This window comes from Onychomys torridus, chromosome 8, assembly GCF_903995425.1.
Source record: "Onychomys torridus chromosome 8, mOncTor1.1, whole genome shotgun sequence".
Lineage (NCBI taxonomy): Eukaryota > Metazoa > Chordata > Mammalia > Rodentia > Cricetidae > Onychomys > Onychomys torridus.
Genome location: NC_050450.1, coordinates 11,697,602 through 11,830,703, shown reverse-complemented (window position 1 = coordinate 11,830,703; position 133,102 = coordinate 11,697,602). Strand labels below are relative to the sequence as shown.

General features: G+C 47.6%; 5 protein-coding genes across 11 annotated transcripts; 2 read left to right on the top strand and 3 right to left on the bottom strand.

Annotated features, from left to right (window-relative positions):
• Positions 1-11,724: 11,724 nt before the first annotated feature.
• Tmem186 (transmembrane protein 186) lies at positions 11,725-14,695 on the bottom strand. The gene is made up of 2 exons (XM_036196612.1): positions 14,639-14,695; positions 11,725-13,356 (listed from the first exon to the last, which is right to left on the bottom strand). The coding sequence occupies exons 1-2, from the start codon at positions 14,639-14,641 to the stop codon at positions 12,718-12,720; spliced, it is 642 nt and encodes a 213-aa protein (XP_036052505.1). The 5' UTR covers positions 14,642-14,695; the 3' UTR covers positions 11,725-12,717.
• A 167-nt stretch (positions 14,696-14,862) lies between these two features.
• On the top strand, positions 14,863-37,798 carry Pmm2 (phosphomannomutase 2). 3 transcript variants are annotated; one of them, XM_036194583.1, is made up of 9 exons: positions 14,863-14,953; positions 19,340-19,451; positions 22,504-22,580; positions 23,306-23,397; positions 26,344-26,443; positions 26,574-26,649; positions 30,062-30,177; positions 36,164-36,303; positions 37,008-37,798. In XM_036194583.1, exons 1-8 carry the CDS (start codon positions 14,900-14,902, stop codon positions 36,263-36,265), a joined length of 729 nt encoding a protein of 242 aa, XP_036050476.1. In that variant the 5' UTR covers positions 14,863-14,899; the 3' UTR covers positions 36,266-36,303; positions 37,008-37,798. The 3 variants fall into 3 exon arrangements, with proteins under 3 accessions (XP_036050476.1, XP_036050475.1, XP_036050477.1); XM_036194582.1 differs by having other exon boundaries at positions 36,164-37,798; XM_036194584.1 differs by lacking the exons at positions 30,062-30,177; positions 36,164-36,303; positions 37,008-37,798 and adding an exon at positions 27,847-28,050.
• A 1,338-nt stretch (positions 37,799-39,136) lies between these two features.
• On the bottom strand, positions 39,137-53,714 carry Carhsp1 (calcium regulated heat stable protein 1). Of its 4 annotated transcripts, none has more exons than XM_036194585.1 (5): positions 53,600-53,714; positions 48,757-48,827; positions 45,718-45,882; positions 45,044-45,166; positions 39,137-41,851 (listed from the first exon to the last, which is right to left on the bottom strand). In XM_036194585.1, exons 3-5 carry the CDS (start codon positions 45,873-45,875, stop codon positions 41,689-41,691), a joined length of 444 nt encoding a protein of 147 aa, XP_036050478.1. In that variant the 5' UTR covers positions 45,876-45,882; positions 48,757-48,827; positions 53,600-53,714; the 3' UTR covers positions 39,137-41,688. The 4 variants fall into 4 exon arrangements, with proteins under 4 accessions (XP_036050478.1, XP_036050479.1, XP_036050480.1 ...); XM_036194586.1 differs by having other exon boundaries at positions 48,757-48,824; XM_036194587.1 differs by lacking the exon at positions 48,757-48,827.
• A 12,587-nt stretch (positions 53,715-66,301) lies between these two features.
• On the top strand, positions 66,302-69,404 carry Litafd (LITAF domain containing). The gene is made up of 4 exons (XM_036194482.1): positions 66,302-66,323; positions 66,824-67,012; positions 68,713-68,857; positions 69,296-69,404. The coding sequence occupies exons 1-4, from the start codon at positions 66,302-66,304 to the stop codon at positions 69,402-69,404; spliced, it is 465 nt and encodes a 154-aa protein (XP_036050375.1).
• Positions 69,405-76,326: 6,922 nt separating this feature from the next.
• Positions 76,327-132,369, bottom strand: Usp7 (ubiquitin specific peptidase 7). 2 transcript variants are annotated; one of them, XM_036195582.1, is made up of 31 exons: positions 131,613-132,369; positions 107,465-107,569; positions 102,463-102,661; positions 100,587-100,725; positions 98,659-98,747; positions 97,413-97,521; positions 96,228-96,358; positions 95,690-95,744; positions 94,618-94,698; positions 94,436-94,526; positions 92,031-92,113; positions 90,005-90,114; positions 88,308-88,464; positions 87,319-87,463; positions 86,843-86,973; positions 86,461-86,595; positions 85,941-86,042; positions 85,641-85,746; positions 84,864-84,956; positions 84,714-84,781; positions 83,834-83,934; positions 82,730-82,883; positions 82,133-82,200; positions 81,599-81,707; positions 81,429-81,506; positions 80,747-80,847; positions 80,031-80,130; positions 78,399-78,518; positions 78,180-78,251; positions 77,970-78,060; positions 76,327-77,602 (listed from the first exon to the last, which is right to left on the bottom strand). In XM_036195582.1, the coding sequence occupies exons 1-31, from the start codon at positions 131,692-131,694 to the stop codon at positions 77,496-77,498; spliced, it is 3,312 nt and encodes a 1,103-aa protein (XP_036051475.1). In that variant the 5' UTR covers positions 131,695-132,369; the 3' UTR covers positions 76,327-77,495. The 2 variants fall into 2 exon arrangements, with proteins under 2 accessions (XP_036051475.1, XP_036051476.1); XM_036195583.1 differs by lacking the exon at positions 131,613-132,369 and adding an exon at positions 106,573-106,747.
• Positions 132,370-133,102: the final 733 nt, after the last annotated feature.

Genomic DNA, 133,102 nt, shown 5'->3' with positions numbered 1-133,102 from the left:
ATACAGGGCAAAGGGTCAAAGTGACTGTCAGTCTTAATACACTAAGAAATATGCGTACAGGCTACAAGCATACATTTTTTTCATATTCCTGGGCTCTTCAGGCCCCAGCCCCAGCCCACAGATTCTCTCTAAAAACTCACTTGCCCCTTGTCCACTGTCCCCACTGGTAAGACACATGGTAGGAGAATGACCCAACTCAGCTGCTTTCTGGCTGGGTGACCCCAAGTCACCTCAGGCTCTAAGCCTCACTGTAAACACTACAATAAACACATTTCCAGAGGGCTTTCCTGGGCTAAGAGTCACTATCCTAAAATAGCCCCTGTAAGCTGGTCATTAGTTGCCCCAACAGAGAGATGGCCCTTATCTTCACATGTGAAGAAACCAAGGCTCAAGGTGTGCCAAAGACCCAAGCTTCCAGGCAGGAGCAACAGAGAATGGAGTAGAACTTCACCTTGTGTTCTCTGAGGTTCTCCGCCATGGACAGGACTGGCTGCGATGGGTAGCTGAATGTTTTTAATATTTTTTTATTTTATGTGTATGGGTGCTTTACTTAGTATGTCTGTCCACCATGTGTGTGTGTGTGTGTGTGTGTGTGTGTGTGTGTGTGTGTGTGTGTGTGTGTAGATTGACCACCGAGGCCAGAAGATGCTGCAAGCCTTAGGAAAATGCAATGGAATCCAGCTACTATCACAAAAGCTACTACTTGGAAAGGTCAAGGACTTTTCCAAAGGTCAAGCCATAACTTAAGAAGTCTTGGTGATAATATAGCTTTTGTATATATATATATATTAGCCAATTCCTTCAATGAGTTTTGAATGCTATGTATGCTTCCAAGAACTTGTAACAGTGTATTTTACCTGAAATACCTATCAAGCATCCAAGGCCAAATGATCTCCTGAATTAAGGTAAATTAAGCTCAGACCCTCCTTTCTTATACAGTCTTAGTGATATTTATACTAACATTATAGACTCCTAACATTTACCTAACCACCTCTAGGAATGTAGTTTGAGCACATCAATTCCCTTTTTCTAATGTTAGGGTCGGCGTCCAAAACAGAGAGCTTCACTCCGATATCGGGTCACAAAAGAAGCTTTATTTAGCACAAACTCATGGGTCACCAGCACGAGAAAAAGCTGGAGACCCCGAGTTTAAGGCTCGCAGGCCTTTTATGAGGCAGTTCCACCAGGGCGGGGGAGTGGGGTAATCCAGAGTACAGGCCAGATGTCTCTGTGGTTTTTCTCGGAATCTGGGAGGGTGAACGAATTCCGAGCTTACCTCGCAAATGGTTATCTTGCAGGCATTCTCGCAAGCAATCATCCTGCTAGCACAGCGTGACAGGCTAACTTCCCAATATAGGGTGTGGGGGCAGAGTGCAGTACTTTCCACTGAATCTACAATTAGCAGAGCTGGTGGGGGGTCTCCTTGTTTCTCTTACAATGGTCTTTCACTAATATATTAACCGATTTTAGCTCTTAGTTGACCTCCTCCTTTACCACTCCCCTTTTGGGTTGTAAAAGAAAGCCTGATGGTCACTGCCTGAAGAAAACTCTTGTCTGCCTTTATGACCCTGTAAGAATTCAAGCCTGGTGGCCTTGCTTTAGCTAGAACACTATTGGATGGGTATATGACTGTAAACCTCAGAGACTGAGGAGGATTTTGACTGGAGAACTAGATGGAGAACTAGAAGAATGAGATGAAGATGAGGAAGAGCCAGATGGGGAAGAACGAGATGAGAAAGACCAAGATGGGGCGGAACTAAGACGAGAGAAGTAAGTTAGAACTTAGAGGGGACAGCAGATCAATGTAGAGAAATCAGGCAAGAAAGGAGCGAGGCAAGAGAACAGAACTGAAGCTGTGTAGACAGAGGAATAAAGTAGACGGACAATAGATCTCAGTGTACTTAGATTCTTTCCCGAAAATAATGCGTGCCATTCAAATAGCTTCTCTTCTGGACACTGGGAGGAAGATTATTAAGGCCAGACCATAATAATTTTGGAGAAGAAGAGGGTGTTGGATTTCCTGGGGCTGGAATTACAGATGGTTGTGAGATGCCATGAGGATGCTAGGAAATAAAGCCAGATCCTCTGGAAGAGCAACCAAGGGCTGTTAACTGCTGAACCATCTCTCCAGTCCCTGGTTACCTTTAATTGTCAATTTGACATAGCTAGATTCACCTGAGAGGAGTCTCAGTGAGGCAGTGTCTACATTGAGTCAGCCGTGGGCATATCTGTAGGAGGCTGTGTGAAATTCATTGTCATGGAACAACCCAGCACACTGTGGACAACACCATTCCCTAGGCAGCAGAACATCCTGGCCTATATAAAGTAGAGACACTGAAGTGAGCAAAAGTGAACAACTAAATGAATGACTGAATTCATTCACCTCTGCTCTTGACTGTGGATGTGATGACATTAGCTGCTTCAATCCCTGCCACTTTGACTTCCCAACGGGAATGACATGTAACCTGGGATTGTAAGCAAACACAAACTCCTTTTCCCCAAAGCTGATTTTCTCAGGGCTATCTTTTCACAGCGACAGAAGTGAAGATAGAACACTGGCTACAGCTTTCTAAAAAAAAAAAAATCATGAAAGTTGGATGTGGTGGTTCACACGTGACATCTCAACAACTCAAGCTGAGACAGGAGGATTGAGAATTGTGAGGCTAGCCTGAGCAACACAGCAAGAGCTCATCTTAAAAACCAAGATTTAGGGACTACGGAGATGGATTGTTGGTTAAGAATATGTCCTGCGATAGGGTTGGGGATTTAGCTCAGTGGTAGATTGCTTGCCTAGCAAGCGCAAGGCCCTGGGTTCAATCCTCAGCTCAAAAAAAAAAAAAAGAATATGTACTGCTCTTCCAGAGGACCTGAGAATGGATTCCAACACCCACATAGGGTGGCTTACAACTGCCTAAAACTCCAGCTCCAGGGGATCTGGTGCCTTCTTTTCACTTCCTTAAGTATTGCACTCATGTGTACACCCCACCACCACCACACATACACACACAATTAAAAACAAAAATAAAATCTTTTTTTGAAATTAAACTTAAAACAATGTCATAAACTAATTTCCTGTCTAGTGGTAGGTGTCTGGTAGTAACGATTCCTTTTAATACCGCTCTTTGCTGGGTTTGGTACTACAGTCCTATAACTTAGCACTTGGGAGGCAGAGGCAGGAGGATTACCTCAAGTTTGAGGGCCCCTTGGTCTACAGCACAAATTCCAGGCCAGTCATGGCTATGGAGGGAGACTCTGTCTCTAGAAACTCAAAACAACAATAATGAAACAAAAACAACAAAACATTATCTCTGTGTGATGAGTCAGGTCTCTCCTAAGCCCAACACTACCACTGTATTTCCATAAAAGTCATGTTCCCACAAATAAATATTGTTTGTTTCCCAAGGCAGGGCCAGGCCTGGCTGATGCTGGAGTATTTCAACCATTAATCAGTGAAACCAACGATTTGTCCCTGGTTCAGGCACAAACAAGTCCAGATGGTATTGGACCTGCCTAAGTCTAATCAGACAAGGTTTTATGTGGTGATATATTGTGTACCCCAATAAAGCTTTCCTGGTGATCAGTCGAATGCTGCAGGACCAATACAAAGCCATAAAACATAGACTCTGCCTGAGGCTCAGAGATACCCTGTTGCTTTTCATTAAAGAACTCAGGAGTCCTGAAGCCATAAGACACCCATGAAATGAAAGTTCCAGGCAGATTATTGGGGTGACTTATCCCAGGCTGTTCTCCCAAAGCAGCTAAGCACACAAACTGCCTTCTGGGAAGTGCATTAGATGTAGTGGTTTGATGATGGCCTGGGATGGGGATAGATACCTGGCTGAAAGACAGGGTGAGCTCACTTTGGAGAACAGAAAGGACAGCAGCTAGCAAGGGGCCCGGCAGTGCAGCTGCACTTGGTAGCCAAGCAGGAACCTTGTCAGTCAGAGCAGACCTCACTGTGCTTACAACGTCAGCTGAACAGGACCTGACAAGCCACAGACCACCCTATCCCCAAGCACAGATGATGTAGATCCAGATTGTGGGGCCGGAGGCCAAGCCCAGGCAGTTCTTAGCTGACAGGAAGGAAAGCCATGCTATGAGAAACAAAGAGGATTCCATCCCAAATGCTTTTCAACAACTGGGTGCTTCTGATGTGCACCCAGGATGGGTCCAGCTGGAAGCATATAGTTGGCAAGTTTTTCTCTGCCTAGAAAACCGTGCTGAGGGAGGCTGAGGAGATGGTTAGTCAATAAAATACTTGCTGAGTGAACATGAGGATCTGATCCCCAACACACACCTACTTAAAAGCTAGGTAGGGTGACATGCACCTGTAATCCTATCACAAGGGTGGGGGACAGGGAGGATTCCAAGGGCTCTGTGGCCAGCTAATCTAGCTTAATTGGTGAACAATCTTCTCTAACTCAAAAGTTAATGTGATCACAAGTGGAATGGGGTGCCATATGCCCATAATTCCAGTACTTGGAAGGCAGAAGAATTGGAGTTCAGGTCATTCTTGACTACATAATAAATTCAAGGCTAACCTGGGCTATATGATACTCTATCTCAAAAAATCATCATCAACAAAAAAAGAAAATGGGGTAGCCCTTGATACCCTGATGGGGACACAATCACTCAGGTGCACATATACCTGATAACTCAGAAATCAGCCTGTGTCAGATCCTGAGATAAGTTCTATTTTTCATATTTTATTGTGCAATATTCCTTTACACTGTGTGAATATATGTCTCTGTGATTGGTTTAATAAAAAAATCTAAATGGCCAGTAGCCAGGCAGGATTTTGGGAGCAGAGAGAATGCTGGGAAGAAGGGCAGAGTCTCAGGAGTCAGGAGTGAGATGCAGAGGAAGCAGGAGATGTACATGCTGCATTGAGAATAAGTACCAAGCCACATGGTAGAACACAGATAGAAATATTGGTTAATTTAAGTTATAAGACCTAGCTAAAAACAAGCCTAAGCTATCGGCTGAGCACTTATAGTTAATATTAAGTCTCTGTGTAGTTATTTGGGAAGTGGCAGGCAAAACAGAAAAGTCCACCTACATTTTATTTTGAGATAGGGTCTCATGTAGCCCAGGTTATCCTTAAATGAGATCTTCCTGCCTTGGTCTCAGGAGTGCACTACCATGCCCAACCTCACCAAAACATGTTTACTTAATCTTTTTTTAACTACAATTTTTTTTTTCTGGAGCAGAGGACCGAACCCAGGGTCTTGTGCTTGCTAGGCAAGTGCTCTACCACTGAGCTAAATCCCCAACCCTTAACTACAATTTTATATATTTAATTTGGTATCTATGGATGTGAGTGTGTGTGTGTGCCACATTTAGCCTGTGGAGGTCAGAGGACAACTCGTGGGAATCAGTGGGAATCAGTTCTATTACTCAGGCCTCAGGATTCAATCTGGTCATCAGGCTTGGCATCAAGCCCCTTTACCCACAGAGCCCTCTCACCAGCCCTTTCTTCTTGTAAATCTTTTAGTTGATATGAGCTTAGGCATCACCAACATCTAGTATAGTTATTATTAAGACACTTAAGCCAGTGCAGTGGTAACACACGCCTTTAATCCCAGCACTCGGGAGGCAGAGGTAGGCAGATCTCTGTGAGTTCAAGGCCAGCCTGGTCTACAGAGCAAGTTCCAGGACAGCCAGAGCTACATAGAGAAACCCTGTCTCCAAAAAGAAAAGGTGGGGGGGAAGACACTTATATGCAACTGTCTCTCTTGGGCAGCCCAAGCCCACTCTAAGGCATGCACAAATTGCTTTTCTTGTGTGTGTCTGTCAAATTCTGCTCTAGTTTGTTTCTATTGCTGTGATAAACACCATAATCAAAAGCAACTTGAGGAGAAAGTGTTTGTTTGGCTTACATGTCCCAGTCATAGTCTGTCACTGAGGGAAGTCAAGGCAGGAACCTGGAGTCAGGAAATGAAGCAGAGGCCATAAAGAAACTCTAGCTCTCCAGGCTCACATTCAGCTGCCTTTCTTGTATCTGCCAGGGCCATCTTCCCAGGGGGTGGCACCACCCACAGCAGCTAGACCCTCCTATATCAATCATCTTAATCAGGAAAATGCCCCCACAGACTTGCCTACAGCCCAGCCTTCTGGAAGAATTTCTCAGTTGGGGGGTTTCCTCTTTCCAGATACCCAGTTTGTGTCAAGTTGATTTAAAAACAAAAAAACAAAAAGACCTAGCCAATACGTTCCCTCCCTCCCTCCTTCCCTTCGTCCTTTCAAGACTTTGCAGCGATCTTCCTGCCTCACTCTCTTTAGGGTTTGGGTTACAGATATGTGCCACACCTGGCTTCTCCCTCTTTCTTTTCTTTTTTCTTTCTTTTCTCTCTCTTTCTCTTTCTTTCTATCTTTCTTTCTTTCTCTCTTTCTGTCTTTCTTTTGTTGTTGTTGTTGTTGTTTGTTGCTTTTTGAGACAAGAGTTTCTCTATGTAGGCCTAGCTACCGTGGAACTCACTCTGTAGATCAGGCTGGCCTGGAACCCACAGATCTCCCTGCCCCTGCCCCTGCCCCCTAAGCACGGGGATTAAAGGTGTCTGCAGCCAATGCCTGGCTTCCCCCCCTCTTTTAAAGCTCATACTTAAATCTATATTAAAACATCTTAGGTAGGAGGATCTCTGTGAATGACCTTGTTATTTTTGCATTTCTGCATGAACCCTGGTTTTCAATTCTTTGGGTAAGAGGTCAAGAACCTGGAAACACAAGGCCCAAAGCCCAATCATCAACAACAAAAGACTCTTCTTTGTGGTGATATCTTGTGTCCCCCAATATATTGTGGACCCCAATAAAGCTTATCTGAGGATCAGAGGAAAAAGCCAGCCACTATATTAAACATAGAGATCAGGTAGTGGTAGCACACACCTTTAATCCTAGCATTTGGGAGGCAGAGATTTATCCAGATCTCTGTGAGTTCAAGGCTACACTGGGGAACAGAGGCAGGCATGGTGACACACCTTTAATCCCAGTACTAACCATAAAGGTCTAGAGGTCTGTACACACAGACAGGAAGTGATATAGCTGGGCAGAGAGAGGAAGTGAGATGCAGAACAGAAAGGCATATAGGTGTGGGTATACAGGAAGTAGGTCTCTTTGGCAGAGGATTTCTAAGTGATAAGAATGTGGCTGGCTTCTTTCTGCTTTTCTGATCTCTCAGTTTTTAACCCCAATATCTGGCTCCAAGTTTTTTTTATTAATAAGACCGTTTAGCAATTCGTGTTACACTTCTTGGACTTCCCAACCTCCAGAACGCTAAGAAATAAATGTTGAGTCACTCAGTCTACAGTATTTGGTTTGGTGAGGGTGGGGTGGCTCTTTTTTGGTTCATTATTTTGAGACAGGGTCTCCGGTAGCCCAGAATGGCCTAGAACATTGAGCTGAGGATAACCTTGAACTCCTGATCATCCTGCCTTGGCTTCCCAAGTGATCATAGTCATGTGCAACCAATCATGCTTTTGTTGGAAGGCAGGTTAAGTCTCATTCAGTAGCCCAGGCTGGCCTCACACTTAAGATAATCCTCCTGCTTGAGCTTTTCCCAGTGTTGGGATTTTAGGCACGAGCTGCCATGTCTGGCTCTTATTTTTGTTATAACCCAAAGGGTTTGTGGATGTGGCTAAGTGGTAGAGTGCTTGCCTATCATGAACAAGGCCCTGGATTGGATCCCTGACAGTAACACACACACACACACACACACACACACACACACACACACACACAGAGCAAAAGAACTAAGACAATTATTATTTTGGAATTATTTTTCTTTCATTTTTTTGTTTGTTTGTTTTTGTTTTTTGTTTTTCAAGACAGGGTTTCCCTGTGTAGTTTTGCGACTTTTCCTGGAACTCACTTGGTAGACCAGTCTGGCCTCGAACTCACAGAGATCCACCTGCCTCTGCCTCCCAAGTGCTGGGATTAAAGGCGTGCGCCACCATTGCCCGGCTGGAATTATTTTTCAAAGACAGAAATCACCGATATAGCCACAGTCTAAATCTGAAAGCCTTTTCCTCCTGTGGTCTCTGAGCAACCCATCTGCCTCTGCCTCCTGGCATTAAAGGCCTACACCACTAAGCCTGGCTCTTGTTCTGCTTTCTAAACAGATCCAACTACTGCCCTACTGGGGTTAAGAACCCTGACCCACGTCCTGTTATTAGTGGAGAGAGCTCTGATTTTCGCTGGGGTGTAAAGGGAGAGTAATACACTTGTTCCTTGTGTGCCCTCTGCTGGCACCTCCTGAGCAGACCACAGAAAGGGCTTTCTTCTCCAGGCAAGGCCCTTACAGGCTTAGCAGCCATGTAGTGAAGTGATGTGCAGACTCCCCACTGCAGTCACCTGGGGAACCTGGCAATAGGAGTAACAGGAAAGGCCCTAGGTGGTTTTCAAAGTGTTACCATCATAAAACTGAGCCAACGGCAAACTCAAGGACATACACTTCTTATTGTTGTTTTGAGATATAGTCTAATTTAGACCAGACTGACCATAAACTCATTAAAAAGCCAAGGAGTCCTGATCCTCCTACCTCTGCCTCCCAAGGATGGAGATTACAGGCATCTGCCAATAGAATGTGGTGCTGACATTGAACCCTGGACTTAGCATTCTACTAACTAAGCTACATCCCCAACCCCTTAAGCTGGCACTTTTAAACTGGCTTGAGGCCCTCTGGGTGTAACCAGGTCACACCCAGGAGAATCAAATTAAAGGTCATTCTCAGCTACCCAGAAAATGAGGCTAGCCTGGGCTACAAAATACAAAAGGCCTTGTCTCAAACAAAACAAAATCATAGATTTTTCGGGTTTTGTTTCTTTTACGGGGAGAGAGGTGTGTGCAAGCCATTGCACATGGTTGTCAGAGGATAACCCAAAGCAGTCAGTTCTCTCCTTACTATACAGGTCCCTCAGTTCAAGCTCAGGCTGTTAGAGTTCATGGTAAGCGCCTCTATCCTATGAGCCCTCTTGCCCTCCACGTTTATTATTCACATTTTAGACTCTAGAGTTAGAGGTTGTTAGTAAAGTAGCTCCAAAATATCGAGGCTCCTACCATCTTTCTGATGGCTGTGTTCCCAGGGTCCAGTGTGTCCACTCAGTTCCCCGGAACAGCCACCACATGGAAGGCATGGTGGCCAGAGGGGCCACAGCTACAACAGCAGCTTGCTCACATCTAGGTGGATGGGGCATCAATGAGGAGACGATGCCAGTGCCCCCGTTGTAAGGGGGGGTCTGTAGGGTTGGTTTTTTTTTTTTTTTCATAATAATCATGATTTTTATTAGTTTTGCATTTAAAAACAACAGTGACAGCTAGTAGGGGTTCATTCTCCAAGTTGTGGGTATAAGAGATTGAAAGACCCCCGGAGAGGCCTCCCCTCAGGAGAGACCCCCGGCTCAAGGAGCACGCAGCGACCACGGATCAGATGCAACAGCACGAGGTTTATTTAAACACAGGTACCTGGGGCAACCAAGTCTCTCGGAAAACTTGCGCGCCCTGGGTTGGTGAGATGGGTTTTTATAGCAAGAAGCGCGGGAAAGCATTAGTCAAAGGGTTCTGATTGGATAATTTAAACAAGGCGCGAATGGTTACAAAGCTCTGATTGGACAATTCAAGTGAGGCGCGAATAGTCAAAGGGTTCTAATTGGACAAAGCTCTGATTGGACAATTCAAAGTGAGGCGCGAATAGTCAAAGGGTTCTAATTGGATAATTTACACAAGGCGCGAATATATGAGCATAAATCAAATGGGGCGTGAATTCAGGCTCAGGGCGGTGTGTGGGTTTTTCCCTTGGTAACCAGATATGTGTGTTGACTCAACCCCTATCTAGAATTCCAGCTGCTCTGGCCCTCCCGCACTGACGCCAGGCAGTCTGCCCCTGACATCCTGCTTATCTCTACGCTTTTGCCTTCTAGCTGAATTCCTTTGTTCCCCTACGTGCCTCACAAGCTGGGGAATTTCTAATGACTCTTAGGGGGTTTGCACAACAGGGCATTGACGATGGTCTGGCTGAGAACAATCAGTATTAATCATAGGGTTGAGCAACATTTCTTATCGGCTATCTGGGCTGCGGTGGGGCCATTCTATTTCCTGGAACTGTCTTTTGTACCCTTATAAGCCTTGCAAACATAGCATTACTATAGGGGTGCCGGGGGGTCTTTCATTATCAACTTTAATTGGGGAAGGTGTTCTTTGTTGGCAGTCAGGTTGCAGTGGTGGATGATTGGGAATGGGCATCTCACATGCTGCTTGAGGTGTTAGGTTGTTTTGTTAAGACAGGTTCTATATACTCCTGGTCCTCTTCAGACAAGGCCTCAGATCTGCAGTGATCCTCCCAGTGTGACTGTCTCAAAAACCTGAGACAAAAAGACCCTACAGAACAGGTGAGATTGTGGCCTGATACGGATTGTATGCACTTGGGAGGCAGAAGGAAGTTGAGTTTGGAAGGCCAGCTTGGTCTACCTAGTGAGGTCTTGTCTCAAAACAAAACAAAACAACAAACAAACAAACAAAAAAAACCCCTAAAACTAAACAAGTCTGGCATGGCAGTGCCCACCTTTATTTAATCCCAACACTCGGAGGCAAAGACAAGAGGATCTCTGCATTTGAGGCCAGCCTGGTCTACATATAGCAAGCTGCAGAACAGCCAGGACTAACACCCAGTCTTAAAAAAAAAAAAATTAAAAATGAGGTGCTGGAGATGGCTGAGCAGTTAAGAGCACTGGCTGCTCTTCCCCAAGGTTCTGAGTTCAATTTCCAGCATCCACAAGGTGGCTCACAACTGTCTATAATGTGATCTGATGCCCTCTTCTGGTGTGCAGACTCTCAAGTAGACAAAAAACAGCCACATACATAAAATACATAAAATTTTTAAAAGTACTTTAGACAAAAAAACATTTTTTAAATAGATGGAACATGCTGGAAGTTAGGTCACTGGGAACACAGCCTGGGATACTGAGACCTAACAGGCCCCTCCTGTGGCTTTACTTCCTTCCCAATATTTCCCCAAAAGCCACATCAGGGACACCAACTGCACTTGTGTAGTGTTCACATTAGTGTTTTTCACAACAGCCCAGGGTGGAGACAACCCAAACATCCACTGACCTGCTGAGCTGGTAGACTCCTCTCCCTCTCTCTCACCTCAACTCATATTCTCACTGACGCATAAGTATGAAGCTCTGATAGACTCAACACCTTGAAAACATTACACCAAGTAAAAGCTGCCAAACACAGGAAATATACCATGGTTCTATTTACAGATGTCAGAATAACAAAGTCAGAGACAGGTTAGCACTGCCTTAAAACAGGTGGAGACAGATGACATCTGTGGCCTGAGTACCAAGATCCCATTTGGGACAGTCAAGTATTAATTTTGTATGTTTGTTTTTAGACAGGGTTTCTCTGTATAACAGTCCTGGCTGTCCTGGAGATGGTTCTGTAGAGGGGGGCAGGGGCCTCAAGCCTGCCTCTGTCTCTCCAGTGGAAGCATTAGAATTAGACGCAGTGATGGCTATACAATATTGAGGATGTGTTTCATGCCCCTGAACAATAAAATGGTTACAATTTGATATGCACATTTTTAAGGTTTTTTTTGAGATTACAATATAATTACATCATTTTCCCCTTCCCTTTCCTCCTTCCCATATGTTTCTAAATACAGCCTGCTCAGTCTGTACTGTACATGTATGTTTTCTTGAAGGAAGGAAGGAAGGAAGGAAGGAAGGAAGGAAGGAAGGAAGGAAGGGAATTACTCAAAAGCTACAAAACAAAACATTCTGAATGGTCAAATTACAAAGATCATGGCTGCTTTCCTTTTATGCAGGTACAGTTCACCTAGTAAGTATGAGTTTTTTATTATGAAAAGCGGCATATACAGTCTCCTTGGACAGAGTTCCTCTATCCTGATGACAGTGTGAGCTCCCCAGTGTGAGCGGCCCTGGGTCTCCTGGCAGTGACGTTGTTCTGATGGGAAGACGAGCCCACCCTGGGCTTCAGTGCTGGCCATTTAACTCCCCCCCACCCCCCCCCCCCCGTTTTAAGCTCTGAAAGCTGCTGACTTACACAGCACAGGGCATTCCTGTGCTGAGAGTGGAACTTAGGACCTTATACATGCTAGACAAGAGCTCTAACAAAGCCCAGCCTCAGCCAGTATTGGATATTTTCATATTCATCCCCACGAGAGAGGAACGCCCTTCCACGTGAGAGTGCAACTCAAGGCTCAGAAACTCAATCCCTGCCCCAGGTGAGGAGCTGAGGTCCAGCAGAACCCAGGTCTCCAGACTCCAGCCTGTGCCCCTCCGCCAACCTTCCTGTCTTCTGCTTTCATAGCAGTGGGCTGCCTCGGTGATCTTGGCATAGCATTCCTCCAAGAAGTGCCTCTTCATTGAATCTTCTAGCTACTTTCTGTTGCAGTGTCCTATTCAGTACAATGTTCCACTAAGGGCTTTTCCCTGAAGTTAGCTAATACCTTCTTTTTTTGTCCCAAGACAACCTCGAAATTTTTCTCCAGTGCTGAAAGAACAGGCACACACAACCATGCCTGGTTATATGCAGTTCTAGGGACTGAACCAGGGACTAACCTCCCGCATGCTAGACAAGCAGTCTACCAACTGGGTTTCAGCCCCAGTCCCTGGTTATTAGCTTCTGCCTCATCAGTGTTCTTGGCCTTCCTGTCTAAAATCCAAGTGCACCCAAGGCTATAGGAGGCCGAGTTGCTGTTCTTTACTTAAGTGTGCTCAGGGGTCCAAACACTTGTGAGAAACGTTCTCTGTCCAGGATTCGGCCATAACGCAGGGTGAGGTAGAAGGTCTGCTTGCCACTGTATTGCTGGATGCGTATCAACACATCCTGGACCTGGTCCTTGGATTCTGACAGGGGTATCATGTCTGACACAGCACAGTACGTGTCCTGCCGCCACCCCCAGAAGGTCAGGTGGGCCACTCGAAGCATGGTACCTGACTCATTCACATACAGGATGCCCACCAGCCTCCGGAAGAAGTAGCTCATCCAACACAGCATGGCCAGAGCAAAGCTGCAGATCCCACTCACAAGGCAGAGTGAATTGAGGGTCATGAGGTCCTGTGAGTACCAATAGAAGCCTGGGGGCAGGGCGGCCACAGTCACAGCTGTCTGTGCCAACTTCAGGCGAGATACAAAGCCAAGTGTTCTGATGGCATGGAATCGGTAGATTGTGTGAAATTTCTCAGTCTCTGTGCCTGGTAGCTTCTCCTGTGAGGTGGGAGACCTCCTTCCCACCCACCTTTTGGGATCTCCCTGCCCAGTGCAGCACCACAGTCGGTGAAGAGGCCTTCCCCATGCAGCTGGACCCTGAAACTTTGGCACTGCATGAAGGATGGCAGCCTGGAAAAGAGAGAGGTTTCTTTCAGAATTCAACTATGATAATCACACAATGAACAAGGCAAAGCATCCTCTAGAAAAGCTCCAACCAACCCTGGAAAGACACCAGGACTGCCAGCGGAAGTGATAAAGCCAGATACTTTATTTTTTGTGCAATTCTACTCTGGATAAGTACCATACTCCTGTTTTGTTGTTGTTGTTGTTTTGTTTGTTTATTTGTTTGTTTTCAGGGCTGAGGACTGAACCTAGGGCCTTGCGCCTCTGCCACTGAGCTAAATTCCCAACCCCAATACTCCTGTTTTTACAAGTAAACAAACAAACAAACAAACAAAAACCCTAATCCCAGCCAGTGAGATATCCCATCAAGTAAAGGCACTTGCCACCAAGCCAGGTGACTTGAATTTGATCCCTGGAGCCAACATGGTAGAGGAAGAAAAATTTCATGCAAAGACATCCTTTGACCCCCGCATACCATGGCACCAGCATATGCACAAGAACTGAACACACAAGTTGTTTTTTGTTTGTTTGTTTTTTTTAATTTAAAAAAACTAAGCCAAAAAAAAAAAAATTCAAGGAAACTCAACAGAATGAACAAGGCAGAGTCTGACTCTCAGACCAGTCCTTTACCCTAGGCAGGTCCAAATAAACACAGGAAAGGTTTAGTTACAGCCCTTCAACAGACATCTACTGACAAGCCAACAGTGGACTCGAACTTGGGACCACAAGTCTGTGGGGCACTTGCTAAAGAAATAAACCAATCGGTGTCATAGTGGGAAACCCAAGCATCAAAACTATGGGGTACTTATCACAGAACCTTTGCAGTTCTCGGACTGCCTTATACGTTAGGAGAACTGCTTTCTATTAGCCTGGTTGGGAAACGGGACACAGCAGAGACATGAGACACACGGAAGCCCTCAGCACACTGCACAATGCTTCTCTGGAATGAGCAGCAGAGTGAGCAAAGTTTGAGCTTTAGAGCCAGAGGAAGGGTATGATCCTGGCTCTCACAGACACTTCACCTTTCCAAGGGAAGCCTCGGAGTATGCTGAGCGAGACATGCTAGGCCCTGAAACCCATGCGCGCTCTGGGAGCTGCAGCGACTCTGGCCGCCCACGTGACCCAAGGGGACCCCAGGAGGCTGGGAAATAACAGATCATTACACCAGGGCCTTCCACCGGCGGACCACCCGAATCGGCGGCCCAGGCATCCTTCCTGCCAGTCCTAGGCCCGATCGGGGTCCCCTAAACGCGTACCCCCTTTCACGGCCCACTACTGCCCTTCCTACCATGATCCCGTCTCCTCCAATGAGAAGTAAACCGACTTCGGTCCCGAAACTTGAAGGACGCATGCGCAAACTCAAAAAAAAAAAAAAAAAAAAGTGAGTTTCTATGTTACATCTTGGGGATTGTAGTTCAAATCCTGTGAATGTTCTGTGAGCCACTGGGGAATCCTCCCCTTCCCGTCGTGCCTTGGGCTACGGGGCTCCGAGCGGACCCGGAAGTTCCGGGTGGAGTTCCGGGTGCCAACGGGTCTTCTGACTGCAGACATGGCCGCACTCTGCCTCTTCGATGTGGATGGGACCCTGACTGCCCCGCGGCAGGTAGGTGGCGCCCGGGAGGCTCGCGGCGGTGGAGCGGAGCCCGTGCAGCGCCCAGACCGTGGTGACGACCGCCCGGGACCAGGAGACGAGGGTCCTGAGCGGGGTGCGCCGGAAGAGGGGGCCAAAAAAACCCTTTGGAGCAGGAAACCCGTCCAAAACCGGAAAGTTTGGGTCCGGATTTCTTCGGGGGCCCTGAGGACTAGTGACCTGGATTGTAACTCCAGCATAGCGCTCCCCCCACCACACACACACACCTGCTGTGTCACCTTTGGCTGTGTCGTCTAGTGTATCAAATGCAGGTTTTCAGCTGTCTGACTTGAGCAAATCACTTTCTTGGAGCCCCAGAAGCCCCTTTAAACGGTGTGTTGCCTGTTGCATGGGGTGGTGGTGAGAATAACAGAAATTCATGACAGTGCCGTGCCCAGATCAAGGCACAAAGGTGAGCCACTTCCACCAGCCTGCAGTGATGGGGCCCCCAGGCTGTCTGCTGAGAGCATGCAGGGTCCATTAGAACTTCCTTCCGCTCAAAAACCTTGTTGTTATGGTCAAAGATAAGTCTTTGTGGGGTCAGTCTGGTGATGACAGCCTCTCTGCCTCCTTTGCACAGAGACTGGGCTTGAACTGAGACGATAGCTTGAATATCGCTATCTCTACCACACCCATTTCGGATTTTACAGGGGTGTGTTCCAGAAGCCTGTTAAGTGTGTGTAATCTTAGATAAATCTTAAAAAAAAAAAAAAAAAAATCCCCCCCCCCAGGCGGTGATGGCGCATGCCTTTAAACCCAGCACTCAGGAAGCAGAGGCAGGCGGATCTCTGTGAGTTTGAGGCCAACCCGGTCCACAGAGCGAGTTCCAGGACAGGCTCCAAAGCTACACAGAGAAACCCTGTCTTGAAAAATCAAAAAGAAAAAAATAATTTTATTTGGCAGTTACATGTGTACAGTGTATCTCGATCATATTCACCCCCAACTTCTCTGTGTTCCATATGGAGGACACCTGCCCACACATCCCTCTTCATTTCCATGTCTTTTTTTATTTTAATAATTCATGAAGTCCACTTAGTGCTGCTACACACACACACACACACACACACACACACACACACACACACACACACCCCTAGTCTCAGGCAACATTCCAGCAGCACCACCCATGCTGGAAAGTTAACTGACTTGATCTTGTGCAGGTAATCACAGCTGCTGTGAATTCATGAGGGCAACAGCCATTTAATGTCCAGAAGACAGCATTTCCCAACATTCCTCCTCATCCTCTGGCTCTTACATTCTTCCTGCCTCTGAGCTTTAGCAGGGTTGACAAGATGTTCATTTAGCAAAGCAACATTAGTAGGTTCCCCCATAGGGTCTATGAGCTCCTAAGCCATAGGCTTTTGACCAAGTTTATTGTACCAGGCATTAATTCCCTCCTGTGGAACAGGCCTCATGTCCAATCAGAAAGTGGTCTGGTTACCCCCATAGCATCATGCCACCATTGCACAAGTGAGCACATATTGCCTGGGAAGTTGGTGCTGGAGCATGCAGATCCATGGCTGGGAAACGCCATTAATGACTTTTCTCCCCCTGGTGGTTTGCATGGCATCTTCCAGCACTGTGAAAGCTATGTATGTCAGTTCCAGCCTTATTCCTCTGGGATCGTGCCACCAAGGTGTGCTGTGTCTTCAGCAATATGGGACTTACCATGTAGTTAGGGTGGCCAGCCAAGAGCAATGGCAATAGCCTGTATTGTTTGGTCTCTCTGGTTAACAGTATCCCCCACCTGACACTGAGATTTTTGTTTAATAACCCATGTCTTTTAGGGAAAGACGTTGTGTATACACATGTACTTTACAAAGTAATAGGTTTTCATAACATTTTTAAATATAGTCTTAGTTTTAGATAAACCACCACCCAACCACTTCTCCACCTCATTCTACCTTTCTGAGCCACAGTTTGATCTGTCTAGTGATAACACAAATTCTCCAGAGCCCTTTCTGACTCAGCTTCACTGCTCAATACACACTAATGAGTTAAGTCAATAGTAAGGTGGGCACAGGATTTAATCCCTGCAGGAAGATCGAGGGTTCAGATCCAGCCTGGGCTATGTTGTGAGTTTGAGGCAAACCTGGGGAACTTGTCTCAAAGCAAGAAAAGCCAGGGGTTGGGGATTTAGCTCAGTGGTAGAGCACTTGCCTAGTAAGCGCAAGGCCCTGGGGTTTGGTCCTCAGCTCTGAAAAAAAAAACAACAAAAGCCAATAGTAGTCTAGAACTGGAAGCAGAATTCTATTTTGTAAAGGGCCATATATTAAGTGTTTTTGTCTTTGTAGAACATATCCTGTAGTAACTACTCAACTTTAGTACAAAAGCAGCCATAGACCATATGTAAACTGAGTAGCTGTGTTCTAATAAATGTATTACAGAGGCCACTGAGATGGCTCATGGGTAGATTGATTTAACCCTAAGCCTTGGGACCTGAGTTCAATTCCGGGAACCCACATGGTAGAAGGAGAGAACCAACTCCCACAGCTGTCTTCTAACCTCTCCTCGTACATTGTGGCACATGGACATGTATATACATACACACTAAAAATAAAGTCATTATAGAAACAAACTGTTGTTCAGTTTGGCCCAGGAGCCATAGTGGTCAGGAGTCTATATTCCTAAGCCTTTGTACAGTCCGAACTTGCAGTACTCCACTGTCTTTCATCCTGGGCAGGACAGTTAGTACTACCATTTTCTCCCCCGACACAGGGTTTCTCTGGGTAGCCCTGGCTGTCCTGGAACTCACTCTGTAGACCAGACTGGCCTCGAACTCACAGAGATCCAACTGCCTCTGTCTCCAGAGTGCTGGGATTAAAGGTGTGCACCACCACCACCCAGCTACTACCATTCAAACATAAGGAAACTGAAACCAGTGAAACCCTGACCATCTCAGCTTCTTAGAGCAGCTGTGGTTAAAGTCCCTGGGCCTCAGGGCACTGTTAGTTGTCCAGTTTGTTTTTTCCTTTCAGTGTTCTAGGGTGGAGGGCACTCCAGGTACTAGATATGCTACTGAGAAAGTGCTTCTGTTTCCTAGGTAAATGGGGATAGATAAGCATGAAGTATAGAATAGCAGAAAAGCCAGGTGACCCAGAATATATTTTCTTGCAGACATTTGGAACAATATGCTTGCAGTGATCATAAACAATTGTAACAATAAAACTGTAATTTGAAAGAATTTTCCTATGTGCTGGGTACTGTGGTTAAAATATTTTAGTAGCAGATCTATTTATCACCAGCCTTTCCTCATCCATGTGTATTATGCAACATCACTAATCACAGTGCAGTCTGGAAGAGGAAGAGCAGGTTGACTTTTATTGCAGTTGTTGTGACATAATGTGACTTGCATGGGTTTAGTCTAGTTAGCGTGGACTCCAGAGGTCTGTATGCACACTTCCCTCTTTGTGTAGCATGGACTCCAGAGCTCTGCCTGCACATTTCCCTGTTTGTCTGCCTGGGTGCTTTCTTCCAAATGTCATTCCATCCCTAAATAATAGGACTTGAGAAAAGCTTTTAAAGAGGGGTTGGGGCATAGGTCTCCATGAATCATTTTCCAACTCTGGCATCCTGAAAAATCTCACACACAGAGATCATTGACAAAAATGGTGAACAGAGAACCCATGTCCGTATCACTTAGGTTCAAAGCAGCTGACATTGCATCATAATAACTTTGTATTTCCTCTTGCTTAGTAACTGTCTAAGCATTCACCATGCTACTTCACCCCTTTGTATCTTTTGTTTGTATGTTTGTCTGTTAAAAGACAGTCTTAGGAAATCTAGACAAAGCTGGCCTTGAATTCCTGATCCTCCTGCCTCCATTTCCCAGGTGTTGGTATTACAGGCTTGTGACACTATACCCACTACTGACATATTAAATCATATCATGTAATGTAAAACACCTTTTAAGAACAAAAGCTTGGGCTGGAGGGATGGTGCCGTGGTTGAGGGCACTGGCTGCTCTCCCAGAGGACCCAGCATCCACATAGCGACTCACAAGCACCTGTAACTCCAGTTCCAGGTGATCTCTGCCCTTCTCAGGCACTGCAGGCATGTGGTGCACAGATAAATATTTGAACAAACCAGACAAAAAAGAATAAGGTAGATCTACGTATTAGCATAAAAAGGGCACCAAGACATGCAATAGAAGAAGCAAGTCATTGCACAGGACAGAAAACTACCAACCCCATAGCCATACGTATGTGAATAGACTAGTAGGACAGATATAACTAAATGTTAAGTTTCCCTAGTAGCAGCACTGAGCTTCACTGTGTGAAGCTAGGAGCTCAATTAGTTTGCAGTTTTCTTCTGATTAGTGTCACTCAAAATCACCCCATTTTCCTTCCTGACATGTAGAAAATTACAAAAGAAATGGATGGCTTCCTACAAAACTTGAGGCAGAAGACCAAAATTGGAGTGGTAGGTGGGTCGGATTTTGAGAAAGTGCAAGAGCAACTGGGAAATGATGGTAAGTGCTAATTACACTGTAGTGCAAGGTTAACTTCTCACGAGGATGCTGAGACCTGCTGCCCAGTGTCCCCTGCACTCCCAAGCCACCATCACTCATGTGGCACACTTTCTGCCCTCTCTGGGGAGACATTGTCTCTGCCCTTGTTTGGCCTTTGCTTCAGTCCTATAAAAGTGACCTTTGACAGAACCCTTTGCTCACGTGTACAGATAGACTCGCCTTGAAGGTCATGCATGTCTATGTCTTCACCTCTAGAGCCTTTTCTCCCTCCAGTGTTCACATGTCCCTCACTGCTCTCTCACTGCAGCCCGGGCCCCACCTCCTGCCTGTGCTGTCCACTCAAATTTGTACATGCCTCTGGTCTCGGTGCCTTGTCCCTGTAGCCCTGATGGCATGTGTTCCAGGATTCCCTAATTATAAGCGTCACTAGGCTCCCAACATCTCCAGGGTCTCCAGCACAGGACTAGGAAGCTAGAAAGCCTTTGTGATAGGGTCTCACTTTGTAGCCCAGGCTGGGTTCCAACTCACCTTGTCCTCCTGAGTGCTGGAGTAACGGACATCAACCAACACACCTAGCTGAAGAGTCTTCTGGCTTCTTTCCTGGAGATAGCTGGCCTGAGAGAAACAGTAAGCAGAGAGATTGGTGAATGGGTAGTTCTTCACTATTGATTGTAGTGTGTGGAATACTATCCTGTGAGCCAGGCACCTGGGAGGCTGAGACAGGGGAGTCATGAGTTTGAGGTCAGATGGGGCTGGAGAGGTGGCTTAGCAGTTAAGAACACTTGCTGCTTTTATGGAGGACTCAGGTTCAGTTCCCAGGACCCACAAGGCAAGTCACAACTGTATAATTCCAGTCCCATGAAGTGCACATACATGCATGCAGGTACTCATACATATCAAATAATTGTTTGTTTGTTTGTTTGTTTGGACTGGCTGTCCTGGAACTCACTCTGTAGATCAGGCTGGCCTCGAACTCAAAGATTCCCTGCCTCTGCCTCCCTATTGTTGGGATTGCAGGCATGTGTCACCTTCACCCGGCTTTCTTTCTTTTTTTTTTAAACCAACATGAGTTTAAAATAGACAAAAACCACACTGTTGTCCCAGAGTTATGTTATTACTAAGGACATTTGGGCGGCATAGTTCATTGTAGGATGCCTAGTACCATCTCTGGCCACTAGTTGTCAGTAGAGTACACAGGCACCCACATGTGGTTTGAAGGCGCTGTCTCCAGACATTGTGCCCACTGTGTCCTGGGGATCACGGTCCCATGACTAGGGACTCAGCATGTCTGATCTGAAAGTGCAAGTCTGTGGGTCAGATCAGATCCTGGGAAGAGTCGTCTGTGCCATCTGTAGGACACATTCCACTTCATCTTCCTCAGAGCTGCCCTCTTTAGAAGTGCTGTCAGCACATAATGAGGCATATTCAGCCCAGAAAATTCTGTCACGGGTGATCACCATTCCTGCTTCCAGAGTGTACTTAACAACGTGCTCTGAGAGGTGTGTATGACTGTCAGAGCTGGGTGTTTCAGAGACGTATGTAACAAAAGACAAAAAACCCATACTAGAAGGCACCGAAGAGCTCACCTTGCATGTGTGGTGGACATACCTGTAGTCTTAGCACTTGGAAGACTTGCTGTGAGCTTGAGGTCATCTGGACTATATAATGAGTTCAAGGCCAGCCTGGGCTACATGAGGTCCTGTCTAAGAAACAAATAGGTAGACATAATAACACATGCCTTTAGTCCCAGCACTTGGGAAGCAGAGGCAGTCAGATCTTTTGTGGGTTATATGCTAGACTTCAAGTCTAAATGAGTATAAGAATCATCTTTTAAAAAGAGCTTTTTTGTTTTGTTTTGTTTTGTTTTTTGAGACAGGGTTTTCTGTGTAGCTTTGCACCTTTCCTGGAACTCACTTTGTAGCCCAGGCTGGCCTCGAACTCAGAGATCTGCCTGCCTCTGCCTCCCAAGTGCTGAGATTAAAGGCGTGTGCCACTACTGCCCAGCTAAAACAGCTTTTTAAAATTTTTATTTTTATAAAACAATTATTTTGGGGTGAAGATTATTCAGTGGGTGAAGGCATTTGTCAACCTAAATCCAATACTGAACACACATAGAAGTGAGAAGCAACCCCACAAGTTGTCTTCTGACCTACACACACACCATGGCATACACATGCCCAAATGCACACACAATAATAAATGTTTAAAAAGTTTAGCCTGGCAGACCTGATCTGGCAAGCCTGAGAGCAGAGTGTGGCCATCCTCTTTGTCCCTTTTTCCCTGCTGGCTCACGACAGGGATGGGCCAGCATCTTACTTTATACACTGGCAGGCTGGAGGCAGGGTAGGTCTGCAGCTCTTTTGTCATCCCTTAGACGTAGAATCAGAGCTGCTGCCAAAGTCCCCAACCTCTTGATGAGAAGGCCTGGCACAGCCTGCAGGTGCTGAGCAGGGTCCTTGGGGGTGGGTGTTGAGGAAGACAGAGAAAGGTCAGTTTCTTTTTCTTTTTTCCCCCACTTTTTAAAATTTATTTTTCTATTATCAGCTTGATACAGTATAAATTCTTATCCTAATTGTGAAATGTTTCATTGAGGCTTGCCCAGTAATTGAGTAAAACCAAAACTTATTATAAGCCACAGTCATCCTAGGGTCCCCCTTGCTATATAGTCTTCCTGGTTCTGTGGGTGGCAGTCTGATTGTTCTTTGCTTTCTATCTAGAATCCACTTATGAGTGAGTACATACCACTTTTGTCCTTCTGGGTTTGGGTTGCCTCACTCAGGATGATATTTTCTAGTTCCATCCATTTGCCTGCAAATTTCATGCTGTCATTGTTTTTCTCTGCTGAGTAGTACTCCATTGTGTATATGTACCACATTTTCTTTATCCATTCTTCAGTTGACGGGCATCTAGGTTGTTTACAGGTTCTGGCTATTACAAATAATGCTGCTATGAACATAGTTGAGCATGTATCTTTGTGGTATGATTTTCTGAGAAACCCGAAAGGCCAGTTTCTATTCAGTGCATCCTCAGTTTTATTTTGTTTTGGTTGTAGTGATTGAGAAGTACGATTATGTGTTTCCAGAGAATGGCTTGGTAGCATACAAAGATGGGAAGCTTTTGTGTAAACAGGTAAGTTCTCAAGTATACAGCTCCTTTCTGTATTATACTAATATGTAAGCCAGCACGGCTGGGGCAGGAGGGTCAAAAGTTCAGGGGCTGCCTGGGCTAGAAAGTGAGTTCAAGACCAACTTTGGCAACTTAATGAGACACTGTCTCAAAATTTATAAAAACAATAAAGAAAAGGGGGACATAGAACAACACATTACATGTGGTAATGAATGAATGCCTCTGGGCTCATGCTGGGGAGCACGGGGTGGGAGGGAGTGAATCTTCACACTGTGTTCTTTGTTAAGTTTGAATTGTGTGCACGCAGCTGTTGCTTGTTCCAGATAGTGACTACATCTCTATAACGGCCTTTAAAGCTGTTTGAGCCCAGTGTTTCTATATAATACCAAAGCTAGGGCAGGCCGTTCACACAGGGCCGTGAAAGAGAAGCCGTGCTTCACATTGAGAGCAGTTTCGGTAAGCTCTCTGGCCCTTCTGGGAAGTGTGTGAAAGAGAGTGGACTCGTCCCTAAGTAATGAAGCAGAAGATGCTTCTGGCTGGGTGTCTGTGTTTGCCTGACATCTTCCGCCAACAGAAGAGAGGAAGAGGTGAAAGGGCAGCAGGATGTGTTACTGTCACGCTGGCCAGCCTGTGGCTTCTTCAGTGTTGTCGGAGGATCTGGGTTTGCCATGAAGCCACTTTAAAAGTACTTCCTATTATATCAAATAATTCATGCTTTGTTTACCTAGAGTATTCAAGATCATCTGGGAGAGGCAGTGATCCAGGATCTGATCAATTACTGTCTGAGCTACATTGCAAAAATTAAACTCCCTAAGAAAAGGTGGGTTCACTCTTAACAAAGGAGGCTCTTCTAAAATATGGAGCAGTGGGTTCTCCAGGTGGATTCATGATCACAGCCAGAAGCCAGCTCTTAATGCAACTACATGGAAACTGTCTGTATAGCCAGCCACATGAAGAGGTTGTAAAAAAGATGGTTGCCCATGTGATTGGGGTGCTTGACACTGAAACCTGTGGCTCAGGGCTGTCAAGAGAGAGAATCCTGTGAAATAGCACACAAAGAGCACAGAGCCTGACATGGTGGCATCTGCCTGTAATCCCTTTGCTAGAGAGGCTGAGGCGGGAAGATCACAAGTTCAAGGCCATCTTGGGAGTTATAGCTAGACTTCTATTTCAGAAAAATAAAATAAAATAAAAAGGGAAGAGGCCAAGTATAGTGGTGCATGCCATTAATCCCAGCACTCGGAAGGCAAAGGCAAGCAGATCTCTGTGAGTTGGAGGCTAGAATGGTCTACATAGTGAATTCCAAGACAACCAGAACTACACAGTGAGACTGTTTTGAACAAAACGGGGTAGGGACAGGTGTGAGAGTCAATGATGTCAGCCAATTTGTAGGAAGCTGAGGCAGGAGAATTGCTGTGCATTTTAGGCTTCATAGTGAGTTCCTGGTCCACCTGGGCTACAAAGTGAGACCTTATCTCAAAAAAGGGGTCTCGGGAGATTGCTATTACTAAAGTAAGTACCTGCCACACCAGCATGAGGCCAAAGTTCAGACCCCTAGTACCCACATAAACCAAGTATAGTCATGTCATCTGAAACTCTAACCATGAGGGAGTGGAGACAGAGTCACTGGGTCAGGCAGTGAGGTCTGGCTTCAAGGAAAGACTGTTTCAGAAGGTACGCTGGAGACCAGTGGTGGAAACAGTGTCAAACACTGGCTGTACCTACGCGCACACATCCATTACATACACACACATTTACAACACATACAGATCACACACATACATGAGCACACATAATTTTAAAAAGTATCAGAAGCCCATAGTCGGAAAGTCTTAAGGAGGCTTTCAGGCTAGGTGTTATATAAATGCAAACGTGTTTGGCCTGCACTGCTTTAAAATGCACAGTATATGAAATAGAGGGTTAATTCTAGGCTCACTGAGGGGAGTGCTTGCTCTGCAGACATGAAGAGCTGAGTTCAAATCCCCAGACCTCACAGAAGAAGTTAGCTGTGGTCCCATGTACACCTATCTGAGCACTATGGAGGACAGAGACAGGACCATTGGACTTGCTGACCCACCATCTAGCCAGGCTCATGGAGAGACTGTCTCAAGGGACCAAAGTGATAGAGCAGGTGCCCCATTCCCTGGACCCATGGGTAGAAAGAAAGAAGGATAGACTCAACTCCTAGAAGTTGTCCTCTGACCTACACACGGCCTATCTGACCTGCCTCCCACAAAATAAATTAAAAAAATTTTAGGCCAAGCATGGTGGCACTGGTCTTTAATCCCAGCACCTGGAAGGCAGAGGCAGGCATCTCTGTTAGTTCAAGGCCAGCCTGGTCTACAGAGTGAGTTCCAGAACAGCCAGAACACTGTTACACAGAGAAACCCTGTCTCCAAAAACAAAACAAAAATCTAAATGTGTATTCTGAGTCTAAAACTAAAAACATGATTTAAATAAGTTTCTAGCCATCTTCCCTGGTCTGCTTCATTTTCTGTGGTCACATCACTCCAGAAGGAGCAGTCTGCCTCTGAATAAAATTTCCTGAGTCATTAGTGCGGCTCCATGAACTGTAGTCTCAGAACCTGTCTGTATCCTCTGTTAATGACATCAGTCTATTCAGGCGCTCACTAGCAAAGCAGATGCCTTAGAAACAGATGTGAGACTCCTGAAGGAGCAAGTGTTCTTATCCTGGGATCCTTTCCCAGCCCTTTATTACTGGGAGATGTTCTAATCAGTTACAGTAGGAACTGTGAACCACAGAGTAATTATAGTAACATGCCCTGTTTAACCCAGTATATCCAAAACATCATTTTGTCAAATAGTCAGTGTAAAATATGACTAGTGAGACACAGTGCCTTAAATCTGTAATCCCAAAACTTGGGAGGCAGAAGCAGGAGAATCAGAAGCTCCAGGTCATATATCATCAGCTACATGATGAGTTCAAGGACAGCCTGGGCTACATAAGACCCTGTCTCAGGCTGGAGAGATGGCTCAGAGGTTAAGAGCACCGACTATTCTTCCAGAGGTCCTGAGTTCAATTCCCAGCAACCACGTGGTGCCTCACAACCATCTGTAATGAGATCTGGCACCCTCTTCTGTATACAAAATACATAAATAAATCTAAAAAAATAAAAGCCCTGTCTCAAAAAGTGAGGTGTGGGGTATTCCTCCCTTGGGGTCCTTCCTTCTCTTAGGAGTTCATAGTTTCGTTTCCTTACCACATCTCTGTTTGCTTTGGCTGGGAAGGTAGGTCAGCCAGTAAAATGCTTTCTGCTCAAGTCGGGGTACCTGAGCTTGCTCCCTTGCACCCTCAAAAAAGCTGGGTCTGGTAATGCATGCTTACAAGCTCAGTGCTGAGGAGGCAGAAACAGGTGGGTCCCTGGGGGTTGCTGATCAGGCATTGTTGGTGATTTGGGGAGCTCCAGATTCAGTGAGAGACCCTGTCTCAAAAAGTAAGGTGGAGAGCAATCAGTGAAGACACCTGCTGTGGACCTCTGGCTTCCACTTGTGTATTCACATTTACATGCACACATACACACACACATGAAAAAAACCTGTGAATGATGATTCCATTGCTTTTCCATGCTAAATCTATCCAGCTCGATCTGGATTAGCTACGTTTTGAGTCTATCATACTATGTGGCTCAAAGCTTCCATGGTGCACACACAGCCCATGAGAAACCTGGGTCACATCCACCCGCTGTGTAGAATGTAATGTTGCCCAAGTAAATAAGGTATTTTGTATGGGGCTTTTCCTCCCCAGGGGGACTTTCATCGAATTCCGAAATGGCATGTTGAACGTGTCCCCTGTTGGAAGAAGCTGCAGTCAGGAAGAACGAGCTGAGTTCTACGAACTTGATAAAGTGAGTTCTCAGACATACTGGGCAACAGCCAGCTTTGAGAAAAGAAGCCAAACCATGTAGCCATGGCCAGTATTTAAAGTGCTCTGCACTGCGATGCAGTGGGTAATTGGTGTCTTTTTGTTTCTCTCAGAAAGAAAATATACGACAAAAATTTGTAGCCGACCTGAGGAAGGAATTTGCAGGGAAAGGCCTCACTTTCTCCATAGGTAAGGTGCATGCCAGGCTTTGGTCTCTACGCACCTGGAGCATGTGGTGAGCTGCTGAGATGCTTAGTGCTGTGGTGGGTAGGATGGTTGTGGGGAAACTGAGGTTCTCGTATAGGGTTCTTAGTCTCAATAATAAAAGAACTTAGAAACAGACTCAGAAGGAATCTTGAGGATAATTTTATTAGTTTCAGAGAAAAACAGTATCTGTAAGGTGCAAATCCTAGTAGCCACCAGGAGAGATGGAAGGAAAGTTGTGCTTTCAAAGTTAGATGTCGGGCGGTGGTGACACACACCTTTAATCCCAGCACTCGGGAGGGAGAGCCAGGCAGATCTCTGTGAGTTGAGGCCAACCCGGTCTACAGGACAGGCACCAAAACTACACAGAGAAACCCTGTCTCGAAAAACCAAAAAAAGAAAGAAAAAAAAAAAAAAGTTAGATGTGATAGAAATGGGTTACTAAGAAAGGGCAAAGCACCCCCCAAGAATGGAAGGGGATGGTGAGCTGAGGAGCCCCAAAAGCATCTAGCCAGGCAGTGTGTGGTCTTTTTGTATTAGGTGGGCTTCATTTTGATTGAGCTCTGTTCACACAGTGATTCGGGGTTAGGGAGAGCTTCCAGTCAGCCTCTGAAAAATGGCTTCTTTTACTTGTTAATCTCTGCCTCTCTCTTAAGATTTTATTTATATGTTTGAGTGGTTTGCCTGCATGAATGTGTGAGCACCATGTGCATGTTGAATGTCCAGGGAGGCCAGAAGAGGATGTGGGCTGCCCTGAAACTGGAGCTCCAGACAGTGTGAACCAACATGCGGTGAGGGGACCCGAACCTCTACAAGAGTAGCCAGTCCTTTTAACTCCCTAGCCCCAACATGGTTTTGTTGTTGTTTTTCCAGACAAGGTTTCTCTGTGTAGCCCTGGATGTCCTGAACTCTCTCTGTAGACCAGGCTGGCCTCGAATTCACAGAGATCCACCTGCCTCTGCTTCCCGAGTGCTGGGATTAAGGCGTGCGCCACCACCGCCCGGCAGCAACATGTTAGTCCTGATGTAGATTTTTACTTTCTGCTCTTCTGCCATAGTTACACCTAAAGCTTGTAGACTGTAGACAAGCAGCCACAGCAGGATACCCCCAAGCCAGGAAGTGGTTCCATGCTGTTGGCTCTGGTTCTACCACTGTACCCAGCAGTACTCCTCCCTCACACAGAAGAGCAGTGTCCTGCTGTGAACAGTAAAAGCTTCGCACCTTGGTATGGAAGAGAAGCCTTGCTGAACTCCAGGAGAGCCTCTCAGATAAAGGAGACTAAGATGTCTTGAAATCTTGCTGTGTTTCACCATTACAGAGCCACAGAAATTGGTAGATGGATTTTACAGAGTACGAATCAGGCTCAGAAAGCCTTGTTGACTGCCACGGAGCCAGTGGTGTCTCTGGTACAGAGTTCTGCCTGAAGCCTGATCTCAGCCTCATCACTGGGTAGCACATACCTATTATGTTTTATTATTATATTTTCAGTTCGTTGGGGCGGGGCACACAGGCCACAACATGTGTGTGCAGCCCAGAGGATAGCTGTGAGGTGCTGGTTCTCTCCTTTCCCTCGGGGGTCGGCAGACTTGACAGCAGTCACCTTGACCCGCCGAGCTGTCTCCTTACCTGTTACATTCAGACATGGTCATTTCTCCTGGCAGTACGGTCAGTCTTGACTTAAAGCCCTCTAGCTCTGCTAGCTTTAGCATGTGAGCAGGTTGTAGGAAAAATTGGCCTTGCCAAGGAACCCCATGTGAGACCAATGAGGAAGATTTTTAATAATTCCTGACGTGTTAAGTGAATGCCTTTCTAATAGCTTTGGAAATGTTTTGGAGTTTTTGTTTGTTTGTTTGGTTTTTTGCTGCTATTAAAAGTACCCCAATATTGGCTGAAGAGCTGGCTCAGCAGTTAAGGGGGGGGGGGGGGGCTGCTCTTCCAGAAGGTGCATTCAATTCTCAGCATTAATGTGACAGCTTCCTCGGGCACCAGGCATGCGTGTGGTACCCAGACATACTTGCAGGAAAAACACCCATACACACGAATGAATGAATGATTGAATGATTTTAGGGTGTACCTACCTGTAAGTTATCTTTCATGTAATAAACTATTGCTTGCGGGATGAGCTCATACAGCCTGCTTTTGGCATTTTCTGAGGTGGTTTGGCTTAGCTAGGGTTTTTTAGAAAAGTTTTCACTCTGTAGTCCAGACTTGCCTGGAATTCACATGAAGCCCAGACTGACCTTGAACTCATTATAATCCTTCTGTCTCAGGTTCCTGAATGTTGAGATGACAGTTTGCACTTGGATGCCTGACTCGGGGTGCGTTAAAATGTCAGACAGCCTGTTTCGTTACATTTGTGCCTTCCTTGAGGAAGCACTGAGAGAGGTGATTGCTTAGACCCGGGTTTGATAATCTGGGAAAGGGGCTGGAGAGATGGCTCAGTGGTTAAGAGCACTGGCTGCTCTTCCAGCTGTCTTAGGTTCATTTCCCAGCACCCACATGGCAGCTCACAGCTGTCTGTAACTGCAGTTCTAGGGGCTCTGACACCCTCACACAGACACACATGCAGGCAAAACACCAAGGTATATTAAATAAATAAATCTTAGAATAATAGTAAGAATAATAATTCTGGGGAAAACAGCAAAGAACCTGTCCATAGATGTAGTTTGAGTTTTCCTGCCTGGTCCAGTCAGGACAAATCTCTCTTACCCGCCAGTCCCACAGTCGCTCAGACCCAACCAAGAAAGCACACAGAAACTTACATTGTTTAGAAACTGTATGGCTGTGGCAGGCTTCTTGTTATCTGCTTCTTCTATCTTAAATTAATCCATTTCTGTTAGTCTATACTTTGCCACATGGCTTGTGGCTTACCAGTGTCTTTACATGTTGCTTTTCATGGCAGTGGCTGGCAGTGTCTCTCCAGCCTTCTACTTCCCAGAATTCTCTTCTCTCTTGTCCCACCTATACTTCCTGCCTGGCTACTGGCCAATTAGCATTTTATTTATACAGAGTGATATCCACAGCACATAGGCATTAAGTGGTGAACAGGGACATTAAATAAACAAACAAACAAATAAATAAATGAGCTGCATTATTTTCCAAAAGATGTTACCCTCCCTCCTCGATCGAACCTGTCCATAGGCATTAAGTGGTGAACAGGGACATTAGATAGATAGATAGATAGATAGATAGATAGATAGATAGATAGATAAGTGAGCTGCATTATTTTCCAAAAGATGTTACCCTCCCTCCTCGAACCTGAGGCTGTGTTGGGGATGATACTCAGCCCCAGGCCTGCTAAGCAAGCCCTGTAACCATTAAGCCACACACCCCCAGCCTTCCTTAGCCTCATTTTAACCCATTCACTTTCTTGTTGTGTCCCCTCCCCATCGTGCAGGTGGCCAAATCAGCTTTGACGTCTTTCCTGATGGATGGGACAAGCGGTATTGCCTGAGACATCTGGAACATGATGGTTACAAGACCATCTATTTCTTTGGAGACAAGACTATGCCGGTAAGTAGGAAAGTCTCTTGTGCAGTTTGGGCTTGGCGAGGGGAAGCTACAGCAGGCTGTTTGGCCATCTTACACTCCGCCTGCTGGCCCTGCTGGCCTCCCTCCTCTTAAGAGCTTTGAGGCCCTGCCCCAGTGGAAGCAGAGACTGAAGATCACTTTCAGTCGGCCTCTGGACCTAAGTGCTTCCCACTTCAAGTGCCTGTCAGACCCCCGTTGTCACACCCTCTGCATTTCAATGCCAGCACTCCAGAGGCAGAGGCAGGCAGGTCTCTGTGAGACCAAGACTGTCTGGTCCACAGCGAGTTCCAGGCCAGCAGAACAAACAGAAAAGGCAAACAAAGCCTTCACCACCATGTTCATTGTAAAGTGCATACTAGGTCACAAACATGAGAAGATGGGAATTACCTGATCTGATACTCAGAGATGGTCAGAGATAACTGGAGTGAGGATCTGCCTAGTGTGTCACACAGTGACACACCAGTGCCAGGGAGGGTCGCAGTGAAGCCATTTCCTCAGAGACACTTTGGCAGCATTGTGAGGCGCTCCCTGGACGGCTGCCCTATTGCCACCATCTGAGGCCTAAGAGGAGCCTCAGTATCAGCTACTCACTGCCTGGGCAAGGGTCTCTTATGTGCCTGTCTGCTTCCCATCCTGCACTGCCCACACCGCCTGTTGTAGGGATCCCGTTCAGGCATGGTGGCCACTCTGAACCAGTAGGGTATCACACCGGTAGGAGCTCTGGTCCCTTTGATGGCTTCTCTGTCAAGATCTGCCGTGTCAGAGGTCTACCTTCAGCGGGGTCCCTGATGACAGTGGATTATTTCACTAGTGTGACAGCCTCCAGGTTCATCCTTACAAACAGCAGTGAGAATTAATCCCCTGTGTTGCCAGGCAGTGGTGGCACATGCCTCTAGTCCCAGCACTCAGGAGGCAGAGGCAGGTGGATCTCTGTGAGTTACAGGACAGCCAGCCAAGGCTATTACACAGGAAAACCCTGTCTCAAAAAAAGACAGGGTTTGTTATGGCTGGATAACCCTGTACTGTGTGGGTATGCTATTCACCTTATCCATCCATGGGCAAACTGAGTTCTCCCAGCCACTGCGAGTATCACCTCAGATCGCAGGACCATCGTTCACTGTGTGGATGTTTATCTGTGAGCCTGACACTGGAGACCTAGAAGACAGGAAGCAGGGTCTGGACACTGTCTTGGGCTGACCTGAAAGCTCGGGCACAGGAAGCCAAGTAAATAGGCAGGACTGGACCAGACAGACACTGCTACTGCAAGGTCACCACAACAGAAAAGGGCAACCTATGCCACGGGTGGTGACACACACGTTCAATCCCCGCACTTGGGAAGCAGGTGGATCTGTTGCTCAAGGCAAACCTGCTCCACACAAAAACCCGAAAAAGGCAGCCTTACAAACCATATGTTTGTCTATTCAAAATCAAAATGTCTCAGAGATTCCTGCAGCTCAACAGCAAAGTAAGAACCTGATTTAAGGGGCTGAAGAGACATGGCTCAGTGGTAAAGAACACTGGCTGCTCTTTCAGAGGACCCAGGTTCAATTCTCAGCACCCTCATGGTGGCTTGAAACAATATATAACTCTAGTTCCATGGGAATCTGATGCTGTGTTCTGTCTGGCCTCCGGATACCAAGCACACACTGGTGCACAGACTTACATGCAGGCAAAACACCAATACATAGAAAATCATTTTTTAAAAACTAATTTAACATGTTTGAAGGCATATTGCACCAAGGAAAACACACAGTGGACTCCTGGGCCTGTGGGGGTCGACATCTGTAATTGTAGACCATAAGATAACAAGTTCAGGCTACAGTGAGAGCCACCTTCCTCCAACTAGACTGGCCATTATTATAGACACACAGAAAAGGAGCTGGAAGTCAATGACCCTTTACAGGGGAATGGGGAGCTTGCCTCCAAGATGTGATCCTTTAAAATGTTCTCCTCCAAGTCTCCCAGGTCACAGTCCTCTGCCTCCAAAGAGAGCCCAGCTTTTGAACTTAATAGTCCGTTGATAACTAAATGCTGTTAGTGGAGAAAGCAGACAATCTAGTTTTCAGGTACCTGCGGGATCCAGCCTGAGCTGGACATTCAGTGAACTTGGTCTCTGTACTTCCAACCCCCACACCCATTCCTCCCCCCTGTAGCCTGCAGAGGCCCCTCCCATTCAGTGGTGCAGCGTTTCATCCTCCTGAAATCTGAGGGGACCATCTGCCTTGAAAATTAGCTCAAGGTGGTCAAGGGTGAAGGTGGTAAACCACCCGGACCGGAAATGGCCTCGCCACTTGCCACAGCCTGTCTCTCCGAGAACCTCCATGGGGATGAAGTTCCCCTTCTAGAGGCGCCCTATGAGGATGAAGCAGGGCCCTGGATGGTCTCAGGGCCTGGCTAACCCAAGGAGCCTGGGATTACTTTTTTTAAAATATGTATTGGTGTTTTGCCTGCATGTTGAATCTGTACCACTTGTGTGCCTGTTGCCTGTGGTCAGAAGAGGGTGTCAGATCCCCTGGAACTGGTTTCACAGGTGGTTGTGAGCTACCATGTGGGTCCTGGGAGTCAAACCTAGGTTCCTGGGGAGAATAGCCAGTGTTTTTAACTGTTAAGCCATCTCCAGCCCCAGGGGTGCATCTTTTTTTTTTTTGCACAACCTGCTCACAGCCCAGCTCAGCCTCTAGCTTTGTAAGAATGTTACAGAAACATTTAGCTCTGACTGAGATTGAGAGGTCAGGGCCTGTAGAAAACCCTAGAAATGGGTTACCTAGCCACTAACACCTTCCTAAACAATCCAGGTCTTCATTCAGAAATCACATCCTGCGGTCTTCAGCCATGTTTTGGGTGAGAGCTTGGATTTTGCCATCCTGGACTGAGTCATGCCTTCAAGGACCAGTGATAGCATACAATGTGTTCTCTCCCCCCAGTTCTTTCGGGAGTTCTTTACCAAGGGGCTCTCTGGATGATGCCATGCTCTCCATAGTCTGCTTCCTGAACTGATGGATTTTTAACCAGGTTAGAGGTTTTCAGACTAGCTTCAGGGGTTTCCTGGGTCCCTGTCTGCCTGCCTGCCTTCCTGAACACCAGAGTGCATGGTCTACTGGTCTTGAGCCTGGTTCTTCAGGGTGTAAACATCCCTCACCACTGTCTGGGCTGTGGTTCTTTAGATCAGGGAAGCACAGGCTTTGACCTCTGGTGTTAAGTTGACTTCTTGGGGTCACAGAATCTGTGTCTCCTAGATACATAGTCATGCCAAGGCTGGCCCATAGCTGTCTCCTGCTCCACTGCCTAGAGGTGGTCAAGTTTCAAGCCATCCACAGACCTGACCTCCACTCCAGGGCCTAAGCCCAGCCCATGTTGCACCCCACATTCTAGTTCTAGATTAGAACTAGGACTCACCTTAGGTGTACATCTAGAACCTTAGGATTCTAGCCTGGCCCTGCCTGCAGCTGGCCTTTTTTTGTTTGATTGGTTGGTTGGTTGATTTTTTTTTTTTTTTTTTTGGCTTTGTAGACCAGGCTGGCCTCGAACTCACCGAGATCCACCTTCCTCTGCTTCCTGAATGCTGGGATTAAAGGTGGCCACTGCCGCCACCACCGCCACCGCCACAGCTCTGGTGGCAGGCGTGGTTTGTTGTTGTATTGCCGACCCCCTGACCTCCAGGCAGTGCTGCTCCATTTGAGAGCAGTCCCTTTCATTTCTGTGCCTGTCTCACCTAAAAGCAGGTAGTGAAGTTTATCATGGAGTCAGTACAATGAGAGTGTGGGCTAAAGTGTGCAGAGAGCCAGTCTGTGCTGTGGGTGGCTGTCCACACAGCAGGTGCACACCGGCCATGCGGCAGCTCTGGATCCTCCTTGTAAAAAGGGGCTCATAGGCTGTGGACAGTATTGGCATTGTCCCCACGTGGGAGGGTAACCAGTGCTCATCAATACCAGCCTCCCTTTCCATTCTCAGACCTTGGGCGTTATAAGGATTTAAATATTAACAGGCTGACTTCCAGATGCCTTGGGGATAGGATAGCCCATTCCCAGGCACAGCCTTCCTTCTCTTCTTTAGGAATAGTTTTTGTTCTGAGAGCTTCGGGTAGCTGAGCTTGTCCTAGCAGATTCAGGACATAGGCATATCCAGCCTGTGCACTCTAGTTCCCAGACCCACCTGGTTCTGGGGGGCAGCCTCTGCCACTAGCTCAGGCCTGTTTCAGATGACCTCAGACCCTGTTCCATGCTCTGTACAGCCTGGGCTTTGTTTTTGAGACAGGGTCTCACTTTATAGACCAGGCTGGCCTCAAATTCATGAAGATCTACCTGTCTCTGACCAGTCTAAGCCTTTTGCTTCTGGAGTTTCTCTTCTAAGGTAGTAGCTTCTGTGAGGAGCCCCCACTGCACCCCTAGCCATTTGTAACCAGTTTTATGGCAAAAAGCCCAGGCTCTGTGACCACAAGTCACCTCTAGGAAGCTGACATGAGCTCAGGCTTAAAGGACAGATCGGGGAGAGGAGGAGGTCTGCAAAAGGGAGGAAGATGTGATCCAGCCTGCTTTACCTCTGCCAGGTGGGAACAAACTGGCCTTCAGGAGGAGTGCTCCAGACATTGCCTCACCGTAGGTTATTGCCCCGCCTGGGGGGGGGGGGGTCTACCGGGAGAGTTTGCGGTTCCTGGGATCCAAGGTGACTGTGGGTTTAGGACAGTGCCTCTTCCTTCCTTGGTGCCCCCAGTTTTGAAAGGTGTGAAATGGGTTTGGTGACTGGCACTTAGATTCAGTTAGGCTGAGGCAGGATATGACAACTTCTTCCTGCTTTTAGTCCCCTGCCATTTGAAGTAGATGCTTTATAGCAAAAGCAGCTTCTAAGTGCCTGTGGTCTGTTCTCCAGAGAGAGCCTAGTCCCATGGTGTTTGTGACTTCTGGGATCCCTGTGCCAGCCCCTCCATCTCTGCCTGCTCCCGCCAACTGCCACCCTGTCTTCTTTCTTCCTGTCTGCTCTCAGTCACACCAGGCCATTTACATTTCATTAAAATCAGTGATGGTAGCCTGCGCCTATAATCCCAGCCAAAGGAGGCCAAAGCAGGGTTGTTAAATTTGAGGCCAGCCTGGGCTATGCAGCCTAACTTCCTCAAAATGGGTAGTGGTGATGGTGATGATGATGATGTAAACGATGTAGCTATGCAGCCTAACTTCCTCAAAATAGTGATAATTAAACTGAAAGCTGGGGAGATGGCTCGTGGTCACATATTTGCCACACAGTGAGAGACCTTTTTAGATCCCCAGCAGCTATGTAAAAACCAGGCATAGTTGTGTGTGCTTATAATCCCTGCACTGGGGAGGCAGGGACAAGTAGATCTTAGGACTCCCTGGCCAACTGGTCTAGCTAAATCAGTGAGGGCCAGGTTTAGTGAAAGACCCTGTCTCAATAATGAGATGGAGAGCAAGTGAGAAAGACCCAGTCAACCTCTGCCCTCCAGATGCGTGCATACACATAGGAACATGCATGCATACATACAATCAAATAAACTCAACTCAGTTCCCCTCTTACTGGCCACACTTCAAGTGCCCAGTCACCCATGTGACCAGTGGCTGTGGACAGACTGACCAGCCATGTTCATTTCACAGGGTGTAAGCAACCCCACTCTAGGCTGCCTGCCCCACCAACACTCCTTGTGACTTTACAGAGAAATTTGGGCACAAAGACAAATTAATGGCTGTGAGATTGTCATTTACTGTGCTTTTTCACTAGAATAATAAGCCATAGCTAGATCCTCACAAAGGCATCCTGATGCCTTTCATGAACATAATTACCTTTTGAGCTCGATTTTGGTTCATGAGAAGGTTAAACTCCTTGCTGAGCATGACTAAAATGTCATTCCTTTCTTGGAAACTAAGGGAAATGAACTGAAGAAACCTCCCTAACCCAGGAACACCAGCGTGGCAGCAGCCAGGGACCAGGACAAACCATAGCTTCTGTTGTGTCTCTGCAGGGTGGCAATGACCATGAGATCTTCACAGACCCCAGAACTGTGGGCTACACAGTGACAGCACCCGAAGACACACGCAGGATCTGTGAGCAGCTCTTCCCTTAACACCAGAGGAATGGAGTCCTGGCCAACAAAACTGAGAGGTCACTCAGGGTCAGGGGTCACTTAGTGCCAGAGCTGGAGTCCCTCCTCACGTGCATCTGCCCCTAGCCTCCAGCCAGGCTGTTCTCATGGGTCCAGTAACACAGGAACTAGAAGTCATCTTACTGGGCATGCCAGTAGGCCATGCCTCTACCTCCGTCCAGCATCACCAGCAGCCTCAAGGGAAAGGCAAGAACTTAAGTCAGAAATGGCTGTGGCTCAGTATGATGGTTCACGCCTGGACTCTGTACTCAGGAAGCAGTACTGAGGCAGGAGCATTGCCACAAGTTTGAGGCCAGCTTGAGGTACAGAATGAGACCCTATCTCAAACAGAATAGTGGCTCTGAGGTTGGGGGCATAGCCCAAAGAACACTTGCCTAGCATGGATGAAGCCTTCTCTTGGATCCCAACCAAGATTTAGGTACCTCAAAACAGAAGTATTTTTCACCATTCCCTTCTCCCAGCCCATGGTCTAAGAGCTAGCTGATAGGATACATGGCTGGTCTTTGAAATTTGCCCATGATGATACAGGACAAAACAAGAATATTCCTGGGCCCCTTACCCTTTGTGGAACTTAAGATGTGGGTTTGGAAGGGGCTCTGTTTCGAGATATGGTCTCCCTATGTAGCCCTGGCTGCCCCAGATCCCGCTATATAGAGCAGTCTGACCTGAGCTCAAGGACTTTTGCCTCTGCCTTACAATGCAGATTACGTGTACCAACACAGCAGCAGGGCTTCATGAAAACCTGACAGTTGTCAGTGTTCAGACCCATGGACCACCGAAAAGGGGGCCCTGGTGATGAGACAAGAACAAGCCATCCAAGCTACCACCTGGACAGAACTCGGGCATGAGCTAAGGCCAGTGTCCTGCCAAAGGGCTGCTGTTTGTTTTCAAGCTGGCTTCCTGTGTGCGAACTGCAGACCACAGCTTGGCCTGCCTGCCTGACAGCTGGTCAAATGACAAGTGACCCCAGTTGTCACCTCCACTGGTCTGGCTGGACCTATCTGCTACATTTTACAGCAGGAGGGAGGACAGAGGAGCCAGTAAAGCCAAGCCCCGTCTGCAGTCCTTACTACCAGGCTGCCTGACCCAGGTAACAGACCCAGTTCCTGAGACATCAGCAACAGCTCGAAGGCCACAGCATCAAGAGCTGCCACTCCTTCAGCCTCTTCCTGGAGAGTGCAAGGCACCCTCCAGAACCTCAGGGAGAGCCTGCCAAGAATTTTTCCCAGGCCACTTTCCAGTGCCTGGTAAACGGTTCTGCAGCCCGGCTCCTTGTTGGGAGCACCTGCCGCCCTTTCCTGCCTCCAGCCACTGTGAGTTCCCACTGCCCTGCCCTTGGCTGCCCACACTGGCACCTGCTGCTGACCCCTTCACCTCTGCCCAACCCCACAGAGTGCCAGGACTTCCACCCTGTGACATCTGCCCTTGAATTTTACGGCAGTGCTCTGAATACTTACCCAGGGAAACACATTAAAGGGACTGCATCGTTCCTCACTTCTTGCTCTGGTCACTTTAAGCCGGATGGATATCAAATGGGCTCTTCTAGTTCTTCAGAGAACTCACCCTTGGGTCCTGAAAGCTTTTCTGCCCTGCTCCACTGACACTGGAGCCCCTAGCTGGGCCAGAGGCTGTGTTCTGCCTGCAGGTCCCATGTTGCCAGCAGGTGGGGACCCAAAGCTGCCAGGTGGGCTCCAGGCTTTGCCAGTTCCTACAGTGGCTGTCATATACCCCCACTGCCTTCATTCTACCATCCCACCTAATCAAGGGCCTCTGCTCTCCCGGCATTGCATGACTGTAAAATGATAGTGGCTAAGTCACACATTTGTGGCCTTGCTGGTGAAGCAAGGCCTGCAGTGTGGTGAGTGGCTGCCCAGGTCCAAAGACTATTTCTGCTAGACAGTTGTATCTTAAGACAAGCCATGCCCTCGGTTTCTTATCTGTCCAGAGTTTAGTCCTACAAGTAGGGATTGCAGAGGACTTGAGGAAAGCATCCTGGGGCTGCTCAGGAAGTGTTGCGTCTGCATGCGCTGCCTATCCAGGACTCACGGTCACCAACTTTTAGGAAGCCTCGGGAAAGCCTGAGCTAACAGGAAGTTTACCAAAATGCTTGGTTCCCATGTAGGGGCACTGCATGACCCTAGAAGGTGTCCTCAACCATGTCTGGGTGGGAAGACAGGCACTGAGGAGCAAATTCAAGTATGCTCACTCCTAGGCGTGTGAAACACAGAATCACTTCCTCTTCCTTACCCCAGATTAGGTACACCTACCACAGCACACCAGTCAACTTGGAGAAACCCAGGCTGATTTACTGTGGTCCGCTCATCTTGTTCAGCCTCTCCCTGAACAGGATAGGCTGGTTACTTCCCCAGCCACTGGGAGAGTCACTGATTCATCAAAATCCCATCCCTGGCAAAACCACCTCACCCTGGGCTGTCATTGCCCTATCAGCAACCTGCTACTCCTCCCCCACAAAGGCAGGTGGCCTCACTGGTGTCCTGAGCCACTGGACCTATATGAGCGGCAGCCCCATCTCTGGTTCTCTACATAGCCCCTGGGGAGCCTCAGGAACCCCAAGACCCTTCCTTCTCTGACATATTTACATGACATCCTAAGTGCCACCACAGAGTATTTACTTATAACCCACCATGTGAACAAGCCCCATCCATTCCTGAGCTCAGCTTTCCCCTATTAGATAATGAAGGGACTTCCCCATCAGTTAAACATGCTGCAGAGGGTGTCAGCCATTTGCTGGGGGCACCCTGACCGTCAAGTAGAACCCTTCCACATTCACGCTGGCACAAGTGTGCACGCAGCCTTTACAGTTAACTCAGCTTGTTGCACAAAACAAACTTTATTGAGGAAGTTAGCTGATGGGGTCACAGGTCTAGATCTGGGCATCTGTTCTTTTCTGCCCGTCACCTTCCTGGGTCCTTCCTGATCTAGAAATTGACACACCTGCCTGAAGAGAGGGGGTCTCTTCTAACACCAATAACCCTGCAGTTCCAGAATAGTCTAGAGGCTGAAGTGATGTGACCATACAGGAAAAGCCATTTACAAAGGATTCTGTGAGACAAAAGAATCCGAGGCCATGCTGCCAAAACTGGGCTGCCAGCTCTGTGGGGGGCAGGGCCCACTAGCAGGTCCACAATCATGTCTCAAAACAACAAACAAGGGCTGAGGACTTAGCTCTGTGGTCGTGCACTCAGCCTGCATGTGCAGGGCTCTGGGTTCTACTGCTAGCATAAACCCCAGAACTTTGACTCTGATGGCCTTGTAACGTTAGCATTGAAGTAGTATACCTTGGATGGGGAAGCAAGGCTTAAGACAGCTCTGGCCAATGCTAAGTAGTCGTGTGTGTGTGTGTGTGTGTGTGTGTGTGTGTCCCGTCCACAGTGCCGGGGGAGCCCAGGGCCTTGGAAATGTCAACAGGCACTACAGTGAGCTACACTGAAGCCTCTGCCTGCAAGGTGTTTTAGGGTTTGTTTGGTTTTGGTTTTGTTTTGTTTTTTTGAGACAGGGCCTTACTTACAGCCTGGGCTATCCCCGAACTCTTAGCACCCTTCTTGCCTTCCTACTTGCTGGGGTCACAGGTGTGCCTTCATACCCTGCTGGTTTCTTTTATTAACTAGCTCAAACTCCCACAGACCCCTCTGAGTGCCCTGCCTGCAGCACTATAGATGTGTTTCAAGGGAACTGATCCTTGCACTTCTTTTTGGTGGTTGGCTTTGGCTTTAGTTGTGATTTAAAAATAGAAGTAGTTGGGTAATGGGTTTTTGAAACGGAGTTGAGATCTCGTTAGAACAGGGGTGCCAATACTGCAGGGGTGACTGGGGCCCCAGTGGTCCAAACCAGAGGCTCTTTGATATTGGGGGCACTGTAGACATCAGCATGTCTTAATTCTGGATGAGGGTCCATCCTGAGGGGACAAAGGCTGGAACTCTGATGACGGTCATGGCTTTCAGAAAGTCATGGGGGTCAGGACACAGCTCAGAGGGTAAAGTGTTTGAAGGATGTGAATGAGTTCAAGCCCCAGAAAAAGCCAGGTGTGGTGGTGTACACTTAAGTAGTCCCAGAAGTAGGGAAGCTGGGCCAGGCAGAAACCAGCCTAGCCTGTCTGGTGAGCTGGAGGTCAGTGACAGGCCCTATTTCTTCTTTTTAAAGGGTGACTGAAACAGGCGTCCTCAGACATCTGCACAAACCAAAAATAAGTGGCTAACTGTGCAAGAGTCCTGTGCAGCTAGTCCGCCTCCACTGCCCAGTCTGACCATCTTTGTTGTTGGGCTACCGGCAGATGCTTTTGCTACTAGGTCAGAGGTGCCTTTTCCATTCCAGGCTTGGCTGACGGCCCAGACTTCCAAAGCCACTTTGGAAGGACCCAGAAAGGACCCCGAGGTTGACAGCCTTCTTTGTCACCCCATTGCCCCTAGCTATCCATAAAAAAGCTGGAAATAACACTCTACCACACAAGAGGAGCCCTCAAGGTGGGCATGGCCCCGCTGAGTGAAGCTTTGCTTTTACTCTGGTATGGTTAGGCTTTGGTTGCACCTAGAACTCTATTTCGGCCCCCCAAGTGCAGAGATTACAAGGCATGCACCACCCCCCTCCACCACCACCCCTACAGCTCTTCCTGAAGAGGCCTCCTCCTCACCCCCACAGCTCCCTTCAGCACTGGCTTAAAGGTAGGCTTAATGCCACAGGGAATGGTACCTTATACCTACAAGCAGAAAAGACTAGCATTCCCAGGGGTGGGGGTCAGCTGAGCCCCAGATTGCTGGTTAGAGCAGGAGCTCCTAAGGGTTGGAGTCTTTCCCAGAAGGTGGAAACATACCTGTTGTAAAGACACTAAGAGGCAAAGTCCTCTGGAAAGTTCCCCACATACATAATAAGCCTGAAGTAGTCAGGCTGACAATCAGAAGTTAGATATGACCTAGTCCCAAGTTAGTCAGGGCATTGGATCATGGGGAGCCTCATAGGGCTGGTGACACCCCTCAGGGAGCCAAATAGATTGGGGGGGGGGTGTCTTTAGTCCAGGAGGAGTTCTTATGGGCTTGCTTGACCTAGGTGGAGCATCTGGGGAAATAGCATGTTTGGCCTACCCGCCCTGGGCTGGGGCTGCACCCTCCCCACTCAGCCACCGCAGGTCCCTCTTTTTCAAATGCTTTTAATGTTTTCAGACAGTGAGAGCTTGTTGCAATGGCTGGAGGCTGTGCTAGTGGCTGAGAGCACCTCCTGCCTACCCACAACTCCCTTCTTCCAGGAAATGCTTGAAAGGGGCCGTGCCCGCCTTGAGGCCCCATCGTGTGTGGCAGAGTATTATATCCAGGGTGTCCTGCTCCTCCTCCCCAAAGTCTCCCTCAAGCCCAGGAGAAGGGTTCTTGTAGGCCCTAGGAGCTGATGACATGCCCGGACCAGGTCTCATGCTTGGTGCCCGGTGCCAGGTGGGTGATCACCACCTCTACAGCCTGCAGTTTCTCATTCTTGGGCGGGATAGAGCACATCTTATAGGTGACCTCGTCGCCTTCCACTGGAACATACTCCCCTTCCACACTGCGGGAGAGAAAGCAATCATCAGGGCTGAGGAAATGGCTCAGTCTAGAAAATGCCTACCTGAGTTTGGATCCCCAGCACCCATGTGAAAAAGCCAGGTGTGGTGGAGTGTACTTGCCCAGTGCTGGAGAGGCAGAGACAGGAGGGTCCTGGTGCTGGCTGGCCACCTAGCCTTGCAGATCAGCGAGAGACCCTGTCCCGACAAATAAGGTGGAGATGGGACTGGAGAGATGGCATGGTTAGGAGCCCTTGCTATTTACTTTTTTTTTTTTTTAATATTTATTTATTTATTATGTATACAGAAGAGGGCGCCAGATTTCATTGCAGATGGTTGTGAGCCACCATGTGGGTGCTGGGAATTGAACTCTGGAAGAACATTCAGTGCTCTTAACCTCTGAACCATCTCTCCAGCCCATTGTTTACTCTTGCAGAAGACGTGGGTTCAATTCCCAGCACCCACTTAACAGCTCACAGCTGTCTGTATGTAACTCCTGTTCCAGGGGATCCGACACCCTCTTCTGGCTTCCACAGGCACCAGGCATACATATGGTGCACTTACATACATGCAGGCAAACACTCGTAAAATTTTAAGAAAATAACTAAGGTGGAGAATGATAGAAGACACCAATGCTGACCTCTGGCCTCTGAAAACACGAATAGACACACACACACACACACACACACACACACACAATCAGTGCCCACAGAAAACAAGCCCCATAGACTCCTCACTGGGACACCAGGATGGACACCATCTTCCTAGCTACTCAGTCCTTCCAGAAACAGTGCCTCCTTGCCCTTCTACTAGCCTGTGTCCTGGCCCAGCGGCTCCTCTCTGGGGCTAAGACAGCCCAGCCACTTGGATGTTCATGTATCGGCACTGAGCATGTGGGTAGAAAAGCCAGAGACCCAAACTTAGACCAGCTTTCCTTGGCTGCCTCTACATACTGCCCTTGGTCCCAGGGCTTCCAGAACCAAACTTTTCCACCTTCAAAAAAGTGCCTAATAAGCCAAGCCTGGCAGCATGGGCATGTAATCCCAGCTACTTGGGAGGCTGAGACAAGAGGAGTGAGTTGAAGGTCTCCCTGACCTAAAGAGAGAATTGAAGACCAGGCTGGCCAACTTAGTTGAGATCATGTCTCAAAAGAGTACAGAGGAGCTCAGCAAGATGAACTGGGGGGGGGGGGGGGGGGGGGGATAAGGCTGCTCACCACCAGGCCTCACAACCTGAATTTGATCCCTTTAACACACATGGTAGGAGAGAACTGATTCCTATAATGCGTTGGACCTCCATACTAGTACGGTGGTATACACATACATACATATGCATTAAAAAGTGCAAAAAACAATTTATAAAAATAAATACATGCGGCCGGGTGGTGGCACACGCCTTTAATCCCAGCACTGGGAGGCCAAGCAGATCTCGTGAGCTCAAGGCCAGCTTAGTCTACAGAGCGAGATCCAGGACAGGCACCAAAACTACACAGAGAAACCCTGTCTCAAAAAACCAAAAAGGCAGAGTAGTTTGCCTAGCATGTGAAAGTACATATGTTTAGCCAGGTGGTGGTGGCGCATGCTTTTAATTCCAGTACTTGAGGCAGAGGCAGGTGGAGCTCTATGAGTTCTAGGCCAGCCTAGTCTACAGAGTGAGTTCTAGGACAGCCAGTGCTATTACACAGAAAAACCCTATCTCAACAAAAAACCTGCCTATGCTGAATAAATAGCAATGGGAAAGAGAAAAGTCCCCAGTTGCTTCAAGCTAAGTCCCGAACTGGTCTCTCTCTTGTGATCAGCCACTGCAAGGCTTCCTGACTTCCTAGGGGATGGATCATGGTCTCACATCGAGGGCAGCATCCTGGTGACCCTAAGCCCCAGGGCCAGCCAACATGCCCTGGAAGTACCTTGTTCTGACTCGCTGAGTGATCAATGTTCCTCTCTGAAATGGTCACCAGGGCGCTTCTGGTAGCCATTTCCAACAGTAGACCCTAGACATCTCACAGAACCTCCATCACTCAAGCTTGCCCATCCTGTGCTTCCTCCTAATCACTATTCATATTATACTGTGTGTGCTTATAAATCACTGGAAATCCTTCCTGGAAAGAGGTAGTATGGACATTATACACCCATGCATGCATTCATACACATGTAAAATGCATCCAGCAACTATCTCATCTGTGCTAGGTAGGGGGATTTTATTTTATTCTTAGAGACTAGAGTCTTAATATGTAGCCCTGGCTGGCCTGAAACTCAGTGTATAGACCAGGCTGGCCTCAAACTTTCACCAGCTCTCCTACCTCTGCCTTCTGTGTGCTGGGATCACAGGCATACACCACCATACCCAGCTTACAGGCTTTAATCAGACCTGGTACGTAAGCATGCTGGGGTGGCAAAGGATAGCTTGCTAGAACTCCCATTGCAGCAGAGGGTGCAACACGGCCCTTTTTTTCAAGCCATGGTTTCAGACTTAGTTGGGGCTTCTGGGAAAAAGGCTCTGGCTCCCATTGGCCGAGTGAGATTGAATGTGTGGCCAGGGCGTTAGTCACTGGTAGGGTACTTGCCTAGCTTTGGACTCAGTCCCCAGTTCAGCCAAAATGAAATCAGGGCAGGCTGGGCGCTTGGGCCAAAGAAGCAAGTCTGGATAGAGGTTCTAGTTGGAGTTCCCAGGAAACCCAAAAGCTGCTCGGAGCCAAACAGGGAAGGGGCTGTTGGGGGCCTTGGGGACGGACTCCTGCAGGCTTCCAGACAGGAAGGAAGAGCCTCAGCGACCAAGGGACCAGCCCTGAGCTTCCTTCCTGGAGCAGAAGAAACAGACAACCCCAGCCTCTCCAGGCCACTCCCCTGAGGAGGCCAACACACTCCCCATCCCAGGGACACCCTCCCCATTCCAGGGACACCCTCCCCACAGGCCAGGCACAGGACACTCCTAACCCACCATGAACCATTTGCTTTCACATACCGGGCCCAGCACTGTCACCTTGCCCACAGCATCTGAGGTGGACATACACCCAAGACTTCATACAATTCACAGACATGCCCAATCACCATCACACATGAACTGTGCAGCCTTGTGCTCCTCATACACCCACCCTCAAGCCTAGCACTTTCCAATCACACTGTCCTATACAGCATGGGGCCAGGACCACACCCCTCAACCCCCAGTCTAGACCTCCAGACATGCTACAGTGAACTCACTCAGAGATGTGAAGGAAGATGTCAGGGCCACCATCAGCTGGGGTGATGAAGCCGTGGCCCTTGGACCGGCAGAAGCATTTACAGACTCCTTTGTAGACAGGGCCCTGTGAAGCCCTCACCGTCCTGACAGAGAGGGAGATGCGAGGGGACACCCATTACTTCTATACAGTAGCCACCCCTCCACTCTTCCAGCGTGCCTCAGGGAGACCTGCCTAGGGCCGCCATGTGTAGTCACACAGAATTGCAGAAATGACTGGATAACCTTGGCACATTTTCTCAGGCCTGTTTGTCCATCTGGAAACAGGGCTGAAATAACATATTTGGGAGCATCCCTTCAGAAACTGTTAGTAACAGTTTAGCATCCACTCACAGGGCTTAAACTCTACACCTACTAGTGGCTACCCAGGCACTGTCCCCACCAAACAGCCAAGGAAGTCAAGGCTTCCTGGGGAAGAGGGCTCTGTGGATAAAGCCCAGCAGCTTATCACTACAGCAGGGGTGGGGGCGGCGGCTCCCACAGATGAGGAGGATAGCACCTGAGTTTGCAGGCACCCAGTGAGTTTCCTCACTGGCACTTCTCTGGGACTCTCCAAGCGGTGCCCAGAGAATAGATCCTGCTCGCTCTGGTAGCAGCCCCCAATTTAGGAAGTGTGTCTGGCCAGCCTGAGACTTACGCTGAGAAGGTCCTTGTCCTGCGGGTGGGCAGAGGACTAGGGACCACATTGCCTCGCAGTGGGGATGGAGAGCGATCCCGGGCCCGAGGAGTGTCCAATAGCCCGACATTAGTCTGGTGCGTCGGGGCCTGTGGCGGCGGGGGTGGCTCAGATGACATGGCTGACCTACAGAGAGAAGGGGGCTTTCAGGGCCCTGCCTCAGAGGACCAGACAAGGCACAGCCAGAGACTCCAGAGGCTCACCCTAGGTCACCTTGTCTGTAGTCACACCTTGGCTCGGGTATCTGCTCAGGTGCCAGCGCTGGGCTTCCATAGCAACTACAGACCTCCCTCCATCTCCACGGTGTAAGAAAATGCCGGGTCATGTGCTGGGGTGATAGCCCAGTCAGTAGAACACTTATCACACAAGCAGAGAACCCGGGTTTGATCCCCACAATCCATGTATAATAGAAAAGCCTGGTGTAGGGCTGCAAAGGCAGCTCAGCAGTTAAGAGTGCTTACTGCTTTTGAAGAGGACTTGAGTTCAGATCCACGTCGGACAGTTCACCTGTAATTCCAGCTCCAGGGGATCTGACATGCTTGCTCTTCTAGCCTGCATCTGTACTCACATGCACAAACTCACACACAGACCACATATGTACATAGTTAACAAAAATAAATCTGTCAAGAGAGGGTTTTGCTGTGTAGCCTTGGCTGTCCTAGAACTCACTGTGCAGACCAGGCTTGCCTCAAACTGCCTCTGTCTCCCAAGTGCTAGGATTAAAGGCACGTGCCACCATGGCCCAGCTAATTCATCTTTTAAAAGGCTAAGATGGTGGTGTGTGCCTGCAATCCCCACACTGGGAAAGTAGAGGCAGGTGGATCCCTAGGGCTGGCCAGCCAGTCTAGCCTCAGGTCCCAGTGAGAGACTGTCTCAAAAAACACCTGGAAGATTAACAGTGGAGGTTATTCTCTGGATGGACGGACACACACACACACACACACACACACACACACACACACACACACACGCACACAGTGGGGGGCAGTACACACCAGACAACTCCCTTTTAGTAACCCCTATATGTCCCCAACACAGTCCTTGGCATGCTTCAGACACTCAGTAAACATTGTAAGGGACTTCAATGCCAAAAGCACAAATCAATACCCCCTACTCCCTTCCCGCTCTGCCCCACAACCCTGCGAGCACTCTCCCTCAGGAGACTGCAGAGCACAGCTAGGGCTGTTCACAGCCTAGCATGGCTCCCCGAGGGGCTGATATGAGATCATGGCCAGGTGGATCACCACTAAAGGTCCCCAGAGGGGACACACTTCCAGCAAACTCACACCTAGCCCCAGGCACTACTCCTAGCCACGAGATCCAGTTCTCCCAGTGACCCCTCAGAGGCACAGAATGCAGGCAAAAGTTGAAGGCAGTGGCTCTTACAGGCCAACCCAGCAACCAGGGCTGGGGATGGGGTAAGGCGAAGGGACTGCTATGAACTCAAGACACCTGGACTGCAGCCACACCAACATTAAAATGGGGTGGGGCTAAGTTAGTGGCTCAGAGGTTAAGGGCACTTGCTGTTCTTCCAGAGGTCCTGAGTTCAATTCCCAGAAACCACAAGGAGGCTCACAACCATCTGTAATGGGATCTGATTCACCCTTCTGGTGTGCCTGAAGACAGGTCACTCATATATACTAAATAAATAAATGTTTTGTTTTGTTTTTTTAAAGGATATGGCAGCACAGCCATTGTACACAAGTGACCCCAGGACAGGGTAGGACCAACCAGCCTTAGCTCAAGGTCAAGAACAGCTACTCTAGGGTCAGCCCTTAGGTAAGTCCTTCCCCCTTTCCAGACTCAGTCAAATTCAGGGGTGACCTTTGACATCTGCTCAGGGATGGCCAAACACTCCAGCAGGGCCAAGGGAGCCAATGGGATGGGGACAGGCCTGAGCAGGTTTGTGTGGCCCTGGGATTGGTCAGCCATATAAAGGAGCTAGCTGTCTTCTAAACAACCCAGCTACAGCTGGATTTTCTGTTTTGTCATTTTGTTTTTCGGGCTTCCTGTAGCCCACACAGGCCTCAACCTCCAAGTGCTAGGATTACAACTGTGTACTGCCATGTCCAATTTCTGTGCTGCTGTGGACTGAACCCAGGGCTCTGCACACTAGGCAAGCGCTGTACCAGCTGAGCTGCATCCCCAGCCCCCTCAGCTCTAGGTACCCTGGGCCCTAGCTCATGGCCAGACTCTTCCCATTTATGGTAACTCCACTGCCCCAGGGTTGATTTTCACCTGCTCTACCCAGCAAGGCCCACTTGCTTCAGCTCCAACCCTCCACCTTGGAGTCCTCAGGTTTGGGGGAGCAAAGTATGCAAGGCAGGGCGCCTCTCTCCCCAAAGATTCAGACTTCTCCATAAGCCCTGGCCCTCTCTGGGGACTCAGTCCTGCCTGGCTGGAAAGATGTCACTGGCCAGCCTTCCAGAGAAGTGACATGGCACCTACTGACCTCTCAGCTGTGGCCCCAGCCAGGCAGGGCCACGAGTCCAGAGAAGCCCCCACCTTGAAGAGGTCCTGGCTGCCGGCCTGCTGGTCAGGTCTCTAGCACAGGTCATAGAGTCCTAGAATGTTCCAATGCCGGGAGTTCTGGGAAGAAGGCTGGCCCAGAGAGGGAGAGTGGGCCCCACCCAGGCCTCCCAGGACAGGGGGTGACATGGGGACCTGATGACATCAGCATGAGGAGAGCTGCCCTTTCCTCTTCTAACCAGTCTCCCTGCCTCTCTCCTCCCCTCCCCAACTCCAGTCAGGGACACTCGAGTTCGGATCTTCCTACCTGTCAGCTGACTATCATTAGTTACTCAACCTCTCAGGGCCTCAGTTTTTGTATCTGAGAAATGGGAATTGTTGCAGCTTCACACAAATCATGACATTGAAATGAAGTAATACATACCAGCACTGAGGGTACAGCTCTGCCCAGAACAGGCAGGCAACAAATACTGGCCATGGCCATTGCTGCAAACTGCGATCACAAAGTCACTCAACAAACATATCCAATACCTGACACAGGAGACACAGGGCAGAACCTGGAACCAGAGGAGGTGGTGGGGTCACCGACTGCTAAAGGCCTGCTAACGAAAGAGATAAAAAGTAATGGGGGAGGAGTGCAAAACGGACCTGGAATATGAAAAATAGTCAGACACTTGGAAAACAGTGGGAGAAGCTAGGGTGTTGGTGCTTGCCTGTAACAAGAGCACTGCTCTGGACCAGCCTGGGCTGGAGAGATCTGGGCTAGCCTAGGCTACAGAGACCATCTCAAGAAGAGAGACAGAGGGAGGCTGCTCTAGGTACAGACAACAGGATGTGGAGAGGGCAGGCTGTGGTTCCAGGCCGGGGAGGCATTGTGGGAGTGGGACAGGAAGTAAGGTCCAGAGGGCGGGGCCAGACCAGGAAGCAGGTTGCACCACCATGGCTGTCATCATCCTCTCTTCCCTGCTTTGCACCTTCTGCCTGTCTGCTCAGACACCGTTATCACGCCCACCTCCCCAGGCTCACGAAAAAAGACTCAAAGGGGGCTTCCTCACTCTCAAGTCCCCTCACACCTAAATTCCAGCTTCTTCCTTGGAAAGGCCTGGGAAGCCTACGGCCTTCAGCACACATCACACAGGGCAACGCAAGGGTCCCTCAACACCCCAGGCCCAACCCAGGGGCTGGCACGGGCCAGAGTCTTGGGCACCCCCTGTGTGCCACACTCACCCTAACTACAGCGGAAAAGACTGAAACATGGAAATGAAGTGACTGCGGTAGGGTGGGAGCTGGGAGAGCCCCCTGGAGACCCACAAGGCTGCTCCACTACCCAAACCAGCCACTCAGGAGGCTGAAAGGAAGAAGCTGGGCTAGTCAGAGCCAGCCCACCCATGGCCCAGGGTGGGGACAGAGTCCAGCTAGGGTGGGGCAGGGGTATCCAGGAGGCCTCCCTGGCCCTGCACACACACCAGGACACAGCCCACAGCAGCAGTCTGGAGCTTGTAACTGGAAGAGCCCCAGCTCCCTCAGCCACTCCTGGCGCAGGCTACCTTGTTGCTCTCTGGCTGCTCTCAGCAACACCAGGTGTGGCCCTGGAAAAGGCACAGTCCACCCTCCACGAGATGATGGAGAGATGAGAGATGGAGATGGGGCTGAAGCTCTTACCTGAAGGGGCTCTGGGCTAGACCCTGGTGAGCCTCTGCCTGAGACAAAGTCTGACAAAATGAAATGGCTAAGATGTGATCATGACTGCCAGACTAGGTACACACATGTGTTTATCTGTGTGTGACTATGTAATGTTACACGTATATGTGTGTGGGGGTATGTTTATGTACATGAGCACAGGAACACACATCATACACACACACACACACACACACACACACACACACACACACACACATATATATGTGGGGAGTAGGGGCAGGGTGCACACATCTGTGTGTGCACAAACTCTGGATGGGTGAATAGCGCCTAGAACACCTGGGCCCCACAGTTACACCTTTTTTATTTTGAGACAGTCTTATGTAGCCCAGCTGGATGCAATCCAGGGCTTCCTGAATCCTAGGCAAGCACTCTACCAACTGAACCACATCCTTAGATGTGTGTTCCATACTCAGCACCACCCACATGTACTAGCAGAAACCCAGAGCCTTCTAACCCTCAATGGGGGTGGGGGTAGGGACAACACCGGGCAGGATAAGACTCAAACCCCTCTGCCAGATAAGCCCAGCCCAGGGCCTGGGGGTAGGATGCCACACCCACCCTGCCTGTCCAGCATGGACAGCGTGTCAGCCTCTTATCCTGAGAAATGTGGCAAAGGGGGCCACTAGCTGAAAATAGAAGGGAATTTTCCATAGGCCTTGTAGCAAGTTCTGGAAGATTCCAGGAGCTCAACTGAGCACCAGGATGGCCTCCTCAACCCCTCTACAGCCCATCCCAACTGTACTGGGTCACTTTCCAGCCCAGAGCCTGGCTACTGCTGGCAGGGAGGTGGGTTAAAAACTCAGGTCACTCAGGCAAAGTGACAGAGCAGGCCACTAGCACTTCAGGGACCCTGCCATGGAGGGGAAGCCACTGCTTTTTCTGATGTCACAGGGGATTCATGGGCACCAGGTATTAGACCCCCTTCCTGCTAACCTCACAGCTGGCACTTCACCACTTCCCTGTCCCATGAGAAAACTGACAACAGATTCGGCAGCCAGGGCTTCTCACACTTTAGTGCCCCCAGGAATCTCTGGCCAATGTCCAAAAGCAACTCCAACTGCTCAGATGTGGGCGGAGTTAACATGGCTTTGCTTGTCAGCGGGGTCGGTTGGTTGCTTTTCTGGGGCTGGGAAGCAGGATCTCTGGCCCTAGCAATGAGCTGCCCCCCTACTCCCAAGACTGCCTTTCTAAGGGGCTCCCAGAAACAGCTGCCACCAAACTACCCAGCTCCCAAGAGGCAGGCCCTCTGGGGGAGGGGACACACATGGACAGACATGCTCACCCAGCACATGCAGAGGGCCAGGGCTCCAGGAGACTGCAAGGCTCATCTTCACCCCCACCCCGCCAGGCTAACATAGTCTAACAGAAAAGAGCCCAGAGCTGAGGACAGGGACAGACTGACCAGTTGAACTGGACACAGGGATCTGGGGAGGCACAGGGGTAGAGAAGGAGCCCGAGGTTTACGGCAGCCAGGCTGGCTAGCCACATGCTGCTCCATTGTTCTGGGGAGAGTGAATGCTGTGTGAAGAGAAGGGAGGGATACCAGGGGCGGGGCCATAAGACAGAGCAGAGCAAACAGCCGGGGAAGAGGGGAGAATAGTCCAGTCCCTCCAGCAGCCCAGCTGGGGAACTCCCGCCTTCAAGTGCAGGAACCAGAAGCAGTCCCTTCCAATAATACCACCTCAAGAACTCCCCCAGGAACAGAGGCCACCACTGCCCTAGGTCTCTGCAAGGCCAGTGGACCCTGCTCTCCACCAAACCTAGCCCTGAATTCCTCCCCCCAACATCCTGCTTCACCCCCACCTACCCACCCACTCCGTTTTCCTCATCTCCCAGCCCGACTCTCCCATCTTCTAGACTCGCTAGTTTTCTGCTTCAGTTTGGACAGGAACCGTGCAGCGTCCAGTAGCTGGAAGCTGAAGGGATGTGCCAGCCACAATGCAGAGCAGGAGGTGAGCTTAATAACAGTGGGCCCTGTGGTGTGCATGGTCACACGAGGGCCATGGGAAGAAACCTTCCCTCCCACAGCTGCCAGATATGGGGCACAAAGCAAATTCTTGCCCTGGCACTCAGTAGGACAAAGAAAGCCAGTTTCCCCCAACCCTGGGCTGAGCCTAACAGCTTACTCAGATCCCAACACAGAAAAGATTCTGTTCTCACCCCCGGGGAAGCGGGGTGAGGGGGGCTAAGACAAGTGGAGGGTGTAAGGGTACATGGTGGCATCCAAGCTGTCACCCAAGAGGAGATGGTGGAGAGAAATCGGACTCTGAGGAGACCCGTCCCAGAGCAGGGGATGGCTGAGCAGGGGCTTAAAGGATCACTTTAGGGACCCAGAGTCCCAAAGCAGCTAGAGAAAGAAGGTCCTTTGAAAAGTTTGAGCCCAGCAGGACCAAAAAAAATGGGGACGTGGGACAATTAAACACAGATTTGTGGGCTGGTTTTAAACATTGTTTTTGTTTAGGCGGTTTGGTGTTTGGAGCCAAGGAAATCCTGAATCCTACCTCTCCACCTCCCCAGTGCAGGGCTGCAGGCATAACCCATCACTATTGATTTATGAATCAATTATTTTTCACACTCCCTCTGACTTCAGCTTGGAGAACAGACTAAAAGCACTAAGACCGGGCCATAGGAAGAGGAAGCAGAACAGCCTGGAGGAATAAAAGTAGCTCCTATTTCTCCGGGCACTTGAGCTAGCCAGCTCCCTCTTCCCGCACACACCCCTTTCTAATAGAAAAGGTTATTTTTATATATATATATATATATATATATATATATATATATATATATATATATATATGTGTGTGTGTGTGTGTGTGTGTGTGTGTATGTATGTGTATATATGTATGTATATATATACATATATGTGTGTATGTATATATATACATATATGTATGTATGTGTGTATGTATGTATGTATCTGTCGGCAGAAGCGGTCTGCTATTTTGCAAAGAGGCACCACCACAGACCCTGCAGGAGAGAGCTGATCTGCAGAAGAGGGTTCACCCTGCACAGACCTACGCTGCAACCCCAGAAAAGCTGTGGGCTCACAGCCTGGCTTTTTAAATAAAAATCAAAACCTAACCTTGCATTTCCGGCCTGTAAAGGCCGCCAGCGCGGGTGAAGTTTTCCTTTGCGCCCTAGGGCCTTCCCCCTCTTCCTCTCCTCCCGCCCCATCCCGGCGCAAACACCAAGCCAGCGCGCCCAGCCGCTCCTCCTCCCTAGAAGAGGCCCAACCGCGAGGGGCCAGGGCGGCTCCCCCTCTCCCTGCCTGGCTACTATCCCGCTGCCCAGCATGCAGCTAGCAAGGCCCGGCCCTTCGGGGACCGCCCCACCTCCAGCTAGCAGAGAGTCCCCCAGCACCTCCAGCCCGCCGGAAAGCACAGGAGGGAGCGCCACCCACGCACAAAACAGGTGGCCTAGCGGTAAGTACTACCCAAAGTCTGGCAAGGAAACCTCCTACTGCAGCCACACCTACCCGTGTCCCCTTAGGGAGGGTGAGTAACCGGGCGACCGGGGCACGTCCGGGAAGGGGCCCAGCGCGGAGCTGGAGAGCCAGAAGGCCCCACAGTAGGGGATCAGGAGAGCAGAGCAAGCCGCGGCCCATCCCCGCGGCTCCCGGGGATCCCGTGCTCCACCTCACCTTCCCTAGAGTCCCTAAACAACAGCTTACCTAGCGACACGTTTAAGTCGAGGAGTTCGAGTCGTCCCAGCTACTGGCCTCCGACTACAAGCAGATATCTGGGGAGGGGGCGTGGCCGTCGGGTAGGGTGGAGTGCGGGACCACGCCCCCTGGGGCTCCCGGCCAATGGACGCGCGGCCCAGAACGCGGGACTGGGCCAGCTAGGAGGGAGATGAGAGCAGCGCAGCTGCCTCGGCGGGACCTTTGTGTTGACGCCCCGCGGGTACGAGCGCGGGATGCGCGCACGGGACTCGGCCTAGGGGCAGGAGGTGTCCTTCCCCCGCCGGGCTGCCGACGCCCAGTGTCGGTCCGGTGCCCGGGAAAGTGGCACAATCGGGTCTCCGCGTACCGTGCCTGCCCCTCCTGGGCTCAAGTCCAGCCCCCACCTGCCCTTGACTCGAGATAAGCTAAGCGCCTGGGTTTTTGCAAGAACCACGAGATAAAAGAAAAGGCAGAGACAGAGAAACATCAAAACAAGGGAGGAGTGAAGCTGTTGTTTTGTTCTTCTATTGGCTAATTGATCCATTCTCCGTTGGCTGATTTTGAGACAGGCTGGCCTCAGTCTCCCTAATAAAGGGTGTTGCTTCCAATTCGCAGAGAGGAAACTGAGGAACAGAGGCATGCTATGATCTATCTCCACAGTCAAAATGGAGAGCAGGCCCTCGCATGACCCCATCAGATTCATATTTCCTAGGCCTGGGAAAGGGGTACCCTATAGGTGTGGTGGGCAGCAGACCCCAGGAGTCCCGGTGATATTTCCTCCCTGCTGAAACCCTCTAATCCCACCCCCAGGGCATGCTGGACCATCAAGAAAACTGACAAAGTTGGTACCAGCATAGAGCGGGTATTGCTGCTGCGGACTCGATGTTTGGGGAGGGCTGTGGAAGGACTTTGGGCTGGAAGAGGCATTGAATGGTAAGGGCTCTGTGGGCTGCTCTGTGGGAGCTTGGACGACGAGAATGGTGAGGGCAGTGCAGAGTATGGAGGCCTGCCTTGGGGAGTTTCATAATTATCAGGACTATTTTGTTATTTTGAATTAAGAGTCTGTGGTTCTGGTCAGCTGGCTGAAGAATCACCTGTGATTAACAAGACACCAGAACTACTAAAGCAAAATTGCTTTGCTGAGATTCTTGATGCTGGAGCTAAGAAATTAGCCGTGATTGAGAAGCTGGGCGGTGCGCAATGCAGAGGCAGGCTTGGGTCACTTCTCCAGCTTCACCGCCTGCACATAACACAGCTCAGGCAGGCTCCTCTCCACCTCTACTGCTGGTCTTGGTGGTCATCTCATGTACTGATCTCCAAAATGCTGGGGTCCTCTGCTGCAACTGGGCTGCATTTTCACCAATAGCCTCTTGTAGGCTCTCTTCATCATGGCAAGCCTCAAATTCTCTGCATGACCCTTTCAATCCTGGGCCTTCAAAAGCTACAGAAACAGCACCTTCACCAATGGCCACTCCCGGTGGCCTTCAAAACCACTCCCACCTGGGTGACCCTTACACTACCAAATCCGGCTGCCAGCACAAGGTACAACTCTGGCCACCTCTAGGAAACAGCTTCTCTGTGCTCTCAGGAAAAACTTCCCAGAAGATTGTGAGTGGACCTCAACCATTGGACAGTTGGAATTTGGGGTTGATTTTACTTGATTGACTGTGCACTGATTTTTCCCTCTTGAAGTAAATGTTTTACTGGAGTCCACAGTTTTAAGACTTTGGATTCTAAGAGATTGACTTTTTTTTTTTTTTTTTTTTTTTTTGGCTTTTCCGAGACAGGGTTTCTCTGTGTAGTTTTGGTGCCTTTCCTGGAACTCACTTTGTAGACCAGGCTGGCCTCGAACTCACAGAGATCCGCCTGCCTCTGCCTCCTGAGTGCTGGGATTACAGGCGTGTGCCACCACCGCCCGGCAAGATTGACTATTTAAAGGGACTGAAATGTTAGTGTGTTTGAATTTGTAAAGACTGTAGGACTTTTAAAGTTACGTTTTTAATGTGAGACCTTGGGGCTGAGTAAGAAAGGAAGGGTCATGGCTTACTAGTCATTTGTGTGTCAAATTGACAAATGGTCAGTTGTACTGGCTGGCTTTGTGTGTCAACTGGACACAAGCTAGTGTCATCAGAGGGAGAAGACTCAGCTGAGGAAATGCCTCCATGAGATCCAGCTGGAAGGCATTTTCTCAATTGGTGATCTGTGGGGGAGGGGCCATCCTATGGTGGGTAGGGCCATCCCTGGGCTGGTGGTCCTGGGTTCTATAAGAAATCAGACTGGCCAGGCGATGGTGGTACACACCTTCAATCCCAGCACTAAGGAGACAGAGGTAGGTGGATCTCTGTGAGTTCGAAGCCAGCCTGGTCTACAGAGCAAGTTCCAGGACAGCCAGTGATATGCAGAGAAACCCTGTCTTGAAAAACCAAGAGAGAGAGAGAGAGCAGTCTGAGCAAGCCAGGGGGGAAGCAAGCCAGTAAGCAGCACCCCTCCATGGCCTCTGCATCAGCTCCTGCCTCCAGGTCCCTGCCTTGTTGGAGTCTTGTCCTGACTTCCTTTGGTGATAAACAGCAATGTGGAAGTGTGAGCTGAATAAAACCCTTTCCTTCCCAACTTGCTTTTTGGTCATAGTGTTTTGTCACAACAATAAAAACCTTAAGATGTGTGTGTGTGTGTGTGTGTGTGTGTGTGTGTGTGTGTGTGAGGGGGGGGGTGGATGGATGGATAGATGGAGTGGGTGTTTGTTCCACATGCATCTAGAGGCCAGAGAACAACTTTAACCTTTATATATGTTCCAGGAATTGCACTAAGGTCACCAGGTTTTCATGGCAAGGAAATTTACACACTGAGCTATCTCACTGACCTCCCTCCTCTCTTTTTTGAGACAGGGTCTCATGTAGCTCAGGCTGGCCTTGATCTTGTTAGTTGGCTAAAGATGACCTCAAACTTAGGATTCCCTTGCTCCAGCCTCCCATATGTTAGGATCACAGGCATGCACCACCATACCTGAGTCTCTCTGATTATTTTAAAGCCACAGCTTCTCCTGAAGTATCTTGTGATCAGGGTGAGGAGGTCCCGTCCAGCTGAGTGAAGGCAGGAGCATGGAGCACCAGGGACGGGTGTTAGGTGGGGTCTGGTCACCTAAGGCTTTTCATAGACCAGAGGAGCAGTGTGAGCAGTACTTCCCTGTGTAGACAGAATGTTGACACATGGTCAGCCTGGTGCCCGGAAAGCAGACGGTGCTGAGGAAGACAATGACAACAGCTTGCTTTTTATTACGTTTTTATTGTGTGTTATGTGTGGGCACATGTGCCCAAGGATTGAACCCAAGTTGTCAGCTTGACAGCAAGCACCTTCATCTGCTAAACCTGTTGACCCTACTGCTTTTTCAGTTACATTTTTTTTCTTTCTTTTTTTTTTTTTTTTTTTTTTTTTTTTTTTCTGAGACAGGGTTTCTCTGTGTAGCTTTGGAGCCTTTCCTGGAACTCACTCTGTAGCCCAGGCTGGCCTTGAACTCAGAGATCCGCCTGCCTCTGCCTCCTGAGTGCTAGGTCTAAAGGCATGCACCACTGCCGCCCGGCTTTCAGTTACATTTCCACACACTCCTCACTGTGGCCCTAGGAGGAACTGTGGCTACCCAGTTCTGAGCCTCATGTGCCATTGGGCTGATGCACCTCCCTTGTGTCACATGGTGCTGGCTAGGTGCACCTCTCCAGTCCTCACATCAGGAGTTGAACCTGGGCCCCTAGGATGTGCCAAAGTGTGACCTCTGCAAGTCATTGAAGACAATGCCCCCTGCTCAGGAAATAATTTGCTTCCCCAGGCTCTGGGAACACCCACCTCCCCCTAGCCCAGTGCCCTTGTCTCTGTTGGAGCGACTTCTGGACGGTCACTTTCCTGTCCTTAGCCTGAATTTGCCCCTTTTGAAGGCAGCATGCCATCGAAGAACAGGAGTCCTAGCGCCCCCCACACACACACCCTCTGAATACTCCAGTGCAGGAGCATCTTAGGGCTTTTTTGTTTGTTTTGCAGGCCCCCCATATGTAGCTGGCCTAGGACTTGGTAAGGAAGACCAGGCTGTGAGACCCACAGATGCCCGCCTGCCTCTGCCTCCAAGTGCTGGGATTAGAGACGTGCCACCACACACCCCGGCTCATTTTGGAGCCGTTCACCTTCTGTCCCCTGGGCTGGAACTTTCTCCCCCAGATCTTCCCAGGCTCCTCCCTCTGGTCATAGCAGCACAATGTTCTTTCCTCTAAAGAGACTCTGCTCCCTCAGGACAAAAGGGCATTCCCCCAGTCCTTGTATCTATTGCTCTTCCCTGAGGGGAGGGGAGGCCCAGGAGCCCCAGCTCCTCCAGCTGTCCTTCTCTGGGCCCGTCAGCCAAGCCACAGAGTGCCCTGTGCAGTAATTACAGCACATTCCTCAGAGTCCTCCTTCTCATTTTCCAGCCCACATTGGGTCCTTCTGGGTGAAAGAATGAGCAGGATGGGAAATGTACCCATTAAACAGTCCTAGTTGTAGAGTCCTGATGTACACAGAGAGCCCAAAGAGGGTAAGTAAGGAACACAAAGTCACAGAACAGGAGAGGGACCCAGATGGCCCTCCCTGGATTCCCAAGTGTCAAAACTCTGAACTCATTCTGCTCCTGGTGTGGCCTTCCTTGCCTGTGTGACTCCGCTAATGTGAGCAAGAGTCTCATGTACCCAGGAGGTCTTGGATTTACATATAGTTGAAGGTGGCCTGGAGCTACCAATCTTTCCACCTGCCTCCACATGCTGAGCTCAAAGGTGTGCACAAGCCCAAGTTATGAGGTGGAAGGGAAACCCAGGGCTTTATGCACGCCAGGCTAGTGCTCTGTGCACCGAGCCACATCCCCATCACCCACTACAAGCCTTCTGTGTACAAAGCAAGAAGCTAATGCTTCCCATGGACTCCTGGCATGTGTCACTCACGTGACAAGCTTCATTGAGCACCTACTCTGTACCAGGCACTGTGGACCTGGAATACAAGTCCATAGTGACCAATCAAACTAATGCTTGGGTGGTTAACTGCAGACACATCACTGTTGTCCAAATGGAGCCAGGGGCTAGGGTGTGACTCAATGGCAGCATATGCTGAGCACTTGCAAGTCCAGGTCAGCCTGACAAGCCAAACTAACAAACCAAAAACAAAAAACTTTTGGGGCATGGTGGTGAATGTCTGTAGTGGCAACAGTCAGGAAGCAAAGTCAAACAGATTGTAGTGAATTCAAGGCCAACCCAGGCTACACATTGACTCAAACAGAAAGCAACTGGAATGAAGTTGAGCAAAGTAGTATAATGGGGGAACCTGTTCCTGTCTTCAGAGGGCATGACAGTCCCCCAGGAGCTGAGATTCTGACAGTACAAGTGAGCTGTGGCACCTCTCCTAGGGATGCATCCTAAAGAACCTGTCAGCACCCCACAGAGATGCTGGCACACCCACTCTTATCAATACACCATTCACAATAATCAGATTATGGAATCAGCCTAGATGCCTAGAGACAGATGAACGGGTAAAGAAATGTCACGCTTATGCACACTGGTGTCTACTCACTGGTAAAGAAGAACAAAATAACATCTTTGAAGGAAAATGGATAGAAGAGGATGTTATGTGATGCAAATTAATCTAGAGAGTTGTGGACCACATACGTTCCCTTGTGGGAGATAGACAGACAGACAGGCATATAGATAGACAGATATGTGGAGGCTCATACCTGCAATCTCAGCACTTGAGAAGCTGAGGTAGGAGGCTCAAGATTATTAGTTCAAGTCCAGCCTGGGCTATAAAGTGAGTTCCAGAGTGAGCCTGTTCTGGAAGGAGTCCCTGCTTCAACACACACATATGGCATTAACAGCATGTGCACATACCTGTGTGTATATAATAAGAATGGAAGAACAACAGGAGGGTAAAGAGAAGATATGGGAGGGTGGATATGGTCCAAGTACATTATACACATCATGTATGGGCCATTAGTTTATACATATGTTAATAAAAACAAGGACTAGAGAGATGGCTTGATGATTAAATAATTTGCCAGGTAAACAGCAAGAGTGAGGACCAGAGTTCAAATCCCTGGAACCCAGGTGATAGTTTGAATGAGAATGGTCCTCACAGAATCAGGTTTGAACACTTGGTCCCCAGGTGGTGGAACTGCTTGGGAAGGATTAGAAGGTGTGGCCTATTGGAAGAGATGTGTCACTGGAGGTGGGCTTTTAGGTTTCAAAAGCCCACACCATTCCCAGTTATTTCTCTCTCTGCCTTGTGCTGTGGATCAAGATGTGAGCTCTCAACTACTGCTCCAGTGCCATTCCTGCCTGCCTGCCTTCCAACCTCCTCAACATGATGGTCATGGGCTCTAATCCTCTGTAACCATGAGCTCCAAATTAAACATTTTCTTTAAGAAGTTGCTTTGGGCTGGGTGGTAACGGCACACACCTTTAATCCCAGCATTTGAGAGGCAGAGCCAGGTGGACCTCTGTGATTTTGAGGCCAGCCTGGGCTACAAAGCAAGATCCAGGACAGACACCAAAACTACACAGAGAAACCTTGTGGGGGGGGTTGCTTTGGGGGCTAGAGAGATGGCTCAGTGGTTAAGAGCACTGACTCTTCTTCCAAAGGACCTAGGTTCAATTCCCAGTACCCACATGGCCGCTCACAACTGTCTGTAACTCCAGTTCCAGGAGATCTGATGACCTCACACAGACATACATGCAGGCAAAACACCAGTGCACAAGAAATTTAAAAAGAAAAAGAAAAGGAAAAAAAGAAGTTGCTTTGGAGCCAGCAATGGTGGCACACACCTTTAATCCCAACACTCAGGGAGGAAGAGGCAGGGAGATCTCTGTGAGTTCGAGGCCAGCCTGATCTACAGAGTGAGTTCCAGGACAGCCAAGGCTACACAGAGGAACCTGTCTCAAAACAAACAAACAAGAAAGTTGCTTTGGTCATAGTATTTTGTCATGACAATGGAAAAGTAACTAAGACACCATGTAAATGCCAGGGTGGCATGACAGCCTGCCTGTAATTCCAGCACTCAGGAGGAGATGGGGTTTCAGGAACAAGATGACTAGCCGGACTGCCCTTATTAGCAGGTTATTAATCCAACCGAGAGACCCCGCGTCAATGAACAAAATCCAGAGGGATCAAGAAAGATTTCCAATGTCAACCCTGGGCCTCAACAGGAAAATGTGTACTTACAGGTGAGCACACACATGTGAAAAGGCATACACACAGTATGAACACATGCACATGACAACATATCTGGACAACAGCTAAAAACAAATATGTCATTGCATTTTCATGCCGCTCCTGGCAGGAGGTACTAATGGACCCATTTTCAGGAGGTAAAACTGAGGCTCAGAAATGAAGACGCTCAGCAGGGGTCACACGGCTAGGAGTGGCATAGCCCCTATTTTAACCACCTTCTCCCTCTAGGCTAGGCCTTATTTTGAGAGAGAAGAGGTTAAAACAACAGGAACTAGAGATGTGGCTCAGTAGTACAATACTTAGCTAGAATGCTGGATCCATATGGACCCTGCAATCCCAGCACTTGGGAAATAGACACAGGAGCATCACAAGTTCAAGGTCATCCTCAACTGCAAAGCAAGTTTGAGGCCAGCATGAACTACTTGAAACCTGCCTAAAAACAAAACCACCAGTCATCCAGGAGGAGGCCCAAAGAGCCTAGCCAGGCCTGTGCACGGCTCTCCCCTGAGGCTCTGTGTCCTGAACACCTAGCAGGCTGAGTGAGCTCCAGCTCATGTTGCTGGGCTGGTTTCTGACCTCTCCCAGCCCATGCTTGGGAGTTACCCTGTGAGGGAATTACAAGACAATCGGAAGCCTTAGGTTGATTCATGGCATACTGGTGCTTCCCCCTGGTGGTGAGGGTTAGAATTGTGAGGGCACATCCTCTTGTTGCCTCCCTTCCTTTGTTCATACTCAGCTCACGAGACCCAAAACTATATTAGCCAGTATGAGACCCTCAAGATCCTTGTGTTAGGGTGTAGCTCGGGCAGTAGGGTGCTCGCACAGCGTTCATGAAGCTGGGGTTAGATCCCCAGCACTGCACAAAACCAAGAGTGGTGACACTTGCCTGTACTTCCAGCTCTTGGAAGGGTGGAGACAGGAGGATGGAAAGTTCAAGGGCATCCTTGGCTATACAGTGAGTTTGAGGCCAGCCTGAGATGTTTGAGACCCCATGTCAAAAACAAGATCCTTAGAGAAGGCAGCCCCTAGTTCTATCCCAAGAGGCTATCCAGTGGACACGAGAACCCTTTACCTCCGACGGTGACATCCAGGGATTCTAGGCAGAATGAGGTATACTGTGATGAGGGGTCATGCATCTCATTCATTCATTCACTCATTTAACTTACATCTACCAGTCGCCTTCTACCCACGAGGTTTACATGCCCAGGTTAACAAGAGCAGAAACTAAACGGTCTCCCTGACTTATTCCCAAAGCCCCACAAAAGAAAGTTTGGGTTGGCCTAATCTGATACAGCACTCCATCTTGACCCAACCAATCATGCTATAGACTCAAAAATGTAACTCAGCTCTCAAAAGCTGAGACAGGAGGATTGCCACAAAATTGAGGGAAGTCTAGCCTCCACAGCAAGACTTTGTCTAAAACAAAACAAACAAACGAAAAGTCATATAAAATTGACATCCCACTTGTTTTATTTTTCTGCTGTTCCTATTGTTGGGAGTTTTTTTTCTCATTTATTTCTTCAAATTTTTAATTTTTTTATTGTCATAAAATACTCAAATGCTTAGGGCTGTGGTTGTAGCTCATTTGACCGAAGGCTTGCCTGGTGTGATGGTTAGTGTTGTCAATGTGACAGGCTCTAGAATCATCTGATAGAAAGGTCTCTGAATATGTCTGTGGGGGCTTATCTTGATTACCTTAATTGGGATGCAAAGACCTGCCCACAGTGGGTGGCATCATTCCCTGGCAGGATCCTGGACTGTAGACATCAAGAGCTGAGCATCAATATGCAGGTATCGCTCTGTTTCTCATTGTGATTTGATTTGAACTGCTTCCAGCCACCTTGATTTCTGTGCCTGGTGGACTGTCCCTTGAATTGTGAGCTGAAATGAACCTTTCTCCTTTAAGTGGCTTTTGTCAGGGTGTTTTACCACAGCAACAGAAACAAAACTAAGACACGCAGTGTGCACAAGACCCAGGGTTCCATTCTCTGGACCACAAAACCAGTTGTGGTGGTATACACCCATGATCCTAGCACTCCACAGGCAGAGGCAGGAAGATCAAGAGTTCAAGGCTATTTTCAAGGACATAACAAGTTTGAGCCCTGTCTAACAACAACATGAACTTCAAATGCTCATTTCCTTTGTACATTAAATTACTTAAAATATTCAGGTATAGAGATACTGAAATAAATGTGCAGCGAGTAGTTCACACACCAGCACCTCGATCCCACTCTCATCAGTGTTTTATTGTACAGTTGTCTCTAAACACCGGGTAGGCACTAATTCCAAGACCACTCCCTGCACAAATCTTTGGATGCTTAAGTCCAAAGATGGCCAAGCATGGGTCAACTATCTATGCTGGAGATGTGGCTCAGTGGATGGAGTACTTGCCTAGCATACACAAGGCCCTGGGGATGGACACCCAGCCCTGGGAAAGCGGGATGTGGCACCACCTTGACAACATGTAGCATTATTGGGAGAAGGGCTTCCCATCTGTAATTCTGCACTTAGGGACTGGAGCAGGAAGACTGAGTTCCTGGCCAGCCTAGGCTACATCCCAAGTTCAAGGCCCTGTCTCACAAACAAAACCCCTAGAAGGCTGCTATTATTATATCCATTCTACAGATGCAAGGTGAGGTACAGAGGTAAAGAGAGGCAGGCATTCCCGGGCTTCCTGGAGCTAAATTAGCAGGAGGGGGACTGGACTCAGAAAAGGCACATGCAGTTTGCATGTATGTATATGTGGACACTGTAACCATACTTAGCTTTTTATTTTATTTTATTTTTATTTATTTATTTTTGTTTTTTTCAAAACAGGGTTTCTCTGTGTAGCTTTGCACCTTTCCTGGATCTCACTCTGTAGACCAGGCTGGCCTCTGCCTCCCAAGGGCTGGGACTAAAGGCCTGTGCCACCACTGCCGCTGGGCTTATTTTTATTTTATTTTATTTTTTAAAATTTTTTTTTAAAGATTTATTTATTTATTATGTATACAGTGTTCTGTTTGCCTGTATCCCTGCAGGCCAGAAGAGGGAGCCAGATCTCATTACAGATGGTTGTGAGCCACCATGTGGTTGCTGGAAATTGAACTCAGGACCTCTAGAAGAACAGCCAGTGTTCTTAACCTCTGAGCCATCTCTCCTGCCCTTATTTTTTTTTATTTATTTATTTTTTTTTTTTTTGAGAGAGGTCTCCTATAGCCTAGACTGGCCTTGAACTCACTATGTAGGTGAAGATGACCTTGGACCCCCAATTCCCCTGCCTCCACCTCTCCGGTGCTGGTGCAGGTGTATGTCACCACATATAGCATTAGTGTTGGGGGCTGAACCGAGGGTTTGTGCATGCTTAGCAAGCACTCTACAAACAAAGCCACTTTTATAGCCCTGGGTTTTTTTTGTTTTTTTTTGTTTTGTTTGTTTGTTTTTTGGTTTGGTTTTGGTTTCATTTTTGTTTTGTTTTATTTTTAAGATTTATTTACTTATTTATTATGTATACAGTATTCTGTCTGCACGTGTCCCTGCAGGCCAGAAGAGGGCACCAGATCTCATTACAAGTGGTTGTGATCCACCATGTGGTTGCTGGGAATTGAACTCAGGACCTCTGGAAGAGCAGTTGGTGCTCTTAACCACTGAGCCATCTCTCCAGCCTGGTTTTTGTTGTTTTAAGACAGGATTTTTCTTTGTAGCCCAGGCTAGCCTATAACTCACTACATAGACCCAACTTCACTTGGCTTTGAACTCAGATTTACAGTAATCGCCTGTCTCTGCCTCTCGAGCACTGGGCTTATAGATGTATTGCTGACAACAGGGTGCTCTTTTTCTTTTCCTTTTCTTTCTTTCTTTTTGTGACAAGGACTCAGTACCCCCAGGATGTCTGAATTTTTTCCACCTTCCTGCCTCAGCCTCCTAAGTGCTGGTGTCATAGGCCAATGCCACTAAGCCCCAGTTCCATACTTAGCTCCATTCCCATTGGAAGGAACTGATAGTGTTGGGTGCTTCTGCTGGACTCACAGTACTCAGGGTCTTAGCTGGTCTCCTGACCCAGCTCACAGAGCTTCAACCTGCAGTAGGAAGCATGGAAGGGTCCTCCAAGCTGAGCCACAAGCAGGCACCCCTCCAGCAGGAAGTAGAGACAAAATCCCCTGGCCTATGCACCGAAGACATCACAATGGCTGTGGCAGCTGGCCTCCTTTCTCCCCAGTGAGGCCTCTCCAAGGAGACTTCAGGAACTGAGAGCCTGTCCACTCAGAACCTGGAACCCAAGACACTGCTTGAGGAGTACTTCTAAAGCAGAGGACTCTCATGGCACCCAAATGGAACCATACCAATGGTGAGGGACCTCACTCGGGAGCTAGAAGGCAGCTTGGGAAGCAAGAGGTGGGGGGAGACTATTTGCTGATCTGGGGCTGATCCCATCTTCCCCTAAGTCTCACTGACCCCTACTACCCAGGTGACCTAGTAGGGACAATGGCTGGGTTAGTTCTCTGACATCCCCACCCCCTCTCTTGAAGCATCACAGACTCTACCAAGCAATACTAACAGCTCCCACATCAGTACAGCGTCTGGGTAGCGCAGCACATAGGCCAGAGCAGGGGCCAGGATATGGAGCTGCCCATACACTGTGGCCTGGGAAGGTGTCAGACCCCCTTTGAACAGTTTTCTCACTGGAATTCCTACCAATTCCATGTAGTCAAGAGGATCCAGGGTGCAGTGGTACACATCTTTAAACCCAGCACTCAGGAGGCAGACGTAGGTGGATCTCTCTAGTCTACATACTGACTTCCAGAACAGCATAGAGAGACCCTATCCCACATTAAACAAAATAAAATTAGGATCTAGGGTTCATTCAGCTGGGCACTGGCCCAGCTTGAGACAGGTTGACTCTAGCTGGTACTGGTCATATGCTTCATTTCTGACCTTTGGTTTCTTCTCGGGCGGTGGGGGGGGGAGCCTGAAACTAGCCCTAGACAGCTTCTAGGCCAGCATAGCTGAGACATCTCTTATCCCCAAAGTGGAGACCTTAGGGCCACATGGCCAGGGCTGCCTGTCCTCTGCTTAGTCCTGCTCGGGGAGGAGACAGTAAAGGAAGAGGTGAGAGGAGGCTGTGGAAAGAGACTCTGAGGGGGGCTCCGAGCAGGAGGGCCCCCAAGACCCACCTCTCAATACTGGCTCCTCCCCTGGAAGGGGCCAGGCCTTTGGTGACCAAGCCCAGGCTCCCAGCAGGCACTTCCAAGGTTGTACATGAAAATTTGGTGGGAACCTTACCGCCCATCCATATTAAGATCATGGTGGCTCATTCCGGGTGTGATGGCTTATACAAGTAATCTCAGCACTTGGGGCACTGAGGCAGGTGGATTGCTGCAAGTTTCAGGCCAGCTTGAATGAGATATGAACTCAAAAAGCAAAGCTGGAGATGCAACTCAGTTGGTAGAGTGCTTAGCATGTAAGAAACCCTGGGTTTGATCTTCAGTACTGCAAAAACTGGACATGGAGGTGCAGGCCTATAAAGGTAGAGAGAGAAGGGTCAGATGTCCCCAGCGAGCCTGGAAGACACAGACCTTGTCTTGACTTCCTCCCTGCCACAAAAGGCATCAGAACCTCAGATGGAGTTCAAATATCCTGACTTCAGAGGTAGGGTCTCTCGAATCTAAAACCTTCCTGGTCCCCCATGCTTACTTACTGAGGGACCTCAGGCAAGCTGTTCAACACTTCTGAACCTCATCTCCCTGCCTGCACAATCCATTGGTGAATTGGTGAAAAGGAACATGGTGAAATGTGTTACCTGTTTGGCACACAGTGTGGCCAATAGTAAATGGCCCTGAGCTACGTCACATCCCAGACCTCTAGCACCTCTCCTATGGACAAGGACATATGTGGATTCAGAAGTGTCTGAGTTCAAATCCTGGCCCCTCCACTTCGGTCTGTGTAACTGCACAACTTTGCTCTTGGCCATGTAGTGGCTCCGGTCTGGCACATCTGAGCCCTGGGGGCTTGCTTCTTCTCTTTCAGACTCTCGGCCTTCTAAGGAGCCACCACCTCCTTATACCAGTCCTCAAACAGGATCACAAGGGTCACCCCAGGCATACCGTGTGTACACCCACGTCACACCAGTGATCCAGACCAGTAAGTACAGCAGCTGTCTCTCCTCGTCTGGCTCCCAGAAGGCCACTGTGCTCAGTGCAGACAGCACTTTCCCTGGTGAGCTCTCCTCCCACAGCCTGAGAACTCTGAAGTCCCAAGGCTGGCTGGGCTTCACACGGCTCACATGGGGTTGACACAGCACCAAGGGCTTCTGAGGCATCCTTTTCTACTGTGAAATTCTCAGGGATGGGTCTGGTATATAGTAGGTGCTCAAGTAATATTTATGAAATGAATATCCAGCAAGCATATCATAAGTGCTAGTCCACAGATGAGGTGAATGCAGAGTCTCTAAGTTGAACCAGGGCTTTGAGACTCTAAACCAGTGTCCCAAGGAATTCCCAGGCACTCCAGATTGACATGTTAGTGTTGTAGAATACTATTGTAAGGTGTGATACTTTTGTTTATGTTGCATTTGTTTAACTCTATGGAGCTGTGTTACTGTGGCTGTAAAAACACCCAATGGTCTAATAAAGAGCTGAATGGCCAAAAGCAGGGCAGGCAGGCAGAAAGAATACATAGGAGAAATCTGGGAGGAAAAAAGTAGCCAGAGAAGGAGGACCCCAGGGGCTAGCCACCCAGCTACACAGCAAGCCACAGAGTAAGAGTAAGATTTACAGAAGTAAGAGAATGGGAAAAGCCCAGAGGCAAAAGGTAGACAGGAATAAGTTAAGAAAATCTGTCAAGAAACAAGGCAAGTTAAGGCCAGGCTTTTATAATTAATAATAAGCCTCTGTGTGTGATTTATTTGGGAGCTGGTTAGTGGGCTCCCCAAAAGAGCAAAAATAACCAGCAGCTGCTGTTGCTGTTGTTTGACCGTATCAGCCAGTTTCACCTTGCTATAACAAACCTGACCCCAGGAGCCCCTTCAGATCACCAAAGCACGCAGCGTGCTTCTGTTGCTGTCTTTATAGTACTGGTCAAGGGACATGCTAGGCAAGTCCTCTACCACTGGGTTATATACCCGGCTCCTCCTAGAATTCTTTTTACATTTTTTTTTTTCAGATTTATTTCTGTGTATGAATGTTTTGCCTGCATGTGTCTATATCCCACATGTGCCTGGTGTTCAAAAGCAGAAGAGGGCTGGAGACACGGCTCAGCAGTTAAGGGCTGCACTTCCAGAGGACCTGGGTTCAATTCCCAGCACCCAGATGGCAGCTCACAGTTGTCTGTAACTCCAGTTCCAGGACTTCTAACACCTTCACACAAACATACATGCAGGCGAAACACCAATGGATGCTAAAAAAAAAAAAAAAAAAAAGAAATCAAGAGAGCTGCCCAAAAGAGGCAGGAATGGTAGGAATGGTGATGTGTGTGCACACTCTCGTGCGTGTGTGTGTGTGTGTGTGTGTGTGTGTGAGAGAGAGAGAGAGAGTGTGTGTGTGTGTGTGTGTGTGTGTGTGTGTGTGTGTGTTCATTCTTTTCTTTCATGCACCTGTTTTAAGGATGTTTAACCACGGGGCCTGGAAATCAGCTAATGCAAGGATCAAAACAGTGGGCTGGCTGAGTCTGGTAGGTTGCACTAGGAACTCCCCAAGCAAAAGGGACCATGCTTAGAAGCAGAAAGGCGCCATGGTTCCTAGGCCCTGTCCTTACTTGGGCTAGCTGGATTAACTAGGACAGATCATATGGCTGATAGGTGGACTTTGGGTGCATTGGTGAGTATAGGGAGAATAAGTCATGATATAACAGGGGTGCCCAGGCAGAGGGTGCTAGAGACAGAAGGAAGAGGCTCTGATCTGACCACCACCCCACCCTAGACATGTTCACTGGAGTGCCAAGGGTGACAACTTCCATGCCGATGCAGACCATATGCCCCTTCTGTGGGAGCCACATCATCACGGTGACAACCCCTATCCCAGGCATCCTCACCTGGCTGCTGTGCAGTGGGCTCTTTATATTTGGGTAAGCAGTGGGGGCTGGGGGCCTGGTAGGAAGCGGGTGGGACTGAGATGCTGCTGGAGACAGCTAGCATAACAGAACTAAGGACAGAGGATGGTCCCAGACTGGGTTTTGAGAAGATAGCCCTCTGCCTGGGTGGCAGAGGATGGAAGTGGGGATAGACAATGCCTGCCTGCTGGGCAAGTTGCCAAACAGGTTGCCATCACCACTACTGTCAAGAAAGAGAAGGCACAGTGTGGCTCTCAGTCCTGCGCTGCAGAACCACCCCAAGGAACTGAGGCCCACCCAGAGGTATGATGAGGGTGCAGGCCAGCACAGGCAATCTGCTCAGGGGTGATGAGGGTGCAGGCCAGCACAGGGACCTCTGCTCAGGGGTGATGAGGGTGCAGGCCAGCACAGGCAATCTGCTCAGGGGAACACACACTGCTTCTGAGGCTGCAGGTGCTTCCTGGGCTGCTGCTTCCTCCCCTTCTGTGTGCGGAGCCTCATGGATGTGAGGCACTCCTGCCCCGTGTGCCACCAGGAGCTCTTCCACCACCACCGCCTGTGACCTGCACTATAAACAGCAACGAAGAAACATCAGTGTGTGTGTGTGCCCCTGCACACCCATCCAGCAGGGGGGGGTGAGCAAGTGAAAACATCCTCCACCTTCCTCTGTTTTGTCCATGGGTGATGGACGGCACCTGTGTATGCCTGGGTCACAACTTGTGCTGGTTGGTATCATCTTGGGGAGGGGTGGAGCGGATGCCCATCCATCTCCAGGTTCAGCCTCCTCTGACTACAGATGCCACAGCTCTACTAGTCACCTCTTTCCTAGGCCCTTCCCATCAGCTCCAAATTCTACCCCTTTGGGAAAACTTGTTAACCACACCCTCACCTGTATAACCACCCACCCACCCACCTCCAGGTTCACAGCTGCTGCCCCTTTCCCCAGGGACCAGTGCACTCTATCACAATGCAATATGAAGAGAGCCTTGTCCTTTCTTCCCTGTCTGCCTTGGGTCTCTGCAGTCTGGATCCTCCCTGCCCTGGGGGCTGCAGATGTCCTCTGGCCACCACCTAGCAGGTTTCCTCCATTTGTCCTCAGCTACGTTCAAGGCCCCTCCCCCACCTCTGTAGGCATCTGTCCTCCCTTCTAGCATCCCACAGCCTTCTCCCCTGGATGCCTGAGGCATCCAGCAAACCAGCATGTTGGGCTGTGGAGATAGCCCCATAATTAAAGAGATTTGCCTTACAAATACGAGGAGCAGAGTTTAGACCTCCAGAACTCACACAAGTGTTGAATGGGCAGGGTGGCCCTCCTGTAATTCCAACCTCAGAAGTCACAGACAGAGGAATCCCAGAGCAAGCTGGCTAGTGAGACTAGCCTTATCAGAAAGCTCTGGGTTTGATTCAGAGACCCTGACTAAATAAGTAAGGTAGAAAGTTTGAAGATGCTCCTCCACATCAACCTTGGGCCTCCACATGAATGTGCATGAATACCCACATATGTGCAAACATACAAAAATGGGTGGGGACCTCAGTAGGTCTCCTGCAGGGGTGGGCGCATGGGAAGGGCATGGCCACCTCCTCTCTCCCAGACACCTTGGATGCAGCCCTTGGTTCCTGTCCTGTTCCCCTACACCTTGTCCCCTCCTTGGCTCCGGGTTCTCCTGCCCTGTCCATTCCTCACCAGCCAGCAGCCTGTGGCGAACACAGACAGGGTGATGCCATTAACATGGACAAGAACTCGCCACTTATTGGGAAGCAGAATCAAGAGGATTGCCAGGCTTAGTTACATAGTAAATGCCTGTCTCAAAAAAAAAAAAAAAACAAAAAAAACAAAAACAAAAAACAAAAACCAACCTGCGGCTGTGAAGGCCTTACAACTTGACAAAACCCAGAATTGTTTGGGAGCCGAGCCTTGCCTGTGGAGATTACATTCTCTTTATGGAAGTGGGAGGGTCTGCCTCTGCCAGCAGCACCACCCCTGGCTGGGATCCTGGACTCTATTAGTGGAGAAAGGAAGTGAGTTGCAGCACACACTCATCTCTGCTTCCTGACTGTGGGTGTCATGTGACTAGCTCTCTCAAGCAGCTGCTGCCTTTCTTTGCTTTCCCACCATGAATTGTGAGCTAAAATAAATCCCTTCTCCTTTACATTCTTCTGGTCAGAGTATTTTATCACAGCAATAGGAAAAGAAACTGACATTCATTTAGACCAGACATCTGCCTAGAACTCACAGCTCACTGAGTTCACCTGAAGCCATCTGTGAGTGGCTTCCTGCTTCCCTCTTGATCTGTCAGGCATCCTCCTCACTATGCACCCCAGGACCCCCACCGACCCATCCCTCCAGCAGGCCTGTCTATGCACCCCAGGACCCCACTGACCCATCCCTCCAGCAGGCCTGCCTGTCTATGCACCCCAGGACCCCACTGACCCATCCCTCCAGCAGGCCTGTCTACGCACCCCAGGACCCCACTGACCCATCCCTCCAGCAGGCCTGTCTATGCACCCCAGGACCCCACTGACCCATCCCTCCAGCAGGCCTGTCTACGCACCCCAGGACCCCACTGACCCATCCCTCCAGCAGGCCTGTCTACGCACCCCAGGACCCCACTGACCCATCCCTCCAGCAGGCCTGCTGTTCTTCTCCATCCTACCATTCTTCCAGACAGATTCATGAGCTCGGTTCAGCCTGACACCAGAGAAGCTGAGGCTGAGGCTATAGGAACTGGGAAGGGATAAGCCTCGCTGAGTTGTTTCTGGAGTGGGCGCCCCAGTGAGGTTTACTCTTTATAGTTCCTTCCCAAGCTCACAGTGTACAGAGGCCAATGGGAAGGAAGTGGCTGTTAAAAGACCTCAAACTGGCTTATGGATAAGACTTCTGGGTAAAATGAGGACCACTGGACAAGATTAGGAGGGTGGTGTGGGGAAATCCAGTACCAGAGAGTGTGGTTTTGTGTTTTTTGAGGTCAGTGCTGAGGACTGAACCTAGGGCTTCATGTCTGATAGGCAAGCGCTCTACCACTGAGCTACATCCCCACCCTCATTTTCACTTTGAGCCTGGGACACACTAAGTGCCCAGGCTGGTCTTGAGCTTGTTATGTATCTCAGACAGGAGTAGACCTCATGACCTCCTGACTCAGCCCCTTGATTGCTGGTTTGACAGGTGTGTACCTGTCAAAAATGGAGATTTAATTTGAAAAATACAAAAAATATTGTCCTACCTATCATTGTTCAAATAGAGGCAAGAAAGAGGAAACAGGAAGCTACAGGCACGTGAGAGACACTAGCAACTGGTTTGTGCTGTGGTTCCCTGTAATACCCACACTCATCACACGAGGGCAGTGCTGCACCAACTGAGAGGTAGAAACCCAGGCCCATTAAATAGATGATGGGCAATCAGAACTCAGGTCTGTTTCCCTGTAGCCCCTGCATTAGCATGACGTGAAAAGGTGTACACGTGTGAGGAGGTACACTGAGTGTGGGCTGGAGGCTTGGTGGGATGGTAGCATTTCCTGGCATTTTCAGGCTGGGATTCCTGGAAGCCTGAAAGTCAGGTGAGGTACATTGCTCCAGGCCAGCAGGTCTCTCTAGACTCCAGGGAGGCCGGATAGCTGATCTACCACCTGCAATGGAGGCCCTGAAATGATTGATGGGAGACTGGACTTCAGAAATGGAATGTGCTACAGCTGCAAGCCCTAACTGTATGACACCAGATCACACTACCACAGTGAACTGTTTGACAAATAGACTTCTGAGATTTCAAGACATGGGATGTCAAGTCAGCATAGGCCTAAGAGTCTCGACAGGACAGAACTTGTCTCTAGAATGAATCACCTTTTACCTTGAACTACTTCAGCTTCTCATGTTCAGATTCCCCACCCCACCCCCACCCATCTCCACCCCCCACCCCTCTCCCCAGGCAATGTGTTGGCTTTGACTTGTATTCTAGACAGGTCCAGACAGGAACATCTCAGTCCTGGGACAAAACCAGTTGTCACTCCACATCACTGGCCTCCGAGGTTCTTTCTGCCCAGACTGACCCCACAAATTAATCACAGGTTAATCATTGGTACTGATGCTCAGCGTGAAGCTGCTGACCACACAGTAAAGACTAACAGCGGGTGCTAACACTCTTCTAAGCTCCTGTCTCTAGCCAACCCACCCTCTGGGTCAGAGCCAAGAGAGTGAGTAGTCTTATCCCACTCAGCCTTATCATGGGAGCAGACGGGTGGGTGTGGTGTGGTCCTGGGCATGGCTCTGGTATCAGCAGTCACCAAGGCAGGCTTCTGTGTCCACTCCCCGCCCACTGCTTTCAGCTCTGCCCAAGTCCACCTTGGGAATCTGCTATCCAGCGAGTCTAAGGACAGGGAGAAGTCTGAGCAACTTTTGATGTGCCCTAGCTTCAGTCCACATCACTGAACAAGAAGGTTGACATTGTCCCTTCAAAAGTAATGAACCTCAATGCACTCCCCCTCAACTTCCTCAGCCTCTTGCTCTACTGAAGAACTGAGCTTAGAATGTCCAAGAGCCTTGGTGCTCCTGGCTGGCAGGGAAGATGGGTGAGCTCACCTCAGAGACCATGGGGCTTCATGGAGACTGCTCTCCAAAGGTACAAGCTGGGAGCCTATTATCTACCTCCAACATCCAGCCAGCAGCACAGGTCTGTGACCCTTGGAAGGGACAGACTACCTCTTCTCATACCTATACAACTTTGCCCCTAGAATGTTCTGAAAGGATGGGGGACTCCAGCGTGCAGGCCCCACTCACAAATCAGCAGCACACAACCACCCATGTCCACCAAGACTAAGATCACAGAGAGACTCGGTCTTGATGGAGCTTTTTGTCTGCCCAGGAAATGAACTCTTGGGGTTTCCTTCCAATTGTCACAGGGTGAGGAAACTGGACTAGGGCTGTGCTAACACAGGAGGCACACATGATCAAGTGACCGCTCAGTCCCTTGGGGACTGATGAGCAACCACAGGCAGCGGGAAACTATACAGTGAAGAGTGGACAGAGCCTCTACCATAGCTTCTGCCCGGAACAGTCTGGCAGAGCCCAGGCTATACCATAAGGGCACATACCCAGAGACAGCCCTAGTTCCTACAAAAACACCTGGCTTTGTCCTGGTCACCTTCTTCCCCCTTCAGAGGCTGCTAGAGCCTTCCCTCAGTGCTAGAGTATTTCCCTTCTAGCCAGGGTGTCAGAAAGCCCTGTAGAAATTCGTGGCAAGAGCGAGCTCTGGGAAGCCAACCCTACCCACTCATGAGACTGTCGGGGTTGGGTTGTGGCACTGACGGCCACCACAAAGATCGCCTGTGGCTCAAAGAGGTACCAATGTTAAGCACCAGATATTCTGTGGGATTGCCAGCCCAGGATTCAGTGCCACAATCCTAATCCACTAGAAAAATGTCTCCATACATCCCACTTTGACAATTTCATACAGCTCAATGCTCAAACTTCTTCCACTCAGTAGACTCTTCAGCCAGGTCACTGCAGATAAGGGCCTGAATCCCAAGCAGGGAGTTGACTTTGTTGGGCTGCAAGGCTCCGGGACTGAGGGGCACAATCAGCCTCTACAGGCTCCCATCCCAGGGTCACGCCTTCCCCCATGTGGTACATACCAGACTTAGTTTTTACGGAGACAGCGTGTCACTCTGTAGCCTAGACATCTGAAATACCCTCCCACACCCCGGGACTAACAATCGTTCTGATCAGTGTAACTGCTTGTTTTTCCAAAAAACAAAAACAAAAACAAAAACAAACCCAGCTGGTTAGCATGAGGGATCCTCACCTTACTCCTTGCCAGATACACTGACTACAAACAAGGACTGCTGGCCTTTTTTGTTTGTTTGTTTGTTTTAATTTATTATGTATACAGCATGTATGACTGCAGGCCAGAAGAGGGTGCCAGATCTCATTACAGATGGTTGTGAGCCACCATGTGGTTGCTGGGAATTGAACTCAGTCAGTGCTTTTAACCTCTGGCTGGCTCACTCTTGAAGGCCTCATTACTGTCAGAGTGGTGTCCCCAAGGGGCCACAGAGAAACCTGGTACCATTGCCTTAATGCCACAGGGCTAAGAGCCACCATGCAAGGATGTGCTGTTGAATGAAGACAACCCTGACAGACAATGTACCTTCAGGGTTAAGTTCCTATAGTTTTAGACCGGGTCTCAAGTAACTCAGGCTGTCCCAGAATCTGCTATGCAGCCAAGAACAGCTTTGAACTCTCATGTTCCTGCTTCTACTTCTTGAGTGCTGGGGTCACAAGTCCAAACACATGAGCTTCACAATCCTGAGCAGAAACACATGGCCACCATGGCTGCAAGCTCTCACTGAGGTCACACTTTGGCCACCACTGTGGGTGAGTACTCCCCTAAATCAACAGCCACGTGCCACAGAGCAGAAGGAGCCAGCATCTTCAGAGGATTAAAGTGAGCAGGCTGGAAGACAAATGTTCCATAAATTAAAATGTCTGCTTCTACCTTCCCCACCCTAAGTCAGGTAAATGAATGAACTCAAGACTCTCAGTATTTTGGGAGCTGGGAGTGAGTGGAAAAATGAATGCAGCACACAAGAAACACTACAAGAAGTTCTTTGAAAAATAGTCATTTAATATTTAAGGGAGAATAGAAATCGTGGGTACCTAAGACTGGCCAACCCCCAACAAGCCCTCCAACAGGAACACCTTGGAGTTCAAAGGCCAACATTGGGTGAGCAGTCCTCATTGCCTTGCCTATACCTGCCAGTAACTTCTCATTTGCGCAAGGCCAAAGGGCCCAGTAGGATCAAAGCCTACAGGGTCCCCCATGATCTGCTCTTTTCCCACTGATCTGTACAACACAAGTTATTGGAAGGCACACAATTCATAGTGCAAAAGGAAAAAGGAAGCCAGGGTGCAGGTGGCTCAGAACCAGGCCAGAGGTACCCTCCCCCTGGGCACCTCATCCAGAGACCTCCAATTTCCCCAGTCACTGAGTATGTGCATGGGCCCCAGCTGAGGACTCTTGCATTCTCCTTAGATCCGGGGGATGAAGCCCAGGGCCTTGCACACACTAGACAAGTCTCTACCATTAGCCACATCCTCACTCTTGACAGGATCTATGTAGCACAGGCTGACTTGATACTTCTACCTCCACCTCCTGACTGCTAGGGTTAGAGACCTGTGCCACTTCACAAAAACCTCGTTTCTCAAGCTCAGATGTCAGAGGCCAAAACCAAACTGAAGCCAGGGCTCGGGGGTGGGAGGGTCACACCTTTATGTCCAGCACTTGGGAGGCAGAGGCAGGTGGATCTCTGAGTTCAAGACCAGCCTGTTCTACATAGCAAGTTCTAGGCCTGCAGGGCAAGACAAAAACTGCAACCCAATGGAAAAAATCCAATAGCTGAGAAAAATACATGGCAGCTGAAACCCTGACTCAATGCAAGGCTCCCAGGCCTGTTTCCAGGAAGAGTATACTCATCCTCAGCTTCCACAGCACTCACTGGATTATAATTTTTATAGAAAATTTTATTCAACATACAACATTTTCCAGCAAAAAGGCAATATACAGGAGAGTTGGTGTACACTGCTGCTACAGAAACAAACAGAAGTATTGGGGAGGGAGGGAAAAGAAGTGTGGCTTGCTGATTCTATTTGCACTCAAAACTAGACACGCAGCCGGCATTAGCTCCAACAAAAAGGGAAATGAAAGGGCTCAAATGAAGCTCCGCACAGAGTGTCCAAGTCGGCCAAGGTCACCTGCACTCACCCAACAGAAAATGACCTCCTCCCAGGGGCAAATTGTACAGGTTTCATTCATTAAATATACAATTTCATTTTCCTTTTTTTTTTTATTTTATCTTTTTTACAAAGTCAACAGCTTACTAACCACTAGCGAGCATGCGCTCTTGCTAAACGGCTCTCTGTCGCCCGCCCGTGCCTCCGTCCTCACAGAAACCCAGTCACTCTTTGACCTGTTCAGATCATTCCGTTTGCCAAGAGGCAACAGAGTAAACCTTAATTGTATCGGACAATGTTCTCAGTGTATAAAAAGACCCCTAGCTGTCAGCACTGGTCTCAGTGCACCTACTTTGCAAATGGGCTGCCGAACAGTACTGGCTGACAAGTGAGACGTTTACTGAAAAGAGCCCAGGCAGCTGAGGAGAGGAACCCCAGGAAGGGCCAGCAACGCACACAGTGAAGGAGAGTGCTTTTGAGTAGGGTTGTTTCTCTGGTCTGCCTTTACAGATGCACACAGGTCACTGACAGTCTAACTGAAGGAAGAAGTTGGCCTGCCTAGCTCTAGCTGCAGAGCTGTGCAGGACCCAGGCAGGGGGCCAGGCTGCCTGCGCCAACCAGACACCTCTGCCAGGGACTTGCATCCTAGGAACCTCTTCTCCCATGATGCTGATGGTTGCCTTGCATTGTGGTTACCATAAAATAACTCTCATTGGCATCCAAGCTTTATAAAAACACCTTCATTTTGCTCAAAAAGGGCAGTCAATAGATACAGAGAAGCCAAACTGAACAGCCTCAACAAAATAAAATTAACATCAGCAGCAAATCCTCTTGCTGGAGACTTCGGCTAGAGTGCACGTGTACCAAAGTTCTACGGCTGTTAAAAAGGGCACACACCCACGAGCTGTCCCTCGCCTTGGACACGGGAAGGAAGTCAGTTGTGGATTTTAATTGCCTTTTCAAGGTAAGTGTAGCGACTCCTCTTTGGGGCTTTGTTGAAGTGGTCGAGCCCTAGCCAAGGCCGAGGATGAGACATGTTACCTGGCAGGGACAAAGAACAAACCATTAAGACTCCAGGTTCTTGGCAACCACCAGAACCAGTCTCCACCTTAGATGGCTGCTCAGTCAGCTGGAGCCTGGAAGTGCTCATTAACACAAGCTGACACAGGGCTGTTTATTTAGATGCCTCTTTCCAACTCAAAGGCTAAAACACAGTCCCAGGGGAAAGTTGAAGTAAATCACCCACACCTCCATCCCATTTAATGCACAGCAAGAGCCTTAATCCTTGGAAATGCAGAGACCTGACCTGTGGAGAACTCACTCAGCCCCAGGCTGCTGCCTCTCAATGGCTGCACATGGTTCCATGACCTACAATCAGAATGAAGGCCCTCTGCTGAGAGCCTCTTACCAGGTTGTGGCTCAAAGTCCTTCAAATTCACTTCATACTCATCTTCGTTGATGTACTGGTGCCGGCCCATCATGACAATTGCAAATTTAAACTAGAAAACAAAAGCAAAACTCCCCATTATCTTCTGCTGCTTGTCAAAGAAGCTCAGCTGCCTCACTCAGGTTCAAGTGCTAGCCACTAAGGCCTAGTCAGGTTCCTAAGAGCACACACCTTTTCAAACTCCTTTTCCTGGATATCCAGCAGGCTCTGAATTCGCTTCATCACTTCTCTGAAATGCTCACCCTGGGAAGACCAAAGACAGCTGTGCTCAGATAGCAATCGCACATCACCCAGCGTGCAGTGCTGTGTGGTAGACCAAAGCCAGGGTTGCCAGCCCCAGCAGCTGAGATCAACTCTTTCAAAAACAGGGAGCTCTGACAGAACTCTTACCTGGTGTATTCTCAGCAAAAACGGAATTCCAAAAGTCCCAAACACCTCTTTGTGGAAATGCGCCACTGTGATTAGCATCTCGTTCTCCTTATCTATGTCTACCTGGTCCAAAGGTATTTCCTGGAGACACATTTTAAACACAAAAACTTCCTTTAAGTGTAGTTACTATTTAAATTCTAACCTGACACTCAATGGATAAACTCCCATTTAGATGGCCTCAGGTGTTCACCAGACTGGTGACATAAACTGACAGGGGTGAATGAATGACGATATCACACACACACACACACACACACACACACACACACACACACACACACACACACACAGGAGAGGGGGAGAGAAGGGGCTTCTATTAGACCATGTGTTGGCTCTAGAGACTCACAAACAAGGGCCAGGACAGAAGCCCCGGAAACTGAGTCACTGCAAACTCTTCTTCTATTTAAGCTTGTCATCTCAGCTTGTTAAGGTAACGTGTGCTGCTGGCATACATTTCTACCACAAGACCACACATTTTTTTCTTAGAAGAAACTGAAACATTTCTATTCCAGTTACTGTGGAAATGTCAGCAGCTCTCTCTCGACCACTGACCCAGAGTTTCTGCCTGGACTTGTTTAGTGCCCACCTATCAAATTACACATTGTCGATTGATTTGTGTGTGTATGCACACATGCCTGCTACAGTGTGCATGTTGGGGTCAGAAGACAACCTGCAGGAGCCAGTTCTCTCCATCCAACATGTGGGTCTAGGAGATCAAACTCAGGCCATCAAGCTTGGGGTGGGAGAGTACCTTTACCAGCAAAGGCATTTTGTCTGCTGCCAAACTAATGTATGTATGTATGTATGTATTTGGTTTTTTGAGATAGGGTTTCTCTGTAGCTTTGGAGCCTTTCCTGGCACTCGTTTTATAGACCAGGCTGGCCTCAAACTCAGAGATCCATCCACCTGCCTCTGCCTCCCAAGTGCTGGATTAAAGGTATGCGCCACCGCTCCCTGGCATAATTTTTTTTTTTAAACTTTCATATTTGGCCTAACTATGTAGTTCTGACTGGCCTAGAACTTGGTATATAGATCAAACTGGCCTGTCTCTGCATCCTGAGGACTGGAATACCAACAACGGTGCTACCCCAGGTTCTGGTCATCAACCACTGAGCCATTCTCTAGCCCCACTGTTGCTTTTCCAAAAGAACCAGAGTTTGAGTACCAGAACCCACAGTGGCTCACAACCACCCCTAACTCCAGCTCTAGCAGATCTGTCATACTTTTCGGGACTCTGCATGCATGTGGTACAGACATACATGTAGGCAGTAAAAAAGACTTCCCTCACAAGAACACAGAAGCAGACAACAGTAGTTTGAGATGAAGAGGCTCTGGGGTGGAGGGTGCTAATGCTGCACAAGGCAACTGTGCTCAGCACCATCATGTGCACACTTAGCAGGGGCTACATTATTCTATGCTGTGTGTATTTTTTTTTCAAGTTATAGCATTTTTAAAGCTTGGGATGAAATTACCCTCATTGAGAACTGAGGAATGGACAACTCCAGCTACTTTATACAGCCCACGGTGGACTCACTCAGAAGATGGGCCACGACCTGCAGACCCAGCAGCTGAGGCCCGCAAGGCGACAGTTACCTCTATTCGAAAAGTCCGACTTGTTGCAGGGGATAAACACTCTAACAGCTCATCCTCTTGATGGACACCGATAATTTTGTAGCTCACAATTTCTAGCAGCCTAAAAGAAGAAAAATGGGCCAATGAAGTATTAGTACTCATGTAAAGATACAAGAGGAGTGCATGATGATGTCCGTATGCTCAGCAGAAGGAACTCTGGGTGGGCATGATCATATGCGTGGCTCAATTATGCTTTATGTATTGTACTTTTATTATTAACTTTTATAGAAGAACAGTCACTGAGTACAAGAGGCTGAGCAGTAACCAGACAGAGTACTGCCTGCTGTCTACTAAAATTCCCAAGAACACATTTTAGGGAACCAAACAGCCCCAAAGCCACCTGCCTGTGAGGCATCCATAAGGTAAAACCATAGAAACATGCCCAGACTCAGAAAAGCAGAATCTGTGGCCTCGCTTTACATCTGAATGGAGGCTACAGCAGAAGCGTCTCACCCACTCAAGATACATGGGCCCCACCCCACCCCCAAGCACCTTGGAACCCACTGTTCCTCTGCTACCAACGCCACCCACATTTACTACAGTTAAAAGAAGACAAGAAGAGAGAGGCTTGGCCTCTGCAAATAGCAACTGCAGAAGGATGGACGGGGCTGTTGGCTTTCCATCCTGTTCCAGTGTGGCTGGCTGCCCCACCCTCCTACAGCTCGGGAGATACTTGCCTAAGTCGCCCTGATGCTTTGTCCCCGAGCTCCACGGCCTTTTTACATTCTTCTAACAGGTCCCGGACGCAGCCATGCTTGTCTGGGTATAGTGTTATTTCCTAAATGACAGAGTGTTACAAGTGCTTTAAAGAAAATAGATTTCTGCTGTAACAACTTCACTAGTTCAAGTTGGGAAGAGGGGTGAGATATCACTCAAAGACCCATCCTAGCAGCCCCTCATTGTGGATTCTCTCATGGTAGGAGGACTACCTCCTCCAAACTCGACTGTAGATCAGAACAGTGTCTGAAAAATAACCCCGGCTCACCCTGGGTCACCCTAAGAGCACTCCTGTTCTCCTCAGAGTAAGGAGACAGAAGGCTGGTCCTCAGAGAGGGCACCAGTAAGTTGGGGTTAGAGCCTCACCAACACTACAGAAATCACGGTATTTATGTCTCAAATTCTCAATTCTGGTGCAGCTGCAAGGTAAAATGGCCTGGTAACCGGTCAAGTATGATCTTTTTTGATGGATATGGCATAGGGGTACAGCCTGGCTGTTTATCATGACCTGACTTTGGGCCAAGGGGCCACAGAGACACCTCAAGCTCTCGTCTGAGGTATGATCTCACTGAGGGAGTGCTCCCTCTGGTGTGTTTTAGTTCCAAAGCTCTGAAAAGAGTGACATTACAAAGAAGTGCTCACCTCTTCCCTAAACTGGCTGTTTAACCATATACACTTAAAGCTCCTTCTGTTCTCAAAGTCCGTGATCTTCATTTTAAGCTGTTGAGACAGAGACAACTGTTCAGATGGACTCCCTCTGAGAACTCACCTTCCTCCTTTTATCACCTGGCCACACTGACTTCAACTCATACCTGCTGATAGTAAAGTTTCTTAGGTTGTCTTGGCTTGAAGAATTGTAGAAGATCTCTTAAAGTACCTTCATAATTATGTCTAAGAGGATTACCCGGGCCATCTCTATAACTATAAGAAAACAGCATATGAATAAACAAATTGTTTACTGGTCTACAACACACACCAACAGAGCATAAATAAACACAAATAGCTGGCTGTGCACTGTCTGAAACCTGTGCACCTACCTAGCCCACGTCTGCCCCCAGACCAGTGTATGAGGGACAGAGCACACAGAAGACTCTGTAGCTGCATAGGATCTGGACCCAAAGAAGCATGACGGGTCAACCAAAATCAAACACAACACTAGAGGAGGTGACCAGTTACTTTACCACCTCAGGGTCATGTGGTTAAGACAGAAGTGACAACCCACCTATATTCCAAACTAAGAAAGAATACATGCAGGTGACCTAGCATCTAGTCAAGTGTCTACACAATGTCTGGAGGAACTCACAGGGAGGAGCAACCAGTGAGCATCCCGAGTGAGCCTCACTTACCCTTGAGACTTGAAAAACTGCAGCAGCATGGGGTCTGTGTTGAGCCTCTGTGCAACTGTCTTTGCAACCTAGGAGAGAAAGAACCAGAAGGGAGGTTGACACTCTGGGGAAAGGCAGATGTGTACTCAAAAAACTTGGGGTTATTTAGTTGTATTTCCATAGAAATGTGATATACATGGGCAGCCTGAATCCAAATTCCCTAGAAATTTACTATTATCCATAACAAAACAACATTCCTGAGTGTGTCACCATGGAAGTGACCCACTTGTACAGGGTTTTCCCTGTTTTACTGTATATATTTATATAGCACAATGCTGACTGTTAAAAAGTGATTATACTGGGATAGATTATACCAAAATTAGCATTTTTCTCTTTAGATATATTCATCATTTCTCCATGTTATGGACCTTTTAAAATCAACAATTTTAACTTTTGAGGCTTCTTGCTGTGTGTGGAGCCCAGAGAAGCCGGGAACTCAACCTCTGTCTGAACTAAGTCCATGCCAAGCAAAGTGCTGTCTTCCTTATGAAGCTGTTAGACACTTTCTTTCACAAATAGGAAGGGCAAATAAAGTAGCAAAGAGCAATTGTTCAATACCTGAAAATAATTCATCCTATTTGATAACGTAACCACAAACCCAGGGTCATTGGGGATTGTTTTATCACAGAAGATGACGTCGACACGGTGGTAGAGATCTCTGAAATATTCTTTTGCAGTGGGTAATTCACTGTTATCGTTTTCAGGGTCATCCCTGGGGAGGAAAGATTTTTGCAGACTGCATCAGGAGTGGCAAAAGGCAGCAACATTTAGACAACAGTGTAGTAGAAGCTCTCTTTGAAAGCTGCAACTAGTCTGCCTCAGCTACCAGTATAACAAGGCACAAGAAAAAGACAAGTGTGTGCCTGGAGAGATGGCTCAGAGGTTAAGAGCATTTCCAGAGGACCTGGGCTTCACCCCCAACACCCATATGATGGCTCATAATAATCTGTAAGCCCAGTCCCAAGGGATCTTAATACCCACTACTGGCTTCCACTGGCAGCAGGTATACACATCGTGCACAGACAAAATATTCATAAACATAAAATCAAGAGAGGCCCATACTTGTGGAGGTTCTACAGCAAGGCACTAAGTACCAGCTGCTTCCCCAGTGACTGCAGGACAAAACACCCCCATACAAATAGGCTCCTTTGTAGCACAGTGCATTCAGCCTAGGCTCTGACTAGCAGCCCACACCTGCAGCTTTTACCCACTATCAGGCTGTTGGACACTAGTGTCTCAGGTACACACCCCTACAGGTATGGATGCAGGTAGTAAAGGCCAGCCTTGTTTTCAGAGTATTTTACTCCATAAAGATACCCACTTTGGTCCCTACAGACATTTGTAGGACATAAGAGATCATTGGTTTGGGAGACAGGCTCTGACAGAGCCCTGGATAATCTCAAACTTGCTATGCAGCTCCTGGGTCCTCCTGTCTCTACCTCCCAAGTTCCAGGATTACAGTGCTCACCACCTTATCACCAAGAGAACTTTAAATAAGGTTAAGTTTCACCGTCAGGAATATCAAAACCGGTAACTAGCTACTGTCCAGAATGAGGACACTCCCCTGCAGCTCAAAGCATTGTAAAAATCTTTGCTGGACTGCACTGACTAAAAACATTTGATAGGCATACAAATGAGATAGAAACTATCAAAGATACATACTTCTGAAACACTATAATGTCACCATCCATCAGTTCATCAAGGGCTTTATCAAGAGATACATCGTAGTCCTGAATTCTCTCTGTCAAGTTCGGCTTAACTTCCTATAGGGAGAGACAGCAAATGGTTACATTTAAGAGTGTCTGTTATGACCAGATTGTTACTATTTATGCTTTCTCTACATTCCTATCTATTCGTCTACCTGTTGTGTGTTTTGCTGTAATTTGAGACAGGGTCTCCTTGTTTCTTTAGGTTGGCCCTGGACCCCTGTGCTCAAGCCATCATCTAAACAGCCAGAACTCCAAGCTCGTATGACTACACCCAGCTTACACTTTTATGAAGTTAAAATACAATCAGGAAAAACAAATCTAAAAGTAAGTATCTAATGATCACCAACCCAAACAGGTAAAAATTACCAGTTTTTAAATGTGAAACAGGGTGTGTGTGGTGGGACATACTCGTAATCCCAGCACTTTGGGGAAGTGGAGACAGTAAGATTCGGAGGCCAAAGAAGCTATATATAAGCAAGTCTGAATTGAGCCTGGGTTACATGAGACCCTGTCTCAATAAACCACAGAAACAAAACAAACTGACATTTCCAACTAAAGAGTAGAGGATCTGGTGGTGGCGCATGCCCTTAACCCCAGCACTTGGGAGACAGGCAAGTGGATCTCTCTGAGTTCAAAGCCAGCCTGGTCTACAGAGCAAGTTCCAGGACACAGAGAACCTCCACTCACCCACAAACCCCCACAAACACACACAGAAGACAACATAAATGAACTATAGACTAAGCAATACTAATTTGCTAGGCAAGTAGAGCAACCTTCCCACAAGCAGAAACAATATAGTGATTACAGAAGGAAAGAAAAAAAAAAAAGCAAACCTCATAGAGGATAAGGCTAGTATCCTGGATAAATCCTGCTCTGTCACACATAACTGGGAGTAAGTCACCTAGGGTAAAGAAATATGTTGAATACACAGCTGTAATGTAGTGAGCAAAATCTAGTTGGAAGGAAGTGCAGCCAGAACTTACGTATTTTACAGGATATGGGTGTGTAGATATGTCCACAGTAATTCAAGCTCCGTGTTTTAGGATCATACATCTTCAAAAATAACATTACATCATCTACAAGTTGATAAATAGGCTGTTAGGATTTTAACCCTGAGTATGCCTGAATGCTAACAAGTAAGCTTGGGGTAAGTGACTTCCCAACATTGAGCTGTCCCCTAGAAGTAACAAGGACGAGGCTCCTTCAGGAGGCTGACCCAGTGATAGCAAAGGTGCAGCCCACAAATCACACCTGTGTAAAGCACTACAGGAGACAGTGAAGGAGACGCCAGTGCAGTAAACTGAGACCTAGCACTGACTAGCTAGTCCAGTATCCCCAGGGGGCTGTGCCTAGCAGTTGAGTGTCCTGGTCTGTGGGGCAGCCACCTATTTAGTGGCAGAACCATGACTACTTCAGAACTCCTTCACACAGGCTGTGTGACCCTGAGGTGAACCATTTGCCAAGTGACCTAACACATGCCTGCAACCCTGCCCTAACCTTCACACCAGAGTGATGAGCACAAGCCAGCATCCAGGATACCACAGCACCACTGCTATCTGTTCCCTCTGCTAGGAAGACTCAAGCTGAGCTGGTCTCCTGTGGTTTCCTTAGGAGCCCTCAACATGGAAGAGACTGAATGAGTTAACATGGAGGTACCTGGAGATTTTTCTCCAAGGAAGAAAGGTTCCGACCTCTGATCAATCAAGAACTCAAAGCCTACTGAGTGCTCTGAAAGTAGCAGACACCTCATGGGCACTTACGATCTTTATCAAACTTGGGCAATGTTGCTCCACTAGCAGCCAGCTCAGGATCAACTGTTTCCAGGAATATTGTCCAAGGGTTTTCATTATCACTCAGTTCAATCATCTATTTCCAAAAGAGATGATGGTTTTAGAAGGTTGCAATGGCCTAGATGACAGGGTGACAACTATACTTGAGTGGCGCAGAGCACATCCAGCTCTACTGAATGCAACACAAAGGGACACAAGGCTGCTAACTGCAGGACCAGAGCCTCCCGCAGAGCTCCACGAGACACCCGAGGATCTACCAACAATATTTACTGTTTTATTTCCGTCGGCTTCATTATCTAACATTGCTGGCCGCTTTGTTCCATTACTCCTTGCTTGCATAGGCCATAATCGAATTTGATCTTGTGGAAACCCCTGAAAAAAATTCAAAAAGTTTATTAAAATAAGAAGCATATATTTTCATCTTTATCAATGTAATGCTTTTGTGAGTAAAAGGGAAGGGGGTTTGACTCAAACTTAAAACTTTCTGTCCCACAGCTTGGACAGTTTGTGCCTCTGACTACACCAGGGCTCACTCAGCACAAGAGCCTATTTTACCAAACACTGCTGGCGGCGGCAGAGGAACAACAGTCTCTACAAGCCCTTCTCTGAGATCTGCTACAAGGCTAGCTTTAGGGCTGAAGGAAGCAAGTTCTGAGATTCAGACTGTGAGCCAGATCAGGAACTCAGCTCAACATCTCCTTTTCAGGCGGGGCCCAGACAGTGACCTCCCAAGGTAGCAGGTCTCTCATGGTATCAATGGCCTGGATGTGAGCCGAGGAGCTATACCCACCATGGTCTGGGAGAGGCTCTGAACAAACTCTGCCAGGGAGGAGTTCTTCAGAACCTTGAACACGGTGTACTTTACTTTCTCCTCATCGTACATGTCATTTCCTTGGTGGCCACAAAACTGGTCCTCTGCGACTATCTGAAGGCACACAGAGCCAAGCTTACAACCAGCGAGACATGTCACCCTGAGCACACTCAAATCTCAAAAGGCCTCAACCACTCGCCTCACCACCTACAGTGAGCCCTTGCATCTAGACCAGATGCCCAGAATGCTCAGAACGGACAGCATAGGCCCAGTGCACTGCAGCGCCAACAGGAGCTGCCGGGAATGAACAGCACTGGGGCATGCAGTGTCAACACAGCAGTCTCCCAAGCCTGAGGCTGACCTGCACTTGCATGTAGAGATGGGCTTCCTGCCGCTCCTTCCGCTTCTGAGCCTCGATCCTTTTCTCTTCTTGCAATCGTTCCACCAACTGCTGAGGAATATCATGGTCGGTAACAGCTTGTAACACTTCACCTGCAGGACAAATGCATCTTCTTTCACCTGGTGCTGATTCTGCTTTCCCTTCTTACAAGAATCTCAGGTTAGGTCTTCAATAAAAAAATAACCTAGGAATGTGGAAGGTCTTGGGACCATTCGTCCACTTCAAAGCCCACAATCTCAATGCAGTTTGCTTTTGGGGATAGAATGACGGAGATACAAAGAATAAGGGGGGAAAAAAGGTCTGACCAGACACTATGGTTGGGTCCACTATACTTTATGGTACTATATTAACAAAAAGACCATGGAGGCAGTGAGAAATTCTTTGCAGAACTCTGAGTTTGCCACAGTACAAGGGTAACACAAGGCAGTGGTACTCACTTAGCTTAGATTCCCTGATGTACACTAACATGTAGGCATTTGTGCAGTGTCGAACAGATAGGTCATCATCATGACCCCCATAATTGTGCTCAATAGCTTCTTCTTTAGTACACCTGGATACGACATCATCATCAAATTTACACCACTGGAAGGAAAGCAGGAAGACAGATGTTAGTAGAGAAACACACCCTCCTACAACACCCTACAACAACATTTGAGTTTGTTCAAAATTCAAATGCCCACTGGTACTGTTTGTTACCCACTCAAACAGCCTGCTTCTGACTCTGTACCAATCATTAGCATAGTGCCAAACCAACCCTTTGGAGAATTAAAGGCACAGAGTACAACTAAATGAGACATTTTAATAAAGTAACTCCAGCCAGGTGGTGGTGGCACACGCCTTTAATCCTAGCACTCAGGAGGCAGAGGCAGGCGGATCTCTGTGAGTTCAAGGCCAGCCTGGTCTTCAGTGTGAGATCCAGGACAAGTACCAAACTAACAGAGAAACCCTGTCTCGAAAAAACAAAAAGCAATTCCATAATGTAGCAAGCTTCTGACTTAAAATTATTTAATCATGATCTTCCAATTAGTCACTTTAAATGGTAAAATACTTCACACACACACACACACACACACACACACACCCATCTATTCTGAACACCTTTGCCACATGGCATCACACCAGGGATCCTGGAGGATGAACGAAAAGACACATCAATAGGCCTGGTACAATGAAGATTCCTTGCCCAGCCAAGGAACATTTGTCAGCATTTGTCAGTTACATGAGGCAGAGTTTCTGTGAGGTACAATTACTAATCCCCAAGTATATATTCTAATGTACCATTCACCTTTACATTATTGAAAATTAGACAAGAAAACAACTTCGGTCACAAAAGAAGACCGGGAAGGAATCCAGTAATTTCATGAAGCGTGAACCAGAAGAGGCATGTTTCTTAAATATCAGCATCCAAGGCCAGGCCAGGACTTACTTTGCCATCCCCTTTGGGGTTTAGGTAAACCACATAATGTCCACCATGATTATCTCCGCTGTGAACCAGGACTGCGTGGAGAATATAATTTGCAGGGTCCTTAGGGTCTGTTTTTTGCAAAAATTCATCAAGTGGTAATTGTTCTGGAAACTCAAACCTAGTCAAAATATTTAAAAAAGAAACTCAATATTGACTTACATGCAAAACATGGTATCCACTAATTAGAACTTTATTATAAATTCTTATAATTAACTGTCCATCTTTAATTATGAATTACAGGTGATTCTGAAGGCTCTCAAAGCTACTTCTGAAGGAGCTCCTACTTACTAGAAAAATTTGTTAAAATTAAAATTGTAGGAAAATTAAGAATACTCAGATAACTAACAGGTTCAAGTTCAAAAGCTTTACCCAACTGTCTTATTGCAAATTAACACCGAACTCAATTCTAGGGTGTACGTAAGCCTAAGGCATCTAGGAATGTACTACTGAGGACACTGGTGTTAAAGAAGGAACAAGCTAGCCAAAGATCTGTAAAAAGATCCTTACCCTGAGATTATATGAACAAACTGTATTTGACACAGGAAAGCTATGCAAGGTCAAACAGAGTCCCAAAGAATATGTCTAGTGACCGAAGGCTGCTTGAATCCAGCCTCACTCACTACCTTGGGACTGTGGCCCTATCTGCTGAAAATGTGTGATCTGGATGGACATTTAAGAAAAATCTCACCCTTTTAAAACAATGGCAGCAATTCCATTAAAAACAGGAAGAAAATGAGGTGTGCAGAAACAGGCAGGTGAACACATAACTCTGTTGGTGGAAATAATTTAATTCGGCCACACTCTACCCACAAACACAAATGGCCACCATCTGTCCTGTTCAAAGTTGATGTTCAAACTAATCAGGGTACAACTGTGCACACACACTCAGGTAAGGCACACATCATCACTCTCACAAAGGCTCGTTAACACGGGCCAGAGAGAGAAACTCGATAGGCATCCAAGGATGATCTTGAATTTCTAATGCTACCATCTGCACCCACCTATGCTGGATTACAGACATGCAGCACTATGCCTGGATGAACCCTGGGGCCTCGTGTATGGTAGGCAAGCACCCTACACCAATGGAACCACATTCCTAAATCCTTCAATCTGTTGTCTTAAAAATATGGAAAGGAAATATAATGGGGTAGACACACTTCATCGTTCTTCAAATTCTAGCACATTCTGGAAGCTAAAAACAAAAACACTAATTTGTGGTAAATAAAATCTACATTTAGCCAGGCGGCACATGCCTTTAATCCCAGCACTTCGGAGGCAGGGGCAGGAAAATATCTGTGAGTTCCAGGCCAGCCTGGTCTATGGAGCAAGAGCAAGTTCCAGGACAGCCAGGAGTACAGAGAAACCCTGCCTCGAAAATATCAAAAAACAAGCAAAAATCTACATTTAGTAAAAAACCTAAGCATTAGAAGAACTGAATACAAACTCTGTGACTAGTCAGAAAACCCTGCCCTTTGCTTTCAATGCAGCACAGTAGAGGGCTGGGGTCAGAGTAGCTCTCCTGAGAGAGAGGGACAATCAATTGCAAACCACCACCCATTAGATGACATCTCTACTGTTCCAGAGCCTAGGACCCATACATAGAACAAAGGAGACCAAGACAACAGCAGAGGTCACAAAGCCCTCACCCCTCCCGTTACCTATCGTTGATCTTGATGTTCTGGTCCGTCTGAGGGTCGTACATAAACCTCATCAGTTGCAGGTGTAACACTGGTGGCAACGTTAAGAATTTCACACCTTTCTCTGCTTCCTGGAAGTTGAGAAGAAACGGTGATTTTAGTTCAGAGTCTCACTTTGTAAACCTTGAACTTACAGTGATCTCGGACCTCTGCCTAAGCTACCACATCAGGCTTTACCCATCTTCTGTTTTTTGAGACAGAGTTTCAATAGGTTACTCTGGCTGGCTTGGAACTCGCTAAGTAGATCAAGTTGGCACGGAACTCAGAGATCCACATGCCTCTGCCTAGCAAATACTGGGATTAAAGTAAAGGTGTAGTCCACCACACTCAGCTGTACTTGTTTCTTCAAGCTAGAAAAAAACTGTTTCTGGCCAGGGACATAGCTCAGAGTTGAGGACACTTGCCCCACAAGGCTGCCAAATCTGACCGTGATCCCTGGAACCCACATCAAGATGGAAAAAAAGAAGTGTACAAAATTGCCCTCTGAACTCCCAACACATCCCCATACACATGCCTACACATGACATCATGGATGTATACGCACACTAATAGTTTCAGCACTAAGGGAACATGCTTGGATACTGTTGGTCATAAAAGTGAGGACACTGGATTATTTGTTTAAGAGAGTCTGTAATGTGTGGGAAATTACACCCTAACCTGGCTGACCAGCAAAAGAGTAGGGTTTATGTAAAAAGCCACTTGCTACCTACAATATTAGTCATAATTGTCGAAACAGAGGGCCTCAAATACTCATTAAGAAGAAAACTGTGGTCAGAGTGAAAAGAGGTATGCTACAGAAGCACCAATAGAACAAGCAAAGATCTGCAGGCAGAAAGGAGTCTAGCTAAGTGGCCTTCTTCCCTCAACACTGGGACACAGGCTTAGTGCTCACAATGCTTACCCTACTTCTCAACAGCACCTCAAGCCAAGCCCTGGTCTTCACTTCCAATCCCACTCCACTGAACAGCTGGAAACCTGGAAACCCTTTTTGGCAGCATTCTTTGTAATGTAGAATGATGAAGACAGGGCTATCTCAAGAAAGACAAAGGTAGAGAGAGGCCAGGCACCTCCTCCATACCAACAAGGAACAATGAAAAAATAGACCATTTCCACTCCTTCCCATTCAAGTGAGCACTCTGCACTACATACATAGTGCATAACCAGACCCTAAATCAGCCACGGTGGCAAAGGGTCAACTATGGACAGTGCTTCTCAAGCACTCCTCACAGCAGAGCTCATTCTCCTGTGCAGCAAAGCGTCTGACCCTCAGTGGTCTGACCTAGCAAAGCAGTCATGGTACCATGAGCTACAAATTGGCAGGCCTGGGAAGCACTGTGATATGCTCATGGAGCAAGTAAGAGCCCAGTTATAAGCCTAAAAACAAGACCCAAGATTACTGCGGCTGGCCAGCCTGATAAGCAACCACAGCCCAACTCTCACTGCACCATGGGCAGGTCACTTGTTCCATGCTCAGAGTCCCTTGGGGCCATACCCTAGTGGATGGATGCACTCCTCACCCTAAGAGCCTAAGGTTCAGAAAAGTTAAAACAATGGAAGGAGGCAAACAAGGTATCTACAATGTAAGAGCTGGGTGTGGTGGCACAGGCCTTTAGTTCCAACAGATCTGCCAGGGAGGCAGAAGTGGCAAATCTGGGTTCTAGGACAGCCAGGGCTATCTATACAGAAGCCCAATCTAGAAAAAAATGGGGTTGGGGTTGGGGCGCTAAAAATAGAGTTCAAATGACCAAGAAACTGTTTCTGATAAGACCAGGGTATGCAATAATGAGGAAGTGTCAAGCACATTCCTACCACTCTGCTGCTTCTGCCTGTGAAACACTACACCTCTTCATCAAGCAAACCCTCCCACCCAAGCAGACCACTCAAGAGAGCCTTGAGGTTCCACATCTCCAAAGCAGAAGAAAGAAGACAGCACAGCATTGCTCCGTGATGGAGTAAGAGACCGCCAACAGCACGGGAAAGAGGTTACCTGCAGGCCGTGTTCCCCAGCGTCGTATTTGTTGTCACCATCTAGTTGTTCTACTGCCACATAATCCACAAATGATTCAAAGACTTTAAAAAGAAATAAAAGAGAAAGGTCAATAGAGTTCAAGTCCGTCACAGGTCAGCCTGGGTGTTACGCGTGTACGTTAATGTGTTCAGGACCCCACAGAGCACTCGGCTGCAGCTATGAACAGCATCACGGCCACTGCACCTTTGCTGAGCATGTTCTCCCGGGCAGTGAAATGACAGCATGAGAGGGAGACTCAAGCCCTTCATTGCAATTTTGCTGAGACACTTATTATAAAGCATAATAGACAGCATAAGACAGCACAGACAAGCAATGGCCTAGAGCCGGGATGTGAGACTGAGGAGCTGGATGATAAGAGAGAGCAAACCAGGAGAAGAAAGAAACAGATGGACCTGCATGGATTTGGGGGCCAGCCCTGGTGTTCTAGCTGATCACACAATTACAACAGTGACAAGGACAGAAGAGCAAAAACTAATACAATTATTTCACTGAAATCAGTCTGTGCTGTTAAATATTAGGAGGAAGATAAGGCCAGCCACACGCCAGAGGAGGAAAGGGCCTTCCTTCTGCTTCAGTTAGGGCGCAGTGACACACGGGGCAACAGTAAGGTCAGCAGTTAGTTACACAAAGGCAACAGGTAGCGTGGGGCAAGGTTCCTGAGAGCAGGGACTAGAGGCGCATCAGGATTAACAATGAATGAAATGCTGCCACGGAGATGTGAAGCTGAAGGTAAAGCAATGGCAACTCCAACACCAAAGAAGACCCAGACCGCAAGGGGCTGGAGGGAGCACAGCTGGGAAAGTGCTTACATGTTTAGTAAATACCTGAGCAGACCATGGGAGACAAGAGGGAACTGTCATCATCAACTCCAGCTTAATGGGGGGGGCACGATTGGGAGGGGCACATGCATAACCCTCTATGAGGGTCCCAACAGGAAGATAGTGGAACAATACAAACATACAGAATTACCAATCTAGAATCTATGGCCAGAAAAAAAAAAATCATTCAAAAGATGAAATTAAAAATCTTATCAAGCTGGGCATAGTGGTGCACGCCTTTAATCCCAGCACTTGTGAGGCAGAGGCAGAAGGATTTCTACTAGTTCAAGGCCAGCCTAATCTACACAGCAAGTTCTAGGACAGTGTGGGCTACATAATGAGACCCTGTAGCAAAAACTGTATCAAATCTAGAAGAGGACTTTCTTGTTATCTTTTGACAAAACTAAGAAATGACCCCAGGGCTTGCACATACTATGCCAACGCTCCATCACTGTGCTGCATCACAGCACACCTATAAAAGATAAAATCTATCTTGGCAGAACATGTTCAGGGTGGGGACGGGGATGGGGGATATAATACCAGACAGAACCATAGATGTAGGAATGGAAACACTAGAGAAGTTAAAAAGGGAGCAAATATATTCACAACACTTTCCTTGTATCTTCCAAGGAACATCAAGTAAGTGTTCCTGGAGTAGGAACTCCGTGACAAAGCACTGTTCTGGCACGTGCAAGGCTCTGGGTCCCGTCCTAACCACCACCCCACCCTACCCCTACACTAAACCTAGGTACAATGCTTAAGTGGGCCTTTTAAACAGAGAATATCCAGCTGCCAATAAGGATCTGAAAAGGGAATGGCTCTGCCAATCTTGAGGGAAACACATGCTGGAACTAAGCCTACTATAAAACTCACAACCCAAGAAACAACTCCACACTTGTCCCACTGGAGCAGCACACCTACAACAGCATAGGCTAACTTGGTATACAGGCTTTAAAATGAACTACACAGAACTGCTTTTTTATATTGGCTTTAGCTCTGTGGAAAAGCATGTACACTGATCACTAAGCTTATTATGTATCAGTCCACACAAAGAAATAAATGAGTTTGTCACAAATGAAAGGAAAAAAGAAGAATGGCCTGAACCTGTAGATAAGCAAACTATCTTAAAAAAAAAAAAAAAAAAAAAAAGAATGGTCCCTAAAATGGAACACTAGGTGATAACCAGACCACTGCTCCTGTGAGACACATGTATGATGCACATGTGATATGATGCGGAACAAAAGCCACCGACTGACTGCACTAAGCTACACGGTTCCATAAACACACACCAAGGCTGGCCTAAGTTGCTGAAAGCTTAGAGTGGTTTCTTCCAAGGAGTTCGGGAGAGGAGCCAGGGAATGGGCAGGCTGGGAGGGCTCTAGGCAGCCTGGCATAGTGTTCTGAGAGTTGCATAGGGTAGAAGCAGGTATCCACCAGTGTGCTGCATACTTAAAGTCACTCGCTGCATCTATCCTTCATTATAAAACAATCACTGAGCCAGAGCAACAATGATTAAAAGCTTATGAGTATGGAGACAAGACTTACTATTTTTCTTTCCTTTTATACTTAGCTGGATATCGTAATAATCTTCTCTCCTATCAGAACGGTAGTCTACTTCTTTGCACTGAATGTAAGACTGTAAATAAACAGAAGGCAGCTTCAGTATTGTCGTCAAATCTACATTAATACTCTTTCAAAGCCTTTCTTTAAAACTAATGTTCACATACCACCATTTTGCCTCTGAATAATTTTGGAATGGTGCCTTCTACACATGTGCCTTTCATCTTATTTTCCACATTATCAAGCAACTGAAAGAGAAGGTTTGGGCATTAAAAAACAAAACAAACAAGATACCCTTATACTCAAATAGTACACCATAATTTAACATTTTACTACTTGGAAGTACCAACAGTCAAAGAATTTCTAGACTATAACATTATTACCTTTGGCATGCAATTATCAAAAAAAAAAAAAAATACAAATCTTTCTTGGCTGGATTTTGTTGCTTTTACAAAAAAAAAATATCTACATGCAATAGTTGAGGTTAACCTTTTATACAGTTTTTGGAATGAATTAGTAATCTGTAGTGCCTTTAGAAGCATTTTTTATATTTATTTTACCTCTGTGGAAAAGCATGTAAATTGATCACTAAACTTAACTCGTATTGGTCCACACCAAGAGATTAATGAGGTTGAGCCTGTCAACAGGATTGACTGGTTTGTCCATGGATATTTAATGAACTGATTCAATCCAGCTAGTGCTGCAAAAAAGAAAACACACCTTGCCCAGCCAATCACCTTGAACAGCCACTCCACGTCTGTGTGTACACGATTCTACATCTTTCCTCAATCCAGGAATGAGAATGGACTAGTGACTAAGGAGCATGGGGTCAGGCAGCAGCGCAGAGGCAGCCCCGAGGGGGTGGGTGCAGGAAGACTGCTGACAGTGAGTGTAGCTGCCTAGGCCAGAGTGCTTGCCCCGTGCTTTGGGACTCCTGTGCACATGCTCAGTTAACTAGTAAGAAACCCACTTCTTACAGCTACATCATCTGTCCAACCTTCCCCAGCAAGTCACCTCCTATTGAGTAGCACAGTTCTCCCCACTGTTTGGAACTAGATGAGCCCTAAAGCAGGCATGGCGGCACATGTCTAGAATCCCAGCACTCTTCACTGTGGTCTAAACGTCGGTCCTAAGCCAGGGTAAGCGGTCTGATTAGCTGTGAGGCTTTTACAGATAAAGACCTCTGGCATGCCTCAAACATTTGCTCTAAGAACCAAACAGTTACCGCTTGAAACTTACCACGCGACAAAGCTCTTGAACATCGTGTTGCATGAAGCTATCTAAAGTTTCCCACCTTGCAAAGAGAAAATGAGTATCTATATTTCAATTTCTATTTATCAAGGGAGTCAGTCAATTAAGAAGCAGTCGAGATTATAAACTAAATTGAATCAACCACTATCCTCAAATTTGGTGCTTTGTTGTGTGTTAAGAATATCTTGGGGATTGCCATAATTCAAAGATTAAGCTGAATTTTACCAGCAATCAGCAAAAAAAGTTAAAACTTAACATTTCCTAAAATCGTATCTAGAAAAGGTGGTCTCTACAAGTTAAATAGACATACATTTCAAAGCTACACAGGCCCCTTTGCTGAGAAGCAAAGTGGTGACATTTTTCAAGAAAAGGTCTAAAGCAAGCCTATTTCCTTAGAGGGAAACAGTGACAAACTGGGCGACTGTGAGCCTGCCTGAACTGAAGCCCACTTGACACCATGTCACTCAAGACTCCACTCTTGTCCCTTACGTAGAAAGCAGAATGGAGGTGGATTGCTGATACATACCCAAATGACTTTGTGAGCTTTTTTGTTCCTACAGGCTTATCGCTGTGCTGTAATTCATAGAACACTCTCTGTAGTGCTAAAGGGACGCTTTTAGATGAATCATCGCCCTCTGTTGGCATCATGTACACAGCCTAAAAGAATTGATTTAGAAGTGTTTAATTTTAGGTAAAAGTATCATTTCTGTTATCATAAGGAGTAAAGCAATTTGCTAGGGGCTCTTAGTTATGCCCAAGTTTGAAAAAGCCATCGAATTGTCTGTTAAGACTATTTAGAAAACACAAAGAATGCAAAAAAATTAAGTCACCAACCAGGCAAAAAAACAAAAACACAAACACCTCATTTATTTTATGCTCCCAAGGACGGCACAAATTTTAATTTGCCGTGATTTATGAACAAAAAAGATGATGAAGTGTAGGTGGCACTCCAACTACCACTTCACACAACCCCATCCCATCACCTGGCCGGCAGAAGCCTGGGAATGAGATACAGAAAGGGCCTAATTAGAAGTACCTTCTCCTCCTACCGCTCCATACCACCTGCAGAAAACCAACCCTCAGATCAGAAAGCACCACCATCATTAGATTCAAACTGTTGCATAAGGTGCACACCTGGTCCTGGAAATCCCAGCTATTATGAAGCTGAGGCAGGAGGATCACAAAGGCTACAGAATGAGTTTAAAGCCAGTCTAAACAACTTAAAGTAAGACCCTATCCCTCCTTAATTTTGTTGTTTTGATTTGTTTTTAAATAGTGGGCATGGGCCTGGGTGTGGTGTCACGTATCTTTAATCCCAGCACTTTCTATATAGACCAGGCAGGTGGAGCTCTGGCGAGCATGTCAGTTCCAGGAGAGCCAGCACTATATAGAAGCCTGACCTCCAAATAAATGAATGAATAAAAGAGGGTGTGAGGGGAGCCTGGGAATATAAATTAGATGTAGAAATATTAGTCCTAGGATTAATTATTATCATTATGGTGTTTGTATTTTTAAAGTTGATCATCAACTTCAATAGCAGATGTCCCCTGACCAGAGAGAGACTAAGGGCAGCCCAGCAGAGTCTCCCTGTAGAGAAAGGGCTGCAGTCCAGAGATGGGGAAGGGAATGTCTGCTGGATACTTTACTGGTCTTTGACAAACCTTACAGAACAGAAGGCAGAAAGCTGGGGAGAAGAATACTATTCATTTACCTTTCGTAGTTGATTTGTGAAAAACAAAGTCTGCAGCAAGCTGTTCATGTAACATGTAGCTCCCTGATTCTTTAAGCCAACATAGCCCGTATGCTTCTTTGAGTCCCACCTGCAAGATCAATCCAAGCTTGAAGGTCCAACTGTATGGGTCACTGGTTTCTAGTCAGTTTGACCCCGGCATCGGTGTGGCCCAGTGTCACTGTCCTATGCCATCATCTGTGTTTTCTAGCATCCTGGCAAATGAACACATTCCACACAGCATTCTTCCAGGCACAACACTGTGGGAACTGAGGTCTGACTTCACATCACACATGTCCTTTCACTGACATGACTAGTCACTCAATTTCAGCATTCACCTGTCTGCTAACAGTTCCCAGCACAGTTGCCATTTATAAAGTGAGCACTCACAAGACACTGGGGGTGCCCTTTTACATTTATATCAAATTTGACTTCACAGCAATTTTATCGCACACACACACACATTAGGAATTCACATATTTGATCAGTAGGACATGTCAAGAGCTGAACACCCCAGCCCACCCGTGCTGCCAATTCTGCAGAAACACATATGCAGAAGACAGGAATGTCTTCTAAAAGTTCCAAGGGCTTTTCCTCTTTATTATGCTATACTTAGGAAAAAGCGGTGGTCTGAGCTGTGTCCCATGTATCCTGGACCCATGTGGTAATGGAACCAGAGAAAAATCTACCGGTCAACAGGAACTACCACATCATCCAGCCAATCTACCCACCCTCTCCATACTAACAAGAGACAGGAACCACTGCAATGAGGATGACAGCTATTATACAGTCCCAGGACCTGGCCAATGGCCCAGGTTAGAATGTCACACTTAAAAAGGGACTTGAGCTGTCAGCAGTACCCAGCATATTCCCTGCTTCCCTGTGACAGATTTTCATACCTGTGCACTCTTCAAAATAAAAGCAAAAACAAATCCTCATTGCAGTGGCCATGCACGTGAGGGCCCCAGACTCTCTACTTGGTAAGACAGTGCACCTTACTAAGATTGCAAAAATCGTTAGTCTGCTGGCTGGTTACATTCAGAAAACTCATTAGTGAGTACAAAGGAACTGCCAATTAACCCATTAAATGAGAGGATGAGAAGCAGGCAGCTGATTTGAGTGTTAGGGGCAAACTAAAGAGGGTGGGCTTACTGTCTGAGCCTATGTCTTAAACATATGCTAATGCTTCTCAATACAGTACAGCAGTACCCAATTGAACAAAACTTACGCAACTCCATGGGGAGCATCCGCTTGTACAAAAACTTCAAAGGTGACTTTATCATCGTCTATAAATCCTTTCTCAGGATCAGTCACTTCCTATAAAATAAAAATATCCAACTCACATAAGAATATATAACCATCTATTTTACTCCAAAGAGACAACTGCCCTTGTACTCTGCACTCAATAAAGCACTACCTCAAAATTTAATGGAGCACTACATTGAAAGTTTTGCTCTAGTGTGGAAGTGGTCCATTTTGTGTTAAGCATGGACCCTGGGAGCTCTGCAGAGGTGTCCAGGAATTAGTACCACAGCCTGGGTGAGGAGCTGACAAGAATTTGAGGTACTGACTAAAGAGCAACATGTCAAAGACCACCCACTGGCCACTACCTCTGCAGAAAGGGACCCTACAGAGTAATGTGTCTTCCCAAGGAAGGCCAGCCCATCAGGAAGAACTCCAATGTGTAATTAAAAGTTTAAGGACTGGAGAAACAGCTCAGTGGTTAACAGACCTGCTACTACTCTATCATGAGAACCAGAGTTCAGTCGGGCGTGGTGGTTTGCACACCTTTAATCTCAGGACTCGGGAGGCAGAGGCAGGCAGATCTTCTGAGTTTGAGGCCAGCCTGGTCTAGAGTGAGTTCCAAGATAGGCTCCAAAGCTACACAGAGAAATGCTGTCTCAAAAAAAACATTTAAGAAAGAAAGAAAAAAAAAAAAAAATTTCAGATCCTAGTACCCACACCTCACAAATTCCCATTATTCTAACCTCAAAGAATCTGACAACCCCTCCTGGCCTCTGGGCTCTGTGGGCACGCTCATACACACGCCTATATGCTCACACAGAGACAGTTTTGTTTTGTTTTTTGGAGGCAGAGTTTTGCTATGTAGCTTTGGAGCCTGTCCTGGAATTCTCTCTATAGCCCAGTCTGGCCTCGAACTCACTGAGATCCGTCTGCCTCTGCCTCTTGAGTACTAGGATTAAAGGCATTCACCACCACCACCACCAGGTCCTGGCTTTGGCCTATTTTTGTTTTGTTTTGCTTTTTTGGAGGCAGAGTTTTGCTATGTAGCTTTGGAGCCTGTCCTGGAATTCTCTCTATAGCCCAGTCTGGCCTCGAACTCACTGAGATCCGTCTGCCTCTGCCTCTTGAGTACTAGGATTAAAGGCATTCACCACCACCACCACCAGGTCCTGGCTTTGGCCTATTTTTGTTTTGTTTTGCTTTTTGTTTTTTCAAGACAGGGTTTCTCTGTGTAGTTTTGGTGCCTGTCCTGGATCTCATTCTGTAGACCAGGCTGGCCTGGAACTCAGAGATCCACCTGCCTCTGCCTCCCGTGTGCTGGGATTAAAGCCATGTGCCACCACCACTACCCGGCACAAACAGTTTTTTAAAGGTATCGTAAAAATGTAATACTTTGATGCTGGGCAGTGGTGCACACCTTTAATCCCATCACTTCTTGGGAGGCAGAGAGGCAGGTGGATCTGAGTTGAAGCCAGCCTGGGTCTAAAGGTGAGTTCCTGGACAGCAATAGCTACAGAGAAAACAGCAGCCCTCCCCAAATCACCTCCTGCTTGAGGAGCCAGTGAGGTGACACAGCAAGTAGAGGTGCTTGTCATCTAAGCCTGAACCGTGGACCTGAGCTCCGTCCCCAAAACCCACAGAAATGTGCCACACCATGGCACGTGTGCCCACACTCAGTATTTGCAAACAAGTGCGCGCGCATACACATACACACACAAAGTTTGCACACCATACACACACACAGGACATTAGTAAGTAAACTTAAAGGTTGCAACCTGAACACCTAATGCCAGAAAGCCACACCGACTACCAGATACCTGCTCAACCCACAAAGCAAGATTTTTTGAGGCATAAAAGAACAAGACTAGCAATAACAGTTGGGAAATTGAGACTAAATACTCTGTCACTTACACTCCAGGCCATAAAATTAGAGAATCCCCAGTCATTCTCCTTGTGGAAGAACAAGTGACTGATTCGCCGGCTGAATGACTTGTCATCATCCCTGTAATTTATTATCTTCAACACCGCTTGTGCATGACAGGACCACGACCTATTGGGGCAGGGGAGGAGAGAGATCACCCAAGCCTTAGTTGACACACTTAACTTCAAGCCACACATTTCTAAAACATCAAAACCAGCACATGAACATCTCCCTTGGAGAGAGAAGAGGAATCTGAGGACACAAGTGCAGTGGTTTTAGCTCATGATTTTTTTTATTATTTGAGGGCTCTAGCTGGACTAGAACTCAGAGATTCTGCACCAAGACACCCCTAAAATGTTTGACTGTAAGTATAAAACACAAGTTCCTGAACTTGAAAATATCAGTTTTAGGTTTTATACAACTATGGCTAGGCAAGGGGGTACCTCAGCAGTAGTGGTTTCATGGCACACACAAAAGCCTGTAATGGGGGCTACAAGCCTAAGAGTTGATGAGCAAAGTATGATAGCACACACACACTTTCTAGAACTCAGGAAGCTGAGGCAAGAGGATTATTGCAAATTCAAGGCTAGCCTCAACAACAGAGCAAATGAAGGTAGAGGCACCTCTGGGTTCTGTCCCACAATGCAGTACTACTCAGTAGAGCCTGTACCTATGCCTCGGAGTTCCTGCACACCTGCCCTACATATCAGGAGGGATCAGGTACAGAAGTATGTGTTGCCAATGAGGACGCTAGAGAGTAGCGCCACAGCTTCCAGTTATACAGTCCAAACTGGGCACCATTTTATTGCCAGAGACAAGCTCAGAAGAAAAACTTTAACCTATACAAAGAACCTTACTACACATAAAATTAATTTCACACTTTTGGGGGAGGGGGGTCTGTGCCCATTGCTTACACTAGGCAAACTCTTTACCACTTGTGGCTTAGCTAGGCACTTCATAAACATTAAAGAAGGAAACAAGCCATGTCCTTCCCAGGAGCATTTATAGAAAGAATAGCCACAGCTGGTATCATATGGAGAACACTCTCCCCAGCTTTCCCAAGCACCAGAATCAGGGGGTGACAGAGTAGGTCAGAGGAGACTGGGTTAGGCTCCCTGGTGTAGACCAAGGGACAATGCACTCCATACTCCCCGACAATACTCCCTTAACTGTCCTTCTGGCATACAGGAGTTTAACACTGACAACGAGGGAATGGATTGAAGGGAGAGCTACAAACTTCTGAGAACCACTGATAGGGGTAATGATACTATCAGTGGAAAGACCTCCAAGACTTTCCTTTCTCAGTTACTGTAACAGGGTCTAATGTAATCCAGGCTGGCCTACAACTGCGCCTCCTGTCTCCATTTCCCAAATATAGATAATTAAGACAATTTTACAATAAACCTCCTTTTAAAAAGTTATGATCAAAACTGCCCCCCTAAATAGGCCAGAGCCATACTGTTGACTAAACACCTAACTAACTGCTGTGGCTTCTACTTTCCAACTAGCCCACAGGCACAGGCCATCAGAGGACAGAGGGGCTGTCAGCCTCTGACGGCCACACTTAAGGCTCATAGTGAGAAGGGAATGAGTACTCAGTGGTTGGCAGAGTCCGCATGATCCCAGCCTCGGCAGGCTGCTGGGCTCTAGCACACTAAACCTAGTTTTACATTGTACTTTCAGAATCAGGGCTGGCTTTAACTCAGTAGTAGTGATTGTGTGGCAAGGCCCTAGGTTCTATCCCCAGAGCGAAAGGGAAGGTGACTGCATAGAGTTACGGAGGAACTGAAATAAACTGAGTAAGGACGGTGGGAATTTGGCTTCCAGAAACGTGTGCATTTGTAGTCACATCATTTAAACTCTTACGTGGAGTCAGATTCAGCATTGCACTGGAGAAAGAATCCTACGCTTTTTTGGTGTGGTCTGTCTGGATAAAAGCGTGGCATCACCATAATCTTCCATGGCAGATTTCGCACAAAACACGGAGGGCTAAGGACCGACTCACTCAGTCTGCTGAAGCGCTCGACAGTGAACTGAAAGGTTGCCTCGGAGCGCCAACTGGTGTCTGCAAGAAAACATGCCATCAATCACAGAGCTAGGGCATTAACCAAATGCGCATGAACACTGCAGTAAACTGCTCTACAATCTCTCTCAATCCAACTGCTGAAGCCTCTGGGGAAATGATAGTGGTGTTTCCAATTTATGAAAAGGCTAATCAGAACAGTTTCTGCATGGCTGGACTCCTAACAGAGGTGCTCACTCACACACACCTTCCTTCCCTCGGAGAACCAAGAGTTTGGGGGGGTTGAAGATCTACTTCAGTGTTCACCCCCAAATCTGGGCATCAAGTGAGGGACAGACATAGGAAAGAAGGAAAAGAATGGCTCATGTTTCTGTATATAAGCAGGAACTGTATATAACAGGGAAGATATGAGTCTTGAACTGAGCCCCGGGAGGAGGGGAAAAGGGCAGCTGAAGAGACCAGCCACTGTGCTAAGAGCACAGCACATTTAGACAGCCAATACTGTCCCTCAGCTTCAACTTTTGTGAACTAATAAGCTGGATTTCTTATGGTAGCAATTTGTTTATAAAGAAATATAAAGTTCTTCCCAATATTTGTAAAGGAATGAAGGATTCTGCCCTACAGTGCCTCTGGTCAGGGGTTCAGTGTCAATCAAAAATGCATCATCTAGGGGTTGGGGATTTAGCTCAGTGGTAGAGTGCTTGCCTAGCAAGCGCAAGGCCCTGGGTTCAATCCTCAGCTTTAAAAAAAAAAAAAAAAAAAATCATCTAAAATAATGGCATCATTTACCCCTCACTGGCCAGTAAGCTGATTCAGTCCCAATAATATCTTACTGTTTGCTTCTCGGGCTACAGCAAGGGAGCAAACAGTCTTCCAGCTACTCTGCCAGTTGCCCCTGGACAAGCATCAGTAAAGCAAAACAAGAGCCATGGAGGACCAAGGGGCTGCAGAAGTGTCTGAGAGCATTGCTTTCTGTGTCTGCCTCACTGTGGACTGGGAACAGTCCCTGACTGGCAGGGACTGAAGGCCACCTCTGAGGGACCTGAAGTCACCCCCCATCCCCTCAGGTCAGGTACTGACAACCCTGACTACTGGGTCCTGGAGCATAAGCAGACTAGACTCATGAGGATCATGTTAATTAACAGGGACACCCTGCCCCCTTACACCACCAGATTGCTGAAGGCCATTATAACAGAGCCCCACAACCCTTCCATCTCCAAACTGTACACAAAGTTAGTTTGTGGGATCACCTACTTGTAGGTATACTAAAGTTCTAGAAGTTTGCAACTACCTGGGTCTGTTCTTAAGAAAACATGTCCATCAGTCCTCACAGAGGGTATTCTTTACCAAAGTCTGTCCGAGTTCACACTCTGCTTCCCCAACCCCTTTGCCCTATGCACAGCCCAGCTCCCTCAGTCAGGGCAGGAGCACTATAGTAAGACAGCGGCTCCAGGAAGCTGCCAGGAGGTGCTGACAACTGACCTAAGTCTACTGAGTGGGGTGTTCCTACACCTGCTTGAAGGGGAAAACTGTCTATGACAGGGCCTACAAGTACTCAGCAGACAAGGTTTGCCACATGCTTTAATGGACCTACAAAGTGCACCTGAGCAGCATTGATTTCCACTTTACGGTAAGGAAACTGAGGCATACTGATGTGAAGCATGTTACAAAGTGACAGTGAGTCTTCAATAATGCTCATCATCTGTGGAGACACCAAGGACAATGATGGTGTACTCTATAAGATATAGGAGCCAATACAGCTAGCCTATCTCTGCAATTAAGATTTATAGGATTACACTTTATTTATATCTATGAAAATTGAAGAAAACTGTAATTTTGTTTTTGTTCTTCCATCCCGCACATTTGAGTAAAAAGAAAGTGGTGAAATTTACACTGACATGTGATTCTTTTGACAAGGCAACACCTGGCACTCTCCATGGCCCCCCACTAGTCTGCTTCGTTCCACGTCACACTGGATTTCTGCATTACACTGAAGGCACATTCTTAGAACAGGCTAAGGGAGTTGAAACTTCTTATGAATAATTCGAGAGCTAGAGTACAGTCCAACTGTAGAACCTACAGGTGACACGGGCAAGGCCCTCAGTATTCACACTAATAGGACAAATGAGAATTTATAAATGCCAAATGGAAAGCCTACAAGAAAATCTGAAACCTATCATGACACTAAAAGCCTGCTGATTACCCTGCTATAGGGAATTACATGAGACTGACCAACAAAGGTCTATGCCCAAGAATGGATGAAGTAGTATGTGAATTCCATATACTTTGAAACAAAACAAAAACCTGTGAGAGGTGAAGCATTTCAAAGGCTTTTTGTTGTTTTTTAACACACAAGGGATAATCAGCATAAAGGACATGGAAATCCTATATGATCATATCACAGAGACAGCTGGCCTAAAGCCACTGTGTCTCTGCTCCCAGATACACTTCTTCCTCATGATGAGCATACTACACTCCTGTTCAGCCAGACTCCTCAAGACCCCCCAGCATCACTCCTGCCCCAGAAAACTTCAGACTAGCAGTTAGTTGTGCTGCCTGCCCCAAAGCTCCACAGCCACCACTATCTTATGTGCCCAGAGCAAACGCCAATGGATTGGCCTGGGCTTCAACTCTGTAGGGAGAGCAAATGAAAATCGGACATTTCAAGCTTTCAAAGAGACTGACTTCTCCACGTGGTGGCTCTTTGGATTAGTCATTCTCATAAAATTGTCTAAGTCAGCTAGCTATTCAGAAGAAGCAAACTGTGTCCAGATACCTACAACCTAACCTGGCTCTATTAGAGATCCTCATAGCCCATGCTCACTCTAAAACTTCTCTTAGTCATCTCAGGAAAACCATACTTGAGGGAACAAGAACAGATGTGATGAAAAAGTAGCTCCAAGACTTGCCCATCTCAGTCTGCTAACAGGACTTTAAAAATGTTCTCATCAACTAAACATGCTCTCCACTGATGTCTCTGCACTGCCAAGCCACCTAGGTTCTTACTAACAAGGACCCTCAGCACAGGGAAGCCACTCATCATTTGTTTACTAATTGGCCTAAATCATGTTCTCTTCTAAATCATGTGTCCTAGTTTGATGTGCTTTTAAAAGATTTAAGTAAAGGGGTTCAAAGCCAGAGTCTGGGGAATCATTAAGAAACCCCCCTGTAGAAGCCAGCTTAGGCATGAATGGCTGAGGCAGAGCTCCTCAACCTTTCCAAGGTTCTGACCCTTGCCACATGTCGCATACAACCTACATCAGTGTTTCACAATCACATCACCTCCAGAAAAGGCCACCCTACATTCTGCTCCAGAAGCAGAGCCCAACCCTCCTGTGCTTTCGCCATACAGACTCAGGCCCTGAGCCCTCTCTGACAAAGCCAACTCCAAACCAAGAGGGCTGCTCTGCTTTTTCCATCTGAGACCCCAAACTCTTTGTGACACAGCATGGGTATTTAGTACTAGGAATTTGGTACTATTTGCCCCAAAATAAGAGAATTCTGACTAACCATAATCCTCAAGCTAGGCCACCCGGCCCCCAGGAGACACTTGGTTGTCTATTTTGACTGCAGGTAGGAAGTGGGTAGTAGGGTTCAGAGGGTAACATGGCCTCTTCTACACAGAATGTCTCATAGCTGCATCTGTGTCTCCCAGATACTCCTACTAAGAGAGGAGTTGCTTAAAACAAAATGCACTGGGAGAGCTGATGGGGTGGGCTTGCTACTGCTCTACATACAACTCAAAGTGACCCCAAATGCACACCTGGCACCTCTGCCTAGCTACCTTCCCAAATGCACTCTCCAAGCCACTCTTGGAATCTATGGTGTCCAAAGTGAATCCACCAAACACCCAATAACCAATGAGTCCACACCCACACCATTGCCCTTCATCTACAGTGGAAAGCGCACTCCACGGGGAACAAAGCAGCGGGGTGTAGCCCACGCCTCTTTACCTTCCTCAGAAATTGCCTCAGCCAGCTGCCAGGGGTAAACCGCACTGTGAGAGAACTCTCAACTGCGGCTGCAGTTTCGCATGGAGGCTGAACTTTTGGCAGGAGGTCTGAACAGCAGTCCTTCTGGTGGTGCAGCCCGTGCCTGATGGTTTCTTTCAACTGCCCCGTTACTCCCCTGGGAAGGACACAACCCTCATGAGGATTGATGGACATGCTTGTACAGAACATGGTTTCATATTACACTGCAAGATTCCAGGGGCTGCATAAAGCAATTACTGGCTGCTCCCTTCTTAGGACTTTGACTTGCAAATGTTACATCTCTTAAGATGATATAAAGAATTCTCAAAAGAAAAGTGATTCCCTGACACAAAATGCCCATGCATATACATACGCATATGCTTTTCCACATGGAAGCTACAGAGAAAACTGAGTGGCGGAAGTCTAGGGCCCAACGCTTGGCCCTCACTTCACCTAACAGGAGTTGGAGGTGTTCTCAATTGCAGTCGACTGATAAGACACTAAAGTGGGAATGCAGTGGAAAACCAAATCCCAATGCTCAAAGTATCTTGCTGCAAACAAATGGGGAAGGAAAATCAGTCTACCTGGCACCCTGGATGCTAACAGTGGCTGGAAACCGGTGGGTATGAGCAGACACCCACTCACTATAAACCTCTGGATTTGAACCCCCTTCCCTAGGCTGAGGAGAAGCAACTTACCTTGAAATTTTACACAATCTCGAAACCCAAAATAAAAACAAGATCCTAAATTGCCCTCAGATATAACCTCCTGAAAACTAACTACTCTAAAGACTAGAAAGTACTCAAGGAAAAAATACAGATGGATTGTGTTTCTGACAGCGCTCCACAGCTGTGAGTAAGTGAGCAGTACTTACCGTCCTCCATGTCCTCCTCCGCATTGCTGTGCCCATCACTCAGGGCTACATTCCCATTGATGACAGGGTTCTGAGTAATTCTTGGTGGGTCATCTGTATCTCCAGCTTTAAGGAAAGTAAAAAAGCTCATGAGTCAATCTTCATAGTTGGACTATATTCACAAGAATATATTTACACTTTTATTATTTGTAATCAAATCCTAATTGTAACGTAAATTTTCAAAGCTTAAAGGCAGATGAATATTGGCCACATCACATGATAATCTGCTCCATGTGTAATTAATGAAAGGACTGTTCAGTACACATAAAATGCTTATTTGCAACATCTCTTATTTACTCTCAGTCTGCAATAGCTAATGGCTTAGATTTAAGAACCTTTACATAATTGATATGGAGAGTCATTTTGCTGTAAGCCTCCTACTAATTAAAACTTAATCCTCTAGGGTAGGACTGTAGGTCTTTAGGAGAGTTCTTTCCTTGCATGCACAAGGATTCCTGGATCCCATACTTAACACTGAAAAAACAATAAAACTTAACCCAGGAATGAAGAGATGGCTCAGAGGTTCAGAGCATTCACTGCTTTTGCAGAGGACCTGAGTTCAATTCCCAAAACTAACACAGTAGCTTACAACCGCCTGTAACTCTGAGTTCCTGGGGATATAACTTTGAGGGTACCTGTACCCAAATGCACACATATCACCCTGTCTACACACCTATAAAATAAAATACATCTTTGAATAAAAGCCTTAAGCCTACAGACTATTTTCTTGAGTTCACTAAATAACTGCAAACAAACAAAGAGTAGGGAAACTGGGTTGCTTTGGGGTTTGTCATCATTTTACCTCCTAAATGTTGGGACTACAGCTGGCACCACCACTTCTGGCTAATCTTGGGGTTAAAGCAGCCCATGTACACCATTCCAAAACAGACTGCAGAAGCAGCTCAATTCCACAAATGCTGCCCCAGGTTGTCCAGGAGCTTTGATTTTTTCCCTGCAACACCAAATGCAGGAAATGGGTCTTACTACATTCAGGAGGCGTGATTTTCTGAAAAGCTAGGTAGCTGTGTGCTAGACCTTCATAATCCCAAATCTTAATGTCATTGGGAGTAGGGGGTGGGGCGGTACACTGGTTCAGGACCACGGACAGAGCTAAAGTGGTTTCCCCTGTTTGGCTCTCTCAAAAGGCAATCCTCCAGTTGGAGCATGAACCTCTCCAACTCCTGCTTTAAATGATGCCTCCCCATTTCTGCATCTCAAAGCTCTCAAAGTAACGAGAGGCATTCTCATCTACATTTGGACAAATTTAAGATCAAAGTTAAGATCATCTCCAATCTTCATAAGCACAAGCCTCTAATACACTTGTATTAGAAAGCTATTTCTAAAAGCAAACACTTTAAAAAACTGGCCCTTTAATCTCTTAGGACCACAACCCCTTGGACAAGGGTTTGTCTGAGATGAAGGCGTGGAAAATGGGGGTAGGTGGTGGTAAAGGAGGTCTTCTGGCTAGCCTGAAATTCACAATCATTCCTGCCTTGACCCAAGTGCCAGGTAACAAAGTAATGAGGTTTTGAATGACAAAGGTTATGTGTGAAATACAGGGGAGAGGTGAGATTCTTTTTGCTGATTTTTAACTAGTTCAAACTTTCTAAATAATGGACCTAAAGAACTAAAAGGCAAAAAGAACTGGGTAATTCCGAATTTTTTTCACTTACATCTATTCCCCTCAAATGACATCAAATCATCCTTCACAGTTATATGAGGTAAACCATGACTAAGGCCTATAAGCTTTGACACATGATGTTGTTGCCTGGCATTTTAAAAGGGTCACAATATAACTTCTCCACATATAGTTTATTAAAAAAACAAAACAAACAAACAATTTGCTTTCCATGCAAACCTCTCTCTGTAACTAAGCAGGAGGGCTGTGGCCAGTGCTCAGCACTGGTTAAAGTGCTTGCCACAGAAGCCTCACAGTGAGTTCCAGCTCTGAAATGCAGCGAAGGTAGGACCAACTCTCAAACTGTAGCACAGGCACATCTGTTCAAGGTCTCCATCTCCACTTGTCCCTCACCAAAATGTAAACTGGGCATGATGGTATATGCTTTTAATCTCAGCAGGTGGATCTCTGAGGTCAGCCAGGGCTAAATGTAGTAAGATCCTGCCTCAAAAATAAACACACATATATAAATGCTGGGAGAGTTGTGTGCACTTCCTTCATAAATTCTCAAGCATGTGAGGACCCTGTTCATCTGGAGCCTCACAGGATGTTAAGTGACAGTGGCCACAAGTCTGGAGGTATCAGATCCCAAAGGAATTCTCAATTACACCTGGCAATGTCTGGTGAAATCTATCACAAATGCCTTTAAACCGCTCTCAAACATCCTTCCAAATACAACCATTCCCTTGACAGTTTATAACTCATTAGTGAGTGTGAAGACAAAGGTTGTTTCTATTAGTTCCACTGAAATCCAAGTAAGATACAAGTAAATTCAGACTGCAGCAGAAAAGAGGGTTTTGCTGGGATTAAGGCTGATGCTGGTTTAGGTGAGCTGTACTAGAAAGAGTGCTTTTCCATCAAAAGTTAGGTTGATTAGAAGAGAGCTGTGGCCGTGTGGCTGTTCCACACGCACACGCCACCCCAGCTTCCTTCCCAGCAGCAGACAGAGCTCCCGGCAGTGCTGAAAGAAGCATCTGTTCCATAGCTAGAGTTGGCGCATCTAAGGGGAAAACCAGTGGAACCTACAGTTGAAGTATTCTCCAGAGTAACACCCAAATTAACCCACCACACAGGTACAGAGTTGAGAAGCTGGTGGCTATAAAATGTCACAAAGTCATTTGGTCTGACAAGTGTCAGTAACTCAGCCATGAGACGCTCCTAAACAACTGCCTAGGCAGCTCAAGGCTATCTCCCAAAGGACAGAACAAGCTTATAAAGTTCTTCCAAAGAAACAAGCTCGTCTGCAAAGCATTTAAAACTTAGGATGCAGTGGATTCTTGGGCCAGAATAAAGGACTGCACCAGAAGATGCCCCTTTATTATCGAGGGCACACTGGAAGAACTAGTTTACGGCTACACAAAAGTGATTTCACCCTGGGCCGTGGTGGCACATGACTTTAATCCCAGTACTCGGGAGGCAGAGCCAGGCGGATCTCTGTGGATCTCTGTGAGTTCAAGGCCAGCCTGGGCTACCAAGTGAGTTCCAGGAAAGGTGCAAAGCTACACAGAGAAACCCTGTCTCAAAAAACAAAAAACAAAACAAAAAAAAGTGATTTCACTCCTGGGCTTTCTGTCCTACTGAGTGGGATAGAGGCATATGAGTAGCCATTCATATGTATGCATAATGTAAAGGCCAAAAGTAGACACTGGTTCTCTTCTCACTGTCCACTTTGTATTGTTTAAGATGGGGGACCTGACTCTCACCTATTTATTCTACTAGACTAGCTGGCCAATGAGCCTGTAGGGCCTACTTGCCTCACCCCTGTCCCAACTCACAGCCCTAAGCACTGGGGTTACATGTATGTGTTCCAAACTCAGGTTCCCAGGCTTGCTCAGCAAACAGTTTACCTGCTGAGCCCTCTCCCTAGCCCCTAGTTGGAATTTTGTAAGTAATTTAATTTGGCCAAACATGAACCCCAGTATTAACTTTATGACATATAACCATCTCAAATAATGAGGAATCATCTAGCCAACAATGACAATATGCAATGGCTAAAATGGCAGTTAAAAGTCCCTGAGGCTGGGAGTGTTGCTCAGTGATTGAACTAGGGACTAGTTCAATTCTTTCTTTGTTTGTTTGTTTTTTTTGTTTTTGTTTTTGTAGACAGGGTTTCTCTGTGTAACTTTTCGTCTTTCCTGGAACTCACTTGGTAGCCCAGGCTGGCCTCAAACTCAGATATCCGCCTGCCTCTGCCTCCCAAGTGCTGGGATTAAAGGTGTGTGTCACCACCACCCGGCAGGGGCTAGTTCAATTCTAAGCACTTTCCTCCCATCAATCTCCAAAAAACCCAACCTTCATACGCTTGGCATCTGTAGAAAATAAAGCAATCACCGTTCTAATGTATGTATCACTCAGAAAAGGGTATCACTTTTCATTATTGAGTATCAGAGGTATAATTTTGTGTTTATTAAAAGGCAAAAATAATACCTCTTTTTAGAACCATCACAACTGCTTGGCTAGTTATAAAGTCTAAACTTCCTCCTCCTTAGTGAGGAGGCCTGTGCTTCCTCCCATGGACCTCCACTTGTGATGTCATAAAAGAACTACCATCTCACCGAAGAACACTTGCCAACTGCTATGGAAATAGATAGCACCAAATCAGCACCTCAGTCTCAACCCTGGATAAGAGATTAAGAGCCCAGAGGGAGCCAGGCAGTGGTGGTGCATGCCTGTAATCTCAGCACTCGGGAGGCAGAGGCAGATGGATCTCTGTGAGTTCGAGGCCAGCCTGGTCTACAAAGTGAGTTCCAGGACAGCCTCCAAAGCTACAGAGAAACCCTATCTCCAAAAAAAAAAAAAAAAAAAAGAGCCCAGAGGGAAGAACCTCGTGGTAGCCTAAAAGGGCCAGGGCAGGAGAAGCCGTACTCAATATTCCAAATAACTATTACAATCTGCTGTATATTACTACCACCATGTGGTGGCATTGGCTGCAAGTGTCGGCTCTCTCTTTGGAGCTCTAAGCATCTCTGACCCCACTCCAGATCAACTTGTGCTAATGACCTACCAACAACCACCCACTAGTACAAAGCAGAACACAGAATACAGGGCCAATTCTTGGGTCCTAGGCGTGTCATACACCGTAGAGCTGGGCATCTTCATCCCCATCTCAAATAAGCTCCATCTTCAATCCTAAGAATACTGTCTACATGGTCCTCTCTCCCCGCCTCTCAACTCAATATTACTAATACAGAAACTCTATGTAACAGAGTGTTAGAGCCCTCGCCTAGAACATTCATGAGGCCCTATGTTCAATCTCCAGTATCACAGACATGGGAAAGAGGAAGGTGGAAGGTAGAGATTCTAATGGTTGAGGGGACAGAAATAAAGAGGGAGGGAAGAAGGAAAGAAGGGAGAAAGGGAGAAATACTCATCTATTGTTCTGCATATATAGATAGCTTAGTCTGATACTACTTAAATCAAAAACCCCAAATCATTTGAGGGGTAACCGTGCTATGCAGTACTGGTCTGGAAATCTTGAATCACCTTCTTGCCCAAGCCTGTAGTTCCCAGCCATGTCTCATGGCTCTGTAGCCCAGCGAGTCTGGGGGGCTGGAGAGGGAAGGTTCTGTCGTCCACAGAGGAGTGAATGCATAGAATCTCCAGGAGCTGGACACCCCAACATTCTTTTTCTTTTAAAGCATCCTGCAATATTCTAACAACCTCATCAATTCAGATAAGGTAAAAGTGACCACATGACCAGAAAGAGGACATTTATGGGACACTGGTGAAGCCACAAAAGCAGCCTTGAGTTTGGTAAGCAGCTAACGTATTGAGGTCAATTCCACATCTGTGAACTGATCTCCATCAAGTTTAACCCAGGGGAGGACTAAGTAGAGGATAAAAAGAAAGGGAATTTCCTGGAGTAACTCTAACTTCTCTATAAATCTAAGTGATTCCAAAATTTTTAAATTATTTTAAGTCCTCAGGTCCAAGAAGCAAGGAAAAGGGTTGATGGAAAATTTTACCACCATGTATCATATAGGGTATGCCTTTAGATCTCAAACAACCTAAAGAGAAAAAATATTAAGGGTTAAAAGGATTTTAGGGTTTTTTTTGAGACAGGGTTTCTCTGTGTTGTTTGGGTGCCTGTCCTGGATCTCGCTCTGTAGACCAGGCTGGCCGAACTCAGAGATCCGCCTGGCTCTGCGTCTCAAGTGCTGGGTTTAAAGGCGTGCGCCGCCGCCGCCGCCGCCGCCGCCGCCGCCGCCGCCGCCGCCACCACCACCCAGCAAAGGCTTTTATATATAAATTTTATTAATTATTTGTGTGGGGATAAATGTACAAGTCATGTCAAATACATGTACAGTACAGAGAACAACCTGAATGAGTTGGTTCTCTCCTTTACACTGTATGGAGCTCTAGGATCAAGTGCAGGCCAAGCCTGGTATCAAGCCTTTACCCACTGACACAGTGTGATGACCCCCTGAAACATGAAGTTTCCCCGCACCAAGCAACAAGTACACTAGAAGGGAGCAGGTGCTGGGTGGAGATATGGAGAGCAGGGGAAGCTCTGACAGTGTATGAAGTACCAAGTGTATGTGTGCTGTTGATGTGAGGTGGCCATATCAAGGACCACAGCCTTCGGCTCATGGGGGGAAAAATGGCAAAGTCCCCCCCCCCAACACACACACACACAAGTAGTGAGGCTCAGAGGGATGGCAAAACTTTCCTCTGGTCTATATGTAGATGTTGATAGTGAACGCAAAAAAATGTCCAAAATACCCACCCCATTTACAGCCCAAAGATTGCTCCCTTAACAAGATTAGCTAAACCAGCCTCCTTGATACCTTCGGCTATATGTATATATGTATGTATCCTGCCTCTCTGTATATAATTTCTCCAGAGAGCCCAGTCTACCTGATCTCAGCTTTTCTGGGCCTGTGTATTTATTACTTTTCCCCTTTCCTAACCACTCCATTCAGGTATGTCCCTAGCTGTGTTGGGCATGACGGTGGGAGAGCTTCAGCTGGACTGGAGCAGAGGCAGTAAAGAAACTCAAGCATTTTACTAATCAAGATCATAGTGATTCACAATAAATGGCAATAGGGAGCAGGAAAATGGAAAGCTGAAAAACAAAATTCGAACTGAGAGACTGGGGATGTGACTTAGCAAGCAAGCACTAGTTTAGTGTGGGCAAGGCTGAACTAGCATGTCCCAGGCAGGTAAGTTCTGAGTAACAATCACCAACCTCCAGAGTAATAAGCCCTTGTTTACTAACAAGACTATGGGCTGATTAAAGTCACACTCGGACTGGTGAGAGGCCATGTCACAAGGTACTGGGCCTGAGTACCAAAGTCAAGATCAACAGACAGGATAATCTGAAAAGGCTAATAAAGTGCTTTAAACATGTATATATGCTTTTTTAAAGTGTGTACTGTACTGGGGCTCAGTTGGTAGAATGCTTGCCAAGTATGCATGGCCTGGGTTCCATAATGGGAATCACACAGCAGTGCTGGGTGGTGAAAGACGAGGAACCTGAGGCCAGCCTGAACAATGAGATTTCCATCTCAAAACCAAACAATGCAGAGAGACCATGTTCTCTTTCTCTCCCCCCCCCCCTCTCATGTATACAGTGCACATATCCCTGCAGGCAGAAGAGGGCACCAGATCTCACTACAGATGGTTGTGATCCACCATGTGGTTGCTGGGAATTGAACTCAGGACCTTTGGAAGAGCAAGCAGTGCTCTTAACCTCTGAGCCATCTCTCCAGCCCCCGAGACTATGTACTCTTTTCCTTACTACAAACAACAAAACTAGGCCCTGGTCCATTTGGTCCAGAATATCCACCAATCCTAAACACAATTCTCAGCATTTACTTCTACTCTATATGATTTTAGCACACATGTAGATTTGTATCCACTACCAGAAAAATCAGAAAAGATCAATTGCAAGAGAGTACTTTTAAAATACACATGCGCGCACGCGGGGGTGTGTGTGTGTGTGTGTGTGTGTGTGTGTGTGTGTGTGTGTGTACACTTCCTTCCCCCAATCAGAAGACAGAAGAGGGCATCAGTCCCCTGAGGCTAGAATTACAGGCAGCTGGTTGTGAACTGGGCAGACACAGTGGGAACTGGGAGACAAATTCAGGTCCTCTGGAAGAGCAGCAAACATTCTTAACTGCTCAGCAACTTCTCCATCCTGTCTGTGCTTCTCTTATAACCACAACCTGGTGCCACAATCCCTGGCAACCACTAATCTCTTTCATTTTAGGCTGGGAGTAGTGGTGCACAGTTTTAATCCCAGCACTCAGGAGGCAGAGGCAGGAGGATCTCTGAGAGTTCAAGGCCAGGCTGGTCTCCAGAGTGAGTTCCAGGACAGCCAGGGCTACACAGTGAGACTGTGTCTCAGAGGGGAGGAATGGAGTGAGAGTCCTTTGTCATTTCAACAGTGTTGCATAAATGCTAAAATATGTAACAACATTTCTTTTCACTGACAGAGGGAAAAGGGGGCACTGTGCAACCATTCCTCGGATTTGTGGGAGTTTTACAAATAAAGCTCCTGAGAGCATTTCAGATCTACTGTTTTTATTTTTGGATTTTGAAAGATGAGTTCTTAAAAGCCAATAAATATTAAGTTAGCAAGGCAACCAATGCTGTATGAACAAAGGGATGTTTAATCCTGAGGTCAAAGAACTCCTGCTGGACCAGGTGCCCTCCAACAGCAGCTGTCAGCCGAGCTTTCTCAATGTTTGGTGAGCACTTTTTCTTCAGGAAGAGGAGGGTACCTGACTTTTCTGGGTTGTATGTTTGTGGTGTTTGTTTTTGGGCCCTTGGAATGATCAACACACAGCCTGGTCCTGGGCTTTAGTCCTGCAGCACTGTCTCACCACCAAGGGGTCTTTCTGGCTTCCAGAATCAGCTGGCCTTTCTCCAGTGGCACAGCTGACCACACTGATATCCAGGACCAGAGCTATAGCCAATGGCTCGGAACCCTGACCACAGGACCCACTCCCCAGCACGCACGTGACAAGTGGCAATGAAGAGCTCTGGGTTTGAAGTTATAGGAGCTGGACTTAGCATATACCACAGCCAGAGAAGGTTCTGGGGGAGATCACAGAGCAGCAGTGAGGTGGACAAGCCCTAGTGAGAATGACCAGGCCCGGTGGATGGAGCAAGCCACAAAAGAACAGGAACAGGGTGACTGACACAAAAGGCAGGAGGGAAACAGGGCCACAGCCATGGAGGAGGACCTTGAAGACCAAGGTGAACTCAATCACACTCTGCGTCCCCCGTGGACAGAGAGGAGGACACTCACACTATGAAAAGGCACTGTGGACCTGACAGAAGAACCAACAGTCAAGAATGAAGCAGTCAGTACTCGGTGCTTGGACCTCTCTCTGTCTTGGCTATCATAGGCAAGAGGGATCCCTTCTAAGCTACTAGTTCTGCAAAACTCGTGATGAGAACTAGCTTGTCTCTCCTCTGTCAAGGTGGACCTCTATTTGATGTGGAGTCCAGTCAGCATATGAACTCCTTTGATCATCTCATCAGCAATAAGATCTGTCTACTGATCTCATGAAGCTAAAGTGACCCAACTTGGGCTTTTGCACTGGGTATTTAGTTCCGGCATCTGTCCGACAAAGCAGGAAGCCTGCGTCAGGGGCTAGTGCCCACACAAGCTTAAAAAGCAGTGGAGCCTGAAAGCTAGAAATAGGCCCCATTTTCCAGAACAGCTCTATGGTCTAAAAGAACCCTGATTTACATCAGTTACATGAAAATGAAGCCCCAAGGAAAGACACATGTCATTTGTATTCCTTAAATAAGATTGGGGCGTTCAGTTTGGCTTTATCATGTAAAAATCTGTGCCCTGGAGATCCTTACTGTAATCTGTCTTCCGAGCTCTGGTCTAAACACTGCAGTGGGAACTGAGGAGCTGGTGACTGCACTGCACTGCTTCCTCCTAAGTATCACAAAACACCAAAATCTGCAACTGTGGTGTGTAACCAATGCCATGGGAGGAAAGTCACAGCATGCACGGCAGACAAGGACACGGGAGCTAGACTTTACCCGTGGCAAGGAGTGGCTAAAGGAGTAGTATACAGAGGAGCATAAAAGCTGACCTTGCATAGACAGGACCAGGTAGGTCCACATCATCTCTAAGGACCAGAAGCTTCCCCTTTTCCCCTTGGCTCCCTGATTTGGATGTTTTCGTTGAGTTTATATTATAGTGCACACACTTACATGCGTGTGTGCACACACGCACACTACAACACCAAAGCACAACTAAAATATATAAGCTGAAAGTAATGCTCCTTGGGTAGCCTTTGCAAGTTGTATGAGGGAAAGGGGTGGAGCAGACATCCAGAGCTATCTGTAGCCTAGGTCTCTTTACACCTTAGAACTAGCACCCTCCTTCCCTTAGTACCTAGTTTTTCCTTCAAAGTCACCCAAAAAGGATATATGCAAAACTCATGAAGCTGAGTCAGGAAGATAAATGACCACAGTGAACTACAGAAGACCTTGTCTCCCAAAAACAGCTTTCAGCCTGCTATGGTGGTGCACTCTTTAATCCTGGCACTCCAGAGGCAGAGGCAAGTGGATCTCTTGAGTTTGAGACCAGCCTGGTCTACAAACACCAGGGCTGTTACACAGATAAACCCCACCTCAAAAAAGTAAGAGCAAACAAATAAAAATTAAATGTTTTAAGTGCTTTTATTTGGCTAAGACTCTAACAGGAAATCTATTTTAACACTTTCATCACAGGTTGCCTGCCCCATCTTTAGCCATACAAACAAACCACCATGCCAGGTTACTCTCCTTAGAGACCCACCCAGTACCCTGTCTTTCATTTAGGGGCTGAAAAACTAGTGCCCAGAGGTACTCTGAAAAACAAAACAGCAAAAGAAGCCTGATTTTAATGTAAGTCAAAGGAGGCCACCCTGGGTAGCAACTGAATGTACAAAGCAATGTTGAACCCATCACTGGCTGTCCACATAGCACATGAATACTGGACATCCTTTTTTTGTTTTTATAATTTATTTATTTTTATTTTATATGCATTGGTGTTTTACCTGCATGTATGTCTGTGTGAGGATGCCAGATCCCCTGAAACTGCAGTTACAGACAGTTGTGAGCTGCCATGTGGGTGCTGGGAACTGAACCTCAGTCCTTTGGAAAAGCAGCCAATGTTCTTAAGCACTGAGCCATCTCTCTTCCAGCCCCAATATTGACCATTCTTGAGGTCAAATCACTGAGAGAAGCTTCAGTGCTCACAAACAGAAAGACTCAATGTGGCAAACATGGTCCCCCAAACTGTACATTGAAGTGGTGATTGACAACAGAGACTACAATGTTGTGAATGGTGAATGGTAATGCACTCCTGTAACCACAGCACTTGGGGTGGAAGCAGGAGGGTCAGGGATTCAAGGTCATCCTTGAGCACATAGGGAAGCTTTAGGCCAAACTATATTGGGGGGGGGGGGGAAGCACTGAAGAAAAGGTTCAGCAGATGAATACTTGTTATGCAATCATGATGACCAGAGTTTGGATCCCAGAACCCAGGTAACAAACAAGTGAGGCACACACTCTAATCCTAGTAGTCATGTCAGGAAAGAGACAGAAAGTTCACTGGGGCTTGGTGGCTTCGAGCCTCAATGAGAAAATCCAAGAGCAGGTTCAGAGAGATGATGCCTCAATGACAGAAAGTGGTAAAGGAGGACCGGGGGTCCTCTCTGGCCTGGCACTCCCACACAGGTCCAACTCCCACACCTGCATACGTCCATAGACTACCACATAAAACACAAGTTAATGCAAGAGTATACTTCAAAAAAAAAAAAAAATCACACTTTGCAACACAAGCCCTGTCAAACTGGTGACTATTTTTATAGCTACCGAAGCGGATTCTAACAGTTATACACAGAAACAGAAGAAACAGATAAGCAAAACTACTTGGAAACAGAACACGAGTAAGAATCCCTTCACTCAATACAAGAGTTGATGAGCAGCTGCAATAAGCAAGATGCACTGTTGACAAAGGGGATCCCTTGTCGTGGAGAACATGAAGAACAGCAGGGAATCCAAATGCAGTCATTCACAGGACCACTGGATTCTAACAAAAGCTCAACAACAACAAAGCACAGTCGTGCATACCTGTGATCCAAACAGGTCAGAGACTGCAGCAGGGGATCTGAGCTCTAGACCAGGCTGGACAGTTACAGGTGAGACTGTCTCCAATGAACTACAAGAAATGATGGATGGACGGATGAATGGGTAAGTGGATGGCTAAGTGGGTGGTTGGGTGGGTAGGGAGGGGAGGGAGGGGGGGGGGGGAAAGGAGGGAAGGAGGGAGAGAGACAGAGAGAGCGCACATGCAAACAGAACTCAAGGAAAGAGGAGAGTTTCATTAATGAATGATATAGAACAAGCAGTCTGTAGGGAGAGAAAGAAAAAACAAAACCAGTTTGCTGGGAAGACGACTCAGTGGGTAAAGCTCTTGTACACAAAGTTCATATCCTCAGTTCACATCCCCAAAAACCACATAATGTCAGACTCAGGAGTCCACTTGTAATCAGGGTACTCCAGAGATGGGAAGATACAAATAATCACCAAAGCTCCCAAGCCAGCTAACAAGGTGGCTGAGACAGAACACCTCTGGGTGTGGTGCTGCATACCTTTAATCCCAGCACTAGGGAGGCAATGCAGATCTAGTCTACATAGTAAATTCCAGAAGAGCCAAGACCACAGGGAAACCCTGTCTGAAAAGCGGGATGGGGGTGGGGAGGACACCAACTCCCTAAAGCTGTCATCTGAATTCCATATATGTTCTGAGAATACACTTTTTCTTTGGCCCAAACAATGGTAATTTTCTAACATTTACTCATTCAGTGTGCTTGGGGTGGAGGCACAGGTGGTAAAGCATAGGAGTAGAAGTCAGAGAAAAACCTGCAGGAATTACGCTCTCCTAGAGGATCAAACTCAGGAAGACCTTGCTTGGTGGCTAAGCCCTAAAAACTTTTTTGAGGCAATGCTATGTAACCCTGGCTAGGTTAGGCAAGAATTTGTCAAATGCAGAGTGCTGTCCTGTAGGTGTTAGGAACCAAACCCAGGTCTTCCAGAAGAGAAGCAAGTATTCCTTTTTTTTTTCCCCCGAGACAGGGTTTCTTTGTGTAGCTTTGCGCCCTTCCTGGAACTTGCTTTGTAGACCAGGCTGGCCTTGAACTCACAGAGATCCACCTGCCTCTGCCTCCCGAGTGCTAGGATTAAAGGTGTGCACCAACGCCCAGCTGAGAAGCAAGTATTCTTAACCACTGAGCCATATCTCCAGTCCCAGCAATAAATTTTTTAAAGTATAACTAGGAATTCCTCCAATGGAGCCCACTCTCAGGAGTTCTTTTCTCATTTCCCATAATAAACACACTTCCTCTGCTCGCCCACAAAAGAGAAGCCAAAAGTGTAGGCTATATCTTTACTCACAGCATAGGAGACAGATACTCAGATCTCTGCAAGTTCCAAATCAGCCTGGTCTACATAGTGATTCCCAGGTTAGCCAAGGGCTATTAAAGTGGGACTCCGTCTCCAAAGAAAGAAAATGACGATGGAGGAGTCATGAGAATCTACACGGCTAAATCACGGTGAGAATCCACAGCTCTTAAACTATTTTCAACTCAAAGAACTCAAAGCGCCAACACAATGCGGGCAGTGCTAAGAGAAGCTAACAAGAAGTCACAAACTCCACAGCCTTGGGAGGTTTGGCACAGGCAGGTCAGAAACCAAAGACTGGTGGATGCTGAGAACTACGGAGTGTACTGTTTTCTGGAGATGAACATATCCTAAAACTATGCTGTTATCCGGGCCAGGGGGTAGTGGTACAAATCTTTAATCTCAGCACACAGGAGGCAGAGGCAGGCGGATCTCTGTCAGATGGAGGCCAGCATGGTCTACAGAGTGAGTTCCAGGACAGTCAAGGTTACACAGAACTCTGTCTCAAAAATAAAAAGGGGGTGGAGGGTTGCTATGTAGATATGAATAACTGAGTTCTAAACCTCAGTACCCATACAAGTATCTGGGCATTGTGGCATGTACCTACCAAGAATCCTAAAACTGAAGACACAGAGACAGTATAATCCCTGGAGTCCTGTCCAGCCAGTCTGCAGACATGGGCTCGAATTTAGTTAAGATTCTATCCCAAAAATAGGGAGTGATAGAAGACACTTGATGTCTTGCCTCTAAACACATCCACAAGCATGTACACAGAGAGTTGATTGTTCTGAAATGCTGACCACCCAGAGTACACAACACATGTCCTTAAACAAACAAAAATCTCTATATATACACAACTACATAGATCCCAGAATGGTTTCCTTTGGGGATGATTTAATCAAAATCACATTCAAATATGTTTCTGATTACCAAAGAGTGATCAGGCCACGAAGATGGCTCACTGGGTAAAGCATCCACAATAGAGAGAACTGACTTGTGAAATCTGTCCTCTGACCTCCTCATGTCATGGTGCACATATCACACAGACAATAAATGATAAAATGTGATCTATCACTGTTTTGCACTGTGCTTGGTATCAGTGATCAAATTCCACCTGCTGCACCACATGGATGGCCCTGGCCAATTTTGGCAATAAACTAAATATTCAAAGTATGGAGTAAGCAAAATCAATTAGTAGAAGAACTGCAGTTTACCATTTAGGGAGTAATGAGGTAAAAAACCTGGGAGAAAGCCAAAGCGGTGTTTAAATGTAAGACTATACTGGCTACATATATGGCCAATGGTGTCTTGTGCCCAGTATGAACAGCAAATGGCCTGAATTCCAACCCCACACCTCTCCTGTTCTAAATGAGGGAACATTTCTTTTACTTGCTCATTCCTGGTTTGTTTTTGTTTTTCCTGGTTTTTCAAGACAGGGTCTCTCTGTGTAGCTTTGAGCCTTTCGTGGAACTGCTTTGGAGATCAGGCTGGCCTCGAACTCACAGAGATCTGCCTGCCTCTGCCTCCTGAGTGCTGGGATTAAGGCGTGGTTTTTGTTGTCTGCTTGGTGCATGCATGTCTCCATGCAGATGTGAACACACAGATATGCACACATACATGTAGAGGCCAGAGGTCAATGCTGTCTTCTTTTATCAATATCCATTTTATTTGTATTTTTATTTTGTATGTGCACATGGTATTGTGGGAAGGCATGGAATTAAGAGGGCAACTTTGGAGTTTGTTCTCTTCATCTACTTTAACATGGCTCATGATCAAATTCAAGTCAACAAAATGCCTTTTATCCCCTGAGCTATTCTCACTGTCCCAACTTTATTTTTTGAGATAGGGTTTGAGTCTCTTGATGAACCAGAGCTTGCCAATTCAGCCAAAACTAGGTGGCCTGGAAGTGCCTATGTCTACTTCCCCTGTAGTGGGATTAAAAGTGTGCACAGCTGCAGCCAGCTTCTTTACATGGGTACTGGGGACGTGAACACAGATCCTCATGCTTTGGGGACAAAAAGTGACTCAGTCATCTCCCCAAGCCCTCAGCCCCCATTTCTGTATGATACTTCACATGGGGGGCAGGGGTAGGAGTACCTAATTTTCAGAGCTGTATGAGTGACTTCACATCCTTTGACCTGGTATGATTGTCCACCATATTGTGGTCAATGAACCTCAGTGCAGTTTCCTGAAAGTCTCAAGGCATTGTGTCTACTCAACATCCATGTACTGCTTCTGACCCATCTCAGAACTTAACTTGCCAATTTCCTTTCTGCTGGAAACAACTGCCCAGACTTCTAGTTCAGAAGTATGAAGTGGCTCTCCCTGGCTACAGTCAAGGTGTGCCTGCCTTTCCCAGCTTCTGAAGCCATCCTCACATATACATCTCTAAAGCTAGCAGGGCTGGTCACATTCTTCCATCACATCAACTCAGTCCCACCTCTCCCCTTTTGCATGCCAAGGACCCTGGCAATTACACTAAGCCCACTGGACAAGGTAGTATGGTGGCCCCACTGAGGACCCTGAATGCAATTCACATCTGCAGAAGGGATTTTGCCGCACTGACAAGCTCACTGGCCCTGTGGATTAAAACAGGACTGCCTTTGGGGCTAGAGTGGGGCTGCAGTTAAGAGCACTGGGACTTCTTTGAGAGGATGGAAACATTTTGCTTATTATGAACTCTGAGCCCTAATGAGAGACCAGGAAATATCAAATGGTCACACTAGCCCTTTTTTTTTTTTTAAAGACTTATTTATTATGTATACAGTATTCTGCCTGCGTGTGTCCCTGCAGACCAGAAGAGGGCACCAGATCTCATTACAAGTGGTTGTGAGCCATGTGGTTGCTGGGAATTGAACTCAGGACCTCTGGAAGAACAGTCTGTGCTCTTAACCTCTGAGCCATCTCTCCAGCCCCACACTAGCCCTTCTTAAGACTCATCTGTGACATCTCTATTTTCCAAGTATCCCATCCACACTCCACAAGACACTAGAGCCCACCCACCACACAAACAGGCTCCTTCCCTCTGAGGCCATTAAAGGAGGAGAGGGCACAATAATAACCCAACAGCTAGCACTGGGCCTGCCACCTGTAATCACCTCCTCTAAACATGCACTTTCTGTATTTATTTTCTTGAGGCATGGTCTCTCTACATCCTAGAACTCATTATGAAGACCAGGCTGGCCTAGAGTTAACAGATCTGCCTGCCTCTGTCCCGAGTGCTGGGATTAAAGGCGTGCGCCACCACACCCAACCCCTATTCTGTATTTTTTCCCCAATTTTTGCTCACCCTGAATACAATGCTGAAATGTAATCTTACATTTGCTTAACTTGCTAATAAACTGGGACTTGTATTTTTATGACCATTTTATCTAGTTAATTTGGCTGCATTGTGTTTCTAATACAGTATTACCGACAGCACTAGAAAATTTTTTAAAAAAATCTTGACCCTTCGCATTCTGATACACTCTATTCAACACTATTGAGAAGAGAACCATAAATTATCCATAAATTTTCACTGCTTTTATTCATTCTGCTTTTTTGGGATACAATGGATCTTTCCCAACATCCACCATGTTGACTTCATGTCATCAGAAACCAATCCCACCAGGTTGATTAGGTTAACAGTGGGCAATAAAGCTGTGTTAATACTGTTAGTATCTGCATTCTCCATAGACTACCAACACTTGAAAATTTCTGACCTCCACTATCATAAGGGGGCTGTGCAGAGCTGCCAGGTGTGTGGTTAAGATTCTTAAGAGTCTTTTTAACCCTTAAGCCACACTCCCTTTGTCACTATATAAAAATGGAAAGTGGGTGCTGTAGCGAATGCTTATCCCAGATGGGTGCTACGGGTTCAAGGCCTGCCTGGTCTACACAGCAAGACTTGGTTTCAAATTTTAAAATGTTTGTTCTCATCATTAGCAGCAGCATGAGGTTCAGAGCAGGGGCCAGCTAAGACCATTTCAACCCACTTCACCATCTACGTAAGGAATCCTCAGGGTCAGCACCTAAGTTTACTTTTTTGTTTTTGTTTTTGTTTTGTTTTTTATTTTTCCAGACAAGGTTTCTTTCTCTGTGTAGCTTTGGAGCCTATCCTGGAACTCGCTCTGTAGACCAGGCTGGCCTCGAACTCAGAGATCCACCTGCCTCTGCCTCTCGAGTGCTGGGATTAAAGGCATTCGCTATGACACCCGGCCTAAGCTCACTTCTTTACCCTTCAGTCCTTAGAAGTACAAGGGGCAAAGATGGATGACTCACTTGGGGAGAAATTCTAAGTATCTAAGATGGTTGTAAAATAGCAGTAAGACTGTTGGGTGTGGTGGTACACACCTGTAATCTTAACACTGAAAGCCGAAGCAGGAGAACTATAACATGCATCCCCCCCCCAACATGATGCACACACAAAATAATAAAAATTTGAAACATTTAATCAAAGCCAGCAAGACAGCTTAGTGGGTAAATGCAGGTGCCACATACAAGCATGGCATCCCAAGTTCCATCCACGTAAACATGGGAAGAGAACCAATTCTGTACATTTTTCCTCTGACCTCCACATGGGTGCCACAGTATGCATACTCTCACACATACTAATGTTTGAAAATACAAAACAGCCAGGCATAGTGACACCTTTAATCCCAGCAATAAGGCAGAATCAAATGGCCAGCCTGGTCTACACAGAAACTATACCTAGACAGATAGGTAAGTAGGTAGATGGGGGTAAGAGGTAGCTGCAACATGGATTCAGGAATGTTTTTTACTACTTCAGTTGGCTTGATCAAACAGATTTCCCTGTGAACTCATGTGACCTAACAACTAGAAGACTTAAAGCTTAAAGACTTCCACAGGAGCCCTCCTTATACCCTAAAGAGAGGTGCCTGCCTAAGCTGGCATACACATGCCAGCTCCTATGTGTTGTCTTAAAAAAGAAATTGCTGGAATCAATTAAGAGTCTTCAAATGTAACTTATTCCCCAAAGTGATATTGATGAAACACACTTGCAACCCAGGCAGTGGCCCACAGCCAGTTCCTAGGGGGCTGTAGGTTTGCTCAGGCTACACATTCAGAGCAGTACCATGGGTTTTCAGTGATGCCCCCCTAAACTGTTTCTGAAGGTATCATGGGAACGTGGCAGAAGAGTCAGCTCACTATCCAAATACCTGTGGCACATCTGGGGTGTAAATACAAGAGAGGCCGCCTTTAGAATTCATTCAGCACTCTTCAAGCAACATACCGGTTAATCAAAAACAGACCTTCCCAAGTAGAATATTCTGGGGCTGACACCTAATATAAGGTTCTGCTCTCCCAGCACAGGACAATCAGAGAACCTTAGCCACTGGTATGAGGTGAAAACAAAGGACCTAGGTTTTACTATCTGCAGCAGGCAGAAGAGCCTCACAGAACTGTCCTGCTTCCTCCACAAGGACTCTTCTTGATCTTTTACATTCTCATTAACCAAAAGAACAAGGGCCCATCCACCAGCTTGAGACCACACTGGCTGGTTCCTAGGTTTCAAACACCAATGAACTTGAAGCTTCTGTCAGTCAGATAGCATAAGCTGTTGACAAGACACCTGGGCATCTATCAACAACTGTGACTTAGCAGTGATCTCCACCCTTTATGTGTTGATCTAAGAATCCAACTCACAAAACATAAGCAGAAAAGGCACAGTTGAGTACCCAGGCCCAGCTTTGGCAAATGCCCACCTAGGCTGCAGCTACGCCTTACTCTTCTAGTCCATGTACTCTATTTCTCAGGACGGGTTCTTCTAGGTATCTGTCCCCTCTTCCCTTCCTGTTTGGTTCACTGCTGGTCTCACTCTTGAGTGTCCATCACCTTGTTCCAGCCCAGGGCAGTGTACTTTCCTAAGAAACTCTGGAAATAACTTTCCAGCAAACTTTCCAGCCCTAACCTTCTGCACACAAGTCTGCTTATTTTCAACAATTTCCACTCATCTGACTTCTGTTAGTCAAGGAACACATTTCTAGAAAAAATGGCAGGACTGCCCAGCCTCTGCACAACACTTGACAACACTTTCAGAAGTCCAAAGTAGTTCAGAACACCTACTTTATGAAGCAGTGATATTTGCCACTGTCAAGAAGAAATACCCTGTTACAACCTTGTTCCCTAGGTTCTACCCGATTGGAGAATAAGCAGCAATATACAGCTAAGTAGTACTCTTCTAAAAACAACTGGGAAGAAACAGTAACAAAAGTAAACTTAAGACATTCAAAAGCAGCCTTCAACAGACCTTATGAAGGTCTAGAAAAGTCCTAGTGGACACTAAGGGGGGCAGGAAAGGCCTGTTGTTTCTCAATGTAACTTCCAAGAAAAGGTGATGGAGCAGAATCAGCAGCTAGCTATCACAGCATTAGTGCTTATGGCTCCAGCTCCCTTTCACAAGACCAGTGTCCTGCCAGTCACCAGCTTTCTACACTACTGTCTAGCCGGAGTTCCTTGAAAACCCTAGTTCCTGTGCATCATCTCCCGAAACCCGAAGGAATTTGAGTTGGCCATTTTTCAAGGAAACAACACAGTGGTGCACGCACAGCTGGGTGAAGGCAGGCAGAGCAAAGGTCCCTGCGGCTCCTTCCCAAGGGAGTTGACTGAGATGACCTGTAGCGTTTAACAATGACATCTAAATGGCTTGAGGTCTTGCTTGGTGTTACACGAGAGACCAAGTGGAAAATTCAGTATGTAGCCCATGACAGCCTAGAACTTGCGATTCTCCTGCCTCTGCCTCCCAAGTGCTGGTAGGATTGTTAAGTGACACCTGCCCAGCTCTGATTTGTATTATTGGCCACTTTCCTGGAGTATCTATCTTTTCTTCTCATAGTGCAAGGCAAACAGTCCCATAGGCAGCCAGTTTTTGCAGTAACAGACCAGAAAGAGGGCTACTGCAAAAGTCCCAACAAGGACTCCATTTAAGATGTTGACTGGGAAACCTGCTAACAGTTATGTGGGACCCACAAAAAAACTTAAGCCTACCTCTTAAGTCTGAGGCCTGGTTACCTGTCTTCTGCTGCCACCACCTAAGACCTAATCACTAAGAATGACACTGTAAACATCAGTCAACCGTGTGCAGTGGTGCACACCTGTAACCCCAGAACTCAGGAGGCAGCACAAAGGATCAGGGTATTCAAACCCAGCCTGTGCTACAATCAGACCTTGTCTCGAAGCAATGGAAAAGACTAAACAGAAAAGGTCACAAAGCTGCTGGAGCGTCAGACCGTCAGAACAAATGTCTCCAAACACTACATCTGCTCAGCTCCTGTCATCCTTTTAGTTTTCTCCTAATTCTTTACCTTTAACTCTATATCCCTAGTATGAGCCATCAAAACCAGGTATTAACTAGTCCTGGCGTCATGTATACTCCATAAGAATGAAAACAACCCACCCAGAGTTCAGAAATAACACTGCCTAAACTGATATTGGGTCCCTCACTGTCCCCCGTTCTTTCAAGATATAATCACAGCACAACCCCAGCAGATAAGGATGACCTTTTTCCTAGGATGCAGACACTGAGGCATCAATAGCTTAAGCCACAGACAGGTCAACATAGCAACAAATTCTCAATAAAACCCTAGCCAGTTCTGCTACAGCACTGCCCAACTGTGAACTAACTTAATGACCTCCCTGTCCAAAGAACTAAGTAAGAAGGAAAACCAGTCAAAGCAAGCAAAGGTAAGTAAAACCACCCATCCATCCCTCTCCATCTGTGCTGTCATCCCCAGACTGTGGAGGAGACACTAACCAGAGGCCACTGGGAAGCACACAGGCTAAGGGAGCTCTCAACAGCCAAACCTGACTGGCTGCCATCAGAGGGACAGGATTCTGGGCCCCACCAGATTTCTCCTCTACTGTAAGCTCCACCTAGAGATGGTTCAGGAAATAAGAGCACTGGCAGCTTTTCCAGAGGACCTGGGCTCAAGTCCTAGCACCCACATGACAGCTCACAACTGTCCCTAACTCCAGTTCCAGGGGATCTGGCACCCTCATACAGACATACGTGCAGGCAAAACACCCATGTACATAAAATAAAAAAATAAATGAAACTTTAAAATCTACATAAGGATGGTGATCAGCCTCACTGGATCAGTCCACTGGAGTACCCTCTGCAAGGAGCCTTACTTTTGATGTAAAGCTGCATAGCCAGTCTATGTTGGTGAGCATGTGCAAGAATTCACCTTCTTTTCATAAACATGCAAAAAGGATGTCTTGAAGCTCCATCTGCCCACACAGATGTGAAAGGGACCCACCACTACCAAACCCTTCAGAGTCAGCTCAGTGGTCTCAAGGACCAGTTACTCCTCTCAGATGTTACATTTTGAAAACAGTACTGATGGGGCTAAGTGCCAACTCAGGAAACAACACATTCTGTTAGCTACCCTGAGACACAGGCAAAGCCTCAGAAGAGCTTTTGTGTCCTCCACAGGATTGTCACCAGTCTTATAGGTAAGGCACCTTCTTTAGATTATGGACATTACTTATTAGCCACTGCAACTAGATAGTAAATAAACTGTCAAATAAATTCATCCCCAGTCAGATCTACTAGGTAAGGGCCTTGCTTCCACCTCCCAGCAGAAAGGCAGCAGGACAAGCTGTTTTTCTGGCTTGTGGTTACAACACAAGTAAACTGTCCCTCATTTTCTCTTTCCCTATACTTTCCTCACCACTCGTAATAGGACATTTTAAAAATAACCAATTCTCTAGCGGATGTGCAAGCACTGTGCAGAGGTCAGTAAAAAACAAATCTTAACTCCAACAGAGTGAGGCAGGAGGACAGCAAACTAGCCCTGACCTATTGATAGGAGGGGAAAAACAACCAACAGAACCAGTCAGTCTCCCGGCCTCCCTTTCCACCGAAACCACCCTGCCCCAGAGGGCGGGCAGACAGGATGCTCCTCACAAAGCCTTCCTTCCCAAGCTAGGCAGAACTCTGACACCCTCCAGCTGCTGGCTCTACAGAATCCAGGCCAAGGCTGGTGCAAGCCATTAACTCCCTCCAGATCCTATTCACAGCCTGGCTTTAGAGACCTACCAGAGTTAACTCAGTTCCACTATTCCAGATTTTGGAAGAAGTATTCTTCTACTCTTCCTGATCCTAATTGACAACAGTTGGCATAGCACCCCTATTTAAGGAGCGGGAAGACTAAAACAGACTGCCTAAAACACACACACACACACACACACACACACCCCTCCCTTACCTGTGGGCACCCCCCCCCACACAGACCATGACACTGCTAGCTCACATGATCACAGCCCTGTAAGACTGCATTTTCTAGAAATTAGAGCCTGAACAATAAAACCAAAACCCACAGCATCCATTAACAACTAAAACTGTGTTAATTCACAAATGCAAACTCTGATAGGAAAAGGAAGCTTCATGAGAAACATCTTGGAAGCACACATGAAGTCTGGGATCTAAAGAGTGAAAACCTGTGACATCTTCCTTCACCCTAGTCTCTTAGCAAAGCTTCTGAACTTTTGTGCAGACATTTTCCAGGTACAGTCTGCGTCTGATACATGCTGTCCAGCAATGTCCAATTTTACTACCACTGGTATGCCCACAATACCAGACTTTTATTCCATCTGATGCTACTTGAAAAGGAAGCAAGCACAATACAATTCCCCACTTTAGATGTGCATGAAGTATAGCATTAAAGGAACATACAATTCTCTCAGCAATGAGCTCCATCAGCTATTTGGTTTAAGCAAGACGCTCTGTGAAACTATTTACTTGTTGAGACCAAGAAACACAGCCTCGTCCTTGGCATGGACACAACTCTTCTTCCTCTTGTCCCATTCCTGCCATTGGTAAGACCCACTAACGGGTCTTTTTCATCTGCAGCATGGTCAGACAATTGTTTATGAGGCACCTACTGACCAGCATCAAGTTATTCTCAGCATTCCCCAAGTATGCAGCACCCCACCGAACAAATATGGTTTGACCCCAACTTCCTTAGGACCTCCATTCATTTATGAAACCCACTTTCTCTTGCTGAAAGTAAAATGAGAACAAGCCACCTAATGGTCCATTCGGGTGCCCCTCATTGGGATTCCTGCCTGCCTGACCCCCTGAAGGCAGGTAATGGAACAAACTGTTTTGGCTGCGTCCAAAGTACCAAATAAAAAAATAAAATAAAATGTGCTAGCCAATGACCAACCCAGCGTGGGATCGATCCCCAAGTTAGACCCTTACCTTGACAGCGCTTTTACACCAAACCCTGATAGCCAAGCTCCTCTTATCTGTAACCAGTAGAAAAACCAGTACCAAGATAAAACTCCTGCCGCTCGGGTAGAAAACCGAATGCGTTACCACCGGAGTCTAGTCTGATTCTGTTGCAGGCAGCCATGTGCGGCGGAACTTTAACAGTTTCAAGCACACACTTGGCCGGATGTGGACGGCACCACCTACAGCCAGGTACCCAAACTTGTCCACCTGCAGAGGTAACTTATAAACTAGGCGGACCTGAATGCGCACTCAGAGTCAGTCAGTCCAAAAGCTGAGGACAGCTGAGCGCCTCGCAGGTGTCCTCGCAATTAGGCGCGACGCTGGGCAGCGCAGTTAAAGTTATTGGGGAGGAGGATCTCGAGGGGCGCGCTCAGAAGCAGGTGCAGGTGAACCCGGCGCACCCGCCCCCACCTCCTCAGAGCTCAGAGGCCGGGGAGCTGGCCCAACCAGCCAGGCCAGAGCCACACACCCCGGAAAGGGGACGGTCCCGGGGGCCCGCCTCCCGACCTGGGTGCCCACAGCCAGCACACCTCAGTCCTAATTTACGACCCGGGCGCTTTGTGCCCAGCAGGCCGTGCGCTGCACAATGCGCTCAACTCGGGGTCCGGGCCACCCCCTGCCGGGCCGCATGACTGTGCAGCCCGGCCGGGCAAGGAGTTGCCGGCCCACGTCGGGCCGAGCGGGAGGCCGGCCTGGTTAAAGATGGCGAGGCCCTCGCGTGGCTCCCGCTGCCGCCCGGGCCACAATGAAAGCGCCGGCCCCACGGCGGGCCTCACCTTCCATCTCCATGTCCTCGGGTTCGCTCAGCTGCTGCTCGCCCGCTTTCTGCTGCTGCTGCTGCTGCTGTTGGTGGTTCATGTCGGCCGCGGCCTGGACCTCGCCTGCAGCCGGAGGCCCGGGCTGCGGGCCCGGCGGGCGGGCGGCTGCGAGCCGAGGCGGCGGCGGCGGCGGCGGCGGCGGGGCGGCCTCCTCCTCCTCCTCCCGCGCGTCTTCGGCGGCGGCCCCGGGGCGGCCCGCGGCGGGCGGCGGCGGCGGCGGCGGCAGGGAGACGCGCACGTACTTGCTCGCGATTCGCCCAATCTCGGCGCCGAGGCGGGCGGGCGGCCGGCGGGCCGGGCCGGGCGGCCTCCTCGCTCGCTGCGGCCGCCGCTGCCGCCGCCGCCGCCGCAGGGCCCGCCTCCCGCCGCCGGGGCCGGGGTTGCGGGGCCGCGGGCCGGCCGGGGGCGGAGGGCGGCCGGGCGGGGGCCGCGGAGTCAGCCCCGCCTCGGGCCGGGCGCGGAAGACTGGAGGCCCGGCGGGCCGCGGCGAGCCTGCGGGCCCGGGTGCTGGCGGCTGCTGAGGCTGCGCGGGCGGGCGACGGGCCGGCCGCGCTCGGGGCGCTGAGGCCTCCGCCTCCTCGGCGTCGTCGTCGGGGCTCCGGCAGCGGATGCGGCGCCCGGCAGCTCGGCTCGGCTCGGCTCGCTCTCAAAATGGCGGCGGCGTGAAATGTCACATCCGCATGGGGGGCGAGAGCGGGGCGAACGAGACGAGGGCGGGCGGCGGGCGGAGCGGGAGGCGGAGCGGGAGGCGGAACAGGGAGCGGCCCGCCCGCCGCTGCCTAAGAGCGCCCGCCCTGCGCTGCGGCTCGGCGCGCCCACGGTCCGCCCTGCTGGAGCCGGGCGCCCCCCTCTCGTCAGCCGGGCGGGCGCAGATCCGGGGCTGCCGAGGTGCGGCCGAGGGGAACGTGCCCGCGGGAACTGGGCTCGACCCGGAGCCTGAGGCTCGGCGCCTTTTTTACCGCCCTTAACTGGCCCCTTGGGTCTCACCCAGGCGAATACGTGGGAAAACTTAACTTTTTTTGCACCCCGTATCCAATAAGGTGAAATGTAGTTCTTCGGATCTCACCTACTCCAACATTTATTTATTTCCTTGCTAGCCCCCCAGGTTGGCCATGATCATCCACTCAGAAAGACGTCTCTCCTCTTTCTTTTTGTCGTTTTGAAAACGAGTCTTCTCGGGTATTCCAGGTTAGCCTGGAACTTGCTATGGTACCTGAAAACGGTCTTGAACTCCTGATCCTCCTGCCTCGACCTCTCTAAGGCTTCAGGAGTCAAATGTTACAAAACGACCTTTTAAGAGATTTGAAGAAAAGTTGATTTATTTAAGGCCGAAGCCCCAGCTGACTTGGTATTCAGGCATGATAGCTTATTAAAAATAGATTTTAAAAAGAAAAAGATTGCCGGGTGTGGTAGTGTATGCCTTTGATTCCAGAACTTGAGAAGCAGAG

Excerpts from the sequence above, each read along its gene's own strand:
- Pmm2 (XM_036194583.1), top strand. The coding sequence starts at position 14,900 with ATGGCCGCACTCTGCCTCTTCGATGTGGATGGGACCCTGACTGCCCCG. Across the intron at positions 14,954-19,339 it reads CCCTGACTGCCCCGCGGCAG|AAAATTACAAAAGAAATGGA; the intron begins GTAGGTGGCGCC and ends CCTGACATGTAG. Across the intron at positions 19,452-22,503 it reads AGAGCAACTGGGAAATGATG|TGATTGAGAAGTACGATTAT; the intron begins GTAAGTGCTAAT and ends TTTTGGTTGTAG.
- Carhsp1 (XM_036194585.1), bottom strand. The coding sequence starts at position 45,875 with ATGTCATCTGAGCCACCCCCGCCGCCACAGGCCCCGACGCACCAGACT. Across the intron at positions 45,167-45,717 it reads AGGACAAGGACCTTCTCAGC|GACGGTGAGGGCTTCACAGG; the intron begins GTAAGTCTCAGG and ends CCTCTCTGTCAG. Across the intron at positions 41,852-45,043 it reads ATCTTCCTTCACATCTCTGA|TGTGGAAGGGGAGTATGTTC; the intron begins GTGAGTTCACTG and ends TCTCTCCCGCAG.
- Litafd (XM_036194482.1), top strand. The coding sequence starts at position 66,302 with ATGGAGGTGCAGGCCTATAAAG. Across the intron at positions 67,013-68,712 it reads TGCAGACAGCACTTTCCCTG|ACATGTTCACTGGAGTGCCA; the intron begins GTGAGCTCTCCT and ends ACCCCACCCTAG. Across the intron at positions 68,858-69,295 it reads AGTGGGCTCTTTATATTTGG|GTGCTTCCTGGGCTGCTGCT; the intron begins GTAAGCAGTGGG and ends CTGAGGCTGCAG.
- Usp7 (XM_036195582.1), bottom strand. The coding sequence starts at position 131,694 with ATGAACCACCAACAGCAGCAGCAGCAGCAGCAGAAAGCGGGCGAGCAG. Across the intron at positions 83,935-84,713 it reads CTAGCCTTATCCTCTATGAG|GAAGTTAAGCCGAACTTGAC; the intron begins GTTTGCTTTTTT and ends CTCTCCCTATAG. Across the intron at positions 82,884-83,833 it reads GACATTATAGTGTTTCAGAA|GGATGACCCTGAAAACGATA; the intron begins GTATGTATCTTT and ends TTTCCTCCCCAG.